Source organism: Oncorhynchus tshawytscha, linkage group LG06, assembly GCF_018296145.1.
Source record: "Oncorhynchus tshawytscha isolate Ot180627B linkage group LG06, Otsh_v2.0, whole genome shotgun sequence".
Taxonomy (NCBI): domain Eukaryota; kingdom Metazoa; phylum Chordata; class Actinopteri; order Salmoniformes; family Salmonidae; genus Oncorhynchus; species Oncorhynchus tshawytscha.
In genome coordinates this window covers 6,963,168-7,107,346 of record NC_056434.1, presented here as the reverse complement: position 1 = coordinate 7,107,346, position 144,179 = coordinate 6,963,168, and the positions used below count along the sequence as shown (strand labels likewise).

The 144,179-nt window shown below is 43.3% G+C and overlaps 3 protein-coding genes, 1 long non-coding RNA gene, 9 other non-coding genes and 1 pseudogene across 13 annotated transcripts; 13 read left to right on the top strand and 1 right to left on the bottom strand.

The window, feature by feature from the left end:
* The first annotated feature begins 45,535 nt into the window (after positions 1 to 45,535).
* LOC112251960 (C-type natriuretic peptide 4) lies at positions 45,536 to 50,430 on the top strand. Its single transcript, XM_024422819.2, has 3 exons — positions 45,536 to 45,739; positions 47,253 to 47,545; positions 49,979 to 50,430. The coding sequence occupies exons 1-2, from the start codon at positions 45,647 to 45,649 to the stop codon at positions 47,520 to 47,522; spliced, it is 363 nt and encodes a 120-aa protein (XP_024278587.1). The 5' UTR covers positions 45,536 to 45,646; the 3' UTR covers positions 47,523 to 47,545; positions 49,979 to 50,430.
* An 8,450-nt stretch (positions 50,431 to 58,880) lies between these two features.
* On the top strand, positions 58,881 to 61,868 carry LOC121846653. Its single transcript, XR_006083558.1, has 3 exons — positions 58,881 to 60,302; positions 61,041 to 61,371; positions 61,489 to 61,868. It is a non-coding gene; the product is annotated as an uncharacterized LOC121846653 (long non-coding RNA).
* A 13,287-nt stretch (positions 61,869 to 75,155) lies between these two features.
* On the top strand, positions 75,156 to 82,633 carry ncl (nucleolin). Its single transcript, XM_042322893.1, has 16 exons — positions 75,156 to 75,311; positions 76,391 to 76,489; positions 76,577 to 76,691; positions 76,897 to 77,010; positions 77,381 to 77,485; positions 77,779 to 77,925; positions 78,338 to 78,421; positions 78,607 to 78,733; positions 79,089 to 79,225; positions 79,572 to 79,698; positions 79,804 to 79,940; positions 80,134 to 80,266; positions 80,597 to 80,742; positions 80,934 to 81,063; positions 81,396 to 81,685; positions 81,884 to 82,633. Exons 1-16 carry the CDS (start codon positions 75,294 to 75,296, stop codon positions 81,943 to 81,945), a joined length of 1,971 nt encoding a protein of 656 aa, XP_042178827.1. The 5' UTR covers positions 75,156 to 75,293; the 3' UTR covers positions 81,946 to 82,633.
* Positions 77,152 to 77,288, top strand: LOC112253599. Its single transcript, XR_002954039.1, has one exon. It is a non-coding gene; the product is annotated as a small nucleolar RNA SNORA57 (small nucleolar RNA).
* On the top strand, positions 77,628 to 77,700 carry LOC112253593. The gene has a single exon (XR_002954033.1). It is a non-coding gene; the product is annotated as a small nucleolar RNA SNORD82 (small nucleolar RNA).
* LOC112253594 lies at positions 78,471 to 78,543 on the top strand. Its single transcript, XR_002954034.1, has one exon. It is a non-coding gene; the product is annotated as a small nucleolar RNA SNORD82 (small nucleolar RNA).
* Positions 78,881 to 79,017, top strand: LOC112253598. Its single transcript, XR_002954038.1, has one exon. It is a non-coding gene; the product is annotated as a small nucleolar RNA SNORA57 (small nucleolar RNA).
* On the top strand, positions 80,397 to 80,528 carry LOC112253588. The gene has a single exon (XR_002954029.2). It is a non-coding gene; the product is annotated as a small nucleolar RNA SNORA75 (small nucleolar RNA).
* On the top strand, positions 81,100 to 81,235 carry LOC112253589. Its single transcript, XR_002954030.1, has one exon. It is a non-coding gene; the product is annotated as a small nucleolar RNA SNORA75 (small nucleolar RNA).
* A 944-nt stretch (positions 82,634 to 83,577) lies between the features above and the next one.
* On the top strand, positions 83,578 to 83,714 carry LOC112253597. The gene has a single exon (XR_002954037.1). It is a non-coding gene; the product is annotated as a small nucleolar RNA SNORA57 (small nucleolar RNA).
* Positions 83,715 to 84,343: 629 nt separating this feature from the next.
* LOC112253590 lies at positions 84,344 to 84,416 on the top strand. Its single transcript, XR_002954031.1, has one exon. It is a non-coding gene; the product is annotated as a small nucleolar RNA SNORD82 (small nucleolar RNA).
* A 372-nt stretch (positions 84,417 to 84,788) lies between these two features.
* On the top strand, positions 84,789 to 84,925 carry LOC112253596. The gene has a single exon (XR_002954036.1). It is a non-coding gene; the product is annotated as a small nucleolar RNA SNORA57 (small nucleolar RNA).
* Positions 84,926 to 110,761: 25,836 nt separating this feature from the next.
* On the top strand, positions 110,762 to 111,168 carry LOC112253227 (annotated as a pseudogene).
* Positions 111,169 to 128,177: 17,009 nt separating this feature from the next.
* b3gnt7 (UDP-GlcNAc:betaGal beta-1,3-N-acetylglucosaminyltransferase 7) lies at positions 128,178 to 139,144 on the bottom strand. Its single transcript, XM_024422817.2, has 2 exons — positions 138,898 to 139,144; positions 128,178 to 130,798 (listed from the first exon to the last, which is right to left on the bottom strand). Coding segments are annotated over exons 1-2 (1,254 nt in total). The 5' UTR covers positions 138,900 to 139,144; the 3' UTR covers positions 128,178 to 129,546.
* Positions 139,145 to 144,179: the final 5,035 nt, after the last annotated feature.

Below are 144,179 nucleotides of genomic sequence, written 5' to 3'. Positions count from 1 at the left end.
TAGATTCTACAGTCAGCTTTCCTGCCAGTTCTTGACTATGAGGAAACCATTTACCAGAAGGAAGCAACCACTACTCTTAAACCTTCGGATGCCATAATAAAGCAATATATACTGTACAAGTCAAACGTTTGGACACACATACTCATTCAATAATTTTTCTTTATTTTAACTATTTTCTACATTGTAGAATAATAGTGAAGACATCAAAACTATGACCAAAAAAGTGTTAAACAAATCCAAGTATATTTTATATCGGAGAAGCTTCAAAGTAGCCACCCTTTGTCTTGATGACAGCTTTACACACCCTTGGCATTCTCTCAATGAGCTTCATGAGGAATACTTTTCCAACAGTCTTAAAGGAGTTTGCACGTATGCTGACCACTTGTTGGCTGCTTTTCCTTCACTCTGCATGCCAACTCATCCTAAACCATCGCAACTGGGTTGAGGTCGGGTGATTGTGGAGACCAGGTCATCTGATGCAGCACTCCATCACTGCCTTTCTGGGTAAAATAGCCCTTACACAGCCTGGAGGTGTGTTGGGTAATTGTCCTGTTGAAAAACAAATGCTAGTCCCACTAAGCGAAACCAGATTGTATGGCGTATGGCTGCAGAATGCTATGGTAGCCATGCTGGTTACGTGTGCCTTGAATTCTAAATAAATCACAGACAGTGTCACCAGCAAAGCACCCCCACACCATCCCACCTCCTCCATGCTTCACGGTGGGAACCACATAGCCCGTGGTTCACTCCAGACCTGACTGCCCTTGACCAGCACAAAAACATCCTGTGGTGTACTGCATTAGCACGGAATAGCCCCCGCAATATGCAACTTTTCAGGGAAGTTAGGAACCAATATACACAGGCAGTTAGGAAAGCAAAGGCTAGCTTTTTCAAACAGAAAACAGAAATTTGCATCCTGCAGCACAAACTCCAAAAAGTTCTGGGACACTGTAAAGTCCATGGAGAATAAGAGCACCTCCTCCCAGCTGCCCACTGCACTAAGGCTAAGAAACACTGTCACTACCGATAAATCCACGATAATTGAGAATTTAAATAAGGATTTATCTACGGCTGGCCATGCTTTCCACCTGGCCACCCCTGCCCTGGTCAACAGCCCTGCACCCCCCACAGGAACTTGCCCAAGCCCCATTTCTCCTTCACCCAAATCCAGATAGCTGATGTTCTGAAAGAGATGCAAAATCTGGACACCTACAAATCAGCAGGGCTAGATAATCTGGAGCTTATCTTTCTAAAATTATCAGCCGAAATTGTTGCAACCCCTATTACTAGCCTGTTCAACCTCTCTTTCATATCGTCTGAGATCCCCAAAGATTGGACAGCTGCCGCGGTCATCCCCCTCTTCAAAGGGGGAGACACTCTAGACCCAAACTGCAACAGACCTATATCTATCCTACCCTGTCTTTCTAAGGTCTTCGAAAGCCAAGTCAACAAATAGATGACCGACCATTTCGAATCCCACCGTACCTTCTCCGCTATGCAATCTGGTTTCCAAGCTGTCATGGATGCACCTCAGCCACGTTCAAGGTCCTAAATGATATCATAACCTCCATCGATAAGAGACAACACTGTGCAGCTGTATTCATAGACCTGGCCAAGGCTTTCGACTCTATCAATCACCAAATTCTTATCGACAGCTTTGGCTTCTCAAATGACTGCCTCGCCTGGTTCGCCAACTACTTCTCAGACAGAGTTCAGTGTGTCAAATCGGAGGGCCTGTTGTCCGGACCTCTGGCAGTCTCTATGGGGGTGCCACAGGGTTCAATTCTCAGGTCGACTCTTTTCTCTGCACACATCAATGATTTCGTTCTTGCTGCTGGTGATTCTCTGATCCACCTCTACGCAGACGACACCATTCTGTATACTTCTGGCCCTTCTTTGGACACTGTGTTAACTAACATCCAGACGAGCTTCAACGCCATACATCTCTCCGTCCGTGGCCTCCAACTGCTCTTAAATGCAAGTAAAACTAAATGCATGCTCTTCAGCCGATTGCGACCAACAGTTGCCTGCCCGTCCAGCATCACTATTCTGGACGGTTCTGACTTAAAATATGTGGACATCTACAGATACCTAGGTGTCTGGTTAGACTGTAAACTCTCCTTCTAGACTCACATTAAGCATCTCCAATCCAAAATTAAATCTAGAATCAGCTTTCTATTTCGCAACAAAGCAACCTTCACTCATGTTGCCAAACATACCCTCGTAAAACTGACTATCCTACCAATCCTTGAATTCGGCGATGTCATTTATAAAATAGCCTCCGACACTCTACTCAGCAAATAGTATGTAGTCTATCAAAGTGCCATCCGTTTTGTCACCAAAGCCCCATATACTACCCACCACTGCAACCTGTATGTTCTCGTTTTCTGGCCCTCGCTTCATATTCGTCGCCAAACCCACTGGCTCCAGGTCATCTAAGTCTTTTCTAGGTAAAGCCCTGTCTTATCTCAGCTCACTGGTCACCATAGCAGCACCCACGTGTAGCATGCGCTCCAGCAGGTATATTTCACTAGTCACACCCAAAGCCAATTCCTCCTTTGGCCGCTTTTCCCTCCAGTTCTCTGCTGCCAACGACTGGAACGAATTGCAAAAATCACAGAAGCTGGAGACTCATATCTACCTCATCTGTAAATATCCAATCCAGCTACCTCATCTCCTTTCTGTTATTTATTTATTTTGTTCTTCATCTATCAATCCGTGTTTAATTTCCAAATTGTTATTATTTCACCACTATTTATTGCCTTTCCTCCCTTATCTTACCTCATTTGCACACACTATATATAGACTTTTTTATATTGTGTTATTGACTGCATGTTTGTTTATTCCATCTGTAACTTTGTGTTGTTGTTTGTGTCACACTGCTTTGCTTTATCTTGTTCTCAACTGGCCTACCTGGTTAAATAAAGTCTCAACTGGCACCTGGTTGTAAATGAGGTGTTCTCACTTGGTTCTCAACTGGCCTACCTGGTTAAATAAAGGTGTTCTCAACTGGCTTACCTGGTTAAATAAAGGTGTTCTCAACTAGCCTACCTGGTTAAATAAAGGTGTTCTCAACTGGCCTACCTGGTTAAATAAAGGTGTTCTCAACTGGCCTACCTGGTTAAATAAAGGTGTTCTCAACTCCTACCTGGTTAAATAAAGGTGTTCCTACCTGGTTAAATAAAGGTGTTCTCAACTAGCCTACCTGGTTAAATAAAGGTGTTCTCAACTGGCCTACCTGGTTAAATAAAGGTGTTCTCAACTAGCCTACCTGGTTAAATAAAGGTGTTCTCAACTAGCCTACCTGGTTAAATAAAGGTGTTCTCAACTAGCCTACCTGGTTAAATAAAGGTGTTCTCAACTTGCCTCACCTGGTTAAATAAAGGTGTTCTCAACTAGCCTACCTGGTTAAATAAAGGTGTTCTCAACTAGCCTCACCTGGTTAAATAAAGGTGTTCTCAACTAGCCTACCTGGTTAAATAAAGGTGTTCTACCTGGTTAAATAAAGGTGTTCTACCTGGTTAAATAAAGGTGTTCTACCTGGTTAAATAAAGGTGTTCTCAACTAGCCTACCTGGTTAAATAAAGGTGTTCTCAACTAGCCTACCTGGTTAAATAAAGGTGTTCTACCTGGTTAAATAAAGGTGTTCTACCTGGTTAAATAAAGGTGTTCTACCTGGTTAAATAAAGGTGTTCTACCTGGTTAAATAAAGGTGTTCTACCTGGTTAAATAAAGGTGTTCTACCTGGTTAAATAAAGGTGTTCTACCTGGTTAAATAAAGGTGTTCTACCTGGTTAAATAAAGGTGTTCTACCTGGTTAAATAAAGGTGTTCTACCTGGTTAAATAAAGGTGTTCTACCTGGTTAAATAAAGGTGTTCTACCTGGTTAAATAAAGGTGTTCTACCTGGTTAAATAAAGGTGTTCTACCTGGTTAAATAAAGGTGAAATAAATACATAAAATAAATCATCCGTTCACCTACTCTGCTTCTCACAAAGACATGATGGTTGGAACCAAAAATGTCACATTTTGTTTCATCAGATGAAAGAACAGATTTCCACCGGTCTAATGTTCATTGCTCGTGTTTCGTGGGCCAAGCAAGACTCTTCTTCTTTTTAGTGTCCTTTAGTAGTGAATTCTTTGCATCAATTCGACCATGAAAGCCTGGTTCTTGCAGTCTCTTCTGAACAGTTGATGTTGAGGTGTTTCTGTTACTTGAAATCTGTAAAGCATTTATTTGGGCTGCAATCTGAGGTGCAGTTAACTCTAATGAAATTATCCTCTGCAGCAGAAGGAACTCTAGGTCTTCCTTTCCTGTGGTGATCCTCATGAGATCCAGTTCAGCATAGCCCTTGATGGTTTTTGCGACAGCACTTGAAGAGACTTTCAAAGTTCTTGAAATTTTCCGTATTAACTGAGTGTCATGTCTTAAAGTAAAGATGGACTGTCATTTCTCTTTGCTTATTTGAGCTGTTATTGCCATAATATGGACTTGGTCTTTTACCAGATAGGGTTATCTTATAAGGGCAGAAGGCGAGACCCAGATGCAGACACAGGAGGCAGATTGTTAGAGTTCAAGATGTTTATTAATAATCAATGTCACATTCTGACTTTAGTTCTTTTGTTATGTCTCACATGTGTTTTAGTATGGTCAGGCCGTGAGTTGGGTGGGTTGTCTATGTTCCTTTTTCTATGTGGTGTTTTTGTGTTTGGTCTGGTATGGTTCTCAATCAGAGGCAGGTGTCGTTAGTTGTCTCTGATTGAGATTCATACTTTGGTAGCCTTTTCCCACCTGTGTGGTGTGGGTGATTGTTTTCTGTTATGTGTATGTCACCAGACAGGACTGTTTCGTTTCTTTCTCTTAGTTTTTTTGTTTTAGTGTTCTGAGTGTAATAATTATCACCATGAACATGTACCACGCTGCGCATTGGTCCTCCGATCCTTCCTACTACTACTCCTCCTCAGAAGAGGAGGAAGACGAGCGTTACAGAATCCCCCCCCCACCAACCAAGGACCAAGCAGCGTGGTAACGGCCAGTGGCAGAAATCTCAAGACTCCTGGACATGGGAGGAGATTCTGGACAGCAAGGGACCCTGGGCACAGGCTAGGGAATATCGCCGCCCCAAAGCAGAGCTGGAGGCAGTGAAAGCTGAGCGGCGGTGGTATGAGGAGGCAGCACGGCAGCGCGGCTGGGACGAGAGGCAGCCCAAAAAAATTTTTGGGGGGAGCACACGGGGAGTGTGGCGAAGTCAGGTAGGAGACCTGCGCCAACTCCTCGTGCTTACCGTGGAGAGAGGTGGACTGGGCAGGCACCGTGTTATGCCGTGAGGCGCATGGTGTCCCCGGTGCGCAGGCATAGCCCGGTGCATTACATCGCAGCGCCTAGTATCGGCCAGGCTAGAGTGGGCATCGAGCCAGGTGCCATGAAACCTGCTCAGCGCATCTGGTCTCCAGTGCATCTCCTCGGGCCGGGGTACATGGCACCAGCTCTACGCATGGTGTCCCTGGTGCGCCAGCACAGCCCAGTGCGGTCTGTTCCACCCCGCCGGGCTACGGGGAGTATCCAGCCGGGTAGGGTTGTGCAGGCTCGGTGATCGAGACCTTCAGTGCGCCTCCACGGTCCGGTCTATTTGGTGCCTCCTCCACGCATCAGGCCTCCGGTGGCAGCCCCCCGCACCAGGATGTCTCTTTCTCCCCCCTACAGGTGCTCCCGTCTGTCCTGAGCTGCCAGAGTCTCCCGTCTGTCCTGAGCTGCCAGAGTTGCCCGTCTGTCCTGAGCTTCCAGAGTCTCCCGTCTGTCCTGAGCTGCCAGAGTCTCCCGTCTGTCCTGAGCTGCCAGAGTCTCCCGTCAGTCCTGAGCTGCCAGAGTCTCCCTCCTGTCAGTCCTGAGCTGCCAGAGTCTCCCTCCTGTCAGTCCGGATCTGCCAGAGTCTCCCTCCCGTCACTCCGGCGCCTCCAGAGCCGCCCTTCACTCCGGCGCCTCCAGAGTCTCCCATCTATTCGAGGCCCGCTGCAAGGGTCCCCAGTCCGAGGTCGGCGGAGAGGGTTGCCGCTCCAAAGGCGCCACTTAAGTGGGCCAAGACTATGGTGGAGTAGGGTCCACGTCCCACGCCAGAGCCGCCACCGCGGACAGATGCCCACCCAGACCCTCCCCTATGGGTTTAGGTTTTGCAGCCAGGGTCTGCACCATTGGGGGGGGGTACTGTCACGTCCTGACTATAGTTATGTCTCTGTTTTAGTTTGGTCAGGGCTTGAGTTGGGGTGGGCATTCTATGTTTTTGTTCTAGGTTTTGTATTTCTGTGTTTGGCCTGGTATGGTTCCCAATCAGAGGCAGCTGTCGATCGTTGTCTCTGATTGAGAACCATACTTAGGTATCCTGTTCTCCCACTATGATTTGTGGGTAGTTATTTTCTGTTTAGAGTGTTGCACCTGACAGAGCTGTTTCGGTTGTGCCTTTTGTTACTTTGTTATCTAGTGTTCAGTTATATTTAATAAAATGCCTAACACATACCACGCAGCACCTTGGTCCTCACCTTCTTCCACCAACGACAATCGTTACAAAATGTACTTTTAACAAGGCACACTTGTTAATTGAAATGCATTCCAGTTGACTACCTCATGAAGCTGGTTGAGAGAACACCAAGAGTGTGCCAAACTGTAATCAAGCAAAAGGGTGTGACTTTGAAGAATCTCAAATGTAAAATATATTTTTACTTGTTTAACACTTTTTTAGGTACTACAGTACATGATTCCCTATGTGTTATTTCATAGTTTTGATGTCTTCACTATTATTATACAATGTACAAAATAGTAAAAATAAAGAGAAACCCATGAAGGTGTGTAGGTAGTTACATGTACCAGTATGGATACACATTGTTATTTACACATTGTTACATAGTATGTACTAGTGATCTAAAATAATAACTCTAAAATAAAAGGAGATTATAATTTGAGTTGGTTGAATGCGTTTCAATTACATACTTTTGAATAATCCCAGACATTTTATTTGACTGAGGATACATTTAATCTCAGCCTTCACAGTTTAAACATGACTGTATAAAAGAGACAGGAAGTGAGTATGACAGAATACTTTGTTTTAAGGGTTTAGTGTACAGGAAGCCAGTCAGTCATAGTGACATTGCCCTCTAATCTGCCCCTCCCGGCCCTCCCTCTACTTGATAACTAGCAGTCACACCCTCCACTTCTTTTGTGTTCCAAATCAAAGTCACACCACTCCCTGTGGAAAAGGACCACCTTATCAAGTCAGGTCAAGTGTAAGCACTCACTTTGCTTGAGTGCTTACGGGACGCCGACCATGTGTCACTTCCCTCCAACTTTATATGTAGCATCCAGTTAGCATGTAGCATCCAGTTAGCATGTAGCATCCAGTTAGCATGTAGCATCCAGTTAGCATGTAGCATCCAGTTAGCAAGTAGCATACAGTTAGCATGTAGCATCCAGATAGGCTACAGCCACACACAGACACGTAAACATGGATCAAATCATATACTTTATGCATTTTTCTGTTGTCTGTTTTTATCCATCTGAAGTTCAATTCAAGTAAACCTGTTTTGGACGAGTCGCATAAATAAAATGATTGATTTAATGTGCGTTTTTTGACGGAAAATCTTTTCCATTGTCCCCCATTGATAAACCATTGTCGTTTCCTGACAAAAATATCTGGGTGGCTGTACCCTTGGAAAGGAAAAATAGCATTTAGCAGAATCTCTCACCGACTTTGCTCCATGGAGATTGGAAAATATCTGATTCTAATATGATCCTAATCAACATGATCTAATCCAGGATCCAACCACATCTCGCTAAAGTCATTCACTTTTGAACTTCCTCAAAGTCGTTGCAAGTAACCTGTTCCACATGTTCCACTGGGGCTCTGGTCAGATTCACCAGTTGACTACACAGACGGCTGGTCTCATTTGAGGCTGCTCTGAATAACAGTAACAGATCCCCCCCCCCCCCACCCCAACACAGTGGTGGCGGTGGGAGCAATACACAGAGCAACACTAAACATAATTGGAGTTGATCACGGGACTTTGTAGCAGATTAACACAGAGTGTGCACTGTCTAGAGTCCAGGGAGGGCAACAGCTGCATGTCAGGAGGTACAAAAACAGGTAGGAAACAGAGACGATGCAAAGCAGAGGCACTCTGTTCCGAATAACAAGGGAGGAAAATAAGAATGTTTTCATGTCGCCAGGTGGGACCAGGGACCACCTTGAAATGAACTACGTTTTTCATGTCACCAGGCGAGGACCATAGTCTGTTTCAAGTTATCCCTGGTCCCGCCTTGTGACATGTAAATAGCCTAGCTCAGTGGAAATAAACAGTTTGGATCATTGAGGGATTGCTTTATGTAACCTTTGTTTATCCAGATATCGGGATGCCTACTCGACGTGGGAGAACTTGCCTAACTACTGCTTGTTTGACTGACGGCTGTATGGAACCAAACGAGGCCTTGGGGATACAGTGCACGCACCACCACGGGCCTGCTGTCTGTTTGCAGGCCGCACATTGAACTGCAAGACCGCCCTCGTGTACTTTGATGGTTTGAAGAAAGAATACATTTTGAATTTGCAAAAAAACTAAGTGAACAGATGGACAGAATGTTTCATTATTTGCACGGTTGGTGTTTTAGCCATTGACGTGTCCCGTCAGTGAAATGTGAAGGTGTAAAAAAAAAAATGGTGTGTTCACTTTTCTACAGGGAACAGCGTGTTTTTCATGCAGGCTTGTGACTCTGAATTTAGTTTTTTTTTGGTATGATGTATAAATGACATATTTACGATATTTAAATATTTAAAAACATTCGATCAAACATCTAATAGTTGACCAATAAATCATGTCGATAAAAACGCGTGTTGATTTATTATTTTCATACAATATGTCCATGTGACAAACTGCACCAAATTCAAATCAAATCAGGTCAAATGTGATTTGTCACATGAGCCGAATACATCAGGTGTAGAACTTACAGTGAAACGCTGACTTACGAGCCCTTAACCAACAATGCAGTTTTAAGAAAAAATAAGTGTTAATGAAAGTATTTACTAAATAAACTAATGTAAACAATAAAAAAAATTTAAATAGAAAATCAAATAGAAAAATAACAAATAATTAAAAGAGCAACAATAAAATAACAGTAACGAGGCTATGTACAGGGGTCACTGGTACAGAGTCAATGTGTGGGGGCATCAGTTAGTCGAGGTAATTGAGGTAATATGTACATGTAGGTAAAGGTAAAGTGACTATGCATAGTAGCAGCAGCGTAAAGCAGAGTAGCAGCAGCGTAAAAATGGGGTGGGGGTGTCAATACAAATAGTGCGGGTAGCCATTTGGTTAGCTGTTCGGGAGTCTTATGTCTTTGACGGTAGAAGCTTTCTGAACCTGGACGTACCGCTTGGCGATTCGCTGATGAAACACACGTTCATAATTACACTTCTACCATCTGGGTAGGATCTTTTGTGGCTTAGACCATGCAGTAGTCACAGCAATTATGTGTAGGATCTTTTGTGGCTTAGACCCTGCGGTAGTCACACCGGTAGTCGCATTGTGATTAGTGACACTGTAGCTAGATGATTAAAACCTGATTCACTTCCATCTCTGTGATACTCGTGTGGTGACTACTGTAACAGTCTGTGTCATGTTAGGGTGGTGGAAGACATTGTCTGGTTCCAAATTAGTCCAATATTTGTAAGAAATACTTTCCTACACGTTCGCCATCGATGTTCTTTTTCCTGTTGTTCCACTATGAGATCATTTCCCAGTTAGGTTGTGGGTTACCAAGCAAGGCGGTAACAGTGACATCCATTTCCTCTCCTCAGTTAACATTGAGTCAATATGGAGTGATGAATGCAGGTCTATTGATTGGTGAAGGTGGTGTCCCCAAATGTTCACAAGTACCACGATTATTATAGGATTACAACAATGTTCAACCAACTGGCAAACTCAAAATAAGTGGGGTCAATGCGGGAAGTTTTAAAACCGCAGGATACCAAGGTTCTCATGCTTTCGCTAGCATCTAAGTGCATTTTAAAATGTATCATCTCCACGGAAGGCACATTTACATGAAGTCCTTGGTGGCTTCGTGGGACTTTTCTGCTATTGGGTGAAGCTAAACGTTCCTAAACATAATTTCTTGCAAACAAATGGAGAGCGTTAGGATTATTTTTTTTAAAGTAATTAAGTCCTAGTAACTGACTAGAAACAAACCGCTAGGAAGGAAGTATCCCTTTACGACTGCTCAAGGGCTCTTTTTCCTCAATCCAAACTTATCTTTTCAACACGCCACCACAATGTGCTAAGCAGGCTCAGCTGGTGAAAGTTTGTTTTGAAGATCTTTCCTCTGATTGGTTTGGTTGACTCAGTCCGACTCGACCGGCCCCCTGATTCCCTCATTGCATTTGTTTAATTTGTTTTCATGGAAAGTGTTAGTGACAAAACCTTCCACTCAAACCCATCGAGGAACAAGCCGGGTTTTTTTTTTTTTTTTTTTTTCAAAGACACGATGGTGTCACCTTTTTTTGGGTTAATAAACAATGTTGGTTAAGCCTGTGTGAAGGTCTGTTTCTGCTTTAGCTCATTTTCCGTTGTGTTGAATGCAGACATTTAGTGAATAATACTGGTAACTTTGGACAAAAAAAAGGATGACATAGAAATAATGGCACAGCAAAACTCTTGAACCGCAGTGTGCAGATTACAATGCCTTTTTAATGTGCATCTCTGGCATGTTAAGGTCTTCTTACTGATCCTGTTCAGATTGCTGTTTATGTGGAATCTTCCAAAAATACATTACCTAAACTAATAGTGTATCCTAAAAGACAAAGCCTTTTATTTGATGCCAATTTGCGCTAGTCAGACGCCTAAGGCCTTTTTCCCAACTCGAGGCAGCCTGTTGGGTTTCCACCCTTTATTTAGCCCAAACCATCGTCTCCACCCAGAACAAATACCTCAGATGACTTCTCAAAACAGATCTCACAGGATGAGCCCAGGTCTCCTAGGGTTCCCTACCCTTAATAACCACAGGTCTCCTAGGGTTCCCTACCGTATAGGCTGAAAGGCCCAGCGATTCTACAGTTAATAGCTCTTTCTCAACCTCTTATAAATCAAGTGTTTCAGAAGATCAAAACAACTGTCCTCACCAAGTGTTTTCTGTGAGATGTGTGGCTTGTCAGTTACTGCAAACAAACACCATTGGAAAATTGAAAATGACACAAGCCCTAAAAACGTATTAAGAGTTTTGGGATGTTTTCCTCAAACGCCCCTGCAACAACAACAAATGCAGAAAACACAAATACTATTATTATTGTTTTATATTAATAGAATTGCTCAGAGAAAGATATTTTGTTTAATAATAAGTACCAAAAAAATTTACTAAGTGTCAAAATTAATGGCATCCCTTTTTTCAATACAACGTGCACACTCCCCTTCTGCGAGGATAATGGCACTTAGCCATTTTTCTCAAATATGTTATGAGATTGAAGAACACATTGGGAGGGATCTTAGACCATTCCTCCGTACAGAATATTTCCAGATTCTTGATATCCTTTCACCATCTTCAAATCACATCAAAGGTTTTCAATGGGGTTCTAGTCCGGACACTGAGATGGCCATTGCAAAAACGTTGATTTTGATTTGTGCTTGGGGGTTATTGCAAGTTCATGATGTCATTGACCTTAGCAAAGGGCCTGAGGGCCGGTGGAAGCTAAACAACCCCATAACATCACAAGATCCACCATCATATTTTACAGTAGGTATGAGGTTCTTTTCTGCACATGCATCCATTTATTCGAGGTCAAACCAACCACTGGTTTGCGTGGAAAAAGAGCTTTATTTTCATGTCATCTGACCATAGAACCGTGTTCCAATCCAAGTGCCAAAAACCATTCAGAAAACTCCTGGTGTTTACATCTGTTTTTATGATAACCCTTCCCTTAGCCTATTGGCATGCGTAATTCTAATTGCAGATTTAGAGACTCGGTGACCCCCAAGATGCAACCAAGTTCTGAAATTCTCCAACTGTGGCTCTTGGACTTTTCTTTGCTGCCCAAACCATTTTCCTCACTATGGGGACTAGATACACATGGGTCCTCTACCAGGCATGTTTCAGTGGTTTTAATTGTTGCCCTAATAATGGTAAGTGTTATATATAGCCAACAACCATTTGTCGCTTTTCATTTGTGAGTTCTTTGCCTTTCCCCATGGTGATGGATGACAATGGGATTTTACATGCCAGAAGCCATGAAAGGTTACAATACACTTCATTAAACTGAGATAAACTCAAAGTAGCAAGGTAACGCAGGTGTTATTTGATTATATGTATAAGAATCTTTAGGGATGCCAATAATATTGACACCTATCTTTAAAAAAAAATATTTTAAGTATCTATTTGTTAAATAAAATCTCTTTTCTCTGAGCAATTGTATTAGTATAAAATAATATAATTTTCAAAAAATGTTGATCATACAATATAGCCATTTTTTTTTTGCTCATCTTTATCAAGGGTACAAATCATTTTGGATGTGACTGTATGTGTTTAGAGCTAGTTATATGAGCTCTACCGGGTGATAAGGGGGGAGATCGGTAGTGTTTGAGCAGCTTTGACACTGAACTATGATGACTGTGCAGAAACGAAGAGGCCTTGAGGAGCCGTCAGTCGGAGGCCAGGCAGGGGGGAGGTGTGGAAGATCCCCTGGGAGGATAGGGCTGGGCAGGAGAGAACAGGGCGAAGACAGCAGGAGCCCTGGAGAAAATGGCCCGCCGCCAAAGAACACTTTGGTGGACCAGCGACTGACACAGCGACGGGCTGCCAGGCCACACAGATTCTCTTTGGTTTAGGGATTAGTGCCTTCTACAGGAGCCAGCCGCGTGATCTCACTCACACAGATCAGGATGCGAAGATCACAACCTCGCTAAACACTCATGCTCACTGCTAGCAGTCATGAAGCTCTATATTGACAGGTAGGGTAAATAGATTGATTAAATGCTTTATGTAAGTGCAGAGTTAATCTTTTGGCTTCTGGTAAAGGCGCTAGCTGATGTCTGACTGACAGCTTTGATGTCTTCATGTGTTTTAGGAATGGTTGCTGCAAATGTAACCCAATTTGAAACAACACAAACTCTGCCTGTCAACGTATTTATCAGGACAGTAACCCATTTCCACTATTTCAAGAGGGTTATCAACAGACGCTCTTGAACTGTAGTTTGAGAAGAGCTAATTGCAATATCATTGTAGACACAATGTAACACTATTAAATGTGGCACTTTTTAATCCGATAGACTAGCACCCTGTTCAGAAGGTGTACTTGTACATCAAGCTTCCTCACGCTACGGTAACAGGACTTAGGCTCTATGGGCCATTCTGTCTCGGACAAGGCCATTTACTTATAACAGCATAAAAGCACCACTAGCTTGAAGTCCCAGACTTAACTAAGTAGGATTAATCATGTCACTCAAACAGAGTAAAGTAACATTACGCTGAATATTGTCTTTGTAGATCCATCGTTTTTCTTAATAAGTTTGATATTATTATGATGCATCACTTTGTCCTGATTCAACCCTAAATAACTAAGCAATTATCTATCCAAGAGCATCATTCTTTAACCATCTGTCATATGATTATTCAACAGTCACTCCACTTAACAAATGATTAAAAGTTCTTCCACAAAAATGTTTCCATAGTAACAATAAACATTGCCCACATATGTTTGACTGAATCAAAACCCTAATTTAGGAAACTCTGTATTGTAAACATGACCTTTTACATAAATGATTGACATCAATGACAATGACATGAGCGTTAAATGAACTGCCAAAAAACACATCCTGCAGATACAAATGAGTTGTCTTTGGCCTGTGTGCAAAATAACATTTTACATAACATTATTTTATTTTTTAATTAATTAATTATTTCACAATACATGTACAGCAGTGTAGGGACACCCCTTCAAATGAAGCTTCGGCTATTTCAACCACACCCGTTGCTGACAGGTGTATAAAATTGAGCACACAGCCATGCAATCTCCATAGACAAACATTGGCAGTAGAATGGCCTTACTGAAGAGCTCAGTGACTTTCAACGTGGCACCGTCATAGGATGCAACCTTTCCATCAAGTCAGTTCGTCAAATTTCTGCCCTGCTAGAGCTGACCCGGGTCAACTGTAAGTGCTGTTATTGTGAAGTGGAAACACCTAGGAGCAACAACGGCTTAGCCGCGAAGTGGTAGGCCACACAAGCTCACAGAGCGGGACCGTTGAGTGATGAAGCGCGTTGCACGTGAAAAAAATCTCCTGTCCTCGGTTGCAACACTCACTAATGAGTTCCAAACTGCCTCTGGAAGCAACGTCAGCACAAAAACTGTTTGTCGGGAGCTTCATGTAATGGGTTTCCATGGCCGAGCAGCCACACACAAACCTTAGATCACCAGGTGCAATGCCAAGCGTCGGCAGGAGTGGTGTAAAGTTTGCCACCATTGGACTCTGGAGCAGTGGAAATGCATTCTCTAGAGTGATGAATCAGGCTTCACCATCTGGCAGTCTGACGGACTAATCTGGGTTTGGCGGATGCCAGGAGAACGCTAACACCCCCAATGCATAGTGCCAACTGTAAAGTTTGTTGGAGGAGGAATAATGATCTGGGGCTGTTTTTCAATGTTCAGGGCTCTTAGTTCCAGTGAAGGGAAATCTTAACGCTACCGCGTGACAATGACATTCTATACGATTCTGTGCTTCCAATTTTGTGGCAACAGTTTGGGGAAGGCCCTTACCTGTTTCAACATGCCAATGACCCTGTACACAAAGTGAAGTTCATACAGAAATGGTTTGTTGAGATCAGTGTGGAAGAACTTGACTGGCCTGCACAGAGCCCTGACCTCAACCTCAGAGTTCATAGGGCTCAGAGCTATTAGAAAATAAACGCAACACGCAACAATTTCAAAGATTTTACTGAGATACAGTTAATATAAGGAAATCAGTCAATTGAAACATGACTGGGAATTCAGATATGCATCTGCTGGTAACAGATACCTTTTAAAGAATTAGGGGGCCTCCCGCGTGGCGCAGTGGTTAAGGGCGCTGTACTGCAGCGCCAGCTGTGCCATCAGAGACTCTGGGTTCGCGCCCAGGCTCTGTCATAACCGGCCACGACCGGGAGGTCCGTGGGGCGACGCACAATTGGCCTCGAGTCGTCCAGGTTAGGGAGGGCTTGGCCGGTAGGGATCTCCTTGTCTCATCGCGCACCAGTGACTCCTGTGGTGCAGTGTGCGCTAAGCAAGGTTGCCAGGTGCACTGTGTTTCCTTTGACACATTGGTGCGGCTGGCTTCCGTGTTGGATGCGCGCTGTGTTAAGAAGCAGTGTGGCTTGGTTGGGTTGTGTATCGGAGGATGCATGACTTTCAACCTTCGTCTCTCCCGAGCCCGTACGGGAGTTGTAGCGATGAGACAAGATAGTAGCTACTAAAACAATTGGATACCATGAAATTGGGGAGAAAAAGGGGTAAAAAAAGAATAAATAAAGAATTAGGGTCAGAAAACCAGGCAGCATCTGGGGTGACCACCATTTGCCTCATGCAGTGGGACACATCTCCTTCGCATAGAGTTGATCAGGTTGTTGATTGTGGCCTGTGGAATGTTTTTCCACTCCTCTTCAATGGCTGTGCAAAGTTGCTGGATATTGGCGGGAACTGGAACACGCTGTCATACATGTCGATCCAGAGCATCTTAAACATGCTCAATGTTGTCTAGTGAGTATGCAGGCCATGAAATAACTGGGACATTTTCAGCTTCCAGGAATTGTGCACAGATCCTTGTGACATGGGGCAGTGTATTATCATGCTGAAACATGAGGTGATGGTGGCGGATGAATGGCACGACATGAATGGCCTCAGGATCTCTTCACGATATCTCTATTCATTCAAATAGCTAACGATAAATGCAATTGTTTTCGTTGTCCGTAGCTTATGCCTGCCCATAAGATAGCCCCATCACCACCATGTGTGTTGTGGTGCGGTAGGATCCAGAAGCAGAGAATCTAATCAGACGAGGAACCAGTGGTTTAGAATAAACTTAAATACTTCACTGGGTAAAACTTTGTGCCTACTGTTGGAAAACAACAAACCCTATTACTTGATATTTCACGCAGGAGACAAATGCACACTGCAAATTAATCAAGCTTCTGCAAAGGGTAACAGAAAACGCACCTCTCGAAAAGGAAATCATAATTAGTAACTGAAAACAGTGTCATTACAGTCTCTAGGGCAGACTCTCCCCTTCTAGGAGCGTCTCCAGCCGCGGAGCCAGGTTGACCCCCAAGTAGTTGGTTGAAGTTCCGAACAAGTCCCAGGTCCAGGATCTCCCGGGCAGGAACCCACGCCCGCTCCATGGGCCATAGCCCTCCCAGTACATCAGGTAATGCAGGGTAACCTGGACCCGACGAGCCTCCAGCAGACGGCGGGCGGTGTAGGCTGGGAGGCTGTCAACCAATCGAGGGGGTGGAGGGCCAGGTGTGCTGGTGGAGAAGGGACTTGTCCTTACCAGCTTCAGACGGGAGACATAGAAGGATGGACAGACTCTCATTGACCTGGGGAGCTGGGGATTATAGGTGACCGGGTTGATGCAACTCAGGATCTTGAATGGTCCTACATAGCACATGGCGAACTTCCGAGATTCCACTTCCAAGGGAAGATCACAGGTGGACAGTCACACCCATTGACCCGTTCAGAGGAGCCAAATGAGCCTTCAGTGCCGTTTTGCCTTGTGTTGTTGTCGTACAGAGGAGAGGTGCAAGGAAGGACAATTGTGCTCTGGTCCATGTGCGGCGATTCTTAGTGGCCACTAGGGGTGTTAAAGGCAGCTGGCTGCTGCTTCAGGGGCCGAGAGGGAGTAAAGACGGTCCCGGGGAGGGGTGAAGCCAGGTAGGAGCTCTATGGTGCAGTTGAGGGTCGATGAGGAGGGAGGGTGACGGTTGGCATCTTACTCAAGGCTTGCTAGAGGTTGACGTATTCGGGAGGGAGAGTGGAGAAGTCTTGGGCTTCAATGGATGCAGGGGTGGGGGGGTCGTGGCAAAGCTTTATTCTGGTGGTTCTTTCCCCAGTCTAGTAAGTGTCCCGTGGACCAGGAGAATGATGGGTTATGTTGCACTAACCAGGGGTACCCTAGGATAAGGGGGGGATCTCGGGAGAAGATATCAAAAGAAAGCTAAGAGTCTCTGAGTGTTTCACCCTGACCTGCAGTTGAATGGGCTTGGTCTGATTTTCCACCTGCCCGAAGACGATGGGACGTACATCGAGGGCTTCAATCTGCAGAGGGATGGGGCATTTCACGCAGGGGGATTTGTAATTTTCTGGTGAGGCCCTGATCAATTAAATTATCTGCGGCCCCCAGAGTCCAAGAAGACTTGAATTTGGTGCTGACGGTTGTCCCAGTGGAGTGTCGAAGGTAATAACAGATGTGACTGTTAGCCTGGGAGTCACTAAACACAGCTCGTCAGAGTCTCCCCTTGTCGTGGCGAGCCACTCCGTTTCCCATCAGCTCTGGGCACGCAGATGGCTGAGGCCTCCACCATATAGGCAGTAGCCTTCATGCATGCGCCTGTTTCATTCCTGTGGGATCAGACGTGTGCGTCCCATCTGCATGGCCTCCTCAGTACTTGGCTTAGGGGGCTTGGGGTACTTGGGAACCAGGGATAATGGGGTGGTGTCAAATGGCCGTTGTCTCACTCGTTCTCGGATGCCGTTGTCAATCTTGATTGCCAGCATTATCAGGGACTCAAGGTTCTCTCCCAGTTCCTGAGAGGCCAGTTCATCCTTGATAGAGTTAGACAGATCCTGGTGGAAGGTGGTGACCAGTGCCTCTGTATTCAACCCACTGTCGGCGGTGAAGGTGCGGAAATCATGGCGAAGTCGGCCAGTGGTCTGTCCCCTTGGCGGCGGTGGAATAGTCAGATCGACACTTCTCGTCTGCCGACAAGATGGTTGAAGTCTCGTCGAAACTCGGAAGTGAAGGCTGATATGGAACTGCAGGTTGGTGGCTCCCACACCTCCGTTGCCCATGCCAGGGTTTTTCCCAAGATTACAGAGACGATATAGGCTATCGTGTGGAACGAGTAGGGCTGTAGCTCGAACACCAGAGAGCACTGATTGAGGAACCTCTTGCATCTTCCCAGATGGCTGTCATACTGCTCGGGGGCTGGTATTTTGGGTTCCCGGTGCAGATCCACGGGGGGGTCTACAGCGATGACTGGTGCACTGGGCACTGAGACTTGGGCAGTGGCTTCACCTGGGTTGGGGGTGTGCAGTGGTTGGAGGGAGTCGGTAAGTAGCCGGAGAGTCTCTGATATTTGGGAGAGTTGTTCTTGCTGCCACCCCAGCAGTGCTCCTTGGTGGGTTATAACGTTCTTGATCTGGTCGATCTCTGCTGGGTCCATGTTGGAGGCAGAAGCTTGCTGTGATGTGGTGAGGTAAGACACAAGAGCAGATAAGGGAACCAGGCGAGGAACCAGTGGTCAAGAATATACATAAATACTTTACTGGGGAAAAAGTTCAATAGTATAAAGGAAAACTTGGGAAAACAACAAACATTAAGACTTGATAACTACTCAGGAGACAAATGCACACAGCAAAAAAAAATCAAGCTTCTGCAAAGGGTAACAGAAAACACGCCTCTCTAAAAGGAAATCATAATTAGTACCTGAAAAAGCCTGAGTATCATTATAGTCTCTAGGGTTGCCTCTGACAGGTGGAACCATGACACCATGGGGCACATTGTTCACAATGTTGACATCAGCAAACCGCTTGCCCACACAATTTAAAAAACTTTTTTTTTTAACTAGGCAAGTCAGTTAAGAAGAAATTCTTATTTTCAATGACGGCCTAGGAACAGTGGGTTAACTGGTCTAGGAACAGTGGGTTAACTGGTCTAGGAACAGTGGGTTAACTGGTCTAGGAACAGTGGGTTAACTGCCTGTTCAGGGGCAGAACGACAGATTTGTACCGTGTCAGCTCAGGGGTTTGAACTTGCAATCTTCCGGTTACTAGTACAACACTCTAACCACTAGGCTACACTGCCGCCCCAATGCAATACACGTGGTCTGCAGTTGTGAGACTGGTTGGGTGTACTGATGAATTCTCTAAAATGACATTTGAGGCGGCTTATGGTATAGAAATGAACATTAAATTCTCTGGCAACAGCTCTGGTAGACATTCCTCCTGTCAGCAGGCCAATTGCACGCTCCCTCAAAACTGTGGCATTGAGTTGTGTGACACAACTGCACATTTTAGAGTGGTCTTTTATTGCCCCCAGCACAAGGTGCACCTGTGTAATGATCATGCTATTTAATCAGCTTCTTGAAATGCCACACCTGTCAGGTGGATTGATTATCTTGGAAAATAAGAAATGGTCACTAACAGGGATGTTAACACATTTGTGCACAACATTATAGAGAAATAAGTTTTTTGTGTGTATGGAACATTTCTGGGATATTTCATTTCAGCTCATGAAACCAACACTTTACATGTTCCGTTCCTATTTTTGTTCAATGTCGTTTTAGAGTTCATAGGGCTCATAGTGTTTTTAGCATTCATAGGGCTCATAGTGTTTTTAGCATTCATAGGGCTCATAGAGTTGTAAACTTTTTTAGCATTCATAGGGCTCATAGAGTTGTAAACTTTTTTAGCATTCATAGGGCTCATAGAGTTGTAAACTTTTTTAGCATTCATAGGGCTCATAGAGTTGTAAACTTTTTTAGCATTCATAGGGCTCATAGAGTTGTAAACTTTTTTAGCATTCATAGGGCTCATAGAGTTGTAAACTTTTTTAGCATTCATAGGGCTCATAGAGTTGTAAACTTTTTTAGCATTCATAGGGCTCATAGAGTTGTAAACTTTTTTAGCATTCATAGGGCTCATAGAGTTGTAAACTTTTTTAGCATTCATAGGGCTCATAGAGTTGTAAACTTTTTTAGCATTCATAGGGCTCATAGAGTTGTAAACTTTTTTTAGCATTCATAGGGCTCATAGAGTTGTAAACCTTTTTAGCATTCATAGGGCTCATAGAGTTGTAAACGTTTTTAGCATTCATAGGGCTCATAGAGTTGTAAACTTTTTAGCATTCATAGGGCTCATAGAGTTGTAAACTTTTTTAGCATTCATAGGGCTCATAGAGTTGTAAACGTTTTTAGCATTCATAGGGCTCATAGAGTTGTAAACTTTTTTAGCATTTATAGGGCTCATAGAGTTGTAAACTTTTTTAGCATTCATAGGGCTCATAGAGTTGTAAACTTTTTTAGCATTCATAGGGCTCATAGAGTTGTAAACCTTTTTGAGCATTCATAGGGCTCATAGAGTTGTAAATGTTTTTAGCATTCATAGGGCTCATCGAGTTGTAAACCTTTTAGCATTCATAGGGCTCATAGAGTTGTAAACTTTTTAGCATTCATAGGGCTCATAGAGTTGTAAACTTTTTTGCATTCATAGGGCTCAAGAGTTGTAAACCTTTTAGCATTCATAGGGCTCATAGAGTTGTAAACTTTTTAGCATTCATAGGGCTCATCGAGTTGTAAACCTTTTAGCATTCATAGGGCTCATAGAGTTGTAAACTTTTTTAGCATTCATAGGGCTCATAGAGTTGTAAACTTTTTTAGCATTCATAGGGCTCATAGAGTTGTAAACTTTTTTAGCATTCATAGGGCTCATAGAGTTGTAAACTTTTTTAGCATTCATAGGGCTCATAGAGTTGTAAACTTTTTTAGCATTCATAGGGCTCATAGAGTTTTTAGCATTCATAGGGTTCCTAAACAAAAATACATTCATAGGGCTCATAGTGTTTTTTTTTAAAGTCCCATACAAATATATTTAAATATATTTGAGTTATTAATGGCAAATAAGGCGGCTTTATCCCGTTAGCGGGACACTGAGCCCCAAGAGGTTTTAATGGCAAATAAGGAGTCAGGAGAGCTTTAAGGTAATGTGCTGTCCTAAGGAGACAGCTGGCTGGTTGTTCTGTGAGGTAAGACTGGCTAATAGCTTGGTGGTTGTTCTGTGAGGTAAGGCTGGCTAATAGCTGGCTGGTTGTTCTGTGAGGTAAGGCTGGCTAATAGCTGGGTGGTTGTTCTGTGAGGTAAGGCTGGCTAATAGCTGGGTGGTTGTTCTGTGAGGTAAGGCTGGCTAATAGCTTGGTGGTTGTTCTGTGAGGTAAGGCTGGCTAATAGCTGGCTGGTTGTTCTGTGAGGTAAGACTGGCTAATAGCTTGTTGGTTGTTCTGTGAGGTAAGGCTGGCTAATAGCTGGGTGGTTGTTCTGTGAGGTAAGACTGGCTAATAGCTTGGTGGTTGTTCTGTGAGGTAAGGCTGGCTAATAGCTGGGTGGTTGTTCTGTGAGGTAAGGCTGGCTAATAGCTTGGTGGTTGTTCTGTGAGGTAAGGCTGGCTAATAGCTGGCTGGTTGTTCTGTGAGGTAAGGCTGGCTAATAGCTTGGTGGTTGTTCTGTGAGGTACGGCTGGCTAATAGCTGGCTGGTTGTTCTGTGAGGTAAGGCTGGCTAATAGCTTGGTGGTTGTTCTGTGAGGTAAGGCTGGCTAATAGCTGGGTGGCTGTTCTGTGAGGTAAGGCTGGCTAATAGCTTGGTGGTTGTTCTGTGAGGTAAGGCTGGCTAATAGCTGGGTGGTTGTTCTGTGAGGTAAGGCTGGCTAATAGCCGGGTGGTTGTTCTGTGAGGTAAGGCTGGCAAATAGCTGGCTGGTTGTTCTGTGAGGTAAGGCTGGCTAATAGCTTGGTGGTTGTTCTGTGAGGTAAGGCTGGCTAATAGCTGGGTGGTTGTTCTGTGAGGTACGGCTGGCTAATAGCTGGATGGTTGTTCTGTGAGGTAAGGCTGGCTAATCGCTGGGTGGTTGTTCTGTGAGGTAAGGCTGGCTAATAGCTTGGTGGTTGTTCTGTGAGGTACGGCTGGCTAATAGCTTGGTGGTTGTTCTGTGAGGTAAGGCTGGCTAATAGCTGGGTGGTTGTTCTGTGAGGTAAGGCTGGCTAATAGCTGGCTGGCTGTTCTGTGAGGTAAGGCTGGCTAATAGCTGGGTGGTTGTTCTGTGAAGTAAGGCTGGCTAATAGCCGGGTGGTTGTTCTGTGAGGTAAGGCTGGCTAATAGCTGGCTGGTTGCTCTGTGAGGTAAGGCTGGCTAATAGCTGGGTGGTTGTTCTGTGAAGTAAGGCTGGCTAATAGCCGGGTGGTTGTTCTGTGAGGTACGGCTGGCTAATAGCTGGCTGGTTGCTCTGTGAGGTAAGGCTGGCTAATTTCCCGGGGTGACAATGGCGTCCCTGAACTGCCCCTTTGCTGTGTGTGTGTGTGTGTGTGTGTGTGTGTGTGTGTGTGTGTGTGTGTGTGTGTGTGTGTGTGTGTGTGTGTGTGTGTGTGTGTGTGTGTGTGTGTGTTGAGCGACCAGCATTGGCCGCTCCAACAGTCCTGCACTGTTTTAGGAATCATCTGCAACTTCCCAGGCTGGCAGCAGGCCGCTAATGTGATGACAAATGACTGCAATAATTTGGGGAAAGCTCCTCCCAAATGTGATTGCAGCCCCATGTCTTGTAAAGTGAAGAACTCCGGGATTTTATTAGCGCCCACTTGCCTGGTCACCGAAAGGTTTCCCTTCCGTTCCTCAAGTATTTACTTTGTTGGAAAACCACGTATTAAGGAGCCAGGAGGAGGTTTTTTTTTTTCTCCCCTCAAATGTGGTTGTTGGACCCTGAATGAACGAGCTATTGTAGGACGAGCTACGAATGACTCATGGAACAAAGGGGGGAGATGAAAAAAAAAAAACGATCTATCCAACCATATGTGGTCATCGAAGATGAATTCAGCAGTCCATTAATGGAAAAGACACATTTTGGAAATGCGGGGAATGAATCGGATTAGAAATATCAAAATGGAGGAATAGAAATTGAAGTGAAAAGGTCGACGTATTCGTAGAAGTGCCATGAGAAAAAATGTGATGTCTTTTTAATGTGAGATATAGCTCAATGTCATCTTAAAACGGTCTCATCTTACTTGTGTGTAAATTCTTTCATTGTGTGTGAGAAAATGAAATACTATCCAAATGAACTACACAGGCTCCGGATTTGCCTCAGACAAAAACCCGACAAGTTGTCTTGGTATCGCTTTCCCTGCATTCAGTCGGTTGAATTGTCACTTCTGTCACCTTGCCCTTTGACACTAATTACCTGTTCATACCTTCAAAGGGTTTACAAATGAAGGGCCACATGGCTAAGAGCCCTTTGACAATATAAAGCATTGTACAAAAGCCACAGAATTAGAAGTGGAGTTGAAGCAAAACCGGGGTCAGGTTGACTTTCCTCTTTTTGTCTCGCTTTCAAGTTTGCTTGACATGGCTTTGATGTCAACACTTAAATTGTCCAGTTTTGTTAGAAAAATACATTTGTCCCTGACACACACACACATATCGCAAGGTAAAGGGTCAATCGCAATGCGGTGCACCTGGAGCAGTTTTGGGGTCAAGTGCCATGCTCAGAGGCCCAACAGCAGTGAATGGTGCCTGGAATCAGAATCCAGCAACCCTGTGGTTGCTAGTTTAGTACCCACTTTATGCCTGACCCAGGATTGGAAACTGCGACCTTCCGGGTACTGGTCCGCTCTCTATCATATAGGCTACCTGTCGATCTAGCTGGTGCATAGCAGGTGACATTCAGGACCAAGCATTTCAACATTACATATACCGTAGTATATACTGTAAATCTAGAATGAGAAACCGTGTAAATGACAGACTGACCAGGTGAATCCAGGTGGAAGCTATGCTTTCTTATTGATGTCGCTTGTTAAATCCACTTCAATCAGTGTAGATGAAAGGGAGGAGACGGGTTAAAGAAGGATTTTTAAGCCTTGGGACAATTTCCCTGACGAATGGAGGGCAATAGGGGGAGGAAGTGCAAATCAATATTAGGGAGGTGTTCCTAATGTTTGGTACACTCAGTGTATAAAAAAAGATCATATGTAACATAAAAATAATAGATATACGTACATACACACACACACTTACCGGTCAAAGTTTGAAAACACCTACTCATTCAAGGGTTTTATTTATTTTTTACTATTTTCTACATTGTAGAATACTAGTGAAGACATCAAAACAATGAAATAACACATATGGAGTCATGTAGTAACCAAAAAAAGTGTTCATACAAATCAAAATATCTATATTTTTTGAGAATCTTCAAATAGCCACCCTATGCCTTGATGACAGTTTGCACACTCTTGGCATTCTCTCAACCAGCTTCATGATGTAGTCACCTGGAATACATTTCAATTAACAGGTGTGCCTTCTTCAAAGTTAATTTGTGGAATTTCTTTCCTTCTTAATGCGTTTGAGCCAATCAATTATGTTGTAACGAGGTAGGCGGGGTGTACAGAAGATATCCCTATTTGGTCAAATACGAAGTCCATATTATGGCAAGAACAGCTCAAATAAGCAAAGAGAAATGACAGTCCATCATTACTTTAAGACATGAAGGTCAGTCAATACAGAAAATTTCAAGAACTTTGAAAGTTTCTTCAAGTGCAGTCGCAAAAACCATCAAGCGCTATGATGAAACTGGCTCTCATGAGGACCGCCACAGGAAAGGAAGACCCAGAGTTACATCTGCTGCAGAGTTCATTAGAGTTACCAGCCTCAGAAATTGAAGCCCAAATAAATACTTCACAGAGTTCAAGTAACAGACACTGGTCTGATGGACATTAGACCGGTGGAAATGTGTCCTTTGGTCTGGAGTCCAAATTGGAGATTTTTGGTTCCAACCTCCGAGTCTTTGTGAGATGTGGAGTTGGTGAACGGATGGTCCCCACGTGTATTTCTGTGACGCCTGCTCCGGCTCTCCCACTCTGGAGCTCGAGGGCGCCAGGCTGCCTTTCATTACGCACACCTGTCACCATGATTATGAGCATCAGCGCTCATTGGACTCACCTGGATTACTTTGCATTTTGATTGCCTTCACCATATCTGTCTGTTTCCTCTGTTTCATTGTCGTTTCCGTTTCCCCTGTCCAGATGCTGTCCGTATTCTGTACCGGTTTGGGTTTAAATGTTCACTCCCTGTACCCGCTTCTCATCACCAGCGTCGACCCTTATAGAATGCTGAAGAGTAAAACTAAAAGAAGCATCAGGGAGTTTTTTGTTTTTGTTTTGGTTGGTGACGCCTGGTCCGGGTGCCGTCGCCAATGGAACCGGGGGTGCCTCAGCTCGTTGGGCCTCCAAGCCTTAGCTGGCTCGTTGGGCTTCCAAGCCTTAGCTGGTTCGTTGGGCTTCCAAGCCTTAGCTGGCTTGTTGGGCTTCCAAGCCTTAGCTGGCTCGTTGGGCTTCCAAGCCTTAGCTGGCTCGTTGGGTTTCCAAGCCTTAGCTGACTCATTGGGCTTCCAAGCCTTAGCTGGCTCGAGAGGTCTTCTTGCCTCGGTTGGCTTGGCAGACGCCCACGTCATGCTTCAACCGGCCCATCATACTTCAGCAAGCACATCAGGCTCCCACACCTCAGCCGGTTTGTCAGGCTCCCACGCCTCAGCCGGTTCGTCAGGCTCCCACGCCTCAGCCGGTTCGTCAGGCTCAAACGCCTCAGCCGGTTCGTCAGCCTCCCACGCCTCAGCCGGTTCGTCAGGCTTTCCCGCCTCACCTGGATCGCTAGGTTCCAAAGCCTCGACTGGATCTTCAGGCTCGGCAAGGTGGGACTAGTGGGGGAGGGTACTGTCATGCCTGCTCCCACTCTCCCTCTCTAGCGCTTGAATGTGCTAGGCTGCCTTTCATTACGCACACCTGTCACCATCATTACACACAATCCGCGCTCATTGGACTGACCTGGACTCCTTCACGTTTTGATTGCCTTCCCTATATCTGTCTTTTTCTTCTGCTTCATCCCCATGTCAGCATTCACCCCCTGTACCTATTTCTAGTCTCCAGCGTCAATCCTCACAATTTCCCACCATAAAGCATGGAGGAGGTGTTATAGTGTGGGGTTGCTTTGCCTGTGACACTGTCTGTGATTTATTTAGAATTCAAGGCACACTTAACCAACATGGCTACCACAGCATTCTGGAGCAATACGCCATCCCATCTGGTTTGGGCTTAGTGGGACTATCATATGTTTTTCAACAAGACAATGACCCAATGACCCAACACACCTCCAGACTGCGTAAGGGCTATTTTACAAAGAAGGAGAGTGATGGAGTGCTGCATTAGATAACCTGGCCACCACAATTCCCCATCCTCAACCAAATTGAGATGGTTTGGGATGAGTCGAACTGCGGAGTGAAGGAAAAGCAGCCAACAAGTGCTTAGCATATGTGGAAACTCCTTCAAGACTGTTGGAAAAGCATTCTAGGTGAAGCTGGTTGAGAGAATGCCAAGAGTGTGCAAAGCTGTCATCAAGTCCAAGGGTGGCTATTTGAAGAATCTCAAACATAAAATATATTTTAATTTGTTTAACACTTTTTGTGTTACTATATGGTTCCATATGTGTTTTTTCATAGTTTTAATGTCTTCACTATTATTCTACAATGTAGAAAATAGTCCAAAATAAAGAAAAACCCTCGAATGAGTAGGTATTCTAAATTTTTGACCGGTAGTGTACGTATATATATATAACAAAGATTATTTATTAAACAAAGATAATATGTAAAACAAAGGTAATATATAAAACAAATATAATATCTAACATAAAGATAATATATTAATATCCTATTTTTAGACAAATGCTGTCCTGAAAATGGTGTCACGACTTCCGCTGAAGTCGGTCCCTCTCCTTGTTCGACGTCACCGACCTTCTAGCCATCGCTGATCCATTTTTCATTTTCCATTGGTTTGGTCTTGTCTTCCTTCACACCTGGTTCCAATCCCATCAATTACATGTTGTGTATTTAACCCTCTGTTTCCCCTCATGTCCTTGTCGTTGATTGTATGTTCTGTGCAAGTTATGTTCTGGTGTGCGGCAGGTTTTGTACCCACTTTTATTATTTCTGCTTTTCAGAGATTTGTGAGCACTTATTAAACAACTCTGTTTATACCAAGTTCGTTCTCCTGCGCCTGACTTCCCTGCCACCAACACGCACCCATTACACTTGGTGGTAGTCTCTAGATCATTCCTTAGGGTTGTCTGTAGCTTAATTCTGTCCTGTAAATTTGCTGTTTCCCCAGAAATGTCAAAATATAAGGGTGACCCAGGGTTCAAATAAAAAAAACTATTTTGACTCACTGGGGGGGTCGATGTACATATAAAAATGGTAGATGTAATGTCTCAGGACAAGCTACTTTAAGGATATGTTGTAACGGCTCCCAACAATCTCTGAACTCAGATGCCTCATGTGAGTGAATGTTCCATTCTTTTCTCAAAACAACTACCAGGGAATTCAAAAACTTGATAAGCTTTGTATTATTATTCTTTGTAAAAGCCTTTCAGTTCTAAGCAGGGAGTTTTTCTTTTTTTTCTTATTTTTTTTACAAACATTTATAGATGTTTTTGCAGGGAGGACAGACCAATCAGAAGGCCGTCAGAAGGAGTTGAGGCAACGTGCACCTATGTACTTTTGAGGGTGGAACTGCGAGAAAAATTCTAATACTTTTACAGTGTTTTGAATATGTTTTGTTTTGAAAATATTTTGCAGAGAGGACAGACCTGAATGGTCTTAAAGTTATATATGATATCTACTCATGTCCAAATTCAATGTCTGTTCATTTGATCTTGGATAATTTGTCCTAGAAATGGATGCTATGGAGGCTCAGATGCAATGGGCCTTCCGCATGTCTGCATTAAATAATAATAAAAAGCCATATACTGGACAAGCAATATACTATACAGTTTTGGAAAGTATATTAGGGCCCAGAGATACATTTAGAAAAGCTTTACATCAGGCAATAATTGAAATTCTCACAATTGGCAGCTCACAGATTACTGCACCTGTACATAGCCCATCTATAATTTAGCCCAGACAACTACCTCTTCCCCTACTGTATTTATTTATTTTGCTCCTTTGCACCCCATTATTTCTATCACTACTTTGCACATTCTTCCACTGCAAATCTACCATTCCAGTGTTTTACTTGCTATATTGTATTTACTTTGCCAACATGGCCTTTTTGTTTTTTCTTTACCTCCCTTTTCTCACCTCATTTGCTCACATTGTATATAGACTTATTTTTCTACTGTATTATTGACTGTATGTTTGTTTTACTCCATGTGTAACTCTGTGTTGTTGTATGTGTCGAACTGCTTTGCTTTATCTTGGCCAGGTCGCAATTGTAAATGAGAACTTGTTCTCAACTTGCCTACCTGGTTAAATAAAGGTGAAATAAAAAAAGTAAAAAATAAAAATCTAAACAGTACAGTACTGTAGATGCACATTAGCCTGTTCCCAGATCAGTTTGTGCTTTATAGCCAACTCCTATGGTCATTGCCAAGACAGCACAAACAGATATGAGACCAGGCTAGATGCATGTATCCACCTATGCTACTGTTGATAGAATGGACCATTCCTTTACAGGCACAATCTGGAACATAGAATGGACTGTTCCTTTAAACGTACAATCTGGGGGCCTCCCAAGTGGTGCAGTGGTCTAAGACACTGCATCTCAGTGCTAGCTGAGTTACTAGATCCTGATTCCAGTCCAGGCTCTGTCTCAGTGGTCTAAGACACTAGAGATCCTGGTTCCAGTCCAGGCTCTGTGTTAGTGGTCTAAGACACTAGAGATCCTGGTTCCAGTCCAGGCTCTGTCTCAGCGGTCTAAGACACTAGAGATCCTGGTTCCGGTGCAGGCTCTGTGTCAGTGGTCTAAGACACTAGAGATCCTTGTTCTAGTCCAGGCTCTGTCTCAGTGGTCTAAGACACTAGGATGTCCATGTTCCATCACACCCTAGCGATTCCTGTGGTGGGCCAGACACATGCACACTGACACGGTCAGGTGTAAGCGGGCATCTTGTCAAGAAGCGGTGTGTCGTGTTTAGGAGGATGCACAGCTCTTGACCTTCACCTCTCCCAAGTCAGTAAAGAACCGATTCTTATTTACAATGACAGCCTAAGAACTGCCTTGTTCAGGGGCAGAACAACAGATTTCTACCTTGTCAGCTCAGGGATTCGATCTAGCAACCTTTCGGTTATTGGCACAACGCTCTAACCACTTGGCTACAAGCCGCACCATTATCAATATATACAGATTGATTCTAGAAAAATGTACCTGTAAATACATGAATCCAAATGATTTTGACGTCATTTGAGTCTTTGTAAACAGTAATCTATACAGTAGCTACAAACGTTGATCTAACAGACTGTCAGTCATTGCATCCACTGATCCATAGCTCTGTGTATGAATTTGAGAGTAGTTCCTTAGTAGTTCAGCTTTATACCAAACCAAGTGGCTGGGCTGTTGTTGGGCTATAACACAGACTCTAGATTGTGACTTAAACTGCTTGAATCTCTTTTCTAAGTTTAATACATTTTATTGTAAGATGTGTTCTATATCGCATCATTCAGTCGCAAAATAATGTCCTTCGCGGAACACTTATATCAGACAAATAAACGCTTGGAAAAGTATAGAGAATCATTCTGTGTATCTGTCTGTATGAGAACGGAAATATAATTCCATTATAACTCAGCGTCAATCTGTAACCTGAATCTCATGGGACCTGCGACTATGGAGAGCTGAGATAGGAGTTGCCCACCACCACCAGAGCAAATTCCAACCAGACCAGAAGTTTGAGGAGTGACGTGCTAGTCAAGAAGCCAGGCTGGTCTGGGAAAATGCCTTTAGGTACACAATGCTGCAAAGCACCATGTGCCTCTGATTTAGCGAAGGACTGTGACGTCAAGCTAGGTAGACCTGCATACAGGCCACACAGGTGTGTAATGACCTGTTATACGGTGGGAGAAACACACAACCGTTTTATTTACTTTTGAATCAGTCATTTGCATGTCACGCGATACACAATAAAAACGTTTATGTTTCTTGCCGTAATTGTGAGTAGTTGTTTAGACTAGAGTTTAGAGTTAAATTAACATCAATTTGTACAATTTCTTGATTCATTGTGTTCAGGCACGACAGCGACTCTTCAGCCTCAGGATGCTGAAGAAATTCAGCCTTTCCCAGAGGGCCTTCACTGTGCTCTACAGGAGCACCATCGAGAGCATACTGTCAGGCTGCATCACAGCCTGGTACAGCCGCGGACCGCATGGTGCTACAGAGGGTGGCACCCACAGCCGAACGCACCATTGGGTGCTCAATGCCTGCCTTCCAGGACACCTACAACACCAGGTGTCGCAGGAAGGCCAAGAAGATAATCAGGGACCCCAGCCACCTGAGCCACGGCCTGTTCTCCCCGCTTCCATCACTAAGACACAGGCAGTACAGGAGCATCATGTCAAAAACTGGAAGATTGGCTAATAGCTTCTACCCCCAGACCATCAGGCTGCTGAATTGTCACCACTAGGCAGCTGCTACCTGCTCCCGTTGTCCCCCTCCTGCCCCCCCATGTTTCCTGCTTCATTGTGTTTCCTGTTTCATTGTGTTTCCTGTTTCATTGTGTTCCTGTTTCATTGTGTTCCTGTTTCATTGTGTTTCATTGAGTTTCCTGTTTCATTGTGTTTCCTGTTTCATTGAGTCTCCTGTTTCATTTAGTTTCTTGTTTCATTGTGTTTCCTGTTTCATTGTGTTTCCTGTTTCATTGAGTTTCTTGTTTCATTGTGTTTCCTGTTTCATTGAGTTTCCTGTTTCATTGTGTTCCCTGTTTCATTGAGTTTCTTGTTTCATTGTGTTTCCTGTTTCATTGAGTTTCCTGTTTCATTGTGTTCCCTGTTTCATTGTGTTTCCTGTTTCATTGAGTTTCTTGTTTCATTGAGTTTCCTGTTTCATTGAGTTTCTTGTTTCATTGTGTTTCCTGTTTCATTGAGTTTCCTGTTTCATTGTGTTCCCTGTTTCATTGAGTTTCCTGTTTCATTGTGTGAAGCATGCATACTCTACATACATTTGATCTACTATGTTACTAATTTAATATTTGAGTATATTGTAAGTTGTTTATCGTTAATTTGTTGTATATTGTTCCAGATCGATGCCTTATGACAGCGACGGCTTTAATTCAACTCTATGTGAGATGGCTCCTCAGTGTCAAGGCTGGGTGAACAGCTCTCTCCCTCTCTGTTTTAATCTTTGTTTCCACTCAAAACCAAACACGCCAGCTAAGATGACTGAGCATTTACAGTCTGGCGATAATTCAATAAGGCTCTCTTTTCAGCGAGGGCCCTTTTAAGACTAAGCATCAAAGTGAGGAACACAGGTTTGCCTGCTCTTTTCCGTTTCTAGAATAACAGTGAGGTGGTAGTTTCTCCAGGGCATTGGAAGTGCATTGTGACTAGCCTCGTGATACCACCATTAGACTCTGACAGAGTAAAAAGGGAAAATAGTAGTGCAAATACAAATGAAAATAAAAGTGTGACTCATTTCTTCTTTCTGACTCTGTCAAACTGCTTTTCATACTGCCGCCACCTAGTTCTCAAGTCACCGGTTTATGGGGGGACTTCAATGTATGGTACCTTCACCCTCTGATCACCTGTTTAGAGGAGGGAGACAGCTTCACCCTCCGGTGACCTGTTTAGAGGAGGGAGACATCTTCACCCTCTGGTGACCTGTTTAGAGGAGGGAGACAGCTTCACCCTCTGGTGACCTGTTTAGAGGAGGGAGACAACTTCACCCTCTGGTGACCTGTTCAGAGGAGGGAAACACCTTCACCCTCTGGTGACCTGTTCAGAGGAGGGAAACACCTTCACCCTCTGGTGACCTGTTCAGAGGAGGGAGACACCTTCACCCTCTGGTGACCTGTTCAGAGGAGAGAGACAACTTCACCCTCTGGTGACCTGTTCAGAGGAGAGAGACAACTTCACCCTCTGGTGACCTGTTCAGAGGAGGGAAACACCTTCACCCTCTGGTGACCTGTTCAGAGGAGGGAAACACCTTCACCCTCTGGTGACCTGTTCAGAGGAGGGAGACACCTTCACCCTCTGGTGACCTGTTCAGAGGAGGGAGACACATTCACCCTCTGGTGACCTGTTCAGAGGAGAGAGACACCTTCACCCTCTGGTGACCTGTTTAGAGGAGGGAGACACCTTCACCCTCTGGTGACCTGTTCAGAGGAGGGAAACACCTTCACCCTCTGGTGACCTGTTTAGAGGAGGGAGACAGCTTCACCCTCCAGTTACCTGTTCAGAGGACAGAGAAACCTTCACCCTCTGGTGACCTGTTCAGAGGAGAGAGACACCTTCACCCTCTGGTGACCTGTTTAGAGGAGGGAGACAGCTTCACCCTCCGGTGACCTGTTCAGAGGACAGAGAAACCTTCACCCTCTGGTGACCTGTTCAGAGGAGGGAAACACCTTCACCCTCTGGTGACCTGTTCAGAGGAGGGAAACACCTTCACCCTCTGGTGACCTGTTCAGAGGAGGGAGACACATTCACCCTCTGGTGACCTGTTCAGAGGAGAGAGACAACTTCACCCTCTGGTGACCTGTTCAGAGGAGGGAGAAACCTTCACCCTCTGGTGACCTGTTTAGAAAGGGTCTACAGTAAGAAGAGGGAGACCCAAAGGCACATTCTCCTATAGTGACAGTGGTGCATAATCTTTTAAAATTGTTTAATTAACCTTTATTTAACTAGGCAACTATTTTATTGGCAAGGACTAAATGACATGCCTAAACAGGCCCTAAACAGTTTCCTCTAATTGCTGGTCTAGGATCAGTTTCCCCCACCCCAATCTTAAGGTTAACCATGAAAAGTTAATAAAGTCAACTTGCCCGGAACCAGTGCTTGAGATAATGTATATAGGCCTAGCTAGTCCATATTGTACTGTGTGAGAGTGGCATTGTCAGTTTAGGTCATCTTAAGCATTTTTGTGTAAGGGGAGGGGTAAGGGGAGGGGTAAGGGGAGGGGTAAAGGTATTACCCAAGGGAGGTGCCGGGGGAAGAGGAGGGGTAGAGGCATTATCCAAGGGAGGAGACAGGGGAAGAGGAGGGGTAGTGGTATTACCTAAGGGAGGAGACAGGGGAAGAGGAGGGGTAGTGGTATTACCCAAGGGAGGAGACAAACTTTCGGGATGCTTAAAAGGCCCCACCCTCCTTTCGTCAAATATGACCCCGACGCCATCTTGCTCCTCCCAGTTTATAGACAGAAACTCAAACAAGGAGTGCCCGTGCTTCGTATTATTCAACGCTGGTCTGACCAATCGGAATCCAAGCGTTGGGATTGTTTTGATCACATGGACTGGGATATGTTCCGGATAGCGTGCAAAAATAATCTAGATGCATACACGGATACGGTGACTGAGGTCATAAGGAAGTGTATAGGAGATGTAGTACCCACTGTGACTATTAAAACCTATACTAACCAGAAACTGTGGATAGATGGTAGCATTCACGTGAAACTGAAAGTGCGAACCACCCCATTTAACAATGGCAAGGCGACTGGTAACATGGCAGAATATAAACAGTGTAGTTATTCACTCCGCAAGGCAACCAAAAAGCTAAACGTCAGTATAGAGATAAAGTGGAGTCGCAATTCAACGGCTCAGACACGAGACGTATGTGGCAGGGACTACAGACAATCACGGTGCAGACCAGCTGGCTGGTGTGTTAGGGACATATTCAATCTCTCCCTATTCTAGTCTGCTGTCCCCACATGCTTCAAGATGGCCACCATTATTCCTGTACCCAAGGTCAAGGTAACTGAACTTAATGAATATCACCCCGTAGCACTCACCACTGTCATCATGAAGTGCTTTGAGAGACAAGTCAAGGATCATACCTTACCTGCCACCCGAGAACAACTTCAATTTGCTTACCGCCCCAATAGATCCACAGACGATGTAATCGCCATCACTCTGCACACTGCCTTATCCCACCTGGACAAGAGGAATACCTATGTAAGAATGTTGTTTATTGTCTATAGTTCAGAATTCAACACCATAGTATCCTCCAAGCTCATTATTAAGCTCTGGGGCCTGGGTCTGAACCCCGCCCTGTGCAACTGGGTCCTGGACTTCCTGACGCGCTGCCCCCAGGTGGTGAAGGTAGGACACAACACCTCCACTACGCTGATCCTCAACACTGGGGCCCCACAAGGTTGTGTGCTCAGCCCCCTCCTGTACTCCCTGACTGCGTGGCCAAGCATGCCTCCAACTCAATCATTAAGTTTTCAGACGACACAACAGTAGTAGGCTTGATTACCAACGATGACGAGACAGCCTACAGGGAGGAGGTGAGGGCTCTGGGAGTGTGGTGCCTGGAAAATAACCTCCCACTCAACGTCAACAAAATAAAGGAGATGATCGTGAACTTCAGGAAACAGCAGAGTGTGCACCCCTCTATCTACATCAACGGGACTGCGGTGGATTCAAGTTCCTTGGCGTACACATCACTGACAAACTGAAATGGACAACCCACACAGGCAGTGTGGTGAAGAAGGTGCAACAGAGCCTATTCAACCTCAGGAGGATAAAGAAATGTGGCTTGTCACCTAAAACCCTCATATATTTTTACAGATGCACAACTGAAAGCATCCTGTCGCCTGGTACGGCAACAGCACCACCTGCATCCACAAGGCACTCCAGAGGGTGGTGCAGTCTGCCCAACACATTACCAGGGGAAAACTACCCGCCCGCCTGGTACGGCAACAGCACCACCTGCATCCACAAGGCACACCAGAGGGTGGTGCAGTCTGCCCAACACATTACCAGAGGAAAACTACCTGCCCTCCAGGATACCTACAGCACCCGATGTCACAGGAAGGCCAAAATTATCATCAAGGACATCAACCACCCTTAGCCACTGCCTGTTTACCACGCTGTCAACCAGAAGGTGAGGTCAGTACAGGTGCATCAAAGCTGGGACCGAGAGACTGAAAAAGGAGGCCAGTCTAACCCTGATCACCAGTTTAATGGTGGCTAGGCTGGGAGGCCAGACTAACCCTGATCACCAGTTTAAGGGTGGCTAGGCCGGGAGGCCAGACTAACCCTGATCATCAGTTTAGTCTCTTAGATGTAATGGCAAAATGTAGATTTCCACCTAAATAGACATACCCAAAAGTAACTGCTATTCATGTGTAATTACATGATTCTGACATGGTATATGGTATTTGGAAAGAAGACATCTGGGAGATTATGAGGACATGATCATAAGATAGATAGGAGTTACATAGTTCATAATGCACAAGCTCAAGCACACACAAAATAACTGTTTTTTAAATTATTTTTTTGAAAGTAATTTTTCATTGACAAGCTATAAATTAATTATTGACGACTAGAGCTGGAAACACATCAGATGTCTTCCACAACATGTGAATGATATCAGGAGAATAAATGGGATTGATAGACCTAACTAGAAATGGGCAGATGTTTTAGTAAGTGGTGTCAGGTGTGGTCACGGGATGTTTCCAAGTGTCTCTAAACCTCTCCAAAGTGGCATAGGTCTGTAAATCAGATAATTCCAGTGATATTACATATTCATATATATATATTCATATTCATATTTTTGATGCGCAAAGATATAGTCACTCAGTGGACATTCAATGTTGCCATTAAGTCAAACATCATCAGATAACATTGGTAATAGGCTAGATCTGTTCCTACCAACCTAAGGCTTCATTTGATACCACCCCATGTAGCTTTAGCTCAAACACAGAACAAATCGAAGATTACCTTGTAAGATGTTTGCTGCTTGGTGAAAACGTTGTGTAAAATAAACATTTTGATTCTCGGGGCTGGTGATCAATAATGGTAGGTCACAGCCAATCAGATAAGATTATCCTCATGATTTGTGGAGTCCCAGCTTTCGGTGTGCATCAACGTGTTCCGTGTCTATTTCGTTTATGTTTCACAACGCTAACCGGAATGTAGGTAGCAGCCATCTTGAAATTAGGTCAATCGGCTCGGCCTCCCCTTATAAATGCGTATACCCATATATGGTAGTAAGTCACACCGAAGATTAGAAGGCACCGGTCAATAGCCAAGATACTCAGCTTTCTGCAGCCACCCTGCTTTTTCAGATAGGGACTACCATTCTCATACCAGACTGAATTGAATTGTAAAAAATCTATAGGGTCCCTAAATATGGGGAGGTTACTTTTAAGAGTTTAATGGCAGCTAGGCCGGGACATCAGTCTAACCCTGATCACCAGTTTAATGGCAGCTAGGCCGGGACATCAGTCTAACCCTGATCACCAGTTTAATGGCAGCTAGGCCGGGACATCAGTCTAACCCTGATCACCAGTTTAATGGCAGCTAGGCCGGGAGGCCAGTCTAACCCTGATCACCAGTTTAATGGCAGCTAGGCCGGGACTCCAGTCAAACCCTGCATCTCTTGGCCCTGTACTCGGCATCAGGGTGTGTTCCCATGGAAAAGCCGTTAGACTGGCCGCGGCAATGATGGATGAGGAACAAGTTTCCATCAGGTCTACCAGGCAACATGGATGTTCACATATTGTTGTGCCATGTTAAGACAGCCCCATAAATTGTAATACAGTGAAGCCTGAGGGGTTTTAACAGGTGGTTAAAATAGTCTGTAGGTGTTTTTTTAAATCATTCATACAGGTGTGTGTGTGTTGGTTTAGCCTCAGGTTTTTAACGGATGTGTTTCGAGTCGACCTATCGGATTGATTCGCTGGGGTTGTCTGTATTTGTGTTGTTGTTTTTGCGTCGTCAGTCTCCCTGTTGCCATGTAAAAGTAACTTCTCCTCCTCTGGGGCGTGGCTTCTCCTCTAGGGCAAGGGTTCTCCTCTAGGGCGTGGGTTCTCCTCTAGGGCAAGGGTTCTCCTCTAGGGCGTGGGTTCTCCTCTAGGGCAAGGGTTCTCCTCTAGGGCGTGGGTTCTCCTCTGGGGAGTGGGTTCTCCTCTGGGGCGAGGGTTCTCCTCTGGGGAGTGGGTTCTCCTCTGGGTCTGGTTCTCTTCCGGGCGTGACATCTCCTCCGGGGTGTGGCTTCTCTTCTGGGTCTGGTTCTCCTCTGGGGCGTGGCTTCTCCTCTGGGGCGTGGCTTCTCCTCTGGGTCTGGTTCTCCTCTGGGGCGTGGCTTCTCCTCTGGGTCTGGTTCTCCTCTGGGGCGTGGCTTCTCCTCTGGGGCGTGGCTTCTCCTCTGGGGCATGGCTTCTCCTCTGGGTCTGGTTCTCCTCTGGGGTGTGGCTTCTCCTCTGGGGCGTGGCTTCTCCTCTGGGGCGTGGCTTCTCCTCTGGGGCGTGGCTTCTCCTCTGGGTCTGGTTCTCCTCTGGGGCATGGCTTCTCCTCTGGGGCGTGGCTTCTCCTCTGGGGCGTGGCTTCTCCTCTGGGGCATGGCTTCTCCTCTGGGTCTGGTTCTCCTCTGGGGCATTGTTTCTCCTCATGGTATGGTTCTCTTCTGGGGCATGGCTTCTCCTCTGGGGCATGGCTTCTCCTCTGGGGCATGGCTTCTCCTCTGGGGCGTGGCTTCTCCTCTGGGGCGTGGCTTCTCCTCTGGGGTGTGGCTTCTCCTCTGGGGCATGGCTTCTCCTCTGGGTCTGGTTCTCCTCTGGGGCGTGGCTTCTCCTCTGGGTCTGGTTCTCCTCTGGGGCGTGGCTTCTCCTCTGGGTCTGGTTCTCCTCTGAGGCGTGGCTTCTCCTCTGGGTCTGGTTCTCCTCTGGGGTGTGGCTTCTCCTCTGGGTCTGGTTCTCCTCTGGGTCTGGTTCTCCTCTGGGGCGTGGCTTCTCCTCTGAGGCGTGGCTTCTCCTCTGGGTCTGGTTCTCCTCTGGGGCGTGGCTTCTCCTCTGAGGCGTGGCTTCTCCTCTGGGTCTGGTTCTCCTCTGAGGCGTGGCTTCTCCTCTGGGATATGTGTTCTGCCTTGCAGCATGGACTGGGTCTGGTTCTCCTCTGGGTCTGGTTCTCCTCTGGGGCGTGGCTTCTCCTCTGAGGCGTGGCTTCTCCTCTGAGGCATGGCTTCTCCTCTGGGTCTGGTTCTCCTCTGAGGCGTGGCTTCTCCTCTGGGATATGTGTTCTGCCTTGCAGCATGGACTGGGTCTGGTTCTCCTCTGGGTCTGGTTCTCCTCTGGGGCGTGGCTTCTCCTCTGAGGCGTGGCTTCTCCTCTGAGGCGTGGCTTCTCCTCTGGGTCTGGTTCTCCTCTGAGGCGTGGCTTCTCCTCTGGGATATGTGTTCTGCCTTGCAGCATGGACTGGGTCTGGTTCTCCTCTGGGTCTGGTTCTCCTCTGAGGCGTGGCTTCTCCTCTGGGGCGTGGCTTCTCCTCTGGGGCGTGGCTTCTCCTCTGGGATATGTGTTCTGCCTTGCAGCATGGACTGCGGACTGCGGCCTCACTTTTCCCATCCGCATCAACGCATTTTCTTTCCTCCGCAATTTTCTTCAAGCAGGATTTTCAGCTTTTCCTCATTACCAGCTCATCTTCAGAATGTTATTAAAACAAGAAACAGATAAAAGGCCAAATAAATGGAAGAATGTGATATTCCCCCAATCAAATGCATATTCATAATACGTTTCTCATAGATGTGACTTCCTTTGAACACTGACTTCGTTTGTAGTGTTATGTTTTGCAATTTACTGTACCCTCCTGAAAGAACAAATATTTTCGAGGATCTAGCCCACATCAAAGTAATTCTCAGCTCAAAAATCCAGTGTTAATCGCATTCATTTGCCTTTCTTTTAATAACTGCGGTCGCAACCACTTGACAGATGATCTTTATCACAATCTTAGAGTATTATTATACTGCGTGTGTAAACAGTAGCAACCAAACAGAGCCTTTCCCCAGTATTGAGTGCGGCTATTGCTTGGTTAGTTTTCTCCTCATTTACCCTCTCTTGTGGGGATACAAACACTAAATCATTGTTAACTTCAAATATGGATTAATAAAAGAGCCAACAACAATTTGAAAAACATCCCAGACTTCTTACCTACTGTGAAATACTGAACAGCGTTCTTTTCTCTAAGACCCTTAGGCTTAGATATTAGATTGTGGCTTTGAGCTGGCACAATCATGCCAGGGAAATATCAATCTTGTCTTTCTGAAAACATATATCACAATCTGGTGTTTGCCTTTTGATGTGTAAGATCATCCCTGTAATGATGAGCTTGTTGCTCAACACTGAGCAAGCAAGTTCTTGGCTATCCACGTATTGTGACTTGCAGAATTTCAGTTGCCATATACGTAAATATCCCATTGATATTGTCTTTGTTTTATATATGATTTTAATTGTACATATTATCTTTATTTTATATATTATCTTTGATTTATATATTATCTTTGATTTATATATTATCTTTGATTTATATATTATCTTTGATTTATATATTATCTTTATTTTATATATTATCTTTGATTTATATATTATCTTTGATTTATATATTATCTTTATTTTATATATTATCTTTGATTTATATTTTACAGCTATACCTTCATCTGAGATTATATATCTGTGCTAAAATGTCCTCTTTTCTATGTCGTTTGTGCGCCGCTTGTGCCACCCAAACCCTAAAACATGTTTTTTCCACATGGTTCAAAAACACAAGTGGCACACACTTTCTAGGCTTAGAAAAACATTGCTTCGACCAACTATTTGTGGCTTTGCAGTGAACATTGCAATGCATGCTCTTAAAATGTTGGGGGAAATGTTGACTTTTATTCTTTTAAAAGCAAGTCCACAAGGATGATGATGAGGATGATGACGATGATGATGATTAATGAATCATTACTATTTGTTGCTGTTTTTACTATTATTATGAATTATTATTTACTATTATTATTATGAATTATTATTTACTATTATTATTATTATGAATTATTATTTACTATTATTATTCATTATTATTTACTATTATTATAATTTATATTTAATTGCTCTCATTGAATATATTTGCATTCATTAAAATGTCATGAAAACCATTTGCATTATTGTTGAACTCTTTTTCATTTAATGCACATTCATGGTATGGGATTTTAATGTTTCAAAAGTCATTTAAACTGAGTGATATAACGTTGCCACGAGAAGCAAAATGAACCAAAGATGTTAAAATGTCATGACTAGACACTAGCCAGGCATCACGATTTGCATCAGGTTCAACTAATCAGAATCAACTAATAAGGATGAACTAATTAGGTTCAATTAATAAGGATGATGAACTCACCTCAAATCCATTCTATTCATGCGATACTTCACACCTAGTAAATGTGTTGCAAATAACATTACAGTTGCTTCCCCCTAACCTTTAGAGCAGCAGCCCCCTCCCCTCCTTCCCCCTAACCTTTAGAGCAGCAGCACTGTGCAAAATACCCAAATGTAATAAAGTGTTATTTATAGGACCGTAACAGCCTTGTAGTTTGTCTTTCACAAACCCCAGAGGAGGACACTTATTGAAGCAGCGGCAGAGAAAGGCGACTGGGAAGCAGAACACTACATTGCCCTCCCCTGGCAGCATGTGCATAGCTTCCTGCAGCAAACCAGTTTGGTTCATAATTTTTTTTCGGCCACATGAAAGCTGAAAACTTAAGCGTATAAAATTTTTGTGGTGAAGAAAAAAATTGTAATAATCAAACTCAACCCAAGTCTTCGTCATAATGTCATTGGAAAAAATCTGTAACATCATTAAAATATATACGCAAAGAGGAAGAAGAGGACAAGAAAAACTTATGACACCACATTTGCAGCATGGCGAAAACATGTGTCCCTCGCTTGTTAAAATGTCAAAATAAAATAGCTGGTGGATTATTATTTATTTAATATATATATATATATATATATATATATATATATATATATATATATATATATATATTTAACCTTTATTAACTAGGCAGGTCAGTTAAGAACAAATTCTTATTTACAATGACGGCCTACCCCCGGCCAAACCCTAACAACACTAAGATGCAGTGCCTTAGACCGCTGCGCCACTCGGGATAAAAATGTTGAGAGAAAAAAACAGGTCAACATGAGGTAAGAGTAGGTTTGGAGAGAACATTGGTCGTGTTGTTGGATCAGCACCGTGTTTACGAGGCATATGCTGTTGATGAATTTGACTGAGTGTTCTCCTTCCATGAGAATCAGTGAGCTCCCCCCCAGTTCTCACACTAGGAAGCCGTTGAGTGAGTGGGATTTTCCAGAATGAGCCACCGCTGAAACCCTCCATTAGTTCATAGGAAGGCTGAGTGTGGCTTGCGTCTGTCCGTCCAAAGCGCGGGAAACAAAAACATGGCTTCTGCGGCTTGCTCTAGGGCCATCATGGCCACTGAAACTGCAAAGGAGCATGGAATATGTAGTTGAACCAGTCCATGTTCAACCAGGTCCAGAACCCCTTCGATTGAGTCCCTGTCTCCCACTGTCTCCTCGTGATGGAGCTGACCGCTCAGAAATGTACTCGTTCATGTAGATGAACACCACATGTCCGCTCTTATTTCTCACTGGCCGGCAGAGAATATTATAACCCCTCCAGTTGGCGCATGAAGATAGGCGACAATGAGCGTTTCCACACCACCTGTTGACAGGGAATATTCACCTCTGATCGGCCTGGTTCCAGACCAACCTTCTCTTTTTCCACAATGGGCCTTTGTCATAGACAATGTTTGGCAGGTGTTCAGGGGATACGCCCCTGAAGCATGCTGATACCGTCATCACCGACCATGGTGTGTTACCCAAGCCATGGCCAGGAGCACTGTCCGAGTCCATCAGAGTCCACCTTCAAAGCCGATTTACACTGTATATGTGGATTCACGTTCGGTGCCAATTTACACTGTATATGTGGATTCACCTTCGGAGCCAATTATATATGTGGATTTTCGTCAAGAGACCAAGTGTTTGGACCTGGTTCAACCTGGGCTGGTTCAACCTGGGTTGGTTGAAAATGGACCTGGTTCAAACTGGACCTGGTTCAACCTGGGCTGGTTCAAACTGGACCTGGTTCAACCTGGGCTGGTTCAAACTGGACCTGGTTCAAACTGGACCTGGTTCAACCTGGGCTGGTTCGACCTGGACTGGTTCAACATGGGCTGGTTCAAACTGGACCTGGTTCAACCTGGACTGGTTCAAACTGGACCTGGTTCAATCTGGACTGGTTCAAACTGGACCTGGTTCAAACTGGACCTGGTTCGACCTGGACCTGGTTCAACCTGGACTGTTTCAACCTGGACTGGTTCAACTTGGACTCGGGGGTAGACGTAACATAGTAGATGTAAAGCTATGAGACCAGGCTGCCTGGTTTTGTGTAATTGGTGACAGCTTTTCTCATTCAGGGTGGTATGGATGGGGGCTCTGTCTAGCTCCAGCCTGGATTTCAATGAGGAAGAAAGAGTGGGAGAGAGAAGGGGGGCATGCCAGAGTGAAGTAGATTTTCCTCTCTAGGAGTGAGTAAGATGGTGACAGGAACAGGTTATTTTCAGTATAGCTGAATACTGTTTAGCTGAATAGTGTATAGCTGAATAATGTATAGCTGAATACTAAATATACTTAGGTGGCAGTGTTAGCTTCAAGGTTAGAGAGATGGGACAGTTACTGGATGTTTGTCTGTTTGTGTCCCAGGGCTGACAGAGAAATGTGGTGAGAGGGAGCTGGCAGCTGGAGGGTTGCTGGCATCAGAATCTTCAGGTGCCACCTACTGAGTTGTGCCCTTCAGCAAGAGAGTGGTAGGGTAGCCTAGTGGACTAGTAACCGAAAGGTTGCAAGTTCGAATCCCCTAGCTGACAAGGTACAAATCTGTCGTTCTGCCCCTGAACAGGCAGTTAACCCACTGTTCCTAGGCCGTCATTGAAAATAATTTGTTCTTAACTGACTTGCCTAGTTAAATAAAGGTAAAAAATAAAAATAAAAAGGCACTTAACCCATGACCTGCTCCCAGGGCATTGCTCTGCAGCTGAGACTGTGCTTCCAGCCTCGTCTGTGTGCATGTATGATGTCCCGGGGGTTAGGGATAATGCACGAGAGAAAGAAGACATTGGACATTTAGGTTGTATTGGGCTGTATGGGGTTGTATGGGGTTGTATTGGATTGTTTGGGGTTGTATTGGGTTGTATGGGTGTTGTATTGGGTTGTATTGGGTTGTGTTGGGGTAGTATTTGGTTGTATTGGGTTGTATTGCGTTGTTTGTATAGGGTTGTATCGGAATGTATTGGGTTTAATTTTATTGTAAAAAGTAAAGAGGTTTTATTGTCTCATACATTGGAGAGGTGCAGTGAAATGTGTTGTTTTACAGGGTCAGCCATAGTTGTACAGTGACACTGGAGCAATTTAGGGTTAAGTGCCTTGCTTCCCCAGTGAGTTTACCCATGCACTGACTAGGGCTATACCACTCTCAGGACTAGGACTCTACCACTCTCAGGACTAGGGCTCTACCACTCTCAGGACTAGGACCCTACCACTCTCAGGACTAATACCCTACCACTCTCAGGACTAAAACCCTACCACTCTCAGGACTAGGACCCTACCACTATCAGGACTAAAACCCTACCACTCTCAGGACTAGGACCCTACCACTCTCAGGACTAAAACCCTACCACTCTCAGGACTGGGACCCTACCACTCTCAGGACTAGGACCCTACCACTCTCAGGACTAGGACCCTACCACTCTCAGGACTAAAACCCTACCACTCTCAGGACTGGTACCCTGCCACTCTCAGGACTAGGACCCTACCACTCTCAGGACTAGGACTCTACCACTCTCAGGACTGGGACCCTACCACTCTCAGGACTAGGACCCTACCACTCTCAGGACTAGGACCCTACCACTCTCAGGACTAAAACCCTACCACTCTCAGGACTAAAACCCTACCACTCTCAGGACTAGGACTCTACCACTCTCAGGACTAAAACCCTACCACTCTCAGGACTAAAACCCTACCACTCTCAGAGGACTAGGACCTTACCACTCTCAGGACTAAGAGCAATAATAAATACAGTAAGGAAAGGACTTATTTTGGGGAATGAATGCTTAGTCCTTTGGTATTTCGAGAGAGCAAATAGTGCCACTCTGTGGTCTAAAACAGAAAGTGCTTCAACAGAATGCGCCGTAGCGCGAGGCCACCTCTCCAAAGTTTATCATATTGCTCGTCGATGGAACTTTTGCCGTGTCCACCCTTGGAATGTAGGTCGGGAAAAGATGTATAAGTGTTACACATCTACACAGCATCATTTCTTCGCTGCATTTGCAATCGACAACCATGCATTACTGAAGTCAAGCTCGCGGCAACTTGCTCTTAAGAGAAACGCGCACTGCAGATGTCGAAAGACAACGTGTTTCCTTCATGACAAAGTGTTAGAGAATCATTTAAAATGTCTGTTTCTGAATTACATCCTTGGTATCAGATTTGTATCAGATTTGACCATGGTTCAGTTAATTTGCCTGAGCCTAACCGGAAGGGCGCATAGGCAAACGAAGCATCTTCACCTGGGCTCCGCTATGTTATCTCTGTCGCATCAGTGATGTTTGTGGGGTCTGTCACGCTCGACAAATCGAATGAACCATAGGCTTTTGATCGTGACTGACGGGTTAGAGTACACGTTATAGGGACAGCAGGCACACACACTTAATGCTTGTAGTTGCATGGGAATCGCACGGCAGATTAAACCCATACATGTCCCCCAAGTCGATGCCCAAATGGATGCATTGATATAAAGTAAATGAGCATCAGTATCGTCTAATATCTACCAATTACTGACAATAACCAAGGAAACAGCCTATCAGAGAGCGCATATTAGGCTACATTTCTACAGCAGGTCCACACGACGCGCAACCCCCCAAAGTTCAGTTTCAATCTCATTTACAAGGAGGTTGGAGCCGTTGTAATTGCCTAGATCTTTTGAATTCAAGTTTTAGACACTCGTGTTTTAAAGTTACGCATTATTCATTATTTTTTTCACATGTTGGTGCACAGGCTCAATAGGCCTATTTGTTATTACGACTTCATGTATATCAATAGAAAATACAGCTGACTAACGAATACATAATTCCAAACAAAAATACACATTTATTTACCAAGACAGTACATCTTTTGGAATGGTGTTTGATAACCCCCCTCCATTATTCTGCGTTAATGAGTGGGCTTATCATTCCCCACAAAATCTGTTGCATTTAACAAGTCAGGTCTTGATTTCTTTGGAACTCATTGTCCAAACTCATTTCCTCGCGGTGGGTGGTTGGCATTTTAATAGAGTATCATGTGTCTGTCAATGCCACACTGCTACACTTGTGAATTACATATCATTTCTCCTTTTCAAGCAAAGCAATTAAGTATTGTTTTGGTGGCAAACCAGTCGTAGTGGTGCATGGTGAAACAGTAATGTAATCGTTTTTTTGTTTTATTTAATTAATTTAAGCCATAATGACCGGTGTAGATATAATTTTAATTCATAATTTAGCATGACGCGCTCCTCAATAGATTACGCAGGTAGGTCTATGCAGAAGAAAAAAAAACGAAATTGGCAAGGTACAAGAGGGAGGGGGAAGGAAGACCATTACGCAGGTTGTCATGACATCACCAGCGGCCGGCTATAAAGCCGTGAGTAGTAATTCGTAGAGTTAGAGTAGCACTTGGGAAGCTTGGAGTAAAGACCGACGCAGAGACAGAGAACCAATATCATTTATCGTATACTGAACTTCGCCAAAGAGGAATCCTTTACAACAAAAAACTTGTCAGAATGAACATCTCACATTTGGTGGCATGTGGACTTATGATCACCCTGCTTTCACTGCGGACAGGGGCGAAGCCTCTGACACCGGCGCAACAGAAGGTGAGGTCACTTCATTGATGTGCGCGCTGTAATTTGTGAGCGGAATGCGATTATTTGGAGAAATATATTTGCATGGTGCGCAGCTATAGGCTAACTAATATTATTCACATTACGGTTCCCCAAATAGCATCAACAACTGATGCAAGTGTATAGACTACTGGGAATGTATATATTGGTATGCATACTATCAATGGCCATGTATCATATATATATATATATATATATATAACCTATACTATACTAAGACCATTGCATTTACATTACACCGCTCATATTGAAGATGGGGGGTTTGTATCTTTCTTAATTAACGTACGCTTAGGCTATTACTGGAAGGAAAGGCTTGCTTTTTTATTTATTTTTAAAACGACCAGGGCGATATATGGATAGATACTGTGTTCAACGGCGAAACTACAGCCACTTAGGCTACTTAATTGCATAAGGTTGACTATATTCATGCTGGTACCCAAGCGCGCGTCTTGAGAAGCGCTCGAGTGGACATAGGATACGAGGACACAGTGACCTTTACATGTAGACTACCCAAATGAGCTTTTGCGCGTCCTACATGTAACATACATATTGGTTGCCTTCAATAGGCTACTAAGTCAATTTTACATATCTTTGAAAACGTGTTTTTTAAACCAGATAACATCCCTTTCCCACCCGTTGAAAAGGCGCATCTGCCATCAAGAGACTCATAGAGCAAATAATTAAACAATAAAAAGCATTATGTCCTTTAATCAACGTTAAAAACTGATTGGATTTGCAAAAAGTAATCAATGTAAGACAATTTTAGTAATTGTTTTACCCAACTGTAAACCTGAATAGAACGACATGGTTAAAAAAAAACAAATCACGTTGAATTCAAGTTAGTTGACAACTCAACCAAATGTAAATCAAAACAAGACGTTGAACTGACGTCTGCGCGAGTGGGTATTCTACTGCATGCGCACCTGTCTCTCCAGCTGCATCCGATAATCCCCGGGACTGGGAGACTCATTTCTGACCAGTGTTTATCGCTTTATTCAACGAATGTGCAATTAGAAAGGCTACACACCGTTTCCCATGTGTTAAAGCGCAACTGTAGCCCATGACCACACACAAATTCAGGATTTGGTTTCAAAGGACGGGCCAATTAATTGCAGCATTTTATAAGATTTCTATTCAGTAGCTAATTTAGGTCAGAACTCGTCGTGTAGCTACTGTCTTTTGGTTCTTCCCGAAGCGAGTCAAGTGTAGACAGCACTGACATTACTAGATGTAGCCTATAATTGAGCAAAGGTTTCATATGGAACATAAATACATTTACAAGGGCAGTTGAAAACAAAGTGTTGGGAAAAGTGCAGGATAGTGAGTTTACTGCTTGCCGAAGTAGGCAATTGATGTCCCGAATACGCATATTTGTCGTTAATCAGAATCATTCCCAGATGCGCAATCTGCTGACAGGTGCTTACACAAGTCGTTTCCATGGAGAATGTATTATCTAAAGCGGGTGTCTCTTGTTTCTGTATCCCAGTCTCTCAGAAGTTTGCTGGGGGAGGAACTGTCGGAGTTCATGGCGTCGGACGAGAGAGAGCAGAGGCTGGAAAAAGTGCGCTCCCGGGTACGCTTGCTGCGAGACCTGCGCATGGACACTCGCGCCAAGGCCATGTGGGCGCGACTGCTGAACGACCAGCCCAGCGCACGGAGACACAAATCAAACACCAAGAAAGGGTCCGCGGCCCGGAGCGGCTGCTTCGGACACAAAATGGACAGGATAGGCACCATTAGCGGCATGGGCTGTTAGAGAAGGCATATCACGACTTGTTGGTAAGTAAACCTAACCTCTCACGCTATCTCCCTTTCTCCATGCGCAATTGCACATCATGTGATTAAATCAGGAGGAACGTACATCACCACCACTTTAGGATGGGAGACAAAAAGGCGAATGATATATATATTTTAAAGACCATTGGAAAACAACCTAATTTGAGGACCGTTCTATGGGCCTACTACAAACTCCCCAATGTAACTCCTGTGAGAATTTCAGATGAATCACCCATAGACTACAGACTGTAAAAGCGTTGAACAGTTTGCAGTAAATACCCATGTTTTTTTGTTTTTTTTAACCTTTATTTAAAGAATAAATGTATGCTCGTGGAGGTGATGATGTGGCCCCCTGTGAGCACGTCAGACTGGCAACATGTTGCAATTTCTCAACCTGGAAGGTGCAAAGACCTTTCAGGGGGCAGGTCCTCAAAATAAAATAAAAATACGTTCATCATTCATTTCTCGACATTCATAAAAAATCAAGCTAGCTCACTAGCAGAGTTACATTCGTCAATGATCCGCTGATAGCCCACCCTCTTGCCGATGTAAATCGTGCGTTTAGGAGGCACTGTAACTACCGTGCATTTGTTACGAGTGTGTTGTTGCGGAAATAAATAGGCCTATGCTAAAGAATGTTGTGACTTATCTTCAATGCTCTCAAATGGTTAGATACCGACTTGATAATATAGCCTAGTGTTCATGCTATTTTAACTCATAGTGGCTTGTAAGCTAGAGTCCAGACTACCTGTGCTGCCGCTGCTGCACTGACACATGTGCAACTCCTGACAGAAGGGATGGAGTTGGATGGGAAGGTCGTAGATGCAGCGGCTCCTCGCTTTGTCTTTCTGCCGCTCTCTGTGTCGCGTAGCAGCCAACCAGATCCAATATTGATGATTATGTAAATCAAGTGTTCAGTGTCAATCAAATGTTATGCTGCTGTGGCAGTATTGTTGATATTTAAACTAAGTAGCTAGCTACACACGATCGACCGGTCACCGCATCTCAAGCCATGCATGTTTGGATTCTGGGCATGCGAGCTCCGTACAGGGCAGGCCACCAACGGACGGGTATGGGTGGCAAACTTGACGACGTCCGACTAATTGCGGGCAGTACAACAGACAAAACTGAATACAAAAAAAAATATTATTCCACCACCAATAAGGGCACTTGGCGTGTGGGAGGGCAAAGCGACAGGTGCTCGGCACAGGTAGACTCTTACCTGTGCACGACACATGCCTGACCTCAAAATTCTGAGTAGGGATAAATCCTACAGACTAATCCTTTTGGTTTAGGCCTACTGACTAATACAAACACATCTGATTAAGACTGCATTAGGAAGAAGGATCGGGATAGACCTACAAACACATCTGCTTCTTGATTGAAATCATGAACAATCAACTCCAAATGGACTTTTACAAGCAGCCCATCTATGTGCTATCTGCATTTCCTGTGTGGGACAGTGGGAGAGGGCATAACGATGTGTCCCACTGATGCTGTAACAGAACCTTGTGTTGAGGACAAAAGCCCTGTAGAATGAGATCACAAATCCCCTCTTAAAATGTTCCAAGTCTGTGGGAAGCGATCAAATTGGCCTTAGGAAGTCCATACGCATTGCAGGACATCGTCATAAGTAATCATAGCTGTTGGCTGAAGGCCTAATGGGACATATGTGAACATGATGAGGACATAATCAATGACTTCATAATTGTCCCACAATCCAGTCTGCTTTATCAATGGCCTTTGGCCTGACAATAAGATCTCAGTGTCAGGCCAAAGGCCGTTTGGTAATGCAGAATGGATTATGGGACAATTATGAGGTCATCAAACAGTCTCTAGTAGGTAGGAAGAGGAACACCTACAGAGAGCGAGCAGGTTCCTCTCTTTGTAGATGGACACACTCACAGAAAACATGTAACACACACACAGCACCCTAGGAGGAATGTTCCAGGAAACCCTTCCCTTTTGCTCAGAAAAAAAAGCAGAACATTAAAGGGGCGGTATGCAGGATGAGGCAATGGGGAAACCAGGTGAATCACGCTAAGGGGTGCTTGGCCTTCATGTGGTCGTGTGTGGCTAACAGTGAAATCCTGCCGGGGGGGTGGTGCCTTGCGTACGCTGTGGCTCACAGACTGTCTATACAGTATGTGACTAAGTGTGTATGTTTCTTGGGCAGACACCTCTCTTCCTCCTTTTACTAACTTTAATGTGAGAAGTGAGAGATGAGCAGAGTATTGGGCAGTCAATTAAGGATTGTGTGAGACAAGGTCTGGACAGTGGTTGGTCGGAGCAGAGGTGTGCATTGAGACTGTTTAGTTAGAGGGTTTGTTTTAGTGAGACTGACAGGTGATCGGCTATAATTTGTGTCCATATCTATTTAGAGATTTCTGTGAACAGGCCCATCTAACCAGGTCTTTTCTTCTTTCTTCTTCCCAGAGCATTCAGACGATGGGTTCGGACAACTTGGGTTAAGTTGGTCCTCGCCTGAGGAAAATGACCTAAAAAGTGACCGATTTTTGGTACGAAAAGCCACCATGACCAACATATTCAAGGACTGAGACAACAATGATAAAACCAATCCATATGTATAACATAAAGACCAACACACAATACAAAATGGCGGATAAGGGTGGAAAAACTAGAAACCGCAAAGCTGTATATTGTCGCTGCTGCTGTACATTCGTGTACTTTCATTCCGCATAAATGTATTTATGTTTTAAAAACTATTTATATGTTTATAAAAGAGATATTTATAAATATGAGTTTTATTTATGCAACATTTTGAAATGGATGCAAACTGCAGGTCAATTCTGTTTGTAACCTTTTTTTTTTTTTGTCCTAAACAGTTGTACATGTTTTCAAAATTATTAAAAAAAACATTCCATGCACTTATGAGTCTCCAGTTTCTGTATATGGGGAAACCATGTCTAGGGCTCTTCAGTGGGAGTCTGAGGCTGAGGCTTTGTTCCGTGATAGTGAGCCGATTACATAGGCCAACAAATCTCTTCATTGAGTGCTGTTGTAAATTCTCTTTTTATTATTAAGAGGGGCAAGTGAATGGACAGAGATATACAAGAACACAAACTGTTAGGCAAGACCAAATGGCAAATATAGATACTGTATACATAACTTGCTTCCTCTCAACAGTTTCATCATCAGAGTCAACTGTTTCTTAAGCTGCAACAGCTTTTAACATGTCATGCTGGAGTGCTTGGATATCCTCATTAATCCTCATGAGGATCACGTATGTATGCAGGGGAGCTCCTTTTTACAATCATGTGAATGTGTGTATTCATTGGAGCAACTACAGCAGAGGTATCCGTATGAATCACCTGGATGTTGAGCATTAGGGCACACGACACCTAACGTTTTGAAAAGTTTTTACAGTGGAAAAACGAAAATAAGCATTTCTTATTGGAGAAGTCCAGGAAGTCCCTATTTCAATCCGTTCTCTTCCATTTGGTACTTATTGAACACAACGCTGCAACCAGCTCTTGATAAACATAAACATATACAACACTCCTTCCGTGGCCTCCAACTGCTCTTAAACGCTAGTAAAACCAAATGCATGCTTTTCAACCGATCGCTGCCTGCACCCGCCCGCCTGACCAGCATCACCACCCTGGATGGTTCCGACCTTGAATATGTGGACATCTATAAGTACCTAGGTGTCTGGCTAGACTGCAAACTCTCCTTCCAGACTCATATCAAACATCTCCAATCGAAAATCAAATCAAGAGTCGGCTTTCTATTCCTTTCACTCACGCCGCCAAGCTTACCCTAGTAAAACTGACTATCCTTCCGATCCTCGACTTCGGCGATGTCATCTACAAAATGGCTTCCAACACTCTACTCAGCAAACTGGATGCAGTCTATCACAGTGCCATCCGTTTTGTCATTAAAGCACCTTATACCACCCACCACTGCGACCTGTATGCTCTAGTCGGCTGACCCTCGTTACATATTCGTCGCCAGACCCACTGGCTCCAGGTCATCTACAAGTCCATGCTAGGTAAAGCTCCGCCTTATCTCAGTTCACTGGTCACGATGGCAACACCCATCCGTAGCACGCGCTCCAGCAGGTGTATCTCACTGATCATCCCTAAAGCCAACACCTCATTTGGCTGCCTTTCGTTCCAGTACTCTGCTGCCTGTGACTGGAACGAATTGCAAAAATCACTGAAGTTGGAGACTTATCTCCCTCACCAACTTCAAACATCAGCTATCTGAGCAGCTAACCGATCGCTGCTGCTGTACATAGTCTATTGGTAAATAGCCCACCCATTTTCACCTACCTCATCCCCATACTGTTTTTATTTATTTACTTGCTCTTTTGCACACCAATATCTCTACCTGTACATGACCATCTGATCATTTATCACTCCAGTGTTAATCTGCAAAATTGTAATTATTCGCCTACCTCCTCATGCCTTTTGCACACATTATATATAGACTCCCCCCTTTGTTTTCTACTGTGTTATTGACTTGTTAATTGTTTATTCCATGTGTAACTCTGTGTTGTCTGCTCACACTGCTATGCTTTATCTTGGCCAGGTCGCAGTTGCAAATGAGAACTTGTTCTCAACTGGCCTACCTGGTTAAATAAAGGTAAAATAAAATAAAATAAAAAATAACAATTTTTGAACAAAGGCAAGTGTTCAGCAGTGTGATATTGAAACACAAGAGGGCAGCAGTGAGAAAATAAATGTGGAATTCTCCCAACTGTGCAGGTGCATGAGCTGTATGCCAGTGAGCCTGAGCTAAGGCACTCAGAGACCACTGAAAATGGATAACTAACTCCCTGCAACATGGTTAACACTGACGTGATTTCAGAATATGAGGCCCATGCGGTAGCCGGAAGACAGGGTAGTCATTTTACAAACATTTTAAGGGTATGATATAGAACATGTAAAAATGGACAGCCCTTCAAAGAATATATAGCAATACATGTGATCAATTTATTGTATTTACCATAATGCTTGATGTAATCAACACCATCCGCCCATCTCATCATGGTCTCTCATCTCATGGTCCATTTATTTTTAGTTACAGACTACATAGGAATCCATGTGTTGCAGAGAAGTCACTATGAAAAGACAGGAGCGTGGAGGTTCTGTGTAAGAGTGACGCTCTCCCCTAATTTGATTTGTTCCTATCTAAGAGGAAAGGGGATACATGGGAAAAGGACATCATATTCTTGTTTAATGAGCTGCTCCTCAGTCTTTGCCATGGTCTTGTTTCTAGGGCGGTATTGGAAATTGTAAGACCTAATGCATTTAATTTCTCCACTCAGAAGAATAATATGTTGGTGGATGGTCATTGGGGTTGTGTAATATAAATCTAGGACACCAGTTTACTGTATTCTAATCAGCCATCTGTTCTTTGAGTAGTTTCTAGGGCAAGAACAACCTAATTGTGACACCCTAATTGTGACTCAGCCTAATTGTGACTCAGCCTAATTGTGACTCAGCCTAATTGTGACTCAGCCTAATTGTGACTCAGCCTAACTGTGACTCAGCCTAACTGTGACTCAAACCTAATTGTGACTCAACCTGACTCATAGGTGTCTGTAATGACACCTTATCCAAGTTTCCAGTTTTATTGTCACGTGCACAAGTACATTGAAATGCCTCTTTTGCAAGCTCTAAACCCAACAATGCAGTAATCAATACCAGTAATACAAATATTACACTACAAAGTAGAACAAAAACACACAAGAAATTGAAATAAGAAGAACACGAGAAAGTACGTACAGTGCCTTCGGAAATAATTCAGACCCCTTGACTCTTTCCACATTTTGTTATGTTACAGCCTTATTCTAAATTTGATTAAATAAATAAAAATCCTCAGCAATCTGCACACAAATACCCCATAATGATAAAGCAAAAACATTTTTTATTTTATTTTATTTTAGTAAATCTATTAGATACAGTATAATAAACAAATACTGTTCTGGCCCCTGTAGTTGGGTTTGAGTTCCTTTAGGCGATCATGTAATTCCAATTGTTGACCACTTGGGGGCCACTGTCCTGTGTCGAGGTGTGTTGTTCGTTTAAGGTGCTGAACCTTGTAGAAGAAGAATTGTTTACGTTCCGAAATGGTGAAAGTCACTGTGTGGAGCTGCAGACGTTATTATACTCCATCCTTCTTGCTATCATTTTGTAGAAGCATTGTCTGTAAGTAAAATTAATCATAACATATTTGACATTCAATTCATGATGATATTTTGTACAGTTTATTGTTTTATTGATATTTATGAATCTTGATAGCCACATGGATATATGTTCAGTGCATTTGATCTTGTCATGTTTTGGAGAATTATTTACTTCCGATTTAATGCATAATGCTGCATATTTCTGTGTTTATGAACATGTATACAAATACAATGAAGCCTAGTATTCAGTCATACGCATTGTTATTTTCATTCTATATTTCAGTTTTACTCATTTCAGTCACTATTACTGTACCTACGAAGCAGTGGCCTCCATCATTCTTAAATGGAAAAAGTTTGGAACCAGCAAGGCCCTTCCTAGAGCTGGCCACCTGGCCAAACTGAGCAATCAGGGGAGAAGGGCCTTGGTTAGGGAGGTGACCAAGAAAACGATGGTCACTCTGACAGAGCTCTAGAGTTTCTCTGTGGAGATGGGAGAAACTTCCAGAAGAACAACCATCTCTGCAGCACCAATCAGGCCTTTATGGTAGAGTGGCCAGACAGAAGCCACTCCTCAGTAAAACGCACATGTTTTGAATTTGCCAAAAGGCACCTAAAGGACTCTCAGACCATGAGAAACAAGATTCTCTGGTCTGATGAAACCAAGATTGAACTCTTTGGCCTGAATGCCAAGCATCACGTCTGGAGGAAACCTGAAAATAAGAATGTGTTCTTAACTGACTTGCCTAGTTAAATAAAGGTATAAAAAATATATAGAAAAAAACAAATCAGCGCCCAAAAATACAGATTTCCGATTGTTATGAAAACTTGAAATCGGCCCTAATTAATCGGCCATTCCGATTAATCGGTCGACCTCTAGGGGATTATAATTTTTTAAACTTATTGAATGTTATTTTTGCACACATGTAGTCTTGTGCACTTGATAGATGTCTATAGTGGCCACTATAATAGAGCAACAGTAGAATGCCTGTTTGTTTAATTCTATTTCTACTTTAAGATATTTTTTTTTCCCCAAGTGCAATATTTATGTTTGTGGTCACAGCGTTCTATTATAAAGGCTGTCATGGCTAACTGCAATATTAGTGTATTGTTTTTTTTTCTCAAGACTTGAATGTCATTTGCAGTAAAGTCTAGGCAACAAATTACATTAGATTGCTTTTTTAAAATTTTTTTAGCTGTGAGTTTAGGTTCACATTAACCACTTTTTATTTTACACACAGAGACTAATCATGTCGATCATTTTCTTTTGTTGTTTAATTAGTTAAAATCTGCATTTCCCTCTAGGGGGGGGGGGTATATACCTGCTGAGGGTCACTGTTTTGTATGTTTCGGTGCAACAACAAAAAAAGTGTCACCTTTTTGGGCCCTCAGCAGTTTGCATCCCTGACCACTTCTTCTTGACACAGTGCCAGCCAGAGGAAACACCGTACATCTGGCAACCATGTCAGCGTGCATTGCGCCCAGCCCGCCACAGGAGTTGCTAGTGTGCACAATGGGACAGTAACATCCCGGCAGGAAACACTGTACACCTGGCAACCATGTCAGCGTGCATTGCGCCCAGCTCGCCACAGGAGTTGCTAGTGCACAATGGGACAGTAACATCGCGGCTGGCCGGCCAAGCCCTCCCCTAACCCGGACAACTGTGCACCTCCCCATGGGTCTCCCGGTCAGAGCCTGGACTCGAACCAGGTTCTCTAGTGGCACACCTAGCACTACGATGCAGTGCTTTAGACCACTGCGCCACTCAGGGAGGCCCTGAAAGAAAAAACAATTTAATCCATTTTAGAATAAGGCTGTAACGTAACAAAATGTGGAAAAAGTCAAGGGGTCTGAATACTTTTCAAAGGCACTGTAAGCTGCTGTATATACAGGGCCACTCAACAGTGTGGGAGCCAAAACCATCAGTTTAGAATTTCCTGTCTTGTACTGAGGAAATGTAACAGTTTAGGGGGAGGAGTGTGGGAAAAGTAAGGGATGGGGCGTGCGGGAAGAGGGAGGAGTAGAGGAGGAGTGAGTGGGTGGGTGGGTGAGGAGTGAAGGTCAATCTGGTTGTATTGCAATAGGATCACCGCCTGGTATGGCAAATGCTCGGCATCCGACCGCAAGGTGCTACAGAGGGTTGTGCCTACAGCCCAGTACATCACTTGGGCCAAGCTTCCTGCCATCCAGGACCTACAGTGGCTTGCGAAAATATTCACCCCCCCTTGGCATTTTTCATATTTTGTTGCCTTACAACCTGGAATTAAAATGAATTTTTGGGGGTTTGTATCTTTTGATTTACACAACATGTCTACCACTTTGAAGATGCTAAATCATTTTTATTGTGAAACAAACAAGAAATAAGACAAAAAAACAGAACTCACGCCCCCAAAGCCAATACTTTGTAGAGCCACATTCTGCAGCAATTACAGCTGCAAGTCTCTTGGGGTACGTCTCTATAAGCTTGGCACATCTAGCCACTGGGATTTTTGCCCATTCTTCAAGCAAAACTGCTCCAGCTCCTTCAAGTTGGATGGGTTCCTGCTGGTGTACAGCAATCTTTAAGTCATACCACAGATTCTCAATTGGATTGAGGTCTGGGCTTTGACTTGGCCATTCCAACACATTTAGGGTCATTGTCCTGCTAGAAGGTGAACCTCCATTCCAGTCTCAAATCTCTGGAAGACTGAAACTGGTTTCCCTCAAGAATTTCCCTGTATTTAGCGCCATCCATCATTCCTTCAATTCTGACCAGTTTCCCTGTCGCTGCCGATGAAAAACATCCCCACAGTGAAGCATGGTGGTGGCAGCATCATGCTGTGAGGATGTTTTTCATCGGCAGGGACTGGGAAACTGGTGGGGGAAGTGGCTGAGGGCCGATACACCATTAGGAGTTCCAGGTAATTGATATGCAGTGCTCTTTGTACCTATGTCCATACCCCCCGAATCGAGTTGCCTTGGTACAGTGTACCCCTACCCTCAGAGGGATGTATCTGTCATGATCACCTTGTGGGATACAACTCAGCCCATTAGAGCCCCCTGACAATATCAGGGTCCCATCACATGGCCATGGCCCATAGACCTGACAGGGACATCCGAAGCGACCGACTTAGGCTGTGAGATACCCTGAAGTGCCATTCGTAGGGGTGGGATGCCACCTTGTGGACTTGGAGAGATTGGTTATTTTTCCATTTTCACCACTCTTGACATATGTGTGTCTGAATGTGGAGAAGGGACACTTTTCATCCAACTCACATGCGGGACAAACAACACTTTTGACACTCGTGAACACTGTGGAACTTGGGGTAGGAAAAAAATGTGTTTGTGTTACAAGGTTTGCCTAAAGCCCGTCCCACTTCGGGTACAAGGGCTCTGGCGATCAGTGATGTACCCCTATTGGCAGTGCCACCTGGGGGTACTGTTGTCGAAATGAGCCTCACTTGGTTTAAGAGGTTTATTTTTATTTCACCTTTATTTAACCAGGTAGGCTAGTTGAGAACAAGTCCTCATTTGGAACTGCGACCTGGCCAAGATAAAGCAAAGCAGTTTGACACAAACAACAACACAGAGTTACACTTGGAGTAAAACAAACAAGAGGTAAGAGGTAAGATGAGTTCCGGTAACCCCCATGGCACCCAGCACTTTGTCATTATGGGGTATTGTGATGTCATTATGGTGTATTGTGATGTCATTATGGGGTATTGGGATGTCATTATGGGGAATTGTTTGTATTTAATCCATTTTAGAATGAGGCTGTAACGTAACAAAATGTGGAAAAAGTCAAGGGGTCTGAATACTTTCCCAATGCACTGTATCTTTATACTCCAGACTCCGGCATTGCTCGTCCTAATATTCCTAAATTTCTTCATTCCCATTCTTTTACTTTTAGATTAGTGTGTATTGTTAGATATTACTGCACCGTTGGAGCTAGGAACACAAGCATTTTGCTACACCTGCAAGTACATCTGTTAAATATGTGTTTCTGCAACCAATACAATTGGATTGGATGTTCACCTGTAAAATGAAAAAGTGTACAGTAGACTGGTATGTGTTTTGTTCAGTGACTCAGAGTCATTGATCGGGCCTTGAGATGAGCTGTTGGCGAAGGTGTGAAAAGGTTGAGGGGGGGCCTTGACCTGTAGACAGTCTAGTTGATTGTTGTCTTAAGTAGACAAGTACTGCCAACAATAGTGTACTAACAGCACCTCTCCATCATGCCAAAGAACTGACTGCAAGGGTGTGATAAGTTTGAGGAGCACTCAGCTTGTAGACAGTTAAGTGTATTGGTGATTTCGGGGTTTTTAATTCTCAAGGGGGTATTGCACTTTTTACAAATACCTTTGGCTGTCCTAATTTGTTTCCGAGTCAGATGATGTTGAGATTCAGCTTATTCCAGGCTGAAAGCTTTCATCCAATGGGTGTACAGGCTCTGTATTACTAAAGCGGGTGTCAAGATCATCGTCAAATCATACTTTATTTGTCACGTGCCGAATACAACATGTAGACCTTACCGTGAAATGCTTACTTACAAGCCCTTGACCAACGGGGAAGTTCAAAATAAGATTTAAGAAATCATTTCCAAATAAACTAAAGTAAAAAAAGAATGAAAAAGTAACACAATAAAATAACAATAACAAGGATATATACAGGGGGTACCGGTACCAAATCAAATTTTATTTGTCACATACACATGGTTAGCAGATGTTAATGCGAGTGTAGCGAAATGCTTGTGCTTCTAGTTCCGACAATGCAGTAATAACCAACAAGTAATCTAACTAACAATTCCAAAACTACTGTCTTATACACAGTGTAGGGGATAAAGAATATGTACATAAAGATATATGAATGAGTGATGGTACAGAGCAGCATAGGCAAGATACAGTAGATGGTATCGAGTACAGTATATACATATGAGATGAGTACGTAAACAAAGTGGCATAGTTAAAGTGGCTAGTGATACATGTATTACATAAGGATGCAGTAGATGATATAGAGTACAGTATATACGTATGCATATGAGATGAATAATGTAGGGTATGTAACATTATATTAGGTAGCATTGTTTAAAGTGGCTAGTGATATATTTTACATCATTTCCCATCAATTCCCATTATTAATCTGAAGGTAGCGCATCCTTGTCAGCAAATGACAATATCCAGAAATCATAGCGTATTTCAGGACGTAGTACCGCCCCGTTGGAGATGGATTCAGTTGATGGAGAAATAGCAAAATGTCTGTATTTGTAGCCAGCACTTTCAGCCAGAGGATTTCGAAACGGATCTGAAGTCTCAACTGATGGGGTTGCCAGGTTGTTGTATGTTGAAAAGTGATGCTATTCCATCAATTTTCCAAAATTTTAAACAATAATGTATGGGCCGTTGGTGGAAGAAAATATGTATTGATGATGGAATAGCATCTCTAGTCAATAAGTAGACAAGCCTCAGCAATGTAGGAACATCCCAGAGCTGGGACATGTTAGTATAAGTTAACACTAACTACCGATAAAGGGTCAAATATTTGTTCACCCACCTAATGGATCATCTGATCCTAGACCTGTGTTTAAGACAACCTCTTTCTTGAGCCGATTTGTTACATTTTTGTGTTTTCAACTACACAAAGTCAACAAATCAAATCAAATTTATTCACCCATTCAATCGCAGAGCTCCTATCTCAGGAGACTTTACGTTTGACCAGAATGCATGCAACCCACCTTTCCACAAGCCTGAAAACATTTTTTTCTCCCTTTTCTTATTTTTTTTGTCACAGTAGTATGGCGCCATAACATCCACAGACACATACCTTGTCATACAGAGCCCCTTTTACATGAAACCTCTGCTTTCACCAAGATCTAAAAACCCAGGCGTCCCTAAACATTTTTGCCCCAAATACAGTACGCCAGTCTAAAGCCCAGGCATGTTTTCAAAGCATTTTTTATTTTATTGTTAACCTTTTTTTAACTATGCAAGTCAGTTAAGAACAAATTCTTATTTTCGATGACTGCCAAATAACAGTGCATTAACTGCTTTGTTCAGGGGCAGAACTGACAGATTTTTACCTTGTCAGTTTAGGGATTCAATCTTGCAAACTTTCGGTTACAAGTCCAATGCTCTAACAACTAGGCTACATGCACGCCTCCTGCTGTGGTGCATGGAGTCCCTATTCCTTTACCCCAGTAGGATGGGTTCAGGATAAAATGCACTTAAGCTGCACGCCTCCTGCTGTGGTGCATGGAGTCCCTATTCCTTTACCCCAGTAGGATGGGTTCAGGATAAAATGCACTTAAGCTGCACGCCTCCTGCTGTGGTGCATGGAGTCCCTATTCCTTTACCCCAGTAGGATGGGTTCAGGATAAAATGCACTTAAGCAGTCTAAAATGTCACAATTCCACAAGAGGAACCAAACCGTGCGTTTGAAAGAAACAGGAACCAACACGAACTAGCCTTGTTGATTCTTGGTTGTTTTTCCAATTGCTGTGGAACTGGAAACAGGATTAGGTTTAATTTGCGGGGTGAAAACTGCTAGTGACTATTTTAAGACGGCAACATTCGACAGCGATATTGTTGTGATCTTCGGTGACTGGCATTAAGTGTGGAGAAGGGAGATGTGCTGGTAAGAGTCAGCCGAACAAATTTGTGCCATCCTTCTTTCATTGGTGGGCAGCAATGGAGACTGAACAGACTATAGAGGAGAAGAAGAAATACACAATGTATAATCATGCGAGAAAAGGGTTGCTTCAGCCGGTTGAAAGAGAAGCTCCATCTGTCTTCATGAATTGTTGAAAACGTATTTTGAAAGAGGACAGTTGCTTTGCGATAAGGGTCAGTCCTGCAATACGGTATTACTCTGCAGTATGCTGGTGTGATATACATTGTACTATGTTTAGCAAGCTAACTACATCATGTTTATCTTTTGTTTTAAGTTAGATCCAGTACAAACCTAGGCCTAACGTTACATCATACATGACATACTGCATGAGTAATATTGCAGACTGCACCATTTGCAAGTGTAATAGCTAGCTATTCTCATTCAATACTTCAAGAGTACTTTAGCTGAGCATTGTTATTGTTCGAAACACTTCCTGACCTAGTCAGATGATAATGAATCAACTATGTTTTATCTCCACCTATTCTGTGGTGAGTTGATGTGTGTCCCTTCATTGACTGGAGTGGCCAGTTTACATTCTATTGATTCCCTGGGTCCAGACTGTCTGATCAGCAGAGGCCATCTGGATGGTCACTGCTCTCAGGAGCTCTGTGGGTGTGGGTGTGGGATAAAGTACCAACCGCAGACAAAATACTATTACAATACCATGAAGTTATAGAAACGATCTGTAAATATGTGTTTCAGATCTATCACGTTGCTGAACCGCAGGCCCACTGTCTGGACCCTGTTGCACAATTTTCAGACCCACAATGGTTCGATAACTCCTGCATGTCGGCAGAGACTTTCCAGGTCCTCTGCAAAAGGGCTGAGTACTATTTGTGGGAGAGACATGATGCATTGTTCCGCCTTTGTGTCCCTCTCCGAATGCGAATGCAGCATTTCAGCAGCCTGCAGTGCCACTTCCAGAGAGGATGGGAGCTATAATGTAAACACAGTGTGTGATGGACTCCTGCAACACTTCAACAACTAGGTACATCAGAGTGGATTACACAGGATTGCTATTGCTAAAACGAAGGTTGGTGCTCTCTGGTGTGTAGTTAGGCAACATAAAGAGAAAATGACCACAAAACAATATTTATTAACATATTTCGTCTTTTCACTTTCTCAGTGATTTTTCTCCCTCCTCTCACAGACACCCAGCTCCGCATCGCCCTTTGGACAACAAAACGCCTGGACCAACAACAGAACGACTAGCACGACAAACCAAGCCTTGTCCTTTAGCTCAGTGGTGAGCCATGGGTATTAATACAGTAATGCTATATAATGCCCCTGTCACATGACTGTACCCTTCGGGATTAATACAGTACTGCTATATAATGCCCCTGTCACATGACTGTACCCTTCGGGATTAATACAGTACTGCTATATAATGCCCCTGTCACATGACTGTACCCTTCGGGATTAATACAGTACTGCTATATAATGCCCCTGTCATATTTATTTATTTTATTTAACTAGGCAAGTCAGTTAAGAACAGATTCTTATTTACAATGACGGCCTACCAAAAGGCAAAAGGCCACCTGTGGGGACGGGGCTGGGATTTTTTTTAAATAAAGGGAACACTAAAATAACACATCCTAGATCTGAATGAATGAAATATTCTTATTAAATACTTTTTTCTTTACATAGTTGAATGTGCTGACAACAAAATCACACAAAAAGGCTGATCCAACTTTGATGTAATGTCCTTAAAACAAGTCAAAATGAGGCTCAGTAGTGTGTGTGGCCTCCACGTGCCTGTATGAACTCCCTACAACGCCTGGGCATGCTCCTGATGAGGTGGCGGATGGTCTCCTGAGGGATCTCCTCCCAGACCTGGACTAAAGCATCCGCCTACTCCTGGACAGTCTGTGGTGCAAATATGGCATGGAGCGAGACATGATGTCCCAGATGTGCTCAATTGGATTCAGGTCTGGGGAACGGGCAGGCCAGTCCATAGCATCAATGCCTTCCTCTTGCAGGAACTGCTGACACACTCCAGCCACATGAGGTCTAGCATTGCCTTGCATTAGGAGGAACCCAGGGCCAACCGCACCAGCATATGGTCTCACAAGGGGTCTGAGGATCTCATCTCGGTACCTAATGGCAGTCAGGCTACCTCTGGCGAGCACATGGAGGGCTGTGCGGCCCCCCAAAGAAATGCCACCCCACACCATGACTGACCCACCGCCAAACCGGTTATGCTGGAGGATGTCGCAGGCAGCAGAACGTTCTCCTCGGCGTCTCCAGACTATGTCACGTCTGTCACATGTGCTCAGTGTGAACCTGCTTTCATCTGTGAAGAGCACAGGGCGCCAGTGGCGAATTTGCCAATCTTGGTGTTCTCTGGCAAATGCCAAACGTCCTGCACGGTGTTGGGCTGTAAGCACAACCCCCACCTGTGGACGTCGGGCCCTCATACCACCCTCATGGAGTCTGTTTCTGACCGTTTGAGCAGACACATGCACATTTATGGCCTGCTGGAGGTCATTTTGCTCCTCCTGCTCCCCCTTGCACAAAGGCGGAGGTAGCGGTCCTGCTCCTACGGCCTCCTCCATGTCTCCTGATGTACTGGTCTGTCTCCTGGTAACGCCTCCATGCTCTGGACACTACGCTGACAGACACAGCAAACCTTCTTGCCACAGCTCACATTGATGTGACATCCTGGATGAGCTGCACTACCTGAGCCACTTGTGTTGGTTGTAGACTCCGTCTCATGCTACCACTAGAGTGAAAGCACCGCCAGCATTCAAAAGTGACCAAAACATCAGCCAGGAAGCATAGGAACTGAGAAGTGGTATGTGGTCACCACCTGCAGAACCACTCCTTTATTGGGGGTGTCTTGCTATTTGCCTATCATTTCCACCTGTTGTCTATTCCATTTGCACAACAGCATGTGAAATTTATTGTCAATCAGTGTTGCTTCCTAAGTGGACAGTTTGATTTCACAGAAGTGTGATTGACTTGGAGTTACATTGTGTTGTTTAAGTGTTCCCTTTATTTTTTTGAGCAGTGTATATATATATATATATATATATATATATATATATAGGACAAAACGCACACCACGACAAGGGCGACACCACAACACTACATAAATTGAGACCTAAGACAACAACATAGCATGGTAGCAACACCACACGACAACAACATGGTAGCAATACAAAGGCAAGAAGGTAGAGACAACAATACATCAAGACAAGCAGCCACAACTGTCAGTAAGAGTCTATGATTGAGTCTTTGAATGAATAGATGGAGATAAAACTGTCCAGTTTGAGTGTTTTTTTGCAGCTCGTTCCAGTCACTAGATGCAGCGAACTGAAAAGAGGAGTGACCCAGGGATGTGTGTGCTTTGGGGACCTTTATCAGAATCAAATCAAATGTATTTATATAGCCCTTCTTACACCAGCTGATATCTCAAAGTGCTGTACAGAAACCCAGCCTAAAACCCCAAACAGCAAGCAATGCAGGTGTAGGTTACCATCCTGAGACAAGGCCGAGTATAGCCCACAAAGATCTCCGCCACGGCACAACCCAAGGGGGGGTGCCAACCCAGACAGGAAGATCACGTCCGTGACTCAACCCACTTAATGTGACTGGCAGAACAGGTGTTGTATGTGGAGGATGAGGGCTGCAGTAGATATCTCAGATAGGGAGGAGTGAACAGGTGTTGTATGTGGAGGATGAGGGCTGCAGTAGATATCTCAGATTGGAGGGAGTGAAGACTTAAGGGGTTCCAACTGCTCCTTTGGCCGCCTTTCCTTCCAGTTCTCTGCTGCCTGTGACTGGAACGAATTGCAAAAATCGCTGAAGTTGGAGACTTTTATCTCCCTCACCAACTTCAAACATCTGCTATCTGAGCAGCATAGTCTATCGGTAAATAGCCCACCCAATTTACCTACCTCATCCCCATACTGTTTATATTTATTTACTTTTCTGCTCTTTTGCACACCAGTATCTCTACCTGTACATGACCATCTGATCATTTATCACTCCAGTGTTAATCTGCTAAATTGTAATCATTCGCCTACCTCCTCATGCCTTTGCACACTATGTATATGGACTCTTTTTTTTCTCTTTTTTTTTCTACTGTGTTATTGACTTGTTAATTGTTTACTCCATGTGTAACTCTGTATTGTCTGTTCACACTGCTATGCTTTATCTTGGCCAGGTCGCAGTTGTAAATGAGAACTTGTTCTCAACTAGCCTACCTGGTTAAATAAAGGTGAAATAAATAAGCATCAACCAGTGGGTCTTGCGGTGGGTATACAGAGATGGCCAGTTTACAGAGGAGTATAGAGTTTAGTGAAGCATTGGTGGCATATCTGATGGCCGAATGGTGAAGAACATCTAGCAGCTTGAGAGCACCCTGACCTGCCGATCTAGAAATTGCATCTCCGTAATTTAGCATGGGTAGGATGGTCATCTGAATCAGGGTTCGTTTGGCAGCTGGGGTGAAAGAGGAGTGATTACGATAGAGGAAACCAAGTCTAGAGTTAACTTTAGCCTGCAGCTTGGATATGTGCTGAGAGAAGGACAGTGTACCGTCTAGCCATACTCCCAAGTACTTGTATGAGGTGACTACCTCAAGCTCTAAACCCTCAGAGGTAGTAATCACACCGGTGGGGAGAGGGGCATTCTTCTTACCAAACCACATTACCTTGGTTTTGGAGGTGTTCAGGATCGAGCCTTGGGGTACTCTCTTTGTGACAGGCAGTGGCTGAGACAGCAGATGTTCTGACTTTATACACTGCACTCTATGAGAGAGGTAGTTAGCAAACCAGGCCAAAGACCCCTCAGGGACACCAATACTCCTTAGCCGACCTTCAAGAATGGAATGGTCTACTGTATCAAAAGCTTTGGCCAAGTCAGTTAAAATAGCAGCACAACATTGCTTAGAATCAATGCCAACGGTGACATAATTTAGGACCTTTAAAGTTGCAGTGACACATCCATAACCTGAGTGGAAACCAGATTGGAGACCAGAGAGAATACTATAGTCATCAAGAAAGCCAGTCAGTTGATTATTGGCAAGTTTATCCAACACTTTTGATAAACAGGGCAAAATAGAAATTGGCCTATAAGAGTTAGGATCAACTTGATCTCCCCTTTTAAATAAAAGGACAAACCGTGGCTGCCTTCCAAGCAATGGGAACCTCCCCAGAGAGGGGAGAGAGGTTAAAAAGGTCAGGGATAGGCTTGGTGATGATACGGGCTGCAACTTTGAAGAATAAATTATCTAAACCATCTGACTGAGATGGCTTTTTGGGGTCAAGTCAGGAGCTCCTTTAGCACATCTGACTCAGTGACTGCTTGCAGGGAGAACCTTTGTAGCGGGGCATAGGAGAAAGATGGAGGAGCATTGGGGCTAGTCACATTAGAAGGGGTGGGAAATAAGGAAATGCTGGACGGGCAATGAGGCATGGCTGAGTCGAATAGGAATCCTGACTTAATGAAGTGGTGATTACAGAGCTCAGCCATGTGCTCCTTGTCAGTAACAACCACATCATCAACATTAAGGGACATGGGCAGCTGTGAGGAGGAGGGCTTATTCTACAGGTTTTTAAAACCATTTTCCAGAGCTTCTTGGGGTTAGACCCAAAGAGAGAGAACTGCTCCTTAAAATAACTAACTTTGGCCTTCCAGACAGCCTGATTGCACTTATTTCTCATTTGCTTGAACGAGAGCCAGTCAGCCTGAGTATGTGTGTGCCAAGACTTTCACCAAATGGAATTCTTGAGGTGGAGTAACTCTGCCAGATTATGGTGGAACCAGGGACTGAACCTGTTTTTAATTCTAATTTTCTTCATGGGGGCATGAAACCACTGAAAATATAAAGGTCCAAGTGTTCCTCGACAGAGGGGATCAAGCTGATTCTATACCAGAGACCAGGTCATGAAGGAAGGCTTGCTCATTCAAGTTTTCTAGCAAGTGTCTATGACAAATCAGGACAGGTCGTTTCACTGAGCAGCCATTACGAACACAGGCTCTAAAACAGTGATCACTGAGTTCATTACAGAAAACACCAGTAACTCCCAAAACTGCCTATAGAATTAAACTGACAGGCCATCGGGGCCAAGTGATTTCCCTTTTTTCATTGAATTCAGAGTCTCTAATCTCTTCGATTGACAGAGGTGAATTGCAAACTGAATGGAAATCATCCTTTCCGTTTCTTTTTATCCTAAACAAAACTCCCTAGTCCTTGCCGATGACAAGTACACCCATAACATGATGCAGCCATGTCAATCATACCCATAACATGATGCAGCCACCAACATGCTTGAAAATATGAAGAGTGGTACTCAGTGATGTGTTGTGTTGGATTTGACCCAAACATGACACTTTGAATTCAGGACATACAATTAATTTCTTTGTCACATTCTTTGCAGTTGTTGATCCATCCTCAGTTTTCTCCTACCACAGCTATTAAACTCTGCAACTGTTCAAAGTTACCATTGGCCTCACGGTGAAATCCCTGAGTGGTTTCCTTCCTCTCCGGCATCTGAGTTAGGAAGGACGCCTGTATTTTTATAGTGATTGGATGTATTGATACACCATCCAAAGACTAATTAACCACCATCCTCAAAGGGATATTCAATATCTGTTTTATTTACCAACTTACTGTACCAATAGGTACCCTTCTTTGCGAGGGATTGTAAATTCTCCCTGGTCTTTGTGGTTCAATCTGTGTTTCAAATTAACTGCTCGACTGAGGGACCTTACAGATAATTGTATGTGGGGGGTACAGAGATGAGGTGGTCATGAAAAAATTATGTTAAACACTATTATTGCACACAGAGTGAGTCAATGCAACTTATTATGTGACTTATTCAGCACATTTTTACTCTTGAGCTTATTTAGGCTTGACATAACAAATGGGTTGAATACTTATTGACTCAAGACATTTCAGCTTTTCATTTTTAATTAACTTGAAAACATAATTCCACTTTGGCATTGTGGGATATTGTGTGTAGGCCAGTGATACAAAATCTACATTTACTACATTTTAAATTCAGGCTGTAACAACAAAATGTTGAAAAAGTTAAGGGGTGTGTGGACACTGTCATACGATGCCACCTTTCCAACAAGTCAGTTTATCAAATTTCTGCCCTGCTGAAATAAAAGATCCCAGACATTTTACAAATGCACAAAAAGCTTACTTCTCTCAAATTGTGTGCACAAATTTGTTTACATCCCTATTAGTGAGCATTTATCCTTTGCCAAGATAATCCATCCACCTGACAGGTGTGGCATATCAAGAAACTGATTAAAAAGCATGATCATTACATAGGTGCACCTTGTGCCGGGGACAATAAAACGCCGCTCTAAAATGTGATGTTTGTCACACAACTCAATGCCACAGATGTGTCAAGTTTTGAAGGAACATGCAATTGGCATGCTGACTGCAGGCATGTTTACCAAAGCTGTTGCAAGATAATTTAATGTTAATTTCTTTACCATAAGCCACCTCCAACATCATTTAAGAGAATTTGGCAGCACATCCAACCGGCCTCAAGAGATGGCACCGACAGACATAGCAGATCTGTTTCTATTTCCTAAGCAACTTTGCAGTATTTTTTTTTTGTGTGTGTGTTATTTCTTACATTATTATAGCCCAGAATGTTTTTGTGTTGTTACATGCAGCCGGAAGGAACTTTTGTATATCAGAGCGGTGGTAACTCACCAGCTGGGTTCTCAGTTCATCACGCAGACAGGAATAAAGAACTCTCTGGGAAGTTTGCGGTGTATGTTTTGTGTGATTGTGATGACATACAAAAACTCAAGACCTTTTGTTCACCCGACCTAGAATACCTCACAATCAAATGCAGACCGTATTACCTCCCAAGATAATTTTATGCGGTTATAGTCACAGCCGTGTGTATTGACCCCTGAACCCGATACCACGACGGCCCTCAAGGAACTACAATGGACTTTATGCAAACTGGAAACAACATATCCTGAGGCCATATTTATTGTAGCTGGGGATTTTAACAAAGCAAATATGAGGAAAACGCTACCAAAGATCTATCAGGGGGTAGCAGGTAGCAACAGGTAGCCTAGTGGTTAGAGGTTTGGTCTTGCAAGATCGAATCCCCAAGCCGACAAGGTAAAAAGCTGTCAATCTGCCCCTGAACAAGGCAGTTAACCCACTGTTCCTAGGCAATCATTGAAATTAAGAATTTGTTCTTAACTGACTTGCCTAGTTAAATAAAGGTCAAATAAAAAAATCAACACATAGACTGTAGTACTCGCTTAGGAAAAACCCTTGACCACTGCAATTAGCATTTTCGAGATGCCTACGAGGCCCTCCCCCGCCCTCCCTCCGGTAAATCAGATCACGACTCCATTTTGCTCCTCCCTTCCTATAGGCAGAAACTCAAACAGAATGTACCCATGCCAAGGTCTATTCAACACTGGTCTGACCAATCGGAATCCATGCTTCAAGATTGTTTTGATCACGCGGACTGGGTTATGTTCCGGGTAGCCTCTGAGAATAACACTGATGTTTACACAGACACAAGGTGACTGAGTTCATCAGGAAGTGGATATGGGATGTTGTTCCCACGGTGACTATTAAAACCTAACCAAACCAAAAAACGTGGATAGAAGGCACTATTCGCACAAAACTGAAAGCGTGAACCACCGCATTAACTATGGCAAGGTGACTGGGAATATGGTCGAAAACAAGCATTGTAGTTATTCCCTCTGTAAGGAAATCAAACAGGCAAAATGTCAGTACAGAGTCGAAATTGAACAACTCAGACACGAGACGTACGTGGCAGGGTCCACAGACAATCACGGATTACAAAGGGAAAACCAGCCATGTCGCGGACACCGTCTTGCTCCCGGACAAGCTAAACACCTTCTTCGCCCGCTTTGAGGATAACACAGTGCTACCAATGTGGCTCGCTCCCAAGGTCTATGTGCACTCGTTCACAGTGGCTGGCATGAGTAAGACATTTAAAAGTGTTAACCCTCGCAAGGCTGCCGGTCCAGACGGCATCCCCAGCCGCGTCCTCAGAGCATGCGCAGACCAGCTGGCTGGAGTGTTTACGGACATATTCAATCTCTCCCTATTCCAGCCTGCTGTCCCCTCTTACTTCAAGATGTCTACCATTGTTCCTGTACCCAAGAAAGCAAAGGTAACTGAACTAAATTACTACTGCCCCGTAGCACTCACTTCTGTCATCATGAAGTGCTTTGAGAGGCTAGTTAAGGATCATATCACCTCTACCTTACCCAATACCCTAGACCCATTTCAATTTGCTTACCAGCCCCAATAGGTCCACAGGCGATGTAATCGCCATCGCACTGCACACGGCCTTATCCCATCTAGACAAGAGGAATACCTACGTCAGAATGCTGTTCGTTGACTACAGCTCAGCCTTCAACCCTATAGTACCCTCCAAGCTCATCATTAAGCTCAGGCCCTGGGTCTGAACCCCACACTGTGCAACTGGGTCCAAGACTTCCTGACGGACCCACCCGAGGTGGTGAATGTAGAAAACATCACCTCCACTTCGCTGATCCTCAACACAGGGGCACCACAAGGGTGCGTGCTCAGCCCCTTCCTGTATTCCCTATTCACCCATGACTGCGTGGCTCACACCTCCAACTCAATCATCAAGTTTGCAGAAGACACAACAGTAGTAGCCTTGATTACCAACAATGACGAGACAGCCTACAGAGAGGTGAGGATCCTGGCAGAGTGGTGCCAGGAAAATAACCTCTCCCTCAATGTCAACAAAATGAAGGAGCTGATCGTGGACTTCAGGAAACAGCAGAGGGAGCACGTCCCTATCCACATCAACGGGACGTGGTGGAGATTGTGGAAAGTTTCAAGTTTCTATGTGTACACATCACTGACAATCTGAAATGGTCCACCCACACAGACAGTGTGGTGAAGAAGGTGCAACATCGCCTCTTCAACCTCAGGAGGCTGAATAAATTTGGTTTGGCCCCTAAGACCCTCACAAACTTTTACAGATGCACAATTGAGAGCATCCTGCCGGGCTGAATCACCACCTGGTACGGCAACTGCACCGCCCGCAGCCGCGCAGAGGGTGGTGCGGTCTGCCCAACACATCACCAGGGGCACACTGCCTGCCCTCCAGGACACCTACAGCACCCGATGTCATGGAAGGACAAAAAGATCATCAAGGACATCAACCACCAGAGTCACCGGCCTGTTCACCCTGGCCTGTTCTAGAAGGCAAGGTCAGTACAGGTGCATCAAAGCTGGGACCAAGACACTGAAAAATAGCTTCTATCTCAAAGCCATCAGACTGTTAAATAGCCATTGCTAGCTGGCTACCACCTGGTTACTCAACCCTGCACCTTAGAGGCTGCTGCCCTATATACATAGACATGGAATCACTGGTCACTTTAATAATGGAACACCGGTCCCTTTAATAACATTTAAATAATGTTTACATACTGCTTTACTCATCTCATATGTATATACTGTATTCTAGTCTACAGTATTTTAGTCATTGCCACTCCGACATTGCTCGTCCTAATATGTATACTGTATATTTCTTAATTCCATTATTTTACTTTTAGATTTGTGTATTGTTGTGAATTCTTAGATAATACTGCACTGTTGAAGCTAGGACACAATAATTTCGCTACACCCGCAATAAAATATGCTAAATATATATATGTGACCAATTCAATTTTATTAGATTTGACTTAAAAACCACAGACCAAGCATAAGCGCGCCAGCCCAGGACCTCCACATCTGGCTTTTTCACCTGAGACCAGCCACCTGGACAGCTGATGAAACTGTGGGTTTGCACAACCGAAGAATTTCTGCACAAACTGTCAGAAACCGTCTCAGGGAAGCTGATCTGCGTGCTCGTTGTCCTCACCAGGATCATGACCTGATTGCAATTTCAAATAGATTTACAGTTCAAATTAATGCGATAAATCAGTCAAATAAAATGAATTTGTTAGGCCCTAATCTATGGATATCCCAACTGGGAATACATATATGCATCTGTTAATCACAGATACCTTTAAAAAAAATGTAGAGGCGTGGATCCAATAACCAGTCAGTATCTGGTGTGACCACAATTTGCCTAATGCAGTCTGACATGTCTCCTTCGCATAGAGCTGATCAGGCTGTTGATTGTGGCTTGTGGAATGTTGTCCCACTAGTCAAGGATCATATCACCGCCACCTTACCGGCCACCCTAGACCCACTTCAGTTTGCATACCACCCCATCAGGTCCACAGATGACGCAATCAGCTATCGCACTGCACAATGCCCTATCCCATCTGGACAAAAAGAATGCCTATGTAAGAATGCTGTTCATTGACTACAGCTCAGCATGCAACACCATAGTACCCTCCAAGCTCATCATCAAGCTGGAGGCCCTGGGTCTCAACCCCTCCCTGTGCAACTGTGTCCTGGACTTTCTGACGGGCCGCCCCCAGGTGGTGAAGGTAGGAAACAACATCTCCACTTCGCTGATCCTCAACACAGAGGCCCCACAAGGGTGTGTGCTCAGCCTTCTCCTGTAATTCCTGTTCACCCACGACTGCATGGCCACGCACACCTCCAACTCAGTCATTAAGTTTGCAGACGACACAACAGTAGTGGGCTTGATCACCAACAATGACGAGACAGCCTACAGGGAGGAGGTGAGGGCACTCGGAGTGTGGTGTCGGGAAAACAACCTCTCACTCAACATCAATAAAACAAAGGAGATGATTGTGGACTTCAGGAAACAGCAGAGGGTGAACCCCCCCCCCCCTATCCATATCTAAGGGAGAGCAGCGGAGAAGGTGGAAAGTTTTAAGTTCCTCGGCGTACACATCACAGACAAACTGAATTGGTCCACCCACACAGACAGTGTGGTGAAGAAGGCGCAGCAGCACCTCTTCAACCTCAGGAGGCTGAAGAAATTTGGCGTGTCACCCAAAACCCTGACAAACTTTTACAGATGCACAATCGAGAGAATTCTGTTGGGCTGTATCACAGCCTGGTACGGCAACTGCACCGCCTTCAACACGAAGGCTCTCCAGAGGGTGGTGCTGTCTGCACAATGCATCACCGGGGGCAAACTACCTGCCATCTAGGACACCTACAACAGCTGACGTCACAGGAAGGCCAAAAAGATCATCAAGGACAACAACCACCCGAGCTACTGCCTGTTCACACCGCTATCATCCAGAAGGCGAGGTCAGTACAGGTTCATCAAAGCTGGGACCGAGAGATTGAGAAAGAGCTTCTATCTTAAGTTCATCAGACTGCTAAACAGCAAACACTAACAAAGAGAGGCTGCAGCCTACATTGAGACCCAATCACTAGACACTTTTAATAAATGGATCACTAGTCACTTTAAATAATGGCACTTTAATAATGTTTACATATCCTACATTACTCATATCACATACTGTATTGAGACCCAATCACTAGACACTTTTAATAAATGGATCACTGGTCACTTTAAATAATGCCACTTTAATAATGTTTACATATCTTACATTACTCATATCACATGTATATACTGTATTTTATACCATCTACTGCACCTTGCTTATGCCGCTCGGCCGTCGCTCATCCATATACTTATATGTCCATGTTCTCATGTGCATTTGGCAAAGTGGGTGGGGTTATATCCTGCCTGGTTGGCCCTGTCCGGGGGTATCGTCGGACAGGGCCACAGTATCTCCCGATCACTCCTGTCTCAGCCTACAGTATTTATGCTGCAGTAGTTTATGTGTCGGAGGGGGCTAGGGTCAGTCTGTTATATCTGGAGTATTTATCCTGTCTTATCCGGTATCCTGTGTGAATTTAAGTATGCTCCCTCTAATTCTCTCAACACACGGCCAGGTCTCTGACCTCCCTAAAGGCTGCCTCTTCGTTGTCGGTGATCAGGACTACCACTGTTGTGTCATCAGCAAACTTCTACATCTGCATTGCTTGGATCGGCTGATGCAAAAAGGGCTTTATTAATACATTTGATTGATTGACAGGCTCATTGTTATGGGTGTCAAACAAGGTTTCCATATGTTTTTGTTTAAAACCATTCCATTAATTCCATTTCAGCATTTACATTGAGCCCGTCCTCCTATAGCTCCTCCCACCAGCCTCCACTGGTTGATATGCAGCTGGAGGAGATGTGGTTCAAATCCAAACAGCTATGTATGAATACAAAAGGTAATTTCAATCTAGAATTTTTTAACCACCTTTGAGCAATTTATTAAGCATTCTGGTATATTATTTAGACATATCAACACATATTGCAATTATAGCTGTCCAGTTGGGTGGAATGTACAAATATATACATCATTACATTAATATATGTATAGGCATGGTGGACTAAGGACGCCATTGTAGGCCTACATTGGACATGCTCTAGGCCAAGTCCCAAGGGTATTATTTTTGCAGTTATGTAATTATTCAATGTTTTTAAATAGATGGTAAACCTGTATGATGAACAAAGAAATGACATTTAAATATCAAACGTGTGATTCACTGTCGATTAATTCGAGTAACTGCTTTTGGGTTGTTTTTCTTGTCAATCGCAAACCTCGTGCATGTGAAGAACATACGCAGACACTATGCAAATGTTTGATCTGTGAGTGGAGGAGATTGTAATGTGGGCGGGGTACAGTGCACGCACAGAGCAGGAAGGTAAATTTGTGTGGCCTAAAAAAAGTTTGTTCAGAAGGCTCAAGCAAAGTCAGTAATAAATAGTATGAAGATTGGCAGAAGCTGCTTCTACAATAGAAATCCCCCGATCACGCTTGTAAAGGCGACGTCGGCTATGTAAACTCATGAGCAGAATACGTCATCTGGTCTAAACAGTCGTCACGCTCCGATATTAAAGTCGTTTTTGAAGAAAATGAAAACGTGTCAGTTTGTCACTTCCAATAGGTTGGAGTAATAACATGTTCAACTGCGTAAGAATTTGGCTCGGATCTGGGTTGTGCCTTTAGATTTCGACAAAATGACCAGCTAAGGTGGAATTGTTCACTTCTAGCATTGACTTCTCAAACCCTAAATCCCGGTCTGCTTCACCATGCGGTTCTGAAAGTCGTGATGTTGCGCCTCTGGGTTTATAAACTCTTGTGGCTCGAAGCCTGCGCAGATTCCCTGATCTGAAGCGTATAATGTCTTCATCATTATACCAGTTACAGTTCTGTTGTATAACGTAGAGTTGATGTGGATCAGATAATTAGCGCAGTGCTGAACATCAGCACACCATAGTCAAAGAAGAAGCACGTGGTTGATAGGCAGCTGGAGGAGACCACGTGGCTCAAATCGAAACAGCTGTGTATCAATACAAAGTGTCATTTCAATCGAAAAATTGTAACAAATTCCAGCAATTTATTGAGCATTATAGTGTATTTTTGGACAAATCGACATGTAATGAAATTTTAGCTGTCTAATAGCTAGGTGACATGTACAAACATACATATAATGGCTTCAAAATATGTGTAGGTATGGTGGACCAAGGACGCTTGTAGGCTTACATTGGACATGCATAAGCATTAGCCCAAGCCTCAAGGATATCATTTTTTTTGCAGTTATATAATTAGTCAGATGTGAACAAAGAAATAGAATTTCAAATAACCAAGCGTGTGATTCAACGATAACCGATTCGTTTAAATTCACATTCGAGTAACTGCTTTTTTTTTGGTGTGTGTGTGTGTGTGGGGGGGGGGCCTTGTTTTAAAATCAAGTGCAAAATCCGCGTGCACGTGAAAGCCCCATACGCAGACACTATGCAAATGTTTGCTCTGTGAGTGGAGGAGATTTGTAATGTGGGCGGGGTACAGTGCACGCGCAGAGCAGGAAAGTAACCCGCGCGTCTCTCTACGTATCTGTCTTTCTTCCTCGGTGTTCGAAAGAGTAGGTTGGGCCACGTGCAACGAACAGTAATCCTTTTTTTTGTTGAGCTTTAACATTCTACACGTCCAAAATCGTCCAAACCCAACACAACCATGGTGAAATTAGCTAAGGTAAGACAAACGTTGTATTACTCGTATGTTCCGTTACTTAAATCGTGTGGTTTGTCAATGCGGGTGTTTTTATTTTTATTTTTTTTTACATCCAAAATGAAGTATCCTCTATTGCAATAGACGACAGCCCGACATTAGAAAATGGCAGAGACACGCATTAATGTTGGCTTGCCCATTTCATTCTACTACTTAGCAACAAAAAAAAAAATATATATATAATATATTATTTGGTGCTAAGTCTAATACAATCTTTGTTTTGTGGCCTTTTAATTTTTAATTTTTTTTTGGAGGTTAAGCAGTTAACGTTTTATCTCGACCCAGATTTGATCAGCCATGTTTTCTCTGTTCCTACAGTTCTGCCTAAAATGGCCATACATGCGCGTTCGCGAATCAAGCGTGCTCTTTCGTACCCTGGCTTGCTCGTACGTTAACTAGTTATAACAACTTATTTCTGTAATTTTTAGATAGATGTTGATTTTTTTTTAAACATTTTTTTTTATGACGTTATGACATTTTATTAGTTCAATCTATAAGAAGTTGGATTTTTGACTTCCGTAGGCAATGTGCTGGTTTAGCTAGCTAATGCTAACTAGCGCAAATGTTTTGAGGTCTGTCTGTGTACCATGTTCGTTATTTATGAGCTGAATGTTTCTTCGACCGGGAATATTGCTAATTAAACGTGGCGACAATACTTTAAGACACGCTAATTTGGTGTACAACAAAACTAACAAAAATAATTGACATTAGCAGCTAGCTAGCTAGCGCCGTACGTGCTCTCCACGTGGGTTGTGCGCCAGCCCCCAAATGCCACACACGAGGTGCGAGTCCCAAAGTCGGCAAGTTACAAGCAAGTCTGGTTTGTCAAGCATGAATGGTTTGTCACATTCGCTCGAAATTGCCTCAAATTAAATAGGTTAGTTACTGGCTGTCCTAAAATACCTTTTTGCCCATATGTTCATAGCAAGTCGCTTTTGCGTTCAGGTATATGGCTAGCAAGTAAAACCACTAAACAAATTCTAGATTTGATTTGTTGTCCATAACTTACTATAATGCTGACCCCAAGTTTCCAATTTTCACAGGCAGCGAAGAAACAGGCTAACCCCAAGAAAAAGGCCCCACCACCTCCTAAAGAGGTGGAAGAGGAATCCAGTGAAGAAGAAAGCGAAGAGGAGGAAGAGGTAAAACTAACCACTCGTGTGGTAACATTCTCTCTACAGAAAAATAAACTTTGTTTTTAATGTGTTGACTATATTCACATGTTCCAGGCTCCACCAAAAGCAGTAGCAAAGAAGGCCGTCACACCAGCCAAGCCAGCACCGAAAGCAGCTAAGAACGGGAAAGCAGCAAAAAAAGCAGAGAGTGAAGAGGATGATGACTCTGGTAAGAACCTTGTCATTTTCTGTGCTTTGTCAATAGATACTTGACGGGAAATATTTTGAATCAAGCGCTCAAATCGGCAGCATTCATTTCAAAGGAGCTATTTTACACTTCCCTTTGCGGTTCTGTTTAGTGAAATTACAGACCATCAACGATTGTAGTTTTGGTGAATTGAATTACACTGCCCTGACACTTGTTGCCCTTTCAGAGGAAGAGTCTGAGGAGGAGGCCCCCCCACCCAAAAAGACCCCAGCCAAAGCCACACCTGCAAAGAAAGCTCCAGCTAAGACAGAAGAGTCAGATGATGATGATGACGATGATGGTATGAGTTTCTCCCCATACCTAATTTTTATATTTCTATTGGATACACAGTGAAAGTGTCAGGACAATTAATGTGGCTTGGACACTAGTCTCAGTGGTTTATGGCTTGAACAATTTCACTGACTACTAGTTACCCGGATTCCCTCCATTTCTTGGCACACCTGTAGTTGCTCAGTACTCACGTGTGATTGTACGGAGGTAGAACAAAGCCAGTGCTATGTCTTCGGTACCAGTGTGTGTTATCGTCTGCTGGTCCTATCCTCAATCGCTGGCACACTTGAAGCCCAATTGATGAGTTCTAGATGCACCTTTAGGTGGTTTTACCGACTAAGCTGGACATGGGGGTGTTTAACGTTACTCTCTTCTTGTAGATGAAGAATCTGAGGAGGAGGCCCCACCCCCAAAGAAGGCTGCTGCCAAGCCCTCAGTGAAGGTCACTGCAGCCAAGGAGGAGTCTGACGACGATGATGATGAGGGTAAGGATGGGTCTCGCTGTCTATCTTGGGCGTTGCACGTAGTGCTTATTGGTCGAAAGACTGGGTGGTACGCAACATTATGGTACTTTCAATGTGGTACAGGCCACACTAGCAGATCGATATAGGGGGTCAGCTGAGCACAAGCACACTTGATGAACAACAAGGGACTTAATACTGAATGTATTTGATGTCGCTACTTATTTGATCTGATGTGCCCAACCCCTGGTCAGTAAATGGTCTGTAGTTGATGGTTTGGGTCTAGTGAGACTAAAGCCATCTGTCGTGCCTTCCAGACTCTGAGGAAGAGGAGATGGACACCACCCCGGCACCCGCAGCAAAGAAAGCAGGCATGGTCAAGGCTAAGGAGGAGTCTGACGACGATGAAGATGATGACGAAGAAGACGATGAGGAGGACGATGATGACGATGATGATGAAGATGGTAAGTAATATTTTGATTTAAGGTTTATTTCTATTACCCATTTGGTGAAAGGGGTGGCTTGGTCTCCGGCAGTCATCACAGCTGGGTAATATTGCCCCATATGCCACGTTCACATGTTGGTCAGTATTGTGAAATGACCAACTTGCTAATATGTTGTAGGCAAACATGTCACATTCAACTAGTTATCAAGTTGGACATTTCAGTTTCCTAGTTGTGACTAGCAGGTGAACACGACATTAGCCCCTGCCTCTACCTTTTGGTGTTGACACATCTACGGGGGAATGGGCTTGGGCTGAAATGCATCTGGGCTGTAGATTCTTCCTGACACTGAGGATTTCAAAGATTGTCAAGTACAGAGTTCACCTGTTATTTGAAGGTTTATGGGTCCTAAGCAGGCTGTTTTGTTCCACAGAGGCCCCAGCGACTCCTGCAAAGAGGAAGGCCGACAACAAAAAGGATACCCCGCCTGCCAAGAAGGCCAAGGCCGAAAGTGACGGTAAAGGCCTTACATTACGCCCTCTCAACCTGCTCCCACACTGAACCATAATACGCATGATGAACAACAAGGGACTTAATACTGATTCATTTGATGTCACCTTCATGTTTTTCTGACGGTGTTTATAGGTAGCTGTTCGTGACGATTGTTTAAAGCTTAACCTAATTGATCGTTTCCCCCCTCAGATACCTTCTGTCTATTTATCGGCAACCTGAACTCAAACAAGGACTTTGATGAAATCAAAGAAGCCTTGGCAGCTTTCTTCTCAAAGAAAAACCTTGAGGTTCAGGACGTCAGACTTGGCGCATCAAAGTAAGTGACAGTGGGTTCCTATGTTATGATGCTCCACTCAGGACTTGCTCCACTCAGGACTGATCATTCCTACTTTTCAATTGGCCAGACACAACTGGTGTTCTTGATGGGAGAGGGTAGTTGATTTGACTTTATTGACCAGGATTCCCTCCATTTCTTGGCACACCTGTAGTTGCTCAGTACTCACGTGTGATTGTACGGAGGTAGAACAAAGCCAGTGCTATGTCTTCGGTACCAGTGTGTGTTATCGTCTGCTGGTCCTATCCTCAATCGCTGGCACACTTGGAAAAGACAATGAAGCTTAATTGATGGGTTTTATATGCAGTCTTCTAATACACATTGTCTTGCGCACCAGGAAGTTTGGCTACGTAGAATTTGCCTCAGCGGAGGATATGCAGACAGCCATGGAGCTGAACGGCAAGAAGTGCATGGGACAGGAGTTGAAAATGGACAAGGCCCGCAGCAAAGGAAACTCCCAGGAGGAGAAGAAAGGTAGGGGGTGTTTCCTTGCAGACAGATTTGCGCTCTTGGCTGAAGTGACAAAGTCATAGAGATTTGTGCTTGTTCAACAGCCCAGATTTACATTTGTTACTTCTGAACATGTTAGAAGCTTAGAATAGTTTTGATTCTTGCTTGAACAGATACTAAGATTGTATTTGTTTGAACTTTTGCATAGTAATTTTGGGTGCAGCTGAATGCTCATTGTCTGTATTTTAAGAACTCACCTGTCAACTCGTGCACATCGCCCTCTTGTGTCAATTTTTTTTGTAAACACATGAAGCGGTCTGTACTGCACCATCACAATGGGAATATTCATGCTCTCCATCTCATTTAACAGATAGGGACGCGCGGACCTTATTTGTGAAAAACCTGCCCTTCTCGGCCACGGAAGACGACTTGAAGGAAGTGTTTGCGGATGCTGTTGAAATCAGGATACCCCCAGGCCAGGACGGTTCCAATAGAGGGTGAGGACCTGTCTTTGTTTCCTGGTTAATGCATTTGCATATTGTATCTTCTCTTAAGGCCTGATTTTATAGTAGTAAATTTAACCAAGCTGCATCCCCCCACAGCATTGCCTACATTGCGTTCAAGACTGAGGCCATGGCAGACAAGATGCTAACAGAGGCCCAGGGTGCCGATGTCCAGGGACGCTCGATCATGGTCGACTACACAGGCATCAAGAGCCAGAAGGGAGGCAGACCACCAGGTACGCACCACCAACTACGGGGTATTTTAGTTCTTCGATCAGGACCAGGTTGTGATGAAACATTTTCCTTCCTGACACTCTGTGATGATTTCAAAGATAGTCAAGTACTGAAATACTGGTCTGTTGCAATGTATACTTCCGCGGTGTCGATGCACGCAAACATCCACCGTAATCATCTTGTTCCTTCTCTTAGCTCAGGCAGCGGCTGAAAGCAAGACCCTCATCGTTAACAACCTGTCCTACAGTGCTACAGAAGACTCCCTTCAGAGTGCATTCGAGGGGGCTGTTTCCATCAGGGTACCACAGAACAACGGCAGGCCCAAAGGGTGAGGAAGGGGGATTTTCCTGCAGCATCACTAGTTTCCTGACTTAGTTTGGGGGATTTTGGTAAACCGGCAGTGCCTACTGCTCGGTTGGGTGTGACCTTGTTGGATGGGTCAGACCAAAAAAGACCAGGGCTTCTCATGAGCTCCTCTCTGCCGATCAGTGGCGTTGTATGGATTCGCACGAGAAGTAGAGACTAATCACAAATTGAACAGGCATCCCCTAATCTCAACAGGTGTTGCCCATGTCTGTTGTGAAACAATTTTAAGGTCTCATCAACCCCCCCCCATCAAGGGTTTAAGTTCCTGAACCTATTTGTCTCTCATGTGCAGGTTTGCTTTTGTGGAGTTTGAGAGTGCAGAGGCAGCCAAGGAGGCACTGGACAACCTTAATGGAACAGAGATTGAGGGCAGGCAAATCCGGCTAGAGTACAGCCAGAACAGTGGAGGCAGAGACGCCGGAGGCAGAGGAGGATCCGGTTGGTTTTTTACTTTACTTCCATTGTTGTCGGTCTTCAGTTGTTGACTGTTGTCAGTTAGAAAGGAAGTTGGCTCCTGTGTGAGTGGTTGGCTCCTCCAGCTACCTGTATATGCATCAATAGTAAGTTGCTCTGGATAGGAACGTCTGTTAAATGTAGCATTGATAAGTTCTCTTCCCCCTCGTTGCCAGGAGGTCCCACAAAAACCCTGTTTGTCAGAGGGCTTTCTGGAGACACCACAGACCAGTCACTCAGAGACGCCTTCGACAGTGCCACTGGGGCCAGAGTGGTGACGGACCGTGACACAGGCAACTCTAAATGGTAAATGACGTTGTAACTGCTATATAGCCTTGGGACTTCTTCTCATGAGCTCCTCCTGTCCCACACAGTGACAGTGAATGGATTCGCACGAGAAGTAGAGCCAGATCACAGTCAAAACAGGCAACTACCTTGAACTCCGTGGCAGTTTGCCCATGTCTGATGTGAAACAAAATGACGAGATGGTAGCAATATGCCTCTAGTTATTACTGAAGGGCTACTGCATTTGCATTGCAAATCAATTGTGCTTGCGAGATATCACCACTTCCTGTTCCTTTCTGCAGGCGTGCATTTCTCTTTCCTCCCTTCATTTGTCACCTTCCTTCCCCCTCCAGCTTTGGATTTGTTGACTTTGACAGCGAGAGCGACTGTAAGGCGGCCAAAGAGGCCATGGAGGGCGGCGAAATTGACGGCAGCAGCGTGAACCTGGACTACGCCAAGCCCAAGGGTGACAGCGGTGGATTCCGTGGGGGTCGCGGAGGCTTCGGCGGCGGTGGACGGGGAGGTCGTGGTGGTGGTTTCGGCCGTGGCGGCGGTGGTTTCGGCGGTGGCAGGGGAGGACGTGGCGGTGGCTTCAGGGGGGGCAGAGGAGGTGACCGCGGGGGTGGACGTGGTGGATTCAGAGGTAAAGGTTCAGAGTTAGGCTCTTGTGTTGTGTAGACCAGAGATGATGGATACCCTTTCACTCTGATATCTTGTGATGAATCTTATAGATAGTAGGTACTGATCTGGTCTATTGAAGCAGTCTCCTAACTTAGACCCTCGTGTTAATGTGCTTCTTTCAAAGGAACAGACCGTGACTTTCTTTTTTTTTCTTTTCTAGGTGGAAGAGGCGGTGGATTCGGAGACAAGCCCCAGGGCAAGAAGATCAAATTTGATGATTAAAATCCCTGTCTATTTTACTGTTTTGAAAAGACTCTGTTTTCATCACCGTACCCATACGCTGGCAGAGCCTTTTGGACATTCCAGAAAGCTTCATTGGTATATAACTGTAATGGGCTCTCTAGCGCCCCCTGCACCAACCTTTTCACCCTCTCAGCTTGAGAGCTGCCTGTCAGTTTTGAATTGTCCTTCCTGCATCATCCACATGAGTTTTTTTGTTTTTTTTCCAAAAGAGTTAATGGAATGTCTGGCAACCCTGTTTGCTGTGAAAAAGCCCTGTTTGTTCAGGTACATATTGTACATTCAACAATTTGTATTTCATTTTACCTTTTTTGTAAGAAAGTCCTGTATCCTTTAATATCCTTGTTTTGTTCTAGTTTGCTCTAGGTGAGACTGTATAACGGTAAAAATGTGCAAGGCATATTGTAATGGATGGAAGATTAAATCAGCCCATGTCTGTTGGGCGTTTAGAATCTCGTAAATCGTTGTTTTGTCATGTTTTGGGTGGGGTACAGTCAATGTCTTTAGAAGTCAAGAGGTACTAGAGGCCTCGAATAACGTTATACAAAAAAAAAATGTATCATATGATATTTGTAGTGCATTGACTAAATCTTGCTGTTTGAAAATGTCAAGGTTTTCACAAGTGTGATAATTGAATAAACCGAAGTGGAGATTTTTTTTTTTAACTGTCTTTTGACCTTTCCTTTCATAGTACTCTGGAACTTTCCAAATAATCATTTGTTCTTTTCCTGCTATGGCCCTTTTATTTATTTGAAGAGGAACTTAATCAGAGTACGTTGACTAAAGGTGAAGCTAGATAACTCTTAGTTATAAGGATAACCCGATTGCGCCATTCTCATGGCTGCCCTGATAACGGTAAACGTAAAGCAGAAAAAATGCGCCATTAAAGCAAAGCTGCTACTCTGTCCTTAATATTTGAGATGAGCCACCCAGAGAAACAGGCTAACCCCCAAGAAAAGGCCCCGCCGCCTAAAGCGGTGGAAGAGGAAGGAGGTGATGCCGAGGAGGTAAGACTAACCTCTCCGGTGGACACATTCTCTCCAGAAACGCACCATGATCTTAATGTGTTAACAATGTTCCAGGCCCCACCAAAAGCAGTAGCAAAGAAGGCTTTCGCACCAGCAAAGCCAGCACCGAAAGCAGCTAAAAGTGAGGAAGACTTGGGTAAGAACCTTGCCGTTTCCTGTACTTCTTCCCCCATAAAGTTAATTTAATGGTAGATATTGAATTAAGCTCAATTGGTTTGATTTCAAAGGGACTGTTTTAAACACTTGTCTTCAAGGTTCTGTTCATTGAAATTGGTTTGCTAAGGCTACTTGTACTGACCATCAATGCTTTGTCGTTTTGGCTAAGTAAATGACACAGCCCTAACACTTGTTGCCCTTTCAGAGGAAGAGTCGTGAGGAAGCACCCCCCCCACCCCAGAAGGCTGAAACCACACCCACAAAAGCTCCAGCCAATGCTGAAGTCATGATTACGGTATGAATATCTCCCCATACGTAATTTTTATATTTCTAATGGATACACAGCGAAACTGTCAGGACAATGAGGGTTCGACACTAGTCGGTGGTTTATGGTTTGAACGATTTACGTGACTACTAGTAACCCGGATTCCCTCCATTTCTTGGCACACCTGTAGTTGCTCAGTACTCACGTGTGATTGTACGGAGGTAGAACAAAGCCAGTGCTATGTCTTCGGTACCAGTGTGTGTTATCGTCTGCTGGTCCTATCCTCAATCGCTGGCACACTTACAAATATGGAACGGGGCCTCATTAAATGAGCTCTATGCAACACTCTTGGAAGATTTTTAAAGGGTATAGTATTCCTTAAAGGGATTTTTTTTTAAGTCTACATATTAATCTCCAACACAACATGTAAGAATGGTGTCTTTCTATGTTTCGTAGCAGAGGAAGATGTTTGTAGGCAATGCCTACTCGCTATTGGTCAATCACTCAATGCACACCGATGTCATTGGAAAAACAATTATTATTTGTTACTACGAACACCATTTTCACATGTTTGGTGCTGGACATGTGTACTTTTTTAAAAAGGTGGTAGACCCGTAGAATGTTTAATTCTACTGGGGCCCTCGTGTTTAAGTGGTTTTACCAACTAGACTGCAAACACTGATTTTTAATGTTACTCTTGTCTTTAGATGAAGAATCTGAGGAGGCACCACCCCCAAAGAAGGCTGAAGGTCATGGCAGCCAAGGAGGAGTCTGACGGCGATGATGAGGGTAAGGATGGGGCCCGCTGTCTATCTTGGGCGTTGCACGTAGTGCTTATTGGTCGAAAGACTGGGTGTTACGCAACATTATGGTACTTTCAATGTGGTACAGGCCACACTGGCAGATCGATATAGGGGGTCAGCTGAGCACAAGCACACTTGATGAACAACAAGGGACTTAATACTGAATGTATTTGATGTTGCTACTTATTTGATCTGATGTGCCCAACCCCTGGTCAGTAAATGGTCTGTAGTTGATGGTTTGGGTCTAGTGAGACTAAAGCCATCTGTCGTGCCTTCCAGACTCTGAGGAAGAGGAGATGGACACCACCCCGGCACCCGCAGCAAAGAAAGCAGGCATGGTCAAGGCTAAGGAGGAGTCTGACGACGACGAGGATGAAGATGGTAAGTGATATTTTGATTAAGGTTAATTACTCATTTGGTGAAAGGGGTGGCTTGGTCGCCGGCAGTCATCACCGTTGGGTGATGCCCCTATTGCCCCATTTCAGTTTCCTAGTTGTGACTAGCAGGTGAACACGACATTAGCCCCTGCCTCCACCTTTTGGTGTTGGCACATCTACGGGAGAACGGGCATTCCCTCCATTTCTTGGCACACCTGTAGTTGCTCAGTACTCACGTGTGATTGTACGGAGGTAGAACAAAGCCAGTGCTATGTCTTCGGTACCAGTGTGTGTTATCGTCTGCTGGTCCTATCCTCAATCGCTGGCACACTTAAAGTCAATGAAGCTTAATTGATTTGTGTTTTATATGCAGTCTTCTAATGCACGCTTATCTTGCGCACCAGGAAGTTTGGCTACGTAGAAGGACGGAGGACATGCAGACGGCCTTGGAGCTGAACGGCAAGAAGTTCATGGGACAGGAGTTGAAGATGGGGAAGGCCCGCAGCAAAGGAAACTCCCAGGAGGAAAAAGGTACATTTATATTACTGTTGCTATTTGTAGTGCATTGACTAAATCTTGCTGTTTGAAACTAAGGTTTTCACAAATGTGATAATTGAATAAACTGAAGTGGTGATTTAAAGTCTTGACCTTTCCTTTCAAAATACTCTGGCGCATCCAACGATTGTGTACATTACTTTTTTCCTGTGATGGAACTTTCTGAAGTGGTTTTTTTTTTTAAATAGTGTGACATGAGTAAGTTGCCTAATGACGACAAGCCATTATCTGAAGCCAGCTAATTATTTTTGGTATTTAGAGAGAACCCATTGAGCCCAGGGTCTCGTGCCGTGATCACAGTCATCAAATGTTTAAAAAAATACAACACAATTTAAGGTAAACTCGGGTCCTTAATCCACACTTGAAATTGATCATCCACTTTATGTAACTTGCTCCAGCAGTGAGGTGTGTTAAATAAAGCAGGATTAACGGTGCCTTCAGAAACTATTCATACCCCTTGACTTATTCGTGTTGCGTTAAAGCCTGACATCAAATAAGATTACATTGATCTTTTTTTACTCCCATCTACAAAGGATACCCCGTAACGACAAAGGTAATAGTTTTTTTTTTTGCACATTTATTGAAACTGAAATGAATTGCTTGTATCAATACTGCATTTTACACCCTTGTGTCAATGCATGTTAGAATCACTGTTGGCAGTGAGTACAGCTGTCTTTCAGGGTGAGTAAGCTTTGTGCACATGTTTTTTTTTTTACAATATTTGCACAACTAGGACAGTTAAGGAACAAATTCTTATTTACAATGATGGCCTACCCTGGCGAAAGTCTTCACGACACCGAGCCAATTGTGCGCCAACCTCTATGGGACTCTAAATCATGACCGGTTGTGATAGAGACCCGGGTCTGTAGGGACGCCTCTAGCCCTGAGATTCAGTGCCTTAGACCGCTGTCCATTTCTATGCACACATTTTCATGTTTTAGCATAGATGTTCAAGCTGATTTAAATAAATGAACTCGGCCACTCAGGACCTTCCACTGTCTTGGAAAGCAACTCCTAGTGTAGTTTTAAGTCATTGTCCTGCTGAAAGGTGAATTCATCACCCAGTGTCTGGTGTAAACCAGTTTTCCGCTTGGATTTTGCTTGTTTTAAATCAAGAAACGGAATAGTTATCTCTAATGATTACAAGAATACCTGTCACATGATGCAGCCCCCTCTCTGCTTGCATTGGTGGAGTGTGGTACTAAGTAATGTGTTCTATTAGATTTGCCCCAAACTCAATGTATTCAGGGCAAGAAACCTCCCTGGTCTTTGTGGTTAAATCTGTATTTCAAATTCACTGCTCAACTGAGGGACCTTTTTAAAAGAGAATAGATTTTTATGTGTGGGGTACAGAGATTAGGAAGTCACACCTTTTTTTTTTTGAACACTTATTGCACACAGTGAGTCCACACCGAGCAGTTTGTCGTGGCCTTCGCTGAATTTGTACTTTGGCTCAAATGTGCAAATAAGCCATAAATGTTAACATCTATATGTGCTCATTTGCTGGGAATGTATTTTCCCCAAATAAATGCATGATTAATTTACTTAAAACGTTGTGCCAACGACCCCCCCCCATAAAAATAGTGTACTCATCTGGCAACATACAAGTCTTCTGAACAACATGGTGTAAAGACGAGGCAAGTTAGCAATCTTTTATATCTATATTTCATAGATTTTTGTTAGATTGGGGTTAACTCTTGTTACATTAAATTACCTACTACTTACTAAAACTTTAATTTTTTATTTAAATTTTTTTTTTTTTCTTGCATGCCATGTGGTCTCCAGTTCTTCACCGGCGTGGTGGCCATTTTGTGCCCAAAAACTAAACCCTGTCACACTACTTGTTTTTGTTTGATCGGCAGCGTAGCCTCGTGGTTAGAGGGGGGAGGCAGCGTAGCCTCATGGTTAGAGCATTGGACTAGTAACCGAAAGGTTGCAAGATTGAATCCCCAAGCTGACAGGGTACAAAATCTGTCGCTCTGCACCTGAACAAGGCAGTTAACCCACTGTTCATAGGCCGTCATTGAAAATAAGGTGTTCTTAACTCGTCTAGTTAAATAAAGGTCAAATAAATAAGAGTTGAGACTGACAGCTATCCAATTATTCAAATTAATAATGGTTTATCTTCATTCTTATAACCACATGCGTATGTTGACTAATACTGTCAATGTTAAGATTACGTACAGTGGTCCATTAGTGACTCCACTGGAGGTCATTCTATTCTTGTCAATCAACATTTTTGCTCTGATTTTTCACAGTAAATTGCCCCGATAATCTTTGTATAGGCTCCTGAGGGGAGCACAGCTCATAATAAAGGCTGGAGCGAGTGGAATGTTGTCAAAACCACGAGTTTGATGTATTTAATACCGTCCTTATATGTATTATGTATGTATTTATGTATTTATATGTAAACCGTATGCATCTCATTATCCCCGTTACCCTAGTAACGTGGCAATTTTGTGATAACATTTTGGAAGGTTTGTGAAATATTAATTTAATGTTTTGTGTAACTCCGTCTAAAGTGTTTATGAGAATATTTATTTTAGTTCAAATTCGGAAGTGAAACCATACTTTAGATTTTTTTTAATTGAGGCCGCTGAGATTTTATGTTTGCAGTAATTTAATTGGTTTGAGGGACACAGGATTAATATGGATTTTTAAAAATTGAATTACGTATCCTAATCAGACAACTTCAATTGTGTCCACAACAGGGTTGAAGACAAATGGTGTCCACATCAGAATGGCCTATGATAATAGGGCTTTGATGCCCAAGATGGGAAAATATGTTTTTTTTTTTTTTAGGTTAAATATGTGTCGTGGGGTGTTCAGAATAGTTACACATTTTTGGGGGGGTAAAAAATCACCAAATGTCAAAGACTTAATCCTACCAGTTTGGTGTAATGACCCAATTCCACTTTCACATTATTGGCTTTTGTGAGTAGGCCAGTTTTATTTTTTTTAATCTAAATTGAGTCAATTTAAAAATCAAGCTGTAACTATGGATGTAAATTAATGACAAAATTATACAAGCATGTAAAGTATAACTTGCACACGTAAAATATGAGTTGCACCTGTATGAGTCTTGTAATAAATAAAACACAAATGCATAACCTGGTGTGTGATTAAATACAATACTTGCAAACATGTAAACTGAGATGTGAATAAATTCAATAAGATTTGCATGCATGCAACTACATTTGAGAATTAATCCAACTCATTTACTAAACTTGTGACACGTGAATATTCTTCTGCGAATCAAAACTAAATTTGTCGATGTCGAATCTGTGTGCCCATAGCTTTGGCACTCCATTTTGTGACTAAACTATGCCAAAAAAAATGAGCAGATTAAAAATCTACAAGCAAGCAGCACAGAAACACAAGCTCTGGTGGACAGGGCTTTTTATTCTGACCAATCAGGGGAGGTTTTGTCATTCTGGAATGTGCAGGACATGTGTTTCACCCTATACTTCTGTGGTTTCACCTTGGAGACAAGTGAAAACATGGCTCAGTGAAACCCACCTCCAGGTGAGTTTTTGACATGAATCCTTTTAGTTAGTTGGAGTATGACTAATTAATGTGTAAAGCAGCACAGGAAGATTGTGAATAGAAGCAACGTTAATGTAAAGTATTTATAGGTTAAACCTCCGCGCAAATAGCAATCAAAGTTATCGTTGGCGAGCTAAAAAAAATCTGGTGTTCTCCCCTCAATCTAAGCTAGCTAACGTTATACTGCATCTGAAGTCAATCTGCATGGCGACACAAAATGACGACAAAAGGTTTTCCTACTAATCATTTGCATCCTGTGGAAATATTGTATATCCAATCCACAATAATGCAATTTTGATGTTCATCAGTGCTGTCAGACAATGCATTATTGTGATGAAATGTGCAACCATGACAAGTTTTTTGGGCTAGCTAGTATAGCTGTGTGACTGCTGCACATGAGATCAATGGACATTCAGACTGCGTGATTAATCTTTTACATGGGACTAGTTTGGCCTTTCTTAATATTGGTTTGAATTACAGAAGAAATTTAAAAGCAATTCTCCAATAAATCAACATTTTTCAGTTGCCCGGCAGGGCTCATTTGGACTCATGCTGCCAAATATGTTAGTGATTCACCTAAACGGCTGCACCAGGGGTCCCATGAGCTGTTGTTGCGTCCACTAGGGCTGTTGCCACTGTTTGCTTTATTTAGTACAGATGCACAGAGATACATTTGGCTCCAAGCATGAATCAGTGAAGTTAGCTTGAACTACTCCAAACATTCACCTTAACTAATAAGAAAAACAAATTTAAATTGTCTTCATTTTTCAGGAGTTGCTGCTATAAATCGTGTTGGAGAGGCTCAAATTTAACTTGATGCAATTGCTAGAGGGAGCTCCCCTCGACCTTGACTTCTTAGAGTTCATCCAGGAGTTTGTAGTGCTCAGTTCCGTTGCAAACCAAATCGAGATTCCCCTGGAAGTGGTCGAACGCCTTTAGTAAGCTACATCGTTTGGTCACTAATTTCTATCAAGATGCAGAAGCACACACTGATGTGGAATTTGAGGAGGGGATGACTGGATGTCCAAGCATAAGCATTCATGAAGACTATACCCCGACTCCTTTGCTTGCTCCTGCTCTCCTGTATTGCAAAGCTGTTTGGGGGGGGATCCATAAGAACAGTAAACAGGTGCATGACAGATTAGGGACTTTCGGTAATGGCATTGTATAACCCATTGTCAGAGGAATAGCTGGATACATTGGTGTCAGGGATCAATACATGTACCGTGGTGCTGCCACAAACAGTCTCACCTCAACCTCCCTGACTTTTGTTTTCCATAAAGGTAAATTACAATGTGTTTTACTCAATAACTTTGTTTTTCAACCATATTTGCCTTGGAGATGGGCAAGCTACAGCATATTTCTGGTGGGAGACGGCTCACCTTGAAATCTTTGTCATCAGGAAACGGCAGTGGTCCATGGGCAGAGGGATACTATTGACTTGACAGCATTTGTTAATAGTTTTCTATGAAATGTTAAGGAACCAGTAAACATGTTCTACTTTTACTATTGTATATTATTAGTGTGTTTGCTGAATTCCAATATACTTATTATTTTCAGACCATGTGAAATTCTTTAGAGTTAGTCACGCCATTGGCAGGCACCCTGCCAAGTAAAGACCAGCAGAATCGTACAGTATATAACCTTTTTGTTTTTAGTGTTGTTCATGTTACAGGACTTGGGAACATCCCACATGTAAATTCGGACAGCAGTGGTCTACGGCCCGATGACACAAACACTAGCGTCCAGGTGCCTGAAACTGAGTGCAGAAGTTGTTGCGGGACTGATGGCAGCGGTTGACTCAATGGGACCATCACAGGCTTTTGGCAGTGACATTTATGTTGCTGCACTGCAGTATGGGCAAGGGATGGGGCTGTGGGAGAATTTTGATCTTGTCTCATCGCTACAACTCCCCAACGGGCTCGGGAGAGTAAGGTCGAGTCATGCATCCAAAATATGACCTGCCAAACCGAGTATCTTAACACCCGCCCGCTTAACCCAGAAGCCAGCTGCACCAATGTGTCAGAGGAAACACTGTTCAACTGACGACCGAGGTCAAGCCTGCAGGCACCCGGCCCGCCACAATGTCACTTTTTAAATCCACTTCAATCATTGTAGATGAAGGAGAGGAGACCGGTATAAAAATGATTTTTAAACCTTGAGACAAGGATTGTGTTTGTGTACCATTCAGAGGGTAATTGGGCAAGACAAAATATGTGTGTGCCTTTGAACTAGGTGTTGTAGTAGATGCCAGGTACACAGGTTTGTGTCAAGAACTGCAATGCTGCTGGGGTTTTTCTCACAGTCAACAATGGTCCACCAACGAAAGGACATCCAGCCAACTTGACACAACTGTTGGAGTCAACATGGGGGAGCATCGCTATGGAACGCTTTTGACACCTTGTAGAGCCCATCCCCTGATGAATTGAGTCTGTGCCGACATTTTGGTAGGATATTTGTTGTTTATAATGAGAGAGGCCTACATGAAGCTTTTCTTCCGTCATTACTTGTTGCCCTAGAATACTGAATAAACCCTTGCTCACCGGAATGTCCTATATCCGTATAACTATTGCTTCAATCTTCTATCTCTGCTTCTCTCAGCAAAGATGTTTAGAAACCAGGGAGAAAATGCAATCCCCCCCTTAAAACTATATATGTATATATATATTTCATGATCCGAGACACGCCTCTCAAGCAGATATAACTGCAGGAACTGTGGGTTATGAGTCAACCCCGCGCATCACTAGTCCACAGCCATGGTCTTGCTGCTTTGTCCTCTCTGGTATACATGCATAGTTACATCATGATATGTAATTCACAATCTTTGTACAAAAAACATAACCCCCAGCACTTGGATACTATAAAGACTTGGTGGGGTTGAGTTGGAGAAATGTTAACACTTAAATTCACTGACAGGATTCTGAAGGAAGGAAGGTTAACACTGGTAATATAGTAATTTAAAAGAAATACACTTCCTAAACAGTGCATTCAGAAAGTTTTTTTTTTTTTTAACCTTTATTTAACTAGGCAAGTCAGTTAAGAACAAATTCTTATTTTCAATGATGGCCTAGGAACAGTGGGTTAACTGCCTTGTCAGCTTGGGGGTTTGAACTTGCAACCTTCCGGTTACTAGTCCCAACGCTCTAACCACTAGGCTACCCTGCCGCCCCGTATTCAGACCCATTGACTTTTTCCACATTTTATGTTACAGCCTTATTCTAAAATGGATTAAATAAAAACATTTCCTCATTAATCTACACACAGCACCCGATAATGACAAAGCGAAAACAGGTTTTTGCAAATTTTTGCTAATAAAATATAAACACATACCTTATTTTACATAAGTATTCAGACCCTTTGCTATGAGACTTGAAATTGAGCTCCGGAGCATCCTGTTTCCATTTATCATCCTTGATGTTTCTACAGGTTGATTGGAGTCCACCTGTGGTAAATTCAATTGATTGAAAATTATTTGTAAAGGCACACACCTGTCTATATAAGGTCCCACAGTTGAAAGTGGATGTCAGAGCAAAAGGAATGGATTGTGTGGAGGCACATATTTGGGGAAGGGTGCCAAAAAATGTCTGCAGCATTGAAGGTCCCCAAGAACACAGTGGCCTCCATCTTTCTTAAATAGAAGAAGTTTGGTAGCACCAAGACTCTTCCTAGAGAAGGGCCTTGGTCAGGGAGGTGTCCAAGAACCTGATGGTTACTCTGACAGAGCTCTGTGGAGATGGGAGAACCTTCCAGAAGGACAATCCTCGCTGCAGCACTCCGCCAAGCAGGCTTTTATGGTAGTGGCCAAACAGAAGCCGCTCCTCAGTAAAAGGCACATGACAGCCAGCTTGGAGTTTGTCAAAAAGCATTTAGACTCTCAGACCATGAGAAACAAGATTCTCTGGTCTGATGAAACCAAGATTGAACTCTTTGGCCTAAATGACAAGTGTCGCGTCTGGAGGAAACATGCACCATCTGTGGGTGTGTTTTTTTAGTGGCCGGGACTGGGAGACTAGTCGGGAATGAGGAAAAGATGAACGGAGCAAAGTACAGAGAGATCCTTGATGAAAACCTGCTGCAGAGCGTTCATGGCCACAGACTGGGGGCGAAGGTTCACCTTCCAACAAGACAACGACCCTAAACACACAGCAAAAACAAAGCAGGAGTTGCTTCGGGACAAGTCTCTGAATATCCTTGAGTGGCACAGCAAGACTCTGGACATGAACCCGATTGAACATCTCTAGAGAGACCTGAAAATAGCTGTGCAACGACACTCCCCATCCAACCTGACAGAGCTTGAGAGGATCTGCAGAGAAGAATGGGAAACTCCCTAATACGGGTTGCCCAGCTTGTAGCGTCAGGTAGACTCGGCTGTAATCACTGCCAAAGGTTCCTCAACAAAGTACTGAGTCCACAGATGATGCAATCTCACTCGCACTTAATCGAATGCTGTTAATTGACTACATCTCAGCGTTCAACACCATAGTGCCCACAAAGCTCATCACTAAGCTAAGGACCATGGGACTAAACACCTCCCACTGCAACTGGATCCTGGACTTCCTGATCAGCCGCCCCCAGGTGGTAACGGTAGGCATCAACACATCTGCCACGCTGCTCCTCAACTCAGAGGTGCGTGCCTAGTCCCTTCCTGTACTCCCTGTTCACCCACGACTGCGTGGCCAAGCATGACTCCAACACCATCATTAAGTTTGCTGACGACACAACAGTGCTAGGCCTGATCACTGACAACGCTGAGACAGCCTGTAGGGATGAGGTCAGAGACCTGGCAGTGTGGTAGCAGGACAACAACCTCTCCATCAATGTGAACAAGACAAAGGAGCTGATCGTGGACTACAGGAAAAGGAGGGCAAAACAGGCCCTCAGTAATATCGACGGGACTGAAGTGGAGTGGGTTGAGAGTTTCAAGGTCCTTGGTTCCCACATCACCAACGAACTATCATAGTCCAAACACATCAAGACAGTCGTGAAGAGGGCACAACAACACCTTTCCCCCTGAGGAGATTGAAAAGATTTGACATGGGTCCGCCGATCCTCAAGAGGAAGAGGACAGGTACATTACGGAGTTCTTCTGTTCAGTGTCTGTGTTCTTTTGCTCATCTTCTTTTCTTTTTATTGGCCAGTCTGAGATATGGCTTTTTCTTTACAACTCTGCCTAGAAGGCCATCATTCTTAAGTCGCCTCTTCACTGTTGACGTTGAGACTGGTGTTTTGTGGGTACTATTTAATGAAGCTGCCAGTTGAGGTCTTGTGAGGCGTCTGTTTCTCAAACTAGACACTCTAATGTACTTGTCCTCTTGCTTAGTTGTCCACCGGGGCCTCCCACTCCTCTTTCTATTCTGGTTAGAGCCAGTTTGCGTAGTACACAGCCTTGTATGAGATCTTCAGTTTCTTGGCTATTTCTCGCATGGAATAGCCTTAATTTCAAGAATAGACTGATGAGTTTCAGATGAAAGTTCTTTGTTTCTGTCCATTTTGAGCCTGTAATCGAACCCACAAATGCTGATGCTCCAGATACTCAACTAGTCTAAAGAAGGACAGTTTTATTGCTTCTTTAATAAGAACAACAGTTTTCAGCTGTGCTAACATAATTGCAAAAGGGTTTCCAAATGATTAATTAGCCTTTTAAAATGATAAACTTGGATTAGCTAACATAGCGCGCCATTGGAACACAGGAGTGATGGTTGCTGATAATGGTCCTATGTACACCTATGTAGATACTCCATTAAAAATCTGCCGTTTCCAGCTACAATAGTAATTTACAACATTAACAATGTCTACACTGTATTTCTGATCAATTTGATGTTATTTTAATGGACAAAAAAAAGTGTTTCGTTCAAAAACAAGGACATTTCAAAGTGACCCCAAACTTTTAAACGGTAGTGTACATCTCATCTCGATCTTTATATTAGAAATGATACTAACCTCTGTGCAACATGTATCTTCTGCCATTGAGATGACTCTCCTTCCAAGCCCTGCTTGCAGGAGCATTAGCTCATCTGAGCCTTTGGGAGTTCTATCAGTGTTTTCAGACATACGATAGAACTGGAGCAACACCTGCTTGACGGCAGTGACCCTTGGTTGTTCCAGAAACCTCCTTATCCCTGTTGGCGATCTCTGCGGAACGTAGATGGAAATGATCTATGATTTCACAGATGGATAAAAGAGAATGTAACATGAAGCAGTAATTACTAGGGTTCACGCTAATAATGGAGGCGCCACATTTTCACTCTCCGCTATGTCAAATTATTTGAGAAATAAGCCAATAATAACCTTTGCACTTCTTGGTGGATAGTTGGTTGTTGGCTGATGGACCTGCAGGTAGGTCACTCGCAGACAGTGGCCCGGCCGGCCGACCCCAGGTAGGCAACTCGGATCAGGGGAACCACTCAGCACTCGCCAAGACGTTAGCCTACACAAGCTAGTCATGGTTGCACGTTTCGTCACAATAATGCATTGTCAAATGGAGCTGATGAACATCAAAATTGCATTAAAGTGGATTGGAAATACGATGATATTTCCACAGGATGCAAATGATTAGTAGGAAAACCTTTTGTCGTCATTTTGTGTCGCCATGCAGCTTGACTTTAGATGCAGTATAACGTTAGCTAGCTTAGATTGAGGGGAGAACACCGGATTTTAGCTTGCCAACGATAGCTATTTGCACAGATGTTTAACCTATGAATACTTTACACTGTCGTTAATGTTGCTTCTATTCACAATCTGCTTGTGCTGCTTTACACATGCATTCGTCATATTCCAACTAACTAATCGGATTGTTATTATGTAAAAAAATATTTTTTTTTTAACTCACCTGGGGTGGATTTCACCGAGCCATGCTTTCACCTGTCTCCAAGGTGAAACCACTGAAGTATAGAGTGAAACACATGTCCTGCACATTCCAGAATGACAATACCTCCCCTGATTGGTCACTAGATGCCCCCATTGTGCTTTTTGACCCTTTTGTTTTCCCTTTTGTTTTCCCTTGTTTCCAGTTATTATTTGCACCTGTGCCTCCTTTCCCTTGATTGTATTTAAACCCTTAGTTTTCCTCAGTTCTTTGCTCTGTGTTTGAATGTTAGCACCCAGCCCCAGTGATGCTGTGAACATTTGTTGCTCCAGTTGGACTCTCTTGTGGTACTCTGTTTTTGTTCTTGTTTGTTTATTTTTTATTATCTTTTGAGGCTTTTTTCTGCTGTACCTACCACCTTGTGGATTTACCTTTTTGTCTTGGAGGATTACCTTTGTTCTCTTGGAATTACTTTTGACGTTGTGGATTTATATTTTTGCCTGAAGAACTTTCCTTTTTACTTTATTACAACACCGTCTCAAGTACTGTTGTCTGCCTCATCTTCTGGGTTCTGCCGACTATTTGTGGCTCAGTTTGCTAAGGGACTGTTTATCACACCGGAGACCCGGGTTCATAACCGGGTCTTGACACCCTGTCTACCAGAGCTTGTGTTTTTCTGTGCAGCTACCCAGTGGAAGGGGTTTATGCCCAGCAAGGCCCACCCATGGCTGCACAATGCCCAGTCATGTGAAATCCATAGATTAGGGGCTAATGAATTTATTTAAATTAACTGATTTCCTTATATGAACTGTAACTCTGTAAAATCATTGACATTTTTGCATGTTTTGATTTGATATTTGTTGTGTTTATAGTTTTGTTTCACAGTCGCAAGTTTAGTAAATGTTCATTCTCAAATGTAGTTGCATACTTGCAAATCTTATTGAAAGTATTCACGTCTCAACTTACGTGTTTGCAAGTGTTGTATTTATTCACACATCAGGTTATGCGCTTACAAGTGTTTCATTTATTTGCAAAATAAGTGAACTGTTTGCAGCAACAAAAAAAAGGCAACTACAAAACTCATTAATACAGGTGTAACTCATATTTTACGTGTGCTAACCATACTTTACATGCTTGTATAATTCCGTCGTTAATTTACCTCCATATGTAACCACAGAGTTTCTAAGGACAGAGGTGCAACATCGCGAGACTTCCGGGAATGCTTGCGAAACAGACCAAACAGACAGGCCCGGGATTTGGGGTTTGAGAAGAGAGAAGTGAAAAATTCTTCCTTAAACTGTTCATTTTCTCAAAATCTAAAGAGACAACTTAGATTCGAGAAAATACCTTAAGTATATCATCTTGTTATTACCCCAACCTCGTGAGAGTGACAAACTGACACGTTTTCATTTTCGTCAAAAACAACGATTTATCAAAGGACTACCTTTTGATTTGACGGCTCGCACATGCGCAGTTCGGTGCGAGACTGCAGTTAAACCCGATGAAGTCAGCTTTATGAAGTCGCCGACAAGCGTGATGTGGGATTTCTATAGAGCAAGATAACTGACAAAAGTTTGAACGTACCTATCGTTAGGATCGTAAGAAAATATATATGTAAATTTTTGGGATTGTAAGAAAACATCAAACGTAAACGTTAAATTAGGTCTGGAAACGTATGTTATGACTATGAGTGAACATTTACCCAAAATTATTATTTTACATCTCCCCTTACAGATCTTTTTTCTTAAGTACAAACTTTTGTCAGTAATGTGACATCTGCAAAGGACATGAACCGAATGTAGCTAGTCTCAGTTAGCTAGTCAATCAAGCAAGGGGTTTGAATACTTGATGAGTATGAGTATTAAAACTGTCACCTGTGATAACGCGAAGGGCGCTATGGCAATTGGCATCCAACGGTTTAACAGTATTGGCTGCTTCATTCTGGTAAATGGTGTCACCATAGCCAATAATTGGCTGTAAAGTTGACTGTACAATCCTGCTATTTAAGAATAGGATTAGGGTTATTTCTAAAATCTGTTTCTTAAAAAGAAATACAAATATATTATTTTAACTAGCTCATCAGTATGTTTTAGGAGAACCTATATTTAGTCCATGTGAGAATTAGAGAACTTAATCACAATATATACAAAGGTATGCGGACACCCCTTCAAATTAGTGAATTTTCAAATGAGTGAATTTCAGCCACTCCCGTTGCTGACAGGTGTATAAAATCGAGCACACCGCCATACAATCTCCAGAGACAAACATTGGCAGTAGAATGGCCTTACTGAAGAACTCAGTGACTTTCAATATGGCACCGTCATGGGATGCCACCTTTCCAACAAGTCATTTTGTCAAATTTCTGCCCTGCTAGCGCTGTTATTGTGAAGCTGGAACGTCTAGGAGCAACAACGGCTCAGCCGCAAAGTGGTAGGCCACACAAGCTCACAGAATGGGACCGCCAAGTCTTGAAGCTCGTAGCACATACAAATCGTCTGTCCTCAGTTGCAACACTCACTACAGAGTTCCAAACTGCCTCTGGAAGCAACGTCAGCACAATAATTGTTCGTCAGGAGCTTCATGAAATGGGTTTCCATGGCCGAGCAGCCGCACACAAGCCTCAGATCAACATGTGCAATGCCAAGTGTTGGCTGGAGTGGTTGGTGTAAAGCTCACTGCAATTGGACTCAGGAGCATTGGAAATGCGTTCTCTGGAGTGACGAATCACACTTCACCATCCAACTGTAAAGTTTGGTGTAGGAGGAATAATGTTTGGGGCTGTTTTTCATGGTTCGGGATAGGCCCCTTGGTTCCAGTGAAGGGAAATCTTAACACTACAGCATACAATGACATTCTAGATCATTCTGTGGTTTGTCAAGATTGGTGTGTAAGAACTAGATTGTCCCTGACCAGTCAATGGGGTTGAGCAAGTTCCCGCAGCAATGTTCCAACATCTACTGGAAAGCCTTTCCAGAAGAGTGGAGTCTGTTATAGCAGCGAAGGTGGGACAAACTCAGTATTAATGCCCATAATTTTGGAATGAGATGTTCAATGAGCAGGTGTTCACATACTTTTGGTCATGTAGTGTATTTAGTCTTGTCCACGTTATCTACAAGTTTTAACCAATCAAAAGAGAGCTATCACGCTCTCCCAGAAGCTTGGCTGGTGCATAAAAAAACAATTTCAGACCAACCGGTGTAATGGGTTGGCACTCCAGAAAAATGTTGCACAAATAATACTTCCTTATTTAATAAAATAATATATATATATATATTTTTTTTTACTGCATCGGGGATAGCATACACAGACATTTCAGCTTTACAGCTTTCTTCAATGTGTGGGTACAATTTTTGTTTAATTCAAAACAGTATTTGTAAAGAACAACCGATGAGCAGAAGGTGCCTCTATTCAGGCTTGCCACACATCTGCCAATCAGGGATGTGGCTTTTCTGCACTGTAACATTGCAATAAGATTTATATTGGAAAAATATCCCGAGCCTTGAAAGTACGCCTTTGAGAACATAAATCTACTATTATAGAAAAAAACGAATTACATTAATGAATTGTGTTGCGTCAAGGCAACAAAGTCAGATTGCAACTCTTAACAATGCCTGGTCTACAGTTGGGACTATGGTATTGTCTGCATACAGATGAATATTTCACATTTTAACAGATAGACCAATATTATTTATACCAATAGCAAAAAGAACAGGTCCCAATACGGAGCCCTGCTGTACACCTTTTCATAATATCCACGAAACTAGATTTAATACCATCTTAACACCACTAAGCTGATTAATGATTAACCTGTCCATGCCTGGTTATTGATTCATCTCTTGATTCATCTCATTATTCATACAGAGCAGGTCATACTTACATACAAGTCATACAAGCTGTATATTAGACTTTAGAGTTCTGGAAATATTTGTTAAAACTTTTTTTTCCCCCCAGTTCATGGTTTTCCAATGGGAAGAATCCCCCGGACAGGTTTACCAGATAAATTCTGAGGCTCCGTAGCCTGGGACTGCAAATTCGTGCAGTATTTTGCAGGAACTTGGACTTAGCTTTATGTGACATTACTACTGTCTTTTTGGCATTTAATAACTATTGGGGAAAATCTGACCTGAATTAAGCACCTGTAAATATTCATGCACTTTTCTCTTTACTTTGAATTTAAGCATGAGAATAGTATGCTATTCACCCCGTTATTAATTTTGGGTGGAAATGTAAGAAATTAAGGTGTGCAGAAAGTGTGTACAGGTAAGCCATATTCTGACCTTGACTTAATTCCCTGATAATTCCACCACCTTTACCCACGAGGAAACCATGAATAAGGTTGAGCAAACCTGCCGGTTCCAAGTGGGAAAAAAACATCTTTCTTTTTTCAGATGTCATCTCCATGCACTGTAATTTATAAATTGTATAAGAGCCATTGATAAGCACCAGGTAATTTAATAATTTGTTTGGAGAAGGGGATTGTAAATACACATAGCAATGGTTTAAAATTAATGGTTACAAGGTAAAAATATATCTAAAACAAGTGTCAAACGGATGACTCATTTACCTAGCTCTTATCAAGCTGTAAATTACAGTGCGTGTTGAACGTTGTTATTTCATTGGTTGAAACAAATGAATAAAGGAGATGCTTTTTTTCTACTTGGAACTGGTAAGTTTACCTTATTCGTCGTTTCCTGGTGTATAAAAGTGGTGAAATGATTAAGGATTTAAGTCAAATTCAGAATATGGGTTATCTGTAGACACACCTCTGCCAAACCTTCAATTATTCAATTATTCCCCCCCCAAACGAATAGTGGGTGAATTGCATGCTATTCTCACGCTTAAAGAGCAACGCCGGCAATTTTTCAACCTCCTATTCATTTTCTCCAGCACCACACCAGTGTTTACATGTGTGAAAACTGTGTGTTTCTATGATCTGTGGTTAAAAAGATGAGGGGGTAGGATTTTAAAAGTAAGGATAAAACCAGTGATTTTTTTTTCAAAAGCTCCTATTGAGTTTCTAGCCAGAGGAAGGGTATTGCCTTGCTCCCCACATCACCGTGAATGTCTTAGTGTTTCTGAATGTCTTAAAGATCACTGTTTTAAATGATGTCACGGGGAAACCTTTTTTTATATATATATATATATTTTTTTTTATGGTTTCTGTATGTTCTGTTACAGGAAAGCACAGCAAGACACACAATTTACAATCCACGACGTAGACCTTAACATTTTAAGACGGAGGATAATATTGACGGGATTAGCGAACCAATAATCAAGAGTTAACGAGAAGAGATTTAGAAGGATGCCCATTCGAGACTAGTTTATCCCTAGACTCTTGGAAAAAAACGTCCAATCCTTAGGCCCAATCGACTGCACAATTATAGATTTTTTTTTTAAGCAAAAAAAGGCAGAATAGACATCATTGTATTATAGCAATTGCATTGCCAGTGCATGTCCAACATATTCAATAATACAATGCATTCATACATAGTACATACACATACCTACCAAGCAACAATATGCAGTCACCATTACTACAGGTCAAAAGCAGCACTAACCTAATTTAGATCAAATGAATTACAATAAAAGGATACATATTGTGATATTGATTCCAAACAGGAAAAGTAGCCAATATAAGAAACATATTTTATTGCTCTTTTTTTTTTTTGCACAACAGTATCTCTACTTGCACATCATCATCTTCGGCACATCTATCACTCCAGTGTTAATGCTGAATTATAATTATTTTGCCTCCATGACCTATTTATCGCCTTACTACCCTCCCTACTCTTCTACATTTACACACACTTTACACAGAAAAATCTATTGTTTTATTGACTGTACGTTTGTTTGTTTAACTCTGTGTTGTTTGATTTTGTCGCACTGCTCTGCTTTATCTTGGCCAGGTCGCAGTTGTAATTGAGAACTTGTTCTCAACTGGCCTACCTGGTTAAATAAAGATTTTAAATAAAGATTTTGTTTTTTTGCAGAAGATGACAGTGCCTATTATTTCCAGCAGGGGGCACTAACATCTTTGCTTTGGTGTTGTAATAACTGAAGTTGGGCAACTCAGGCAAAACCAAAGTTTGTCTTCTTCAATGCAGCCTCCATCCAATGGCCTATGAACTATGGAAAAACTACGGGGCATATTTACATCTTATTTAGATACTCAGAAATGAGTGAGGTTGTTGGAGTTTGTACCAGGAATAAGGTTGTTGCTCAAAGAGCTGTTCACTTAGTCCTTTGAGTATGTAACAACAATAGAAATGCAGGCGCAACAATTTCAACTCATTTACAGTTACAGTTTATATAAAGAAATCAGTCAATTGAAATAAATTAGGCCCTAATTAAATCTAATGGATTTCGCTTGACTTGGCAGGGGCACAGCCATGAGTGGGCCTGGGAGGGTATAGACCCATCCACTTGCAAGCCAGGCCCGGCCAATCAGAATGAGTTTTTCCCCACAAAAGGGATTTATTACAGACAGAAATACTCCTCAGTTTCATCAGTTGTCTGGGTGGCTGGTCTCAGATGATCCCACATTCGAAGAAGCCAGATCTGGAGGACCTGAGTTGATGTGGTTACATGTGGTCTGCGGTTGTGAGGCCGGTTGGACGTACTGCCAAATTCTCAAAACGATGTTGGAGGCGGCTTATGGTAGAGAATTGAACATTAAATTCTCTGACAGGACCTCTGGTGGACATTCCTGCAGTCAGCATGCCAATTGCACGCTCCCTCAAAACTTGAGACATCTGTGGCATTGTGTTGACAAAACTGCACAGTTTAGAGTGGTCTTTTATTGCCCCCAGCACAAGGTGCACCTGTGTAATGATCATGCTGTTTCATCAGCGTCTTGATATGCCACACCTATCAGGTGGATGGATTATCTTGCTACTCGTGCTACTAGGTAGCATCCAACAATCCAAGCTTGATGGCCTCAATCTCACACAAATTATCAATGAACCTACCAGGTACAACTCCAAATCCGTAAACAAAGGCACCCCCATAGATGTCATCCTAACTAACTCGCCCTCCAAATACACCTCTGCTGTTTTCAATCAAGATCTCAGCGATCACTGCCTCATTGCCTGCATCCGTAATGGGTCTGCGACCAAACAACCACACCTCATCACTGTCAAACGCTCCCTAAAATACTTCTGCGAGCAGGCCTTTCTAATTGACCTGGTCAGGGTATCTTGGAATGACCATGACCTCATCCCGTCAGTAGATGATGCCTGGCTATTCTTTAAAAGTGCCTTCCTCACCATCTTAAATAAGCATGCCCCATTCAAAAAATGTAGAACTAGGAATAGATATAGTCCTTGGTTCACTCCAGACCTGTCTGCCCTTGTCCAGCACAAAAACATCCTGTGGCGTTCTGCATTAGCATCGAATAGCCCCCGTGATATGCAACTTTTCAGGGAAGTTAGGAACCAATATGCACAGGCAGTTAAGAAAGCTAAGGCTAGCTTTTCAAACAGACATTTGCATCCTGAAGTACTAAAATTCAAAAAAGTTCTGGGACACTGTAAAGTCCACGAAGAATAAGAACACCTCCTCCCAGCTGCCCACTGCACTGAGGCTAAGAAACACTGTCACCACCAATAAATCCACTATAATTGAGAATTTCAACAAGCATTTCTCTACGGCTGGCCATGCTTTCCACCTGGCTACCCCTACCCCGGTCAACTGCCCGGCACCCTCCACAGCACCTCGCCAAAGCCCCCACCATTTCTCCTTTACCCAAATCCAGATATCTGATGTTCTGAAAGAGCTGAAATATCTGGACCCCTACAAATCAGCCGACAATCTGGACCCTCACTTTTCTGAAATTATCTGCCGAAATTGTTGCAACCCCTATTACTAGCCTGTTCAACCTCCTCTTTCGTATCGTCTGAGATTCCCCATGTTTGGAAAGTTGCTGCGGTCATCCCCCTCTTTAAAGGGGGTGACACTCTAGACCCAAACTGCTACAGGCCTATATCTATCCTACCCTGTCTTTCTAAGGTTTTCGAAAGCCAAGTTAACAAACAGATTACCGATCATTTCGAATCCCACCGTACCTTTTCCTCTATGCAATCTGGTTTCAGAGCTGGTCATGGGTGCACCTCAGCCACGCTCAAGGTCCTAAACGACATCATATCCGCCATCTATAAGAGACAACACTGTGCAGCCGTATTCATCGACCTGGCCAAGGCTTTTGACTCTGTCAATCGCCACATTCTTATTGGCAGACTCGACAGCCTTGGTTTCTCAAATGATTGCCTCGCCTGGTTTACCAACTACTTCTCTGATAGACTTCAGTGTGTCAAATCGGAGGGCCTGTTGTCCGGACCTCTGGCAGTCTCTATGGGGGTGCCACAGGGTTCAATACTTGGGCCGACTCTTCTCTGTATACATCAATAATGTTGCTCTTGCTGCTGGTGATTCTCTGGTACACCTCTACTCAGACGACACCATCCTGTATACTTCTGGCCCCTCCTTGGACACTGTGTTAACTTAATTCCAGACAAGCTTCAATGCCATACAACTCTCCTTCTGTGGCCTCCAACTGCTCTTAAATGTAAGTAAATCTAAATGCATGCTATTCAACCGATCACTGCCCGCACCTGCTCGCCCATCCAGCATCACTACTCTGGACGGCTCTGACTTAGAATACATAGACAATTACAAATACCTAGGTGTCTGCTTAGACTATAAACTCTCCTTCCAAACTCACATTAAGCATCTCCAATCCAAAATGAAATCTAGAATCGGCTTCCTATTTCGTAACAAAGCATCCTTCACTCATGCTGCCAAACATAACCTCGTAAAACCGACCATTCTACCGATCCTCGACTTCGGTTATGTCATCTATAAAATAGCCTCCAACACACTACTCAACAAACTGGATGCTGTCTATCACAGTGCCATCCGTTTTGTCACCAAAGCCCCATACACTACTCACCATTGCGACCTGTACGCTCTCGTTGGTTGGCCCTCGCTTCATACTCGTCGCCAAACCCACTGGCTACAGGTTATCTACAAGTCTCTGCTAGGTAAAGCCCCGCCTTATCTCAGCTCACTGGTCACCATAGCAGCACCTACTCGTAGCGCGCGCTCCAGCAGGTATATCTCACTGGTCACCCCCAAAGCCAATTCCTCCTTTGGTCGTCTTTCCTTCCTGTTCTCTGCTGCCAATGACTGGAACGAACTGCAAAAATCTCTGAAGCTGGAGACTCATATCTCCCTATAGCAATTAGAGATACTAGGGTCCAAGTAGAGATACTAGGGTGCAAAGGAGCAAGATAAATAGATAAATACTGTATGGGGATGAGGTAGGTAGATAGATGGGCTGTTTACAGATGGGCTATGTACAGGTGCAGTGATCTGTGAGCTGCTCTGACAGCTTGTGCTTAAAGCTAGTGAGTGTAATTACTTAGCCACCATGGCCTATTTATTGCCTTAATGCCCTTATCTTACCTCATTTGCACTCACTGTATATAGACTTTAGTTTTCTTTTGTTCTACTGTATTATTGACAGTTTTTTTATTCCATGTGTAACTCTGTGTTGTTGTATGTGTCGATTTTTCTATGCTTTATCTTGGCCAGGTCGCAGTGGCAAATGAACTTGTTCTCAACTAGCTTGCCTGGTTAAATAAAGGTGAAATAAATAAAAAAACATCTACACATGGTAGTAAAATGTGTCTCTGATCTGCTGTTGAATCTACACATGGTAGTAAAATGTGTCTGGTCTGCTTCAATGGTTTCACTGTCCAGATCCGTCTACACTTGTCAGATATACAGACACAATGTGTGTTTGTCTACCTCTGGAGGTGGTTAGGAAAGGTCTGATCACAATCAGACCACAATGTGGCTTTTAATCACGTACACCTGTCAAAAAATGTGTGCATAATCAGAATGTGGACAAGATCAGAACAAAGGAAGCATGTAAGAACCAGGTATAAACAGGGTTAAAGTATTTACCTAAAGGTTTTCCTTCTTCCCTTTTTAAAACTAGGCCTGAGAAACCATGAGGTGTGGACTCACATCTAGACAATCAATAGCAGACAACAGCTGTTTGTCTTTTAGTTGTCACTGTATTAGACGAAGCATAGGGGCGGCAGGTACCATAGTGGTTAAAGCGTGGGGCCAGTAACCGATAGGTTGCTGGATCGAATCCCTGAGCTGACGAATCCCTGAGCTGTATTCCTTCCGGCACCGACAAAGATGGCCGCCTCGCTTCGCGTCCTTTGGAAACTATGCAGTATCAAGTTTTTTTACGTGTTATTTCCTACATTGGTACCCCACGTAATCTTAGGTTTTATGACATACAGTCGGGAGGAACTACTGGATTTTAGAGCAACGTCAACTCACCATCATTACGACCATGAATACGACTTTCCAGAACAGATCCTTCCCTGAAGCGTATCCTCTGTTTTTCCCACCACCCAGGACAATGGATTGGATCCCAGCCGGCGAACCAAAACAACACGCTGTAAAAGGGGCAGATGAAGCGGTCTTCTGGTCAGGCTCTGGAGACGGGCACATCGCGCACCGCTCCCGAGCATACTACTCGCCAGTCTCTTGACAAGGTTGATGAAATCCGAGCAAGAGTAGCATTCCAGAGAGATATAAGAGACTGTAACTGTCTTTGCTTCACGGAAACATGGCTCACTCGAGACACGCCATCGAAGTCGGTACAGCCAGCTGATTTCTTTACGCATCGCGCCGACAGAAACAAGCATATTTCTGGTAAGAAGAGGGGCGGGGGGGTATGCCTTTTGATTAACGTGGTGACGTGGTGTGATCATAACGTGGTGTGATCATAACAACATACAGGAATTCAAGTCCTTCTGTTTACCTGACTTAGAATTCCTCACAATCAAATGTCGACCACATTATCTACCAAGATAATTATTTTCGATTATAATCACAGCCGCATATATTCCTCCCCAAGCAGACACATCGATGGCCCTGAACAAACTTTATTTGACTCTATGTAAACTGGAAACCACATATCCTGAGCCTGCATTCATTGTAGCTGGGGATTTTAACACGACTAATCTGAAAACAAGACTCCCTAAATTCTATCAGCATATCGATTGTGCTACCAGGACTGGTAAAACCCTGGATCATTGTTATTCTAACTTCCGCGACGCATATAAGGCCCTCCGTCGCTCTCCCTTCGGAAAAGCTGACCACGACTCCATTTTGTTGCTCCCTGCCTATAGACAGAGACTAAAACAGGAAGCTCCCGTGCTCAGGTCTGTTCAACGCTTGTCCGACCAATCTGATTCCACGCTTCAAGATTGTTTCGATCACGTGGATTGGGATATGTTCCGCATTGCGTCAAACAACAACATTGATGAAAACGCTGATTCGGTGAGCGAGTTTATTAGCAAGTGCATCGGTGATGTCGTACCCACAGCAACTATTAAAACATTCCCAAACCAGAAACCGTGGATTGATGGCAGCATTCGCGTGAAACTGAAAGCGCGAACCACTGCTTTTAACCAGGGCAAGGTGACCAGAAACATGACCGAATACAAACAGTGTAGCTATTCCCTCCGCAAGGCAATCAAACAAGATAAGCGTCAGTATAGAGACAAAGTAGAGTCGCAATTCAACGGCTCAGACACAAGAGGTATGTGGCAGGGTCTACAGTCAATCACAGATTACAAAAAGAAAACCAGCCCTGTCGCGGACCAGGATGTCTTGCTCCCAGACAGAAAAACAACTTCTTTGAGGACAATACAGTGCCACTGACACGGCCTGCTACCAAAACCTGCGGACTCTCCTTCACTGCAGCCGACGTGAGTAAAACATTTAGACGTGTTAACCCACGCAAGGCTGCAGGCCCAGACGGCATCCCCAACGCGTCCTCAGAGCATGTGCAGACCAGCTGACTGGTGTTTTTTACGGACATATTCAATCAATCCTTATCCCAGTCTGCTGTTCCCACATGCTTCAAGAGGGCCACCATTGTTCCTGTTCCCAAGAAAGCTAAGGTAACTGAGCTAAACGACTACCGCCTCGTAGCACTCACTCCCGTCATCATGAAGTGCTTTGAGAGACTAGTCAAGGACCATATCACCTCCACCCTACCTGACACCCTAGACCCACTCCAATTTGCTTACCGCCCCAGTAGGTCACAGACGACGCAATCGCAACCACACTGCACACTGCCCTAACCCATCTGGACAAGAGGAATAACTATGTGAGAATTGACTACAGCTCAGCATTTAACACCACAGTACCCTCCAAACTCGTCATCAAGCTCGAGACCCTGGGTCTCGACCCCGCCCTGTGCAACTGGGTACTGGACTTCCTGACGGGCCACCCCCAGGTGGGGCCCCACAAGGGTGCGTTCTGAGCCCTCTCCTGTACTCCCTGTTCACCCACGACTGCGTGGCCATGCATGCCTCCAACTCAATCATCAAGTTTGCACACGACACTACAGTGGTAGGCTTGATTACCAACAACAACGGGACGGCCTACGGGGAGGAGGTGAGGGCCCTCGGAGTGTGATGTCAGAAAAATAACCTCAATCAACGTCAACAAAACAAAGGAGATGATCGTGGACTTCAGGAAACAGCAGAGGGAGCACCCCCCTATCCACATCCACGGGACAGTAGTGGAGAGGGTAGTAAGTTTTAAGTTCCTCGGCGTACACATCACGGACAAACTGCACTCACAAACTTTTACAGGTGCACAATCGAGAGCATCCTGTCGGGCTGTATCACCGCCTGGAAGGGAAACTGCTCCGCCCACAACCGTAAGGATCTCCAGAGGGTAGTGAGGTCTGCACAACGCATCACCGCGGGCAAACTACCTGCCCTCCAGGACACCTACACCACCCGATATCACAGGAAGGCCATACAGATCATCAAGGACAACAACCACCCGAGCCACTGCCTGTTCACCCCGCTATCATCCAGAAGGCGAGGTCAGTACAGGTGCATCAAAGCAGGGACCGAGAGACTGAAAAACAGCTTCTATGTCAAGGCCATCAGACTGTTAAACAGCCACCACTAACATTGAGTGGCTGCTGCCAACATACTGACTCAACTCAAGCCACTTCAATATTGGAAAAGTTGATGCAAAAAAATGTATCCCTAGCCACTTTAAACAATGCCACTTAATATAATGTTTACATACCCTACATTACTCTTCTCATATGTATATACTGTACTCTATACCATCTACTGCATCTTGCCTATGCCGTTCTGTACCATCACTCATTCATATATCTTTATGTACATATTCTTCATCCCTTTACACTTGTGTGTATAAGGTAGTAGTTTTGGAATTGTTAGGTTAGATTACTCGTTGGTTATTACTGCATTGTCGGAACTAGAAGCAGAAGCATTTCGCTACACTCGCATTGACATCTGCTAACCATGTGTATGTGATTTGATTTGATTTGACAAGGTAAAAATCTGTCTTTCTGCCCCTGAACAAGGCAGTTAACCCACTGTTCCCCAGTAGGTTGTTGTTGTAAATTAAGAATTTGTTCTTAACTGACTTGCCCTAGTTAGATAAAGGTGAAATGGTGTATTGGAGGCAGCTTCTGTTTTCTTTGCAACTTGCTAATTAATCTCTGTGGTTCAATGGTACAATAATGTCGGAAATGTCACCAGACAGAGGTTGCTCTCCGGTTTTGTGATGAAACAAATATGTTTGAATTTATTCTGCCAATTCCCCAAAGATTTTTACCCACCCAACTCTACTGATGACCTTAGAGGAATGCTGATGAGTTTGGTGAACTTGTTCCATAGAAGATGTATGGCACACACACACACACACTCAACAGTACAATAGTTGACATTATTGAATGCCAGCAACTAGGATTTACATTTCAACCATTGTGCCTGTGACACTTTTTTTTTTTTGCACATTAAATTACATTTGTATTGCAAATACCTTCAAACACGGTTGAGTACGTGGATGAAACTTGGTAAACCTGTTACAGAGAATAGGTCTCAACAATAGCAGTCAGGTCACATTTATTCAATTACACCAACTAGGATTGGCTCACCAACCTTTGCGCCATGGGCACATTTTTTTTCTGTGTTTTTGAAGTTTTGTGTATTGACTGCAGTTAAGGTCACTTCCTGGGCTGACACACCTTTTGGTTGAGGAACTGGGTGAATGAGAACCAAGTCGCCTGGAGAAGGCATTTTGAGCCCTTTCACCTTGGAAAGGCTTTACTCCACTACTCAATGAAGTGGGTGTCCTGTTCACTCCAGTATAGACGGGTCAGAGAGTGACGTGAGCGAGCTGTTATCATATGACAACATCCAGAATAACACACTTCCCGAGTGTATGAAACAGTAGGTCCTATCAAACCGTTGTGTTTGCAACTTTATGGCCTTTATGGGATAATTTATGGGGGGGGCTGGATTTGAAACCAGCGTCTCCGTTCATAAAAATGAAAGGTCTGCTTATCAAATAAAGGATAACAAAATAGCAGACAGCAGCCTCGGCATAGACTTTATCTGTTTTATAACAATAAAACACTTTGTATTCTAATACTGATTGATATAATGACTTTCCTATTCCTTAACGCATATCATATTCTGGGCCTGTTATGAGTGCTGATCTAAGATCAAGTCCCTCTTATCAATTCATTAATAATCTGAAAGGCAAAACTGATCCTAGATCAGCACTTCTTCTTGTTTTATGGAAACATATTTTGTTATCAACATGGCAGTCTCATACGGTCATACTTTGTGCTCAGTTCTGTTCGGTAACAGTTTCAAGGTCTGAGGTTGGTCAGGTAGGTAGGTACTGGCTGACTGATGACATTAGGACAGCGGACATCACCGTGCTGTCATCCCAGTGACCCAGCACCTGAACAGGGTGCTTTGTTCCCAGAGGTTCTCGGGCAGGAGGTACCGATGACGGGCCGCAGACAGCCCACTGAATGCCCCCATTTAGGGATCCAGGGATTTGTTGCTCGCTTGCCTTGTCAGACGTTGACAGGGGTCGTGCGAGCCTCTGTCCCTGGCATTATGTCAGCCTTCTAGGATGACACCTCTTTTTTTTGCCGTTGTCTCTCGCTCAGAGATTTCTACCTCAATGTTATTTCTCTGCAATCAGCAGGACTCTTAGGTGACTAACCTCCACGGTGAAGGAAGTTTCCGATGAACTCCACCAAAGGAGTGGAGCAGAGACCAAGCTTTGTGGCATTCAGCTCTGACTACATCGATTCGAAATGTAAATAATGAAACGTTTACCTTGAATAACAGACAGATAGAGAGCATTAAAGACAGACCAGGATGTCCAAGATTCTTCACGGCTGCCAAGAAGGTGGACAATGGGGGGAGGGGGTGATACGGACCATAGTGAGATCCGGGCAGGCGGCCTCTGGACCCCCTCTCGGCCCTGTCCTGGGAGAGAAGGCCAATGGAGCTCAAGGAAGGAATCCCTCTGCCCATCAAGATCCATCTCAAGCCTGACAGGAAGTGTCTTACTTCCTCAAGCAGGTGGCTGGCATCCAGAAAGGTGCCGGTAAAGCAGGCCATGAGACAGCTGGGATGGTGTCTGTGAAGGCTGTGTATGAGATCGCTCAGGTCAAGGCCCAGGACAAGCCTTCGAGATGCAGAATGCTTCCCTAAATATGGTCGCCAAGAGCCTCATCAGCTCGGCTCGCTCGTGGAACATTGAGATCGTCAACAATTTATAGGCAGAGGAGTACAAGACTTTCCCGGGGGAGAGGTTGAGAGCAGAGAGAGGCAGCAGCAGCAGCAGAGGCAGCAGCTGCAGAGGCAGCAGCTGCACAGCTGCAGAGGCAGCAGCTGCAGAGGCAGCAGCTGCACAGCTGCAGAGGCGGCAGCTGCAGAGGCGGCAGCTGCAGAGGCAGCAGCAGCAGAGGCAGCAGCAGAGGCAGCAGCAGAGGCAGCAGCAGAGGCAGCAGCAGAGGCAGCGGCAGCAGCAGCAGAGGCAGCGTCGGGGAAGAAGAAATGAGAGCCCGCTCTATCCTAACTATGTATTGGGGGGCCAGGTAGCCTAGCGGTTAAGCTTGCTGCAATTAGCTTGCTAATTGCTCATGTACAGTGCCTTGCAAAACTATTCACCGCCTTGGTGTTTTTCCTATTTTGTTGCATTTTAACCTGTAATTTAAATACATTTTTATTTGGATTTCATGTAATGGACATACACAAAATAGTCCAAATTGGTGAAGTGAAATGAAAAAAAAAATAACTAAAATTATAAAAAATAAAAAACGGAAAAGTGGTGCGTGTCTACAGTTGAAGTCTGAAGTTTACACACACCTTAGCCAAATACATTTAAACTCAGTTGTTCACAATTCCTGACATTTAATCCTAGTAAACATTCCCTGTCTTAGGTCTGTTAGAATCACCACTTTATTTTAAGAATGCGAAATGTCAGAATAATAGTAGAGAGAATGATTTATTTCAGCTTTTATTTCTTTCATCACATTCCCAGTGGGTCAAAAGTGTACATACACTCAATTAGTATTTGGTAGCATTTCCTTTAAATTGTTTAACTTGGGGCGAACGTTTCGGGTAGCCTTCCACAAGCTTCCCAAAATAAGTTGGGTGAATTTTGGCCAATTCCTCCTGCCAGAGCTGGTTTAACTGAGTCAGGTTTGTATAGGCCTCCTTGCTCGCACATGGTTTCTCAGTGCTGCCTACACATTTTCTATAGGATTGAGGTCAGGGCTTTGTGATGGCCACTCCAATACCTTGACTTTGTTGTCCATAAGACATTTTGTTCGTAGTGGGTATATTGGAATGAAGGCACTATTTTGATCGTAGTGGGTATATTGGAATGAAGGCACTATATTGATCGTAGTGGGTATATTGGAATGAAGGCACTCTTGATCGTAGTGAGTATATTGGAATGAAGGCACTATATTGATCGTAGTGGGTATATTGGAATGAAGGCACTATATTGATCGTAGTGGGTATATTGGAATGAAGGAACTATATTGATCGTAGTGGGTATATTGATCGTAGTGGGTATATTGGAATGAAGGCACTATATTGATCGTAGTGGGTATATTGGAATGAAGGCACTATATTGATCGTAGTGGATATATTGGAATGAAGGCACTATATTGATCGTAGTGGATATATTGGAATGAAGGCACTCTATTGATCGTAGTGGGTATATTGGAATGAAGGCACTATATTGATCGTAGTGGGTATAATGGAATGAAGGCACTATATTGATTGTAGTGGGTATATTGGAATGAAGGCACTATATTGTTTGTAGTGGGTACAGTATATTGGAATGAAGGCACTATATTGTTTGTAGTGGGTACAGTATATTGGAATGAAGGCACTATATTGATCGTAGTGGGTATATTGGAATGAAGGCACTATATTGATCGTAGTGGGTATATTGGAATGAAGGCACTATATTGATCGTAGTGGGTATATTGGAATGAAGGCACTATATTGTTTGTAGTGGGTACAGTATATTGGAATGAAGGCACTATATTGATCGTAGTGGGTATATTGGAATGAAGGAACTATATTGTTTGTAGTGGGTACAGTATATTGGAATGAAGGCACTATATTGTTTGTAGTGGGTACAGTATATTGGAATGAAGGCACTATATTGATCGTAGTGGGTATATTGGAATGAAGGCACTATATTGATCGTAGTGGGTATATTGGAATGAAGGCACTATATTGATCGTAGTGGGTATATTGGAATGAAGGAACTATATTGATCGTAGTGGGTATATTGGAATGAAGGCACTATATTGATCGTAGTGGGTATATTGGAATGAAGGAACTATATTGTTTGTAGTGGGTACAGTATATTGGAATGAAGGCACTATATTGTTTGTAGTAGGTACAGTATATTGGAATGAAGGCACTATATTGATCGTAGTGGGTATATTGGAATGAAGGCACTATATTGATCGTAGTGGGTATGTTGGAATGAAGGCACTATATTGATCGTAGTGGGTATGATGGAATGAAGGCACTATATTGATCGTAGTGGGTATAATGGAATGAAGGCACTATATTGATCGTAGTGGGTATATTGGAATGAAGGCACTATATTGATTGTAGTGGGTATATTGGAATGAAGGCACTATATTGATTGTAGTGGGTATATTGGAATGAAGGCACTATATTGATCGTAGTGGGTATATTGGAATGAAGGCACTATATTGATCGTAGTGGGTATATTGGAATGAAGGCACTATATTGATCGTAGTGGGTATATTGGAATGAAGGCACTATATTGATCGTAGTGGGTATATTGGAATGAAGGCACTATATTGATCGTAGTGGGTATATTGGAATGAAGGCACTATATTGATCGTAGTGGGTATATTGGAATGAAGGCACTATATTGATCGTAGTGGGTATATTGGAATGAAGGCACTATATTGATCGTAGTGGGTATATTGGAATGAAGGCACTATATTGATCGTAGTGGGTACAGTATATTGGAATGAAGGCACTATATTGATCGTAATGTGACAAGATGACAGTCAATCATGTTGGATTTAGTGCACTCCATTGGCTATTGGATGTGTGTGTGTGTCAAGTTTTGGGCTGAATATTGCATTTTTCTCTGTCAGAAGAAACTGAGAACAGTGTCTGTCTGCATCACGTAGGAATGGGGACCTTGGATGCACTTTCTTATGTCACTGTGCTATTGAACACCATGTTCCTTGACAAACAGGCATTGTAATCAGAAATAGAGCAGTGTGACCCCATTTAAAAGGACCCATTCAGACCAGCCTTCAAACAAACAAGTCAAAGTGAGTGTCAGTATCTTCTCCGTGAACAATGCCCCATTGAACCGGCTCCAAGTTTAGAGTCGAATAGCTGACTGAACTCCACTCCATGGTGAAGGAAATTTCATATGAACTCCACTAAATGATTTTAGCAGAGACCTGGCTTTGTGGAATTCAGCTCCAACTACATCAATTCTCCCAAGGTCAATAATACTTACATTTTCTTTTTCATTATGAAACTCTTTCCTTGTACCTGTTTTCCCTCTGTAGTTGCGTATTTCAAGGCCTACTTTCAAACTCAGTGCCTCTTTGCTTGACATCATGGGAAAATCAAAAGAAATCAGCCAAGACCTCAGAAAAACATTTTAGACTTCCACAAGTCTGGTTCATCCTTCGGAGCAATTTCCAAACACCTGAAGGTACCATGTTCATCTGTACAAACAATAGTACGCAACTATAAACACCATGGGACCACGCAGCCGTCATACTGCTCAGTAAGGAGACGCGTTCTGTCTCCTAGAGATGAATGTACTTTGATGCGAAAAGTACAAATCAATCCCAGAACAACAGCAAAAGACCTTGTGAAGGTGCTGGAGGAAACAGGTACAAAAGTATCTATACCCACAGTAAAACAAGTCCTATATCGACATGCCAGACTACAGTTTGCAACTGCACATGGGGACAAAGATCATACTTTTTAGAGAAATGTCCTGTGGTCTGATGAAACAAAAATAGAACTGTTTGGCCATAATGACCATCATTATATTTGGAGGAAAAGGGGGAGGCTTGCAAGCCGAAGAACACCATCCCAACTGTGAAGCACAGGGGTGGCAGCATCATGTTGTGGGGGTGCTTTACTGCAGGAGGGACTGGTGCAATTCACAAAATAGATGGCATCATGAGGGAAGAAAATGATGTGGATATATTGAAGCAACATCTAAAGACATCAGTCAGAAAGTTAAAGCTTGGTCCCAAATGGGTCTTCCAAATGGACAATGACCCCAAGCATACTTCCAAAGTTGTGGCAAAATGGCTTAAGGACAACTTCAAGGTATTGGAGTGGCCATCACAAAGCCCTGACCTCAATCCTGTAGAAAATGTGTGGGCAGAACTGAAAAATTGTGTGCGAGCAAGGAGTCCTACAGTTGGAATCTTTATCACAGTAGGCCTACAGCCTACTCAGTTACACCAGCTCTGCCAGGAGGAATTGGCCAAAATTCACCCAACTTATTGTGGGAAGCTTGTGGAAGGCTACACAAAACGTTTGACCCAAGTTAAACAATTGAAAGGCAATGCTACCAAATACTAATTGAGTGTATGTGAACTTCTGACTCACTGGCAATGTGATGAAATAAATAAAAGCTTAAATAAATCATTCTCTCTACTATTATTCTGACATTTAACATTCTTAAAATAAAGTGGTGATCCTAACTGACCAAAGACAGGGTATTTTTACTAGGATTTAATGTCAGGAATTGTGGAAAAACCGAGTTTAAATGTATTTGGCTAAGGTGTATGTAAACTTCCGATTTCAACTGTATGTGGGGAAGACATAGAGAATGTTAGAGCAGAGAGACGGCAGACACTGAACACTGAGAGCGATGTGATCCGTAGTTATTTTATTTTGGTATTGTTTTTTATTTATTTATTTTTATTTCACCTTTATTTAACCAGGTAGGCAAGTTGAGAACAAGTTCTCATTTACAATTGCGACCTGGCCAAGATAAAGTAAAGCAGTGCGACACATACAACGACACAGAGTTACACATGGAGTAAAACAAACATACAGTCAATAATACAGTATAAACAAGTCTATATACGATGTGAGCAAATGAGGTGAGATAAGGGAGGTAAAGGCAAAAAAAGGCCATGGTGGCAAAGTAAATACAATATAGCAAGTAAAACACTGGTATGGTAGATTTGCAATGGAAGAATGTGCAAAGTAGAAATAAAAAATAATGGGGTGCAAAGGAGCAAAATAAATAAATTAAATACAGTAGGGAAAGAGGTAGTTGTTTGGGCTAAATTATAGGTGGGCTATGTACAGGTGCAGTAATCTGTGAGCTGCTCTGACAGTTGGTGCTTAAAGCTAGTGAGGGAGATAAGTGTTTCCAGTTTCAGAGATTTTTGTAGTTCGTTCCAGTCATTGGCAGCCGAGAACTGGAAGGAGAGGCGGCCAAAGAAAGAATTGGTTTTGGGGATGACTAGAGAGATATACCTGCTGGAGCGTGTGCTACAGGTGGGAGATGCTATGGTGACCAGCGAGCTGAGATAAGGGGGACTTTACCTAGCAGGGTCTTGTAGATGACATGGAGCCAGTGGGTTTGGCGACGAGTATGAAGCGAGGGCCAGCCAACGAGAGCGTACAGGTCGCAATGGTGGGTAGTATATGGGGCTTTGGTGACAAAACAGATTGCACTGTGATAGACTGCATCCAATTTGTTGAGTAGGGTATTGGAGGCTATTTTGTAAATGACATCGCCAAAGTCGAGGATTGGTAGGATCGGCAGTTTTACAAGGGTATGTTTGGCAGCATGAGTGAAGGATGCTTTGTTGCGAAATAGGAAGCCAATTCTAGATTTAACTTTGGATTGGAGATGTTTGATATGGGTCTAGAAGGAGAGTTTACAGTCTAACCAGACACCTAAGTATTTGTAGTTGTCCACGTATTCTAAGTCAGAGCCGTCCAGAGTAGTGATGTTGGACAGGCGGGTAGGTGCAGGTAGCGATCGGTTGAAGAGCATGCATTTAGTTTTACTTGTATTTAAGAGCAATTGGAGGCCACGGAAGGAGAGTTGTATGGCATTGAAGCTTGCCTGGAGGGTAAAGAAGGGCCAGAAGTATACAGAATGGTGTCGTCTGCGTAGAGGTGGATCAGAGACTCACCAGCAGCAAGAGCGACCTCATTGATGTATACAGAGAAGAGAGTCGGTCCAAGAATTGAACCCTGTGGCACCCCCATAGAGACTGCCAGAGGTCCGGACAGCAGACCCTCCGATTTGACACACTGAACTCTATCAGAGAAGTAGTTGGTGAACCAGGCGAGGCAATCATTTGAGAAACCAAGGCTGTCGAGTCTGCCGATGAGGATGTGGTGATTGACAGAGTCGAAAGCCTTGGCCAGATCAATGAATACGGCTGCACAGTAATGTTTCTTATCGATGGTGGTTAAGATATCATTTAGGACCTTGAGCGTGGCTGAGGTGCACCCATGACCAGCTCTGAAACCAGATTGCATCATGTTATTACATGATTGGTTGAAGTTTTTACTTCATTCATCAAAAAAGTTGTGACTCACATGATAACGTAATAACCACCAGATAATATAATAACTTATTAGCCTACATTAATTGGAAAAAATATATTACGTTAACCATTCAACATTTTATTACGTTATCTGGCAAGTTAATACATTAACCGGCATCCTTACTTTTTTCCTCAACAATCTACACACAATACCCCATAATGATAAATCAAAACCAGGTTTTTAGAAATGTTTGTTCATTTACATAAGTATTCAGACCCTTTACTCAGTACTTTGTTGAAGAACTTTTGGCAGCAATTACAGCCTCAAGTCTTTTGGGGTATGACACTACAAGCTTGGCACACCTGTATTTGAGGATTTTCTCCCATTCTTCTCTGCAGATCCTCTCAAGCTCTGTCAGGTTGGATGGGGAGCGTCGCTGAACAGCTATTTTCAGGTCTCTCTTCGATCGGGTTCAAGTCCAGGCTGTGGCTGGGCCACTCAAGTACATTCAGAGACTTGTCCCGAAGCGACTCCTGCGTTGTCTTGGCTGTGTGCTTAGGGTCGTTGTCTTGTTGGAAGGTGAACCTTCACCCCGGTCTGAGGTCCTGAGCACTCTGGAGCAGGTTTTCATCAAGGATCTCTCTGTACTTTGCTCCATTCATCTTTCCGTCGATCCTGACTAGTCTCCCAGCCCCTGCCTCTGAAAAACATCCCCACAGCATGATGCTGCCACCAACCTACTTCACCATATGGATGCTGCCAGGTTTTCTCCAGATGTGACGTTTGGCATTCAGGCCAAAGACTTCAATCTTGGTTTCATCAGACCAGAGAATCATTTTTCTCATGGTCTGAGAGTCCTTTACGTGCCTTTCAGCAAACTCCAAGCGGGCTGTCATGTGCCTTATACTGAGCAGTGGCTTCTGTCTGGCCACTCCACCATAAAGGCCTGATTGGTGGAGTGCTGCAGAGATGGTTGTCCTTCTGGAAGGTTCTCCCATCTCCACAGAGGAACTCTGGAGCTCTGTCAGAGTGACCATCAGGTTCTTGGTCACCTCCCTGACCAAGGCACTTCCTCCCGATTGCTCAGTTTGGCTGGGCGGCCAGCTCTAGGAAGAGTTTTGGGGGCTCAAAACTCCTTCCATTTAAGAATGATGTAGACCACAGTGTTCTTGGGGACCTTCAATGCTGCAGAAATGTTTTGGCACCCTTCCCCAGATCTGTGCCGTGACAAAATCCTGTCTCAGAGCTCTACGGACAATTCTGTCGATCTCATGGCCTTGTTTTTACTCTGACATGCAGTATCAACTTGGGACCTTTATATAGACAGGTTTGTGTCTTTCCAAATCATGTCCAATAAATGCAATTTATCATAGGTGGACTTCAATCAAGTTGTAGAACCTTGATTGGAGGATGACCAATGGAAACATGATGCACCTGAGCTCATTTTCGAGTCTCATAGAGAAGGGTCTGAATACTTATGTAAATAAATTGCCAACAAAAATCTATAAAACAATTTTTCTTTGTCATAATGGGGTGTTGTGTGTGTAGAATAAGGCTGTAACGTAACAAAATGTGGAAAAAGGGAAGGGGTCTGAATACTTTCCGAATGCACCATAGATTCCTCTCTGATTGGCTCAATTCCCCCTGACCTTACCTTCTGTTTCCCTCTTTCTGCTTTACTTATTAAAGACAAACACAACTTACAGTCATTCTGAGGCCTGTTATTTTAGTTTGTCGCTCCACAAACGTCTAGCTGTCAGTTCCTGTTATTAGTGTGATGTCTACTCTGGACGTGGAGCCCCTAGACAGGTCGGTAGCTGGAGTTTCTTCCTGACTGCACTGTACATACCTCACAAGACATGTCAGCAGGGATCTCTTCAGACATTCATACATACCCCACACGACATGTCACCAGGGGTCTCTTCAGACATTCATACATACCTCACAAGACATGTCACCAGGGGTCTCTTCAGACATTCATACATATCCCACAAGACATGTCACCAGGGGTCTCTTCAGACATTCATACATATCCCACAAGACATGTCACCAGGGGTCTCTTCAGACATTCATACATATCCCACAAGACATGTCACCAGGGGTCTCTTCAGACATTCATACATATCCCACAAGACATGTCACCAGGGGTCTCGTCACAGTTCTCAAGTCCAAAATGAATTCACGGCAACGCACAGTATTATACACAGCCATGATCGCATGGAATTCACTTCCATCTCCAATTACTCAAGCAAACAACAAAATTAATAAATTAATCATGGCACAATATGGACTGAAAAATGATACACACAAACACAGACACACTCTATCAGACTCGTAAACACACACAATCTACACACACATTATTATTTAGTTGTGTTTGTATATTGTTGAATTTTAAATGTGTGTAACTGTTCATGTCTATCAGTGTACCAGTGTTTTGTTAATTGTCGTGTTTTATGTTTTTATTTTGTGGACACCAGGAAGAATAGCTGTTGCTTCGTCAATAGTTAATGAGGATCCGAATTAAAACTAATAAAATCAATTGTGCAAATGAGCTTTTCTCTCTTTTTCTGGTGTGATTACAGTATGGAAATATAATACACAGTACCAGGAGTGAATGTACAGACAGTCTGCAGACCGAAGGGACCAGGGAGTCGGGGATGAGTGTTTTCTTCTTTCCTTTCCCAAAGAGCTACATTACCCAAGATGGCTCAAATCAAATCAAATTTTATTTGTCACATACACATGGTTAGCAGATGTTAATGCGAGTGTAGCGAAATGCTTGTGCTTCTAGTTCCGACAATGCAGTAATAACGAACAAGTAATCTAACTAACAATTCCAAAAAAAACTACTGTCTTATACACAGTGTAAGGGGATAAAGAATATGTACATAAGGATATATGAATGAGTGATGGTACAGAGCAGCATAGGCAAGATACAGTAGATGGTATCGAGTACAGTATATACATATGAGATGAGTATGTAAACCAAGTGGCATAGTTAAAGTGGCTAGTGATACATGTATTACATAAGGATGCAGTCGATGATATAGAGTACAGTATCTACGTATGCATATGAGATGAATAATGTAGGGTAAGTAACATTATATAAGGTAGCATTGTTTAAAGTGGCTAGTGATATATTTACATCATTTCCCATCAATTCCCATGATTAAAGTGGCTGGAGTAGAGTCAATGTCATTGACAGTGTGTTGGCAGTAGCCACTCAATGTTAGTGGTGGCTGTTTAACAGTCTGATGGCCTTGAGATAGAAGCTGTTTTTCAGTCTCTCGGTCCCAGCTTTGATGCACCTGTACTGACCTCGCCTTCTGGATGACAGCGGGGTGAACAGGCAGTGGCTCGGGTGGTTGATGTCCTTGATGATCTTTATGGCCTTCCTGTAGCATCGGGTGGTGTAGGTGTCCTGGAGGGCAGGTAGTTTGCCCCCGGTGATGCGTTGTGCAGACCTCACTACCCTCTGGAGAGCCTTACGGTTGAGGACGGTGCAGTTGCCATACCAGGCGGTGATACAGCCCGCCAGGATGCTCTCGATTGTGCATCTGTAGAAGTTTGTGAGTGCTTTTGGTGACAAGCCGAATTTCTTCAGCCTCCTGAGGTTGAAGAGGCGCTGCTGCTCCCGACCTTCCCTTTGAAGTCAGTAGAGGGCGGGTGCGAAGACCTCAGCCGTCACAATCTTCCTACTGACCGGGCTGACATCAATAGGTCTGACAACGAACAACCGGCTCCTAAATTACTACAGGATTGTAGGGTGGCCTGTGTATACCAAAATGGTCATCCCTATGCCTGTATACTTCAATGTCCAGTAAATATCTCTGTTGCCTTTGCCACATTGCATCACACTTGGGCCACACTTGAGTGAACTGCCACTCCTAGCATGAAGTTCCTCTCTACTTGCAGCTGTCATGAATTGGTGGTGGATGACTTGAGTGTGATGTACTCTCTCTCTCTCTCTCTCGCTCTCTCGCTCTCTCGCTCTCTTTCTCTCTCTGTCTCTCTCTCTTTCTCTCTCTCTCTCTTTCTCTCTCTGTCTCTCTCTCTGTCTCTCTCTCTTTCTCTCTCTCTCTCTCTCTCTCTTTCTTGCTCTCTTTCTCTGTCTCTCTCTCTCTCTCTCTCTCTCTGTCTTCTCTGTCTCTCTCTCTCTCTCTCTCTCTCTCTCTCTCTCTCTCTCTCTCTCTCTCTCTCTCTCTCTCTCTCACGCCAGAACCCATTGACCTTGACCCCCCCCCCATATGCAACACAAAGTTATGCCCTTGGCGTGTATCTATGTAATATAATGTGGGATTAGCAATGTATTTTGATTTCTTGATTGTTGATCGCCTGCAAACGAGAGGAGGCGTGTGACAGTTTGTGTTTGCACGCCGCCAATAGGTTTTCTGCGCTCAAAACCTATTTCTGTGCGTCGCCAGGCACACAGTGCCTTCAGAAAGTATTCATACCCCTTGACTTATTCCACATTTTGTTGTGTTACAGCCTGAATTCAAAATGGATTAAATAGTTTTTTGTTTTTTCTCTCTCACCCATCTACACACAATACCACATAATGACAAAGTGAAAACATGTTTTTAGAAATTCTGGCAAACATATTGAAATTGAAATACAGAAATATCTCATTGACATCCTGTAAGTATTCACACACCTTTGCTACGATGCTCCAAATTCAGATCAGGTGTATCCAATTTCCTTTGATCATCCTTGAGATGTCACTACAACTTGATTGCAGTCCACCTGTGGCCCATTCACTTGTTTCAACATGAATTAGAAATAACACATCTATGTAAGGTCCTACAGTTCACAGTGCATGTCAGAGACCGAGTGGTTGTTGGGAAGTTTGTGAGGAAGAATCATGTGACAACAAAAAAAAAGAAGCAGCCAAGAAGGTCCTGAGGAAGCACTGCCGTCAAAATGTCGCTACCCGGCGAAGACACGTTTTCGAGGTGAGCAGGACGATTACGAGATGGAGTTACGTCGGGATGCCCCCGGGCCGCACCAGGAGAAGAGGAATATTGGGACAGTGACACAGAAAAGGTAGATTTCTGAGGAGGAAAAGAGGAAGAGGTGGAAGAGAATGAGGAGAGCAGAGGTGGGTTTTGAATTGGATGAAGATGATGACAAAAAAATGGAGATTGGGTGTTGAAGATGATCGGTGTCAAGTGCAAACAGAGTGAGCCATGCACCAGACCGAGTTCTGGAGGTGAAATGGAAGTGAATGAGGGCAAGTTAAGTGAGGTGGAAGGTGTGGTGAATAGCTCGGAAACCAAGCCTGGCATCAATGGACATGATAAAAATAATCTGGTCCAGTAGGTGGGACATTGTTGGAGAAAGTGGAACCTGGCCTTTTGGCTGATGCATTTGTGGTTTCAAGGTGGGTGAGAAAGGAGTTTGGTGCAGTTGAATCAGTGAAGGTAACCTGTAGTGGACTTGTGATATTTGCGTGTTTCTTCAGACCAGCTTGGGTCAAGATCTGTTTCTTGCTTTGCTCTTAGGAACAGGGAACCATTGAATGTAGTGATATCTGGGGTAGTGTTACGTGTGGAGGTGGAGCAATTGAAGTTGAAGATTCCTGGTGTTTGTAATGCCCGCCGTTTGGTGCGAAGCAGACCCGGTGGTGAGTGTAGCGAAACAGAGGAGTCACTGTCCGTTCTTTTGAGTTTTGAGTCGGACTTTACACAACAAAGTCATGTTAGGATATATTAGTTATCCTTTTAGAGGGATCCTGAGAGGATCCCTGTGAGTAGTATATCTGTGCCAGAACAGAGGGATAGGCCAACGAGTGATATATGCTTCAAGTAAGATTGGCTTCTTAGCGTTCATAGCAACGGTTATCAACAGTAGCGCAGAAAAGGACCATAAATCACATAAAATAGATGTTGTGGTGTCAGCTGCAGAGAAGTACATGGTGGTACGAGATTTGACTTCAGAAGAGTTACAGGGTGTGTTGAGTGGTGGTGTCACGTCAACCCAGGCCGGTGGCATGGTGCAGGAGCAGATGGGGTCAAAATAGTAGTGAGTTTTTAATGAGTGTAGGGTTTGTTGTGTGTTTTTATTTTTTTTTATTTTTTACAAGTTCTTGTTTTTTTTGTTTTTGTTTTTCCTTTTCGCATGTTGTATCACAAAGTATAATGGCCTTATATTATAGTTTAGTTGGTCTATTCAAGATATTAGATGTCCACTGCCGTTAAACTACACAACTACAGAAGAAGAAGTGCAGAACTACAGGAGAAGAAGTGCAGAACTACAGGAGAAGAAGTGCAGAACTACAGAAGAAGAAGTGCAGAACTACAGAAGAAGAAGTGCAGAACTACAGAAGAAGAAGTGCAGAACTACAGAAGAAGAAGTGCAGAACTACAGAAGAAGAAGTGCAGAACTACAGAAGAAGAAGTGCAGAACTACAGAAGAAGAAGTGCAGAACTACAGAAGAAGAAGTGCAGAACTACAGAAGAAGAAGTGCAGAACTACAGAAGAAGAAGTGCAGAACTACAGAAGAAGAAGTGCAGAACTACAGAAGAAGAAGTGCAGAACTACACAAGAAGAACTACAGAAGTGCAGAACTACAGAAGAAGAAGTGCAGAACTACACAAGTGCAGAACTACACAAGTGCAGAACTACACAAGTGCAGAACTACAGAAGTGCAGAACTACAGAAGAAGAAGAAGTGCAGAACTACAGAAGTGCAGAACTACACAAGTGCAGAACTACACAAGTGCAGAACTACACAAGTGCAGAACTACAGAAGAAGTGCAGAACTACAGAAGAAGTGCAGAACTACAGAAGAAGAAGTGCAGAACTACAGAAGAAGAAGTGCAGAACTACAGAAGAAGAAGTGCTTGTCAGAACAGAAACTATAACATGAAGTCCAAGGAACTGCCTGTAGATCTCTGAGATACAATTGTGAAAAGTGGTGCGTGCGTACAAATGAAGTCGGAAGTTTACATACACCTTAGCGAAATACATTTAAACTCAGTTTTTCACAATTCCTGACATTTAATCTGAGTAAAGATTCCCTGTTTTAGGCCAGTTGGGATCAACACTTTATTTTAAGAATGCGAAATGTCAGAATAATAGTAGAGAGAATGATTTATTTCAGCTTTTATTTCTTTCATCACATTCCCAGTGGGTCAGTAGTTCACATACACTCAATTAGTATTTGGTAGCATTTCCTTTAAATTGTTTAACTTGGGTCAAACTTTTCGGGTAGCCTTCCACAAGCTTCCCACAATAAGTTGGGTGAATTTCGGCCCATTCCTCCTGACAGAGCTGGTTTAACTGAGTCAGGTTTGTAGGCCTCCTTGCTCGCACACGCTTTTTCAGTTCTGCCAACAAATCTTCTATTGGATTGAGGTCAGGGCTTTGTGATGGCCACTCCAATACCTTGACTTTGTTTCCCTTATGCCATGTTGCCACAACTTTGGAAGTATGCTTGGGGTCATTGTTCATTTGGAATACCCATTTGCAACCAAGCTTTAACTTCCTGACTGATGTCTTGATATTTTGCTTCAATATATCCACATAATTTTCTTCCCTCAAGATGCCATCTAATTTGTGAAGTGCACCAGGCCCTCCTGCAGCAAAGCACCCGCACAACATGACGCTGCCACCCCTGTGCTTCACGGTTGGGATGGTGTTATTTGGCTTGCAAGCCTCCCCCTTTTTCCTCCAAACATAACGATGGTCATTATGGCCAAACAGTTCTATTTTTGTTTCATCAGACCAGAGGACATTTCTCCAAAAAGTATGATCTTTGTCCCCATGTGCAGTTGCAGGGAAGTGACAAAGAACCCAATGACCACTCTGACAGAACTACAGAGTTCTTTCGCTGAGATGGGAGAACCTGCCAGAAGAAGAAACAGTCTCATCAAACCAATCTGGGCTTCATGGGAGTGTAGCCACGGAAACCACACCTGAGAAAAAGGCACATGACAGCATGCTTGGAGTTTGCAAAAAGGAAGGTGAAAAACTCTGAGAGCATAAGGCAAAATATTCTGTGGTCTGAACAATGACCCCAAGCATACAGCGAAAGCAACACTGGAATGGCTTCAGAACAAGAATGTGAAAGTCATTGAGTGGCCCAGCCAAAGCCCATACTTGAATCCCATTGAAAACCTGTGGAAAGACTAAAAGATTGCCGTTCACCTCCACTCCCCATCTAACTATGTGAAAATCTGCAAAGAAGAATGGGACAAAATCCCCAAATCCATATAGCCAAAGCTTGTACAGGTAGCTAGGTGGTTTGAGTGTGGGGCCAGTAATTAAGAGGTTGCTAGATCGTATCCCCGAGCTGACAAGGTAAAACAAATCTGTTGTTCTTTCCCTGAACAAGGCAGTTCCTAGGCCGTCATTGTAAATAAGAATTTGTTCTAAACTGACATGTCTAGTTAAATAAAATAATACAAACATACCCAAGATGTCTCAAAGCAGTAATTCCCCCCCGGTGCTTTCTACAAAGTATTGATCCAGGGGTGTGAATACTTTTGTAAATTATATATTTCTGTATTTCATTTATAATACATTTATAAAAATGTCTAAAAACGTGTTTTCACTTTGTTATTACGGGGTATGGGTGAGAAAATTTAATAAGTTTGGATATCAGGCGGTAACACAACCAGACGTGGAATAAGACGAAGGGTATGAATTCTTTCTGAAGGCAGTGTTTTTCTCTTTATAAACATTTATTTACTGATCTGCATATTTGAAGCGTTTCTCCTTTTTACTGAGCCTTTATTTAGCTAGTCAAGCTAGTAGAGAACAAATTCTTATTTTCAATGACAGCCTAGGAACAGTGGGTTAACTGGTCTAGGAACAGTGGGTTAACTGGTCTAGGAACAGTGGGTTAGGTCTAGGAACAGTGGGTTAACTGGTCTTGGAACAGTGGGTTAACTGGTCTTTAACTGGTCTTGGAACAGTGGGTTAACTGGTCTAGGAACAGTGGGTTAACTGGTCTAGGAACAGTGGGTTAACTGGTCTAGGAACAGTGGGTTAACTGGTCTAGGAACAGGGGTTAACTGGTCTTGGAACAGTTAACTGGTCTAGGAACAGGGGGTTAACTGGTCTAGGAACAGTGGGTTAACTGGTCTAGGAACAGTGGGTTAACTGGCCTAGGAACAGTGGGTTAACTGGTCTAGGAACAGTGGGTTAACTGGTCTAGGAACAGTGGGTTAACTGGTCTAGGAACAGTGGGTTAACTAGTCTAGGAACAGGGGGTTAACTGGTCTAGGAACAGTGGGTTAACTGGTCTAGGAACAGTGGGTTAACTGGCCTAGGAACAGTGGGTTAACTGCCTTGTTCAGGGGCTGAATGTACTTTGTCAGCTCGAGGATTTGATCTTGCAACCTTTCGGTTACTAGTCCAACGCTCTAACCACTAGGCTACCTGACGCCCCAGTTGGCCTTTGACAGCTCTACTTATTTAGATTCAGGTTTGTTATTTTTGTTTGTACATATTGTACATTTGCTACTAATTCTTCACATTGGTAATAAAAGCCTCACTTTGGGCAAGAAAAACGATCCTCGTTGTCAGCCTCTTCACTGTTAAAATCCAACAGCTGGCTCGACCGCACAAGTCCCAAGGGAACGTTCTCTGGTGGCCCTTTGTCTAGTTCCCTGTCATTTTCCAGGACGTTGCTGAGGACCATGTCAGGACCCTTTTTTAGGACGTTCTCAGGACCTTCATTTTACTAGACCTTAGGGTGTCGCATGATTGTCTCAAAGGAGCTTTCTCTGAGGGACCTTCTTATAGTTCCCGGGGATGTTTTTATGACGTTCTTGGGATGTTGTTGTCATGGTCCCCTGAAGGTTCTTGGGACGTGATGGTTCCAGGTGTCCCAAATAATTATAAGTAAGGTAATTAAAATGGTATAGGGGTTTTAAGGTAAGTGGTACGCTGTTCAGATAAAATCTTTAATCAAATGACCAACATGATTACAGTTGACATGATCACTCAGTACTGACTTTTCAAGATGACCCCACCTGGTGATTTGAACTTTCAACCTGTAGATTTGAGGTATGCTGATATTTTTGCTGTGCCACAACATCTGTGCCCTACACATTCATCACCTATGACACACCTCCCCACATAGTAAATTAGTGCCATCTGCACGTACTCTGTTTTAATGTGACTCCTGTATCACTATGATAAATATAATAGTTGATAGTATCGCTGTTATATGATATTCAGCAGGAGAACATAAAACCATGGGAACACCAATCAGGACTCTATAAACTGCCTCTGAAACCAGTAAAAAACCACTGATTTAAAAACTCTGTTAATGTTCTGTTAAATGTGTTTCTGGTTCTGTCATGTGCATATCATTTGTGACAAAAAAAATGTAACATTTGAAGTGAAACACTAATACAAATTATACTATTATACATATTACCTTAAGGCATAAATTAAGTAATGTATTTACATTGGTTTAATTGATAAATCAGCCTTGAATGTATAAAGATATGTTTAGATGTTAAAACATCAACAATGTTGAGGATAAAAGGATAACATTTTGAGGTTAAAATAATCCCATTGACCTATAACAAGTGAACATTGAAATAAAATGAACAATGAATATTTTGGTCATACTATCAACGTTAAGATCAAATACCATGTGAGCCTTTGTCATCTGAACTTGTTTGGATCGTTGGTCACAGTTTGTTGTCAATTAGTCGAACTTGTACAATATAAATAAATAAAATGATAAGACCCACATATGATTTTTTTAAAAATTTATTTACAAACGTGATTTTTAAACCTATATATATATTTAGATTTTTTAAAACATTTATATACATCATCCACACATATTCACTGCCCTCTAAACATGAGGAACTATAATCTTTGCACATTTTCATTAATTCCAATACCTTCCCTGCAATTAATTACATATCAAACAACCTCTTTTGCCCCCTTTGTCTGTGGGGCTATTAAATTAACATATTGCGATATATGTATCAGCAGTAGTTTATTTGTTTCACAGTTTCAATGTAATTTGACCTTTTATTTAACTAGGAAAGTCAGATAAAAACAAATGACAGCCTACCCCAGCCAAAACCTCCCCTAACCAGGATGACACTGGACCAATTGCGCGCCACCCTATGGGACTCCCGATAACAGCCGGTTGCAATACAGCCCGTGATCAAACCATGGTCTGCAGTGACAACTCTAGCACTGAGACACAGTGCCTTAGACCGCTACGTCACTCGGGAGCCTCTCATAAACCCTCAACTCAATTCATATCAAGTATATCAGCACATTCAAATCCATTGACACATACAGTATACAGTCCAAATTCTTTATGCAAACTGAACAATCATATTGAAGTGCAGTGACCCATAACAAAGGGTCTCTCTCTCTCTACATTGGACTGCAGGGTTTGATGTAAAGAAAAACAAATGACATTATTATTTATTTGACTATTGACGTGGTTAAACATGCTTACAAGACATTTAGTCTTGACCAAAATTATATTCAAATGACTACCTAAACGAGAAAAGAAATTTCAACTACATTAGTGAGGTAGAGACACTTTGTTTCTTGCTATTTTATAAGGTCCATGTTACTACAGTGTAGGTGAAGCCTGGTCCAAATGAACAAGGTGTTTGACTTTCAGTACACAGTCAAAGGGATGCATGACAACGTGGGGCAGCTCGCTGTCCTCTTTGCAACACTATCTGCCAGCACCTCAAACCCCTTTGGTTTGGCACCTCTGAATGTGCCTGCTGACTTTGAGAGTCATTTAAAAACGCCACCAGAACATAAAAAAACATCACCAGATAATTTACTTCCACTGTGATGCAGTAGAGGCAAGTAGCCTAGCGGTTAAGAGCGTTGGGCCAGTAACCAAAATGTTGTTGGTTTGACTCCCCAAGCCGACTAGGTGAAAAATCTGCCGATGTGAGCAAGGCATTTAACCCTAATTGCTCTGAATAAGAATGTTTGCTGAAATGTAATAAATCAAATATTGTCTGGGTCCTACTATGAACAAAGGAGAACTTGAATTGGATGTCAAAACATCTGCCTCCCGGCCCGCTCACACATCCCAACTCTTCTCCCCTCGCCTAGTTAAGAGTTCCCACCAGGCTATAAGATCTCCACTTTCTGCGAACAGATGAGATTACTGTTCACCAGGTTCCACATGTGTATGAGCTCTGATGGTAGCAGCTTGTGAACCACGATCATGCTCTTGAAGAAACAAGGTTCTTGGTTGAGCTTGCTGTCCTTGTTCTTGACCAGACCAAATGTCTTAAAAGCATTGTGCTTGATGGGTGTGACCTGCAGCACCTCCAGACACATGCCCAGGAACACATCGTCGATGGGGTACAGCTCCAGAGAGTCTGAGGCCCAGTAGAGCCTCCTGGCCAGGGGTGCGTCCATGAGGAACCCACCGCCTCCGGCGTATGGAGGGTAGTGGGTCTTGTTGTAAAGTGCTTGTGGGATGTAGTACTTGTTCTCCTTCCTGCGAATGGGCTTGGCCTTGAAGAGCACGTCACCAACGAAGAGGTTCTTGACCTGGGCGCTGGCCTCCAGGTACTCGAAGATGTTCTCCACACTGACGAAGACGTCGTCGTCGCCCTTGAAGACGTAGCGCACGTCGGCACAGTAGGTGGAGAACCACTTAAGGAAGTGGGTCTCCTTGAGGGTCAGGTTGAAGAAGCTGTCCTGGAAGTCCCATTGGAGTATATCTCTGTAGATGTAGTCCTCGTACTCCAGGAGCTTCTGATGGTTGGCCTTCTCAGCCTCGTTGGACGGCGTCCCCAGCAAGAACACCGTCTTCACCTTCTTGCCGCCAACAACCTGCTCCTTGCCCCACGTCTTGCGGATCACCTCGCGGCGGTCGTGCTGCGTAGCGATGGACTTGATGACCATGAGCAGGTAGGTCTCCCCGGAGCACTTCTCCGGATGGTTGATGAGCATGGGGAAGAAGCGGCAGTGACGGTACAGAAGGAACTGCTTAAAGTTCTCCTCCAAGCCCCTGAACCAGTCCTGGTTGGTGAAGTTGAGGTTGGCACTGCAGTTGGCACTGGACACGTCCCAGGTCCGGGAGCCAGCTCGCTCCTGGGTGATGCTGGACTCCTCCGTGGTGCCAGTGGCGGTGGCTGTAGAGTCGGCTTGTTTGCCCTTGCTAGCCTTCCAGAAGGTGTTGGTCCCTGGGTAGAGGCCCGTATTCTGCTGCTGGGCCCTGTTCTCCCCTCCCTCGGAGGGGGCCTCCATGCGACCCTGCCTCTCGATTTGGAAGGGAGCCCCTCTCTGGACCACCGTCAACGTCACCGCAGCCAGAAAGAACACGACACATACCCGCTTGTAAACCCTCCATTTATCCCTACTGGTCATCCTGAAGAGAGACAGAGGGAAAGGGACTGTTAGTCAGATGAAGAGGGCATGAAAGTCATCTACCATTTCAAATTATCGACTAACTTTGATCACGAAAGCCTGTCATTCTGCATTCTCTACAAAAATCTAATGTCTGTGTGTTGGAACTATACTTTCAATTCCTGTTGATACTATGTTCCAGACTTACTTCTGCTAGCACATGATACAGTGGTTCCTCCTTTAAAAGTTGCGTCATACTGCGGGACACCTTGCGTGCTGCTGCAGCCTTCTGTGGCACGTCATTTAATTCTCAGACATTTCTTCTGTTACTACAAGTTATTGCTAGTTTGACCACCAGAGGGGATCTTTGAGAAGCATCTTATAGTATTCCGTATTGGCATTACCATAGAATTTAAAATGTTTTTTTTTTTTTTTTGTAATAACATAGTATATGGGATTGATTTGAAGAAATTTGTCTCAATTAATTTGATTAATATTATGATGTTTCCATTCAGAGAAAAACTGTCCGTTTGTAAATTCAGACCGTTTCGCCCTCGGAGCGCACACTGGGCGTTCGGGCCGAAGAGTAGGGTTGATTTGAGCATTCTGGCCTTACAATGGCAGTCAAGCACCCAAGCTAATGTTGGCTAGCTACCTCCAGACACAAATGAGACCACTCTGACCATTTTACTCGCCCTAGCAGAGCTGGAAAGGCAGTTTTCATGTTAACCAGAGCGTTGGTGATTGTAAATGTGCTGCTGGAAACAATTGAATTACATTTTTTCCCGAAGTTTACTGACACCGGCCATATTCAATGGGTGTCGTAAAGTAATGATTCTGCTCTCTGAAATCCGTGTAGATAGTAGGTTGGAAACATTACATTTTTAACAACGTTCTTTTCTGATAAAAAACTAGTTCATTGCATCCACCGTGGAGCCCAGTTTCATAATATGACCATATTTCCCAGTTGCTTGCCGTTGTTTTGAAGTAATCGCGAAAAATACAGGCCTTATTTTAGGGCATTTTTCACCCTGCCAGCTCCTATTAGTTCTATTGAGCACAGTGGCACCAACTCGCCTTCCGAATGTACTACTCCCAGCTTATTGTTCAACGTCACAATGCCTGCTTCGCTATTATTGGTAGTGAGACCTGCTCACGTTGTTTTATAGTTAAAATGTAAACAACAAAAATAATATTGGAACACTGCGGTCTTCCCATTGTTATGTCTGTCTATTTCGCCAAAAATCTTGCAATGTGTATATATATATTTTTTTAAAGTTGTGTGTAACCGGTGTGAAATGACTTGCTAGCGAGCTAATAGCACTTTAATCGGTGACGTCACTCGCTCTGAGACCTTGAAGTAGTTGTTCCCCTTACTCTTTGACACAAAGGAAGTCAAAGTGGACACCTACGAAGATGGCATCTCAGGTAAGCAGCACTGGGCTGTATTGACGTATCCTAAAAATAACATCTGCTGCTTTAGATGGAACGACCATATCTCAGTTATTGTTATATATGTTTTATATATATATATTTTTATATCTATAAAAAATAAGTTGCTTCCTTTACTTTCAGAGAGAGAGCTGACCAAGGGGTCAAAAATGTAGATATTGCTGCTAGATGTTCACTGTCCGAGGAACAGGCCGTGGAAGCTTTATTGCTGGCAAAAGTGTCCATAACCAGAGGTAATTAAACTGTTCTGTGTTCTTTTTCTCTCTTCCTCTCTGCCTGTCTTGTTGTACATGGAACCTGTCTCAAATGCATTCATTAAAAAACCCTTAAGATGTCAGCTTCTAATTTTCATATTTACACCACATAAACACAACCATTTTCACTGGACTATTTGTTGCTGCCAAGTCATGATTTCCCTGGGGGTTAGCCTTGCAATAACCAAGTGGTGAGACACATAGCCCTCTGTATTTAAATGTTTCAGGTACACTCCGATAGGTGTCTGCGTCACACTATCTTCTATTGACATTACCTTCTATTGTTTGTCCTCATGTGTCTGTTTTTCAGCATAAAGTACTCTGTAGCCACTTAGTGTGGACACCAGGTGAGACCAAACACACACAATAACAGTCTCTCTTCTTCACTTCATCCCCCTTCTCCCTTCTCCCTAATTCCTCTAGGTTATATCAGCTGTTTTGGTGAACCCCTCCCACATCTGAACTGGCTGACACAGAGGGCACAGCATGATCATAGGTGAGAGGTCACTTGGTCGGGTCAACAGGAAGTATTATTAAAGAGATGCTTTACATTGAAATACAGACAGAGATGTAGTTGTCCCAGAGTTAATGATCCGAGGTCAGTTTTGCATTTCACCTCCTGATTTAAGATGACTGACCGTGTTAGAATAAAAAACACAAGGCTTAATCATGCTCTCTCTATCCATCTGTCTCTCGTCTGCAGAGATGTTTTGATGTGAGAGAGGAAGCCAGTCCCGTCATCGCCACCTCACCCGCTCTTAAGGTAACCTTCGGGCCAACTGGGTGCCCAAGGCTGGTTAGGAGACACCACAAATGTGATGAACTGAGAGAATATTAGGGAAGCACTGTAATTCATGAATCATATACTGTCTGCCACTGTTCTTACCTCTTCCTCTTTCTGTCTTCTACACCTCTCTCCCCACCTCGTCTTTCTTCCTCGTTTTATAACGCACACCATATGTGCATTGAAGTACAGATTGAACTTGTATTTATAATATTATAATTATCATAATTATAATGCATTTATGTATTTATAACACCTGGATAATGAACTTCTTTCAATAAAACGTTTCACATTCTCCACTGGTTGAAATGAAGTATCTCATTGAAATACTATCCTCAGATTAATGCGGATGATGGGAGATAGATATGCATTGTTTTTTTTCTCAGTATATATGAATTACAAATCAATCATGTTTCTAGTCTATTGCATAGTTACAGTGTGTAATCATTGATGTCCCTGGAGCAGGAGTGGTAAACACTGTTGAAGTGTATAATTGTAGTACATACATGCAGACACAGCATCATTCAAATCATGGAGTTTGATATGACTGAAAAAAAGAATGTCTCAGAGATTCATACCTGAACCGCACCTTTATTTGCCAAGGAAGAGTTACACGATCAGTGAATATATTCAATGTACAGGCTACAATGTGGGAATCTCATGCGTGGTAATAACTACAGTACATGTGTATATAGGACTTGCATCCTTGGCACAATAAAGTTATTATATTCTACTCAATCCATAGGCTTCATTAATGCCATTCAGACTTGAAATTGATACAACAACTATGATAGCTGAGGTTCATAGATTGGTATGAATATTAGTTCAGAACCTAACGTGTTACCGTCTATACACAGATCGGCTACATACTGTGTAGCTAGTTACACATCCATAGGCACACAGTTATTTTTATCCTCCACTAGACAATAAGAAAGTAAATAGTTAGCTAGCTATGTTACTTCAGCTGCATTGCAAGGCAAGCTTACACAATTGTACATTCAATTTGCGGTAAATGCTTTAGCTAGCTAGATTCTTTACATCCACTGTTTCACAAGACGACAGCCTGGTTTGCTGGTTTTCTCAGGAGTCGCTAAAACTTTAAACAACACGAATTACAAATTCATTCTCCTAACACTAGCTTGCTGGCTAATGTTAGCTAGTCAGATAAACTTGCTAAATAGCGATTTTCGTAAATTAACTTTATGACAACAAAAAAAATATGCACAAACGTTTGTCTCTACATTAACTAACATATTCCTCTCAAGTGTAATTTCTTTTTGCTTGACTCGTTATGACTTTATAAGAATTTACATCTGCATCCTCCATAATGTTTTGTCAGCCATCTTTGCTGAAGAAAGTCACCAGGCAACGGTGGCCCCGAGTCAAAATTCGTCATTGGAACCACTCGATATGATTGGTCATATAAAAACCTTGGGACCCAAATGTATAATGAGTGCTCTAACTCCCCCTTGTGGTGGTCTGGAGCCGCGATGCTGGGTACCTCTAACTCCCCCTGGTGGTGGTCTGGAGCAATGAAACAGTGATGCTGGGTACCTCTAACTCCCCCTTGTGGTGGTCTGGAGCCGCGATGCTGGGTACCTCTAACTCCCCCTGGTGGTGGTCTGGAGCAATGAAGCAGTGATGCTGGGTACCTCTAACTCCCTCTGGTGGTGGTCTGGAGCAATGAAGCAGTGATGCTGGGTACCTCTAACTCCCCCTGGTGGTGGTCTGGACCAATGAAGCAGTGACGCTGGGAACCTCTAACTCCCCCTTGTGGTGGTCTGGACCAATGAAGCCGTGTCACTGGGTACCTCTAAGTCCCGCTGTGCAAGCTCGCAACTTTTAAAAGGAGGTACCACTGTAGCAATAGGAGGAAGAAGGATTGGGAAACTAACTGCAAATAACAATACGCTGAACTCCGCCTAGCAGAGACAACTTTGTATTAGCAACTATTAATTATGAGCTTATATGGTATTAAAGTTAAGGGACATCACCCTGGGCGGGATGATATCCCAGTAGGGGATAAAAAGGGAAAACACCATCTTTTGTACAGGGTGTGTTACTTGCAAATTACTGTGTAGTTGTGTAATAATAAAGTGTATACTCCAGGTTGCAATCTGGCTTGCAATACTTAATAAACAAACTAACCTCTGATCAAAGAAGTTTCCTGTGGTCTCTTGTATAAACATAGGGCAGATTTCCCTTACAGTGCTCGACCAGTCGGCGAAAGCCCACATCACCCACGACAGAAAATGGTTGATTGTCAAGGGCAATGAATTACATTACCTTGGCTTTAATAACCTCTTGAGACATGGGGCAGTATTTTGATGTTTGGATGAAAAACGTACCCAAATGAAACTGCCTATTTCTCATGCCAAAGAAGCTAGAATATGCATATAATTGGCGGATTAGGATAGAAACAATTCTAATGTTTCCAAAACTGATCACATCGTGTCAGTGGATAGCTGTGTCCCCCCAGAGTTTTGCATGCGCAAGCAGTTTGGAGCAGACCTTTTCTCTCTCTCTCCTATTGAAAAGGCTACCACCAGGTTGAAATATTATCGATTATTTATTGTAAAACCAACCCGAGGATTGATTATAAAAAACGTTTGACATGTTTCTACGAACTTTACGGATACTATTTGGAATTTTAGTCTGCCCGTCGTGACCTGTACGAGCCTGTGGATTACTCAACAAAACGTGCCAACCAAATGGAGGTTTTGGGATATAAAAATAATCTTTATCGAACAAAACAAACATTTATTGTGTCACTGGGTGTCTCGTGAGTGCAAATATCTGAAGATCATCAAAGGTAAGCGATTAATTTGATTGCTTTTCTGACTTTCGTGACCAATCTACTTTGCTGCTAGCTGTTTGTAATGTTTTGTCTGCTGAGAGAGCTGTCCTAACATAAACGCTTGGTTTGCTTTCGCTGTAAAGCTTTTTTTTAAATCTGACACGACAGGTAGATTAACAACAAGCTAAGCTGTGTTTTGGTATATTGCACTTGGGATTTCATAAAAATGTAATATTTTTAGTAATTTAATTTGAATTTGGCGCTCTGCAATTCAGGGATCGGTGCACCAAGAGGTTTTAATGGATTTCGCCTTTGAGTTGTCTTGCTGAAATTTTGTTGTTACTCTTTCAAATGACTGCTCGACTTGTTGACTGCTCGATCCACACTCTTTCAAATGACTGCTCGACTTGTTGACTGCTCGATCCACACTGCAGACGTTGTCGGCTAGTTTAGGAATGCTGTGTTGCACGTATAGCGCAACATTTTATATGGCATCATTACATCATGTACCTATGTTATATGGGTATGCGTGTCAGCTTTGACACCGGTTTTGCACATTGGCGTTAAACTAGACATCGGTCGATTTCGAGATGCTCACTGATATATTGTGCATCCCTAATTCAGACCCTTTACTCAGTACTTTGTTGAAGCACCTTTGGCAGCGATTACAGCCGCGAGTCTTCTTGGGTATGACGCTACAAGCTTGGCACACCTGTATTTGGGGAGTTCCTCCCATTCTTCTCTGCAGATCCTCCCAAGCGACGCTTAGATGGGGAGAGTCACTGCACAGCTATTTTCAGGTGTCTCCAGAGATGTTCGATCGGGTTCAAGTCCAGGTTCTGGCTGGGCCACTCAAGGACATTCAGAGACTTGTCCCAAAGCCACTCCTGCTCTGCCTTGGCTATGTGCTTAGGGTTGTTGTCCTGTTGGAAGGTGAACCTTCACCACAGTCTGAGGTCCTGAGCGCTGTGGAGCAGGTTTTCATCAAGGATCTCACTGTACTTTGCTCCATTCATCTTTCACTCGAACCTGACTAGTCTCCCAGTCCCTGCCGCTGAAAAACATCCCTACAGAAACAACTGTTTTTGCTTTGTCATTATGGGGTATTGTGTGTAGATTGATGAGGATTTTTTTTTATTTAATACATTTTAGAATATGGCTGTAACGTAACAAAAAGTGGAAAAAGGGGTCTGTATACTTTCCCAATGCACTGTAATTATAAATATGACATCCAAATGTTGAAAATCAGATTTTTCCCAAGCTGATCACTGTCTGCAGCTGACTCTGTTTGTAGTGTAATAAGACAGGCAGGGAGAGTGAGCTCTTCCGTGGTGGTTGGCGAACCCTCAACCTACTGGCCTGTAGCCATGCGTGGAATCGACTGTGCCACAAAAGTGTGCTGAAGTGGCAAAGTCGATATCCACAGTTATAAACACAGGGTGGTGTTATTTATGGTCGTAAACATTATCTTGAGTTACTTCTATGAGGGAAAGGGTGTTCAATTTATTTTAACCCCCTCCCGTAGTTTCCAACATGTAATTTTGTCATTTGGGTGACCTGTCCCTTTAACTTTAAAGTTTAAATTTGTATCTCCGCCATCAAGGGGGGACTTTAATGTTATGCCTGGGATTGTTACTGTTGTCACGGATATTTTGATACAGTTACACTAATGTTGTCTCTTTCTGTTCTGAGCCAAGATGTTCTCTTCAAAGACAGCATGTAACTTCAGTTTGACTTCTTATGGTGCTTTGTTTAAATAATTATATGATGGATAAAAAGTATACAATTGTGTTTGTTGGATAGTTTTTTTGTCATACTCTGATAGGTCTACTCTGTGTGTCATTGTGTTTGTAAATAGGCTATCATTTAATTGTATCTCTGTAACTTCTGCTAACCCATTATCAGTTGATCTCTGTAACTTCCGCTAACCCCTTATCATTTGATCTCTGTAACTTCCGCTAACCCCTTATCATTTGATCTCTGTAACTTCCGTAACCCATTTGATATCTGTAACTTCTGGTAACCAATTGTCATTTGTGAATGCCTAGTCCTTAGGTTGAAAGATTGAGTAAGAACAAACTATGCCAATTCTACACGGTGATAAAGTCAAGGTCTTTCCTCTCTAGGGTAGCAGGTAGCCTCGCGATTAAAAGCGTTGGGCCAAAACGGCATGGTTCGAATCCCCTAGCCGACTAGGTAAAAAAATCTGTCGATGTGCCCCTGAGCAAGGCACTTTACCCTAATTGTAACTCGCTCTGGCTAAGAGCGTCTACTAAATGACTAAAATGTAACGTCACTATACCCTGCAGTTGGAACTGAAAGCTTTGCACGGAGTAGCCTGTGAAAACTATTTCAAAACACAATTAGAAAGTCGACTAATGCCTAAAACTGTTTTATTTCAGTTGTTAGATCGTTTTTAGTCACTTTAGTGGTCTACTATGATGTGTGATGACAACTGACAAGGCTGTCATCAAAAACCTCATGAGAGTCGATTCTCCCTATATGAGGGCTAATACACTTCAATATAAAATATGCCTTTTACGCATTAATAAATTAACGTAACCATAGAAGAAAATAATGGTGACACGTGCAATTATAGTTATAGGGCGGCAATGTATCGTATTTATTTGTCTCAATAAGGCATTACCGTTGTCCTTATTACACAATTGCAAAGGTGAAGAACACACGAATATATTCTTCATAAGAATTTCTATAACCTTATAATAAACAAGAAGAACAACAATAATAATATAAAATAGTCTGCTTCTACACAAGGACAACGCACAACATTACACGGTCGGTAGGCTATCATTTAAAAAAAAAATTATACTTACATTTTCTTCGAATGCTGATTCCAAGTGCAAGTAAAGTCACTGAATATCACCTTACTGTGCCTTAAAAGGGATGGCTTGCTTCCTTACGGTCCTTTCAAATGGATGCCAAGAAATAGTCCATTCTCTTTTCGGAAGTGAACGAAGAAACCAGAGAACGTTACTTTGCCTCCGGTCGCGTATTTCTCTGAAGCGTACGTTGGGATCAATGTCATCAAGTGGTTACTCTCGACAGCTCTGCATCTTTAAAAGCATGACCGAGGCCGTATGCAAATAGTGAATATGCATGATAGTCCTTCCGCCCATCCCTAAAATAGGCCAAAAAAATCTCTCAATTCAAATTTTTAGCAATGGATTCATCAGTTGTGTTCACAAGAGTTGTCTTGATTTCATGTTTTTATTTCATCACATCTCCATCAATAAATAAGACCTACAAGGCAAATGTGTTGTTTTTTTTCTTCTTCACAGATTTGCCAAAATTGTCTCCAGATGTAACTTAATTGACACAGATGTGATCTGAGGCTGCAGCAAAAATATTATTACAATGTTGCATTTATTATATATATATATATATTTAAATAAGCAATTTAACAACAATGGAATAATAACAATAATATTATCAATAATAATATAAGCATAGCTGTATAATTATAATAATGAATATTGTTACGATTGTTGCTACATGATAACAGTAATTATGTTATTGTATAGTATTATATCCATGTAGTATAATACTAATATTCTTGTGCTGGTTTTGAATGATTATTTATTATAATGTTTTATGATGTTCATAATGATATTAATAATCTTGAAATGATTAATATTACTTTTGTTATTTATTATATTTGAATTAGTATGTATATTATTATTATTATTATTAATATTACTATTACTATTATCCATTGTTTTCTATTGTAAAACATTGGTAGTTACTTTGCCTCGTGGAACAATGGTGGTAGGTGGAAGTTTTCTTTGTAGACAGGTGTGTCTGTGCTTCATTTGAATTGTGAGTCGAGGGCGTCACGTCGACCTTTGGATAATAGCACACTTAATCTGGTCAATAGCAATAGCGTGAAAGTCCCTGCTCTAACAGGATACAAGCAGGTACGCTACCTGGCTGGAGAAAGGGTATCTGACGTCATCAACGTGTTCCTGGAGGTTAATGAGCTGCCCTCAAGCAAATTATATGAATCTGTTCCTAATGTCTGCATGCCTATAAGTCTATGGTGCACACAGGGGTAGTGTACTCAGGGACGTCTCTTATTTGTTTAAAGATGTGTCATCCAGGCGTATTAAACATGTGGTCAGTCAATGCTGGTCTGTGATATATACATTTCTATCGGTTAGCAGCGGCGTGTTAAGTGATATTTAAAAAAAAATTTAAAAAACGGTCAACAGTGTTGTGTTTATATAGCCGGGTATTTCCGACACATGCCGTTCAGGGCTTGGTGCTGGATCAGAAGCACTTCATTTGGGACTTTCAGATACTTGGAAAACGATTTCTCTCCATGATCATAACAAACAAAAAAAACGGACAGCGGACTCAATCAGTTGCTTAGTGATTTTCCTGATAGCACTTTCAAAAAACTACGTTTGATTTGAACCGAAGTGAGTCATCAGGTGGAGGGAGTTGACACTTCATAACCCCGCTTTCCTTGACGTTTGTTGTCTTGTGTTCAGCACTGATTGTCTATTTGGCTGACAAAACATTTATTTTTACTGTTGTAATTACATTGGCAAACCATTTTATAATTGCAATAAGAGCACCCCCCCCCCACATATGTTTTTATCAGAAATTATAAAATGGTAGTTATGGTAGTTCTATTTTAGGTGTATTTTCAGATGCTACTCGTTGAGATAAATGTCAGCCTCAACTGACAACAATGTATATATATTTTTTAAACATAAAATTTGGCGAACGAGGATGGATGAAAGTATTTCTACTGTCACGTGTGCTCCCTCTCTGGCCTCTAGGTCACCAGAATGCTCGTTAGGGCACACACCTGTCACCATCGTTACACGCACCTGTGTGTCATCATACTCACCTGGACTCCATCACCTCCCTGATTACCTTCCCTATATAAACTCAGCAAAAATAGAAACATCCTTTCACTGTCAACTGCGTTTATTTTCAGCAAACTTAACGTGTAAATATTTGTATGAACATAACAAGTTTCAACAACTGAGACATAAACTGAACAAGTTCCACAGACTTGACTAACAGAAATAGAATAATGTGTCCCTGAACAAAGGGGGGGGGGGGTCAAAATCAAAAGTAACAGTCAGTATCTGGTGTGGCCACCAGCTGCATTAAGTACTGCAGTGCATCTCCTCTTCATGGATTGCACCAGATTTGCCAGTTCATCCTGTGAGATATTACCCCACTCTTCCACCAAGGCACCTGCAAGTTCCCGGACATTTCTGGGGGGAATGTCCCTAACCCTCACCCTCTGATCCAACAGGTCACAGACGTGCTCAATGGGATTGAGATCCCGGCTCTTCACTGGCCATGGCAGAACACTGACATTCCTGTCTTGCAGGAAATCACGCACAGACAAGCACTATGGCTGGTGGCATTGTCATGCTGGAGGGTCATGTCAGGATGAGCCTGCGGGAAGGGTACCACGTGATGGAGGAGGATGTCTTCCCTGTAACACACAGCGTTGAGATTGCCTGCAATGACAACAAGCTCAGCCCGATGATGCTGCCCCAGACCATGACGGACCTTCCACCTCCAAATCGATCCCGCTCCAGAGTACAGGCCTCGGCGTAACGTTCATTCTTTCGACGATAAACGCGAATCTGACCATCACCCCTGGTGAGACAAAGAGCACTTTTTGCAAGTCCTGTCTGGTCTAGCGACGGTGGGTTTGTGCCCATAGGCAACGTTGTTGCCGGTGATGTCTAGTGAGGACCTACCTTACAACAGGCCTACAAGCCCTCAGTCCAGCCTCTCTCAGCCTATTGTGGACAGTCTGAGCACTGATGGAGGGATTGTGCGTTCCTGGTGTAACTCTGGCAGTTGTTGCTGCCATCCTGTACCTGTCCTGCAGGTGTGATGTTCAGATGTACCGATCCTGTGCAGGTTGTTTTACAGGTAATCTGCCACTGCGAGGTCGATCAGCTGTCCGTCCTGTCTCCCTGTAGCGCTGTCTTGGGCGTCTCACATTACAGACATTGCAATTTATTTCCCTGGCCACATCTTCAGTCCTCATGCCTCCTTGCAGCATGCCTAAGGCACGTTCACGCAGATGACCAGGGACCCTGGGCATCTTTCTTTTGGTGTTTTTCAGAGTCAGTAGAAAGGCCTCTTTAGTGTCCTAAGTTTTCATAACTGTGATCTTAATTGTATTATTTATTTTTATTTCACCTTTATTTAACCAGGTAGGCTAGTTGAGAACAAGTTCTCATTTACAACTGTGACACAGACAACAACACAGAGTTACACATGGAATAAACAAACACACAGTCAATAATACAATAGAAAAAAAGTTTATATACAGTGTGTGCAAAGGAAGAAGGATAAGGGAGGTAAGGCAATAAATAGCCCATAGTGGTGAAATAATTACAATGTAGCAATTTAACACTGTATTGATAGATGTGCAGAAGATGAATGTGCAAGTAGAGATACTGGGGTGCAAAGGAGCAAAATAAATAAATAACAGCATGGGATGAGGTAGTTGGAAGGGCAAATTACAGATGGGCTATGTACAGGTGCAGTGTTCTGTGAGCTGCTCTGACAACTGGTGCTTAAAGTTAGTGAGGGAGATATGAGTCTCCAGCTTCAGTGATTTTTGCAGTTCGTTCCAGTCATTGGCAGCAGAGAACTGGAAGGAAAGACGGCCAAAGTAGGAAATGGCTTTGGGGGTGTTACGGATACAGGTCTCCTGAGTGTGTATCCTGTGTGTGTATTTATTTTCTCTCATTCTCCCCTCCTCACAGGTGGCAATCCTCATTCCCCAATCAGTCATCAATCTGAAGACACACCTCCTCCTGTTTCCATTACCCAATCACATCCCCTTTCCCTTGGTTTAAAAACCCCATTCAGTTGTTTTCTCTGGAGCTCGATCGCTCTGTTTCAATCTCTGTCGCACTCTCTCACTCTCTCTTTGGGTTGAGCTCTCTTTTGGTTTTTGTTCACATCCGGAATTATGTGAGTATGTACTGTTGTGCTTCAAGACTGTTTGTTTGATGGTGGGAAAAGGGGGCACCAAGACAAGTTGCCCATGGGCATACACTACCTGTAGGTAAACTTTGTCTAAATACACTAGTTAGAACTGGGCTGACCACCCACTGTATTTTTGGTTAGTTAGCTAGCTGTTGTTGAAGCAGGTAGACTAGCTTAGGGGTGTTTTTGAATCCTTATTATTTCTTTCCTTGGGTCCAGCTCAGCCCCTTTTCCTGCCCCCCTCCATTACCGTGTGTTTAAAAATAAACCATGAGTGTTTGACGGTAATTTAGTTGTCTGTGGTTTTTCATTCTCACTGTTACTTTTTCACTATTATACTTTGCATGAGTTATGTTACGGGTCTTGTTACCATCCCCCCCTAGACTGCCGGGCCGAAGGGATTCGTAACAGGGGGTGACCAGTGAAATATACCTGCTGGAGCACGTGCTATGGGTGGGTGCTGCTATGGTGACCAGTGAGCTAAGATAAGGCAGGGCTTTACCTAGCAAAGACTTATAGATGACCTGGAGCCAGTGGGTTTGGCGACGAATATGAAGCGAAGGCCAGCCAACGAGAACATACAGGTCCCAGTGGTGGGTAGTATATGGGGCTGGCACTGTGATAGACTGAGTCCAATTTGCTGAGTAGAGTGTTGGAGGCTATTTTGAAAATGACATCGCCGAAGTCAAGGATTGGTAGGATAGTCAGTTTTACGAGGGTAAGTTTGGCAGCATGAGTGACGGATGCTTTGTTGCGAAATGGAAGCCAATTCTAGATTTAATTCTGGATTGGAGATGTTTAATGTGAGTCTGGAAGGAGAGTTTACAGTCCAACCAGACACCCAGGTATTTGTAGTTGTCCACATATTCTAAGTCAGAACCGTCCAGAGTAGTGATGCTGGACGGGCGGGCAGGTGCGGGCAGCGATCAGTTGAAGAGCATGCATTTAGTTTTACTTGCATTTAAGAGCAGTTGGAGGCCACGGAAGGAGAGTTGTATGGATCTGAAGCTCGTCTGGAGGTTAGTTAACACAGTGTCCAAAGAAGGGCCAGAAGTATACAGAATGGTGTCCTCTGCGTAGAGATGGATCAGAGAATAACCAGCAGCAAGAGCGACAT

Coding starts and splice junctions, on each gene's coding strand:
- LOC112251960 (XM_024422819.2), top strand. CDS start 45,647: ATGAACATCTCACATTTGGTGGCATGTGGACTTATGATCACCCTGCTT. Junction 45,740..47,252: donor TGACACCGGCGCAACAGAAG/GTGAGGTCACTT, acceptor TCTGTATCCCAG/TCTCTCAGAAGTTTGCTGGG.
- ncl (XM_042322893.1), top strand. Junction 77,926..78,337: donor TGACGATGATGATGAAGATG/GTAAGTAATATT, acceptor TTTGTTCCACAG/AGGCCCCAGCGACTCCTGCA. Junction 80,267..80,596: donor AACAACGGCAGGCCCAAAGG/GTGAGGAAGGGG, acceptor TCTCATGTGCAG/GTTTGCTTTTGTGGAGTTTG.